Genomic DNA, 109,552 nt, shown 5'->3' with positions numbered 1-109,552 from the left:
GAACATCTAATGAAGTGCCAGACACCTGACAACCCTGAGCCCTGAGTTAGAAAGAATGGCCCATTACTCACCCTTCACCTAGTAGGCGCTGTGGAGGCTGATTAATAATGTTCAATTAACGACAGGGGGAAACCCTAAATGCCTGTTGAATTAATGAGTAAAGGAAGAAATAAATGGGAAAACAGAAGTTACCAAAAGTCAGAAAATCATAACTCTCTTGGCTGGGAAGACTCAAAAGCCACTTCCAGCCCAGAGCAGATCTGTTTACTTTTTCTACACTTCTTGCTTTCCTCTCATGGTATAATCTGTTTAGAAGTTCCTCTTTTCTGCAAGAGTCCTTAGTCCCGCCCTTCCTTGTTATAATCCTCTCAGGTGCCTTGAGCCCCTTCTTGTTAAATGGTGTTTTGGAGAAATAAATAGGACAAAATTTATATACATATACACACACACACATACACATATTACATATAAATATATATTATTTCCAACACACACACACATCTCTATAGGTGTGCATGTGAAGAGGAAAAGTTAAAATTTTACATAACCTCCTGCTCCTTCGCACCTCTGTAACTCAGCTTGCTCCTTGCAAAGTCTGGATCACGTAGGTCACGTAGTCTCAGAAAGTGGGGACTTACAATACTAGGAACTGGAGCTTAACTCTCACCCTTGTCCTGCTCTTTGCAAATGCCCAGCCCCTGCAAAGCTGCTTAATCATGCCTGTCCATGTAAAGGTGAGGCACCCCCCTCCCCATCTTGACTGCTATTCCCGTGTGCAAAACCCCTTAGTTTAAACCAGCCTATTAACAGCTAGTGTTGCCCACTATAGTCTGTCTATAAAATCTCTGTAACCACTTTGTTCGGGGCTCAGAGCTCGGAGTGTTAACTCCCCTGGGCCCGCCGGAATAATAATCCTGAGTTCTCCAACTCTCCGAGTGTGGTGCTTGGTTTCTTGAGTACTGATTTCTGCAACACATGTGTCAGAAATATGATCATGAAACCATAGTTACTGTCATTTCCCCTATATTTTGACTTTTTCTTTACAATGATTCTGGATAAGGCATCTTTGCATATTGTGGAAGCTCTGACCACAGTTGGGTAAATAAGTTTGATTTGTGCCTGTTAGTCTCTTGTATCGGAGAAGGCAATGGCACCCCACTCCAGTACTCTTGCCTGGAAAATCCCATGGACAGAGGAGCCTGGTAGGCTGCAGTCCATGGGGTCGCTGGGAGTCGGACACGACTGAGCGACTTCACTTTGACTTTTCACTTTCATGCATTGGAGAAGGCAATGGCAACCCACTCCAGTGTTCTTGCCTGGAGAATCCCAGGGATGGGGGAGCCTGGTGGGCTGCCGTCTATGGGGTCGCACAGAGTCGGACACGACTGAAGCGACTTAGCAGCAGCAGCAGTCTCTTGTATTACATAAACCTTATCAAGAAATGAGAATAAAGGAAAAAATCCTTAACACCCTACCAACCTTTTAAATTTCTCCCTATGCTGAGGGAATTTTTTGGGCTAATAAAACTTTTCTATGTCTCAATTATATAACTATATTCATTTGTAAAAACTCGCCAAACTGTATATTTAAAAGGATGAAATAACTGTCTATAAAGTATATCTTAATAAACCTAACCAAAATCCAAACCCAGTCTTTATGCCCAACGTACATATCATTTTCTTAGTATCCATCCCCATCTAATTATTTAAAAGTAACTTCTATGTCGCTACACTGTCTGAAGCTGTGATTCTGAGAAAGGACAGGGCGTCTAACCACTGGATGAAAAGTGTGATCAAGCCAGTGAGATCATAACATCTGGTCAGATCAGCATCCTTTAAACTCTTGTGTTATCAAAATCGTTAATTCGAAAATTAATTCAAAAGCACCCCACCTCCAGGACTTCCCTGGTGGTCCAGTGGTTAAGTCTCTGCACTGCCAATGAAGGAGGCTCAGGTTCAATCACTGGTCGGGGAACTAAGATCCCATATGGTGCCCAGCTTGGCCAAAACATAAGATGACAATAACAATAATCAAATTAAATATAAAAAAGCACCACCCCTCACAAACGACTGATAGGGGCCATGGAGCAGATGTGAACATGTTGAGGGCAGGCATGGTAACTGATCAGGAGCAGGCTCTCCTCTAAGACAGGAGCAGCAGCAAGTCACGGCTGGGCTTCTCTTTCCTTCGGTGTTTCCCAGTGTGATGCCAACAAGGTCACCCTGTGTCTAATTTAGAGACGCACCCAGAGGCCTGCCCTCAATGGCACAAGTCACTTTTGTACCTACATACTTGAGTAGGCTCTAAAGCTAAATAGTGACATGGATGGGAGTAGCCAAGAAACCCAAACAGAAAAACCACATCCTTTTTCAATCATATTCTTGTCACTGATTATTTTCCTGCTCTATAGCTTGGTCACACAAGATCCTGATAATGGTCATTATCAAGGTAATAGAAATCCAAGGCTAGATGCCCCACAGTGAACTTTGCTACTGGCCCCACCAAAGGGCCCTCCTGAAATTCTGAAAGTAACCACTGGATAGTTTTTATGGTTACTTCCTCCCACAGACTGCATTTCCTCTAATTGGTGAATTACAATAGCCCTTCTCAGTTGTAATGCCATCCTCCTAAAACCCAAAATGTTCTACAAACTCTTCCAACTCTAGTATTAGAAGGCAGAAGTGGACTGATGGTAGGCCAAAACTGGGCATGATAAAGAACAAATACTGGAACCTCCCTGGTTGTCCAGTGGCTAAGACTCTGTGCTCCCAATGCAGAAGGCCCAGGTTCAATCCTTGGTAAGGGAGCTAGATCTCACACGCTGCAACTGAGAGTTCATATGCTGCAACAAAGACTTGAAGCAGCCAAAAAAAAAAAAAAAAAAAAAGGAACAAATACTACTGGGAGATCCCGGGTGGCCCAATGGTTAGGATTCTAGGCTTTCACTACCTTGGCCTGCGTTCAGTCCCTGGTCAGGGAACTGAGATCCAGTAAGCACCATGGTGCAGTCAAAAAAAGAAAAAGAAAAAGGAACAAACACTACTATTTTGTACCAGGGGAAAGTGAAGGTGTTACTTGCTCAGTCGTGTCCAACTCTTTGTGCAACCCCAAGAATCTATACATGGACATCAGCAGATGGTCAATACCAAAATCAGGTGGATTATACTCTTTGCAGCCAAAGATGGAGAAGCTCTATACAGTCAGCAAAAACAAGACCAGGAGCTAACTGTGGCTCAGATCATGAACTCCATATTGCCAAATTCAGACTTAAAATTGAAGACAGAGGGAAAACCACTAGACCATTCAGGTATGACCTAAAGCAAATACCTTATGATTATACAGTGGAAATGACAAACAGATTCAAGGGATTAGATCTGATAGAATGCCTTAAGAACTATGGATGGAGCTTTGTGACATTGTATAGGAGGCAGTGATCAAGACCATACCCAAGAAAAAGAAATGCAAAAAGGCAAAACGGTTGTCTGAGGAGGCCTTACAAATAGCTAAGAAAAGAAGAGATGTCAAAGGCAAGGAGGAAAGGAAAGATGTGCCCATTTGAATGCAGAGTTCCAAAGAATAGCAAGGAGAGATAAGAAAGCCTTCCTCAGGGATCAATGCAAAGAAATAAAGGAAAAAAATAGAATGGTAAAGACTAGAGATCTGTTCAAGAAAATTACAGATACCAAGGGAACATTTCATGCAAAGATGGGCACAATAAAGGACAGAAATGGGATGAACCTAACAGAAGCAGAAGATATTAAGAGGTAGCAAGAATACATAGAAGAACTATACAAAAAAGATCTTCATGACCCAATCACGATGGTGTGATCACTCACCTAGAGCCAGACATTCTGGAATGTGAAGTCAAGTGGGCCTTAGAAAGCATCACTACGAACAAAGCTAATGGAGGTGATGAAATTCCAGTTGAGCTATTTCAAATCGTAAAAGACGATGCTGTGAAAGTGCTGCACTCAATATGCCAGTAAATTTGGAAAATGCAGCAGTGGCCACAGGACTGGAAAAGGTCAGTGTTTATTCCAATCCTAAAGAAAGGCAATGCCAAAAAGTGTTCAAACTACCACACAAGTGCACTCATCTCACACGCTACCAAAGTAATGCTCAAAATGCTCCTAGCTAGGCTTCAACAGCATGTGAACCAAGAACTTCCAGATGTTCAAGCTGAATTTAGAAAAGGCAGAGGAACTGGAGATCAAATTGCCAACACCCGTTGGATCATTGAAAAAGCAAGAGAATTCCAGAAAAACATCTACTTTATTGATTATGCCAAAGCCTTTGACTGTGTGGATCACAATAAACTGTGGAAAATTTTTAAAGAGATGGGAATACCAGACCACCTGACCTTCCTCCTGAGAAATCTATGCAGGTAAAGAAGTAACAGTTAGAACTGGACATGGAACAACAGACTGGTTCAAATCGGGAAAGGAGTACGTCAAGGCGATATATTGTCACCCTGCTTATTTAACTTATATGCAGAGTACATCGTGAGGAATGTTGGACTGGATGAAGCATAAGCTGGAATCAAGATTGCCAGGAGAAATATCAATAACCTCAGATACAAAGACGACAGTGAGAGACTATTTTTTGGGGCTCCAAAATCACTGCAGATGGTGACTGCAGCCATGAAATTAAAAGACGCTTGCTCTTTGGAAGAAAAGCTATGACAAACCTAGACAGCATATTAAAAAGCAGAAACATTACTTTGCCAACAAATGTCTGTCTAGTCAAAGCTATGATTTTTTCAGTAGTCATGTATGCACGTAAGAGTTGGACCATAAAGAAAGCTGAGTGCATAAGAATTGATGCTTTTGAAAAATAAACAAATGGGGCCTAATCAAAATTAAAAATTTTTGCACAACAAAGGAAACTGTAAGCAAGGTGAAAAGACAGCCTTCAGAATGGGAGAAGATAATAGCAAATGAAGCAACTGACAAACAACTAATCTCGAGAATATACAAGCAACTCCTACAGCTCAACTCCAGAAAAATAAATGACCCAATCAAAAAATGGGCCAAAGAACTAAATAGACATTTCTCCAAAGAAGACATACAGATGGCTAACAAACACATGAAAAGATGCTCAACATCACTCATTATCAGAGAAATGCAAATCAAAACCATAATGAGGTACCATTTCACGCCAGTCAGAATGGCTGCGATCCAAAAGTCTACAAGCAATAAATGCTGGAGAGGGTGTGGAGAAAAGGGAACCCTCTTACACTGTTGGTGGGAAAGCAAACTAGTACAGCCACTATGGAGAACAGTGTGGAGATTCCTTAAAAAACTGGAAATAGAACTGCCATATGACCCAGCAATCCCATTGCTGACATACACACCAAGGAAACCAGAATTGAAAGAGACACGTGTACCCCAATGTTCATCGCAGCACTATTTATAATAGCCAGGACATGGAAGCAACCTAGATGTCCATCAGCAGATGAATGGATAAGAAAGCTGTGGTACATATACACAATGGAGTACTACTCAGCCATTAAAAAGAATACATTTGAATCAGTTCTAATGAGGTGGATGAAACTGGAGTCTATTATATAGAGTGAAGTAAGCCAGAAAGAAAAACACCAATATAGTATTCTAACACATATATATAGAATTTAGAAAGATGGTAACGATGACCCTGTATGCGAGACAGCAAAAGAGACACAGATGTATAGAACAGTAATTTGGACTCTATGGGAGAGGGCGAGGGTGGGATGGTTTGGGAGAATGGCATTGAAACATGTATATTATCATTTGTGAAACGAATCGCCAGTCCAGGTTCGATGCATGACACAGGGTGCTCAGGGCTGGTGCATTGGGATGACCCAGAGGGATGCGATGGGGAGGAAGGTGTGAGAGGGGTTCAGGATGGGGAACACATGTACACCAGTGGCGGATTCATGTCAATGTATGGCAAAAGCAATACAATATTGTAAAGTAATTAGCCTCCAATTAAAATAAATAAATTTATATTAAAAAAAAAAGAATTGATGCTTTTGAACTGTGGTGTTGGAGAAGACTCTTGAGAGTCCCTTAGGCAGCAAGGAGATCCAACCAGTCCATCCTAAAGGAAATCAGTCCTGAATATTCATTGGAAGGACTGATGCTGAAGCTAAAACTCCAATACTTTGGCTACCTGATGCGAAGAACTGACTCACTAGAAAAGACCCTGATGATGGAAAAGATTGAAGGCGGGAGGAGAAGGGGATGACAGAGGATAAAACGTTGGATGGCATCACTGGCTCAATGGACATGGGTCTGAGTAAGCTCCGGGAGCTGTTGATGGACAGGGAAGCCTGGTGTGCTTCAGTCCACAGGGCTGCAAATACTTGGACACGACTGAGCGACCGAATTGAACTGATGGACTGTAGGCCACTAGACTCCTCTGGCCATGGAATTATCCAGGCAAGAATACTAGAGTGGGTAGCCATTCCCTTCTCCAGGGAATGTTCCTGACCCAGGGATTGAACTCATGTATCCTGCACTGCAGGTGGATTCTTCATCATTTGAGCCACCAGGGAAGCCCTACCAGGGGACAGAAGAGGGTAATCAAACTTGGTCCTTAAGTATGAGAACTTAAATGGAGCTGGGAAAACAATAATGACTTATTTATAGGAGACCAGAAGAATATCTTTAAAGAAATGAGCAGAAGCCCAGAGGAGTTTGCCACTCTAGGGATGACGGAGTTGGGAACATGCAGGAGCTCATAGGGAATGAGGTAAAGGGTTCAGGCTATGAGTAGTTGACTTCCAAGGAGAAGCATGATTCTGAAAGAAATGCACAACTTGGACAGGTGAAGACATGGCCATTTCCCATGAGGGGAGCAACAGGAAGAGAGGCACAGAAGGAGGAAGCAGCGGTGCCCGTGGACAAGACAGAGGCGCCCCTGGAGTGGCTAGGGCAGGTCGCGCATGTTGGGGAGACAGAGGGGATAGGACTGAAGTGAGGCGGCAGGGCTTCACTGGGGATGGCCTTGTAACTTGGTCAGGTTTCTTCCTGGTGTGCAGTTTCTGATGGTGAATGAAACTTGTGCTCCATCTGAAGGATTTCCCACACACTTTACACTCATAAGGTTTCTCCCCAGTGTGAACTCGCTGGTGCTGAACCAGGGTGATTTTCTGATTGAACGCCTTCCCATACTCCTGGCATTCATAAGGTTTCTCCCCAGTGTGGATTCTCTGATCTACTATAAAGCGTGAGCTACAACTAAACGTTTTCCAACATTTGTTACATTTATAGAGCTTTTCCCCAGTGTGGAACCTCTGGTGCTGGAGAAATAACGAACTCTGGAGGAAAGCCTTGCTGCACTCCTTACATTTGTAAGGTTTCTCTCCAGTGTGGATCCTCTGATGCTGAATCAGGACTGAATTTGAACTGAAGCTTTTCCCACACTCCTTACATTCGTAGGGCTTCTCCCCAGTGTGAATTCGCTCATGGATGACGCGGTCATAGTTACACCTGAAGGCCTTCCCACATTCCTTACACTTAAAGGGTTTCTCCCCAGTGTGGATTCGCTGATGCCGGATAAGTTTTGAGTTGTAGCTGAAGGTTTTCCCACAGTCCTTACATTCGTAGGGCTTCTCTCCCCCGTGGAGTTTCTGATGCTGAAGGAGGTGCGAGTTTTGACTGAAGGCTTGTCCACATTCCTGGCAAGGGTATGGTTTCTCCCCAGTGTGGATCTTCTGGTGCCGTGACATTTTTGAGTTGTATCTGAAGGCTTTGCCACATTCTTTACATTTGTAGGGCTTCTTGTCCATGTGAATTCTCTGATGCTGGTGAAAGTCTGAATGTTGGTTGAAATATCTGCCACACTCACCACAATTATAAAATACCTGTTCTCTAGGGAGGCCCTGCTTAGTAATGAGATGCATGCAGACACCACGGCTTCCTTGCAATTGTCTGGCTATCTCTTCTCTTTCAACAGTGGAGGATGGATGATCCTGGACTTGCAAATCTGTGAAATTGCCATTCTTTGAGTGCTTTTTCTTCCCTGGGTCATACAGCTGCAACTTCTCTAAGCTGTTCTCAAAGAGAAGGTGCCTGGGAACATCCACCAGCAGCACCTCTGTTATCAACTTGTGAGACTCTGGTCCCTTTGAAATCCTCAGCTCTGCAGTCTTCCCTCTGTTCTCAGTCTTGGTTTTACCACCTAGCATGATGAAAACATAACATGATATCACTGAATCACTCTGCTGGACATCTGAAACACAACACTGTTAATCAACTGTATTCTAATATGAAATAAAAATTTTAAATAAGTAATAAAGACACACAAACACTGAAAGTGAAGGGATGGAAAAAGATATTCCATGGAAATGGAAATAAAAAGAAAGCTGGAGTAGCAATACTCATACCAGACACAATACAGTTTAAAACAAAGACTGTAACAAAAAAAAGGGTATTATATAATGATAAAGGTATCCAAAAAAAGAAATAAAAGAAAACAGTCACCTAGTTATGCTGAAAGGAGAAAGGGATTAAGCAGTACTATTAATGCCATGACCAGGACATGTGACTTTTGGAGAGAGACATAGCCTCCTGATGATACCCTGAAGGAAAAGTAAAAATATTGGAGGTAGAGAAAGTAAGCAATGCCATTAGGACAACAAAATCAGTACATACAGCAAAAATTATTAATGGAGACAAATGGAAGAAGAGAAAACAGGAATAGGGTGGAGAAAATGCTGAATGGGAAGCAATTAAAAAAGCAGAGTGAGAGAATTCCCTGGCAATCCAGTGGTTAGGACTTAGCATTCTCATTTCTGTGGCCCTGGGTTCAATCCCTGGTCAAGAACTAAGATCCCACAAATCACAATGCGTGGCCAAAAGAAAAGAAAGCAGATGGAGCTTTCTTCCATCAACCATCTGAAAGCAGATAGTTGAAGAAGATCTTTACACTGGAGCAAAAAGAGCTGGGTAAGCAGCTCTCACAGCACACAGCATCCAGAGGGCTGGAAGATGCTGTCTGCAACAGTGGATCTCAAGGCCCCCGTCAAGGCAAGAAACTGTCTGAATGTTTTAGAATATTTTGTAATGTTTAAAGAAATGTTTTATATTGCAAGCCTGACTGGGGAAAGGACGGTTCGTAACACTGTGGGTTGTGAGGGGTTCATAAAAGGAACGTAATTGCAAAACCTGTGTGCTGTCCAGTGGGAGAGAGACTTAACTGTGGAAGGAAAAAATACACGGCTGGTTCAGACCCTTCTAGGACTGCAGACGGCCACTTGTGGGGAAGGGGGACCCACACTCTTACTGGTGGCGCTACAACACAGAAGCCATGTTTGCCTTTCCAGGCACCAAGGATTTGACAAGTGAAACTTGTGGCTTAGTGTTTCTCAAGTGTTTCTGCCATGACTCACCGTTTAGATCCCATGGAAACAAGAGTTTTGAAGAACACTACCCTTAATAAGAATGATGAATATATGACGGATTTTATACTAGTTTGGTCTATTTTATTTAAGTCTAGCCCAATCTAGTGTAATTTTTAAATGGTGAGCACAACTCACTAAGGAGTTGCAACCCAGAATTTTAAAAACACAGTTCAAGATTCTCAAGAACAGAGGTCTTCAAAGTGTGGTCCCAGGACCATCATGGTCTGGGAAGACCATTCATTAGAAATGCAGATTCCCAGGCCCTACCCCAGTCTACCAAACTAGAATTTCTGGAGGTGGCGTGCAGCAGTCTGTGTTTAACAAGCACTGCAAGTGATTCTGATGCACACTACGGTTTGATATGGTTTTTCCTGTGGTCATGTATGGATGTGAGAGTTGGACTGTGAAGAAGGCTGAGCGCTGGAGAATTGATGCTTTTGAACTGTGGTGTTGGAGAAGACTCTTGAGAGTCCCTTGGACTGCAAGGAGATCCAACCAGTCCATTCTGAAGGAGATCAGCCCTGGGATTTCTTTGGAAGGAATGATGCTAAAGCTGAAACTCCAGTACTTTGGCCACCTCATGCGAAGAGTTGACTCATTGGAAAAGACTCTGATGCTGGGAGGGATTGGGGGCAGGAGGAGAAGGGGACGACAGAGGATGAGATGGCTGGATGGCATCACTGACTCGATGGACGTGAGTTTTAGTGAACTCCGGGAGTTTGTGATGGACAGGGAGGCCTGGCGTGCTGCGATTGGGGTCGCAAAGAGTCAGACATGACTGAGCAACTGATCTGATCTGATCTGATCTGATCTAGAAACTAAAAGAGGCAGCTGGAGGCTGTGTTTTAAATTGTTTTAGGTTGCATTGTCTGATTAGGGCCATTAACCACATGTGGCTATTAATTAAAATGGAACAAAGTTAAAAATTCAGTTCCTCAGTTGTATCACCAACATTTCAAGTGGTCATGTGGCTAATGGCTCCCATATTGGACAGTGCAGATACATAACATTTCCATCACTGTAGCAAAGTGCTACTGGACAAAGCTGTTGACAGGCTAAATGCACAATGTGCAGCCGTGGCAAAGGGAGACACCGACAACTGCAGGTGAGCCCTGGGAAAGCTTTTTACATCAAGGTGGGCTCAAGTGTTGGAGGCGATCTAAAGGCACTAGATGAAGACAGAACTGGGGTGAGTAAGAAAGGGCATTTGGTTTACAGAGGTTCTGAATAGCATTAGGAATTGAGGGAGTTTAAGAACAGGGGCGACTGAATGAGAAAGACTATCCACCAAATCTGTAGATAGTTCTTTATATTTAACTTCAATTCATTATCTTTCAAAAAAGGGGAATTCCCTGGCATCCCAGTGGTTAGGACTCCGTGCTTCCACTGCAGCAGGGCAGGGGTTCTTCTATTCCCTGGTTGAGGAACGAAGATCCCTCACCCAAAAGACAAAAAAGGAAACCACTCATTCCCAATAAATAAACATGTTTTCTACAAATCAACTGATGTGAAACTTCACATGAATAGAATGAAAGAAAAGAATCATATGATCATCTCAACAGTTAAAGGCTACCCTGAAAGGTCAGTTGGTAAAGAATGTGCCTGCAATGCAAGAGACCCCAGTTCGATTCCTGGGTCAGGAAGATCCACTGGAGAAGGGAAAGGCTACCCACTCCAGTATTCTGGCCTAGAGAATTTCATGGACTGTACAGTCCATGGGGTGGCAAAGAGTTGACACAACTGAGCGACTGTCACTTTCAATAGGTAAAGGAAAAGAATTTCACAAAATTCAACATTCATTCACCATAAAAACTCTTAACAAATTAGGTAGAGAAGGAATATGGGCTTCCCTTGTAGCTCAGTTGGTAAAGAATCTGCCTGCAATGCAGGAGTTACTAGTTTGATTCTGAGGTTGAGAAGATCCCCTGGAGAAGGAAATGGCAACCCATTCCAGTATTCTAACCCTGGAGAAGCCCATGGACAGAGGAGCCAGGCAGGCTATTGTCCATGGGGTCACAAGAGTTGGACATGACTTAGCAACTAAACCACCGCCACAGGGAAGGAACATACGTCAACATAAAAAAGGCCATAAATGAAATGCCCACAGCTAACATCATACTCAAGAGTGAAAGGTTGAAAGTTTTTCCTCCAAGATTAGGTACAAGAGCATCCACTCTCACCACTCCAATTTAACACAATGCTGAAAATCCTAGCTAAAGCAAACAGACAAAAAAATAAAGAAGAAGAAAGAAAGAAAAGAAATAAAAGGTGCCAGAATTGGGAAGGAAGAAATACAATTTGTTCTATTTGCACATAACAAGATTTAAAATATAGAAAATCCTTCAGACTCAACAAAAAGAATAGTTAAATCTAAGCAGTGAATTCAGTAAAGCTGCAGGATATACAATTAACATATAGAAATCTGAATACTTTCTCTACACTAACAATGAGTTTTCTGAGAAATAAAAAAATTGATCCCATTTATAACAGCATCAAAAACACTAAAATACTTAGGAATAAATTTAACCGAGGGGCTGAAAGATCTCTACTCTGAAAACTACAAGACATGGATGAAAACGACCAAAGAAGACACAAATAAATGGAAAAATATTCCATGTTTGTGAACTGGGAGAATTAATACTGTTAAAATGTCAAAACTGGACTTCCCTGGTAGTCCAGTGGTTAAGAATCCACCTGCCAATGCCAGGAACATGGGTTCAATCCCTGTTCCAGGAAGATCCCACATGTCTCGCAGCAACTAAGCCTGTATGCCACAACGACTAAGCCTGTGCTCCAGACCCTGTGCTCCGCGACGAGAGAAGCCACTGCAATAAAAAAAGCCTTGCGCCACAAGGAAGAGGAGCCTCTGCTCGTTGTAAAGAGAAAACCTGAACACATCAAGGAAGACCCAGCACAGCCATAAATAAATAAATCTTAAAAAACAAAAGTCAATACTGCCGAAAGTCATCTACAGAGTCTATGCAATCTCTATCAAGTTGCCAACGGCATTTTTTTTTAACAAAAGTAGAAAAACACTCCCCCAAATAAATACGGTTTCTTTCAAAAGCTACTTCCTAATTTAGTGTTTAGGGATTTATAAAAAGTCCATTCTTCTGCTACAGTTTCTCTCTCACAGACACACAAACACATACAAAATGTCCTTACAGAAACAAGTTCTCTGTTTTGTATATATTCTTAAGTTAATCAACAGAAGTCTATCTGCACCACTAAAGGTTTGAAATCCTTGAGCTTTACAAAGAAGAATGACAGAAAATGAAAGGTCTGGACTCGTCTTTTCCAGTTTGGGGCTGAAGCTCTATGGAGAAGAGAATGGCAGGTTCTCCTGCTTACCTCCGCAGGTGCCTCTCGGGTCCTCTCCCCCGACCAGTGTCCAGGGATCCAGGCGCCCTGGTTCTTCCCCTTGCTCCAGCCAGAAGATCAGATCTGGTTTGGGGAATGGAAATGCTGCTGAAGGACACAGAAAAGGAATAGAAAGTTGAGGAGAGTCTCCTCGGACCCCTCTCAGTCTACCCTCCGGTTTGCCAGGTGGAAAGAGCAGTGACGTCCCAGGAGACGAAGGGAGGCCAGAGTGGAGAGACTCTGGGGATGAAAGGAGGGCTCAAACTGTTTTGCCCAGGAAGCTTATTCTGGCTCTGAAAGCACAGGAAGGCCACACTGTCCCTGGAAGTGTGTATAGAAGGCCTTAGGAGACTCTCACACAGAGAAGATGGGGCCACAGTCTCCTCTAGGGAACTGAAAGAGTGAAGGAACGAATATAGAACCTTCTCAGTGCTCTGACCCCAGGGCAAAGCCCCTCCCAGGAGAATTCCCAAGGGGAAAGAAGGAAGTCGTTTTTTTTTTGCTTTTGGCCACACTGCTCAACCTGTGGGATCTAAGTTCCCCAATCAAGGATTGAACCCACACCCTTGGCAGTGTGGAGTCCTAACCACTGGACTGCCACAGAATTTCAGGGAAGTCTTGTTTAAAACTGAAATGAACCCAGATCTTTCTCCAGTAGTTAGTTACTCCTGCAACTGAGGATCAGGGAGCTCAGCTCATGGAGCATCAATTCTGATGGTATTAGAGATCCCACATACATTACAGAGGAAGCCAGGAGCCCCCAAGGGCAGAAGCTGAGTTTTAGGAAGAAGGAGGACTCACTCAAGGAAGTTATGTTTGCGTAATTCTCCAGCATCACCTCCCTGTACAGGGCCCTCTGCGCCGAGTCCAGGCTGGCCCATTGGTTCTGGGTGAAGTACACGGCCACGTCCTCAAAGGTCACTGGCTCCTGAAACAACAGGCTTCTTCTCAAGCCCTGGACGGAGGCAAAGGGAGGGGCCTGAACTTCAGGGAGGGCGAGTCCTGGTAAAGAGCCACCAAAGAAGCAGCAGAGGACTTGTAGCCGTCACTGTAAAGACCCGTTTAGACAAGAACCACTGCTAGATGCAAAATCTAGGAGGAAATGTTGATAAGCAGGATATCTGCATGATTTCAAATGATTCCCAATAGATTTCTAATCAGTCGCAGGGGGAAAAATAATAACTATACAGTGAAGAAATCAGATAACACTTTGACCAGGAAATCTAAAGTTGGCTAGTGTGACTGATGAACTGGATTCCTAACTTTAATTCATTTTAATCTAAATAGGCACCTAGGTAGCTAGTGGCTCCCTTACTGAACAGTGGAGAACAGACACTTTGCTGACCCTTAATGTTAATATTCTGCCTCTACTTCCTTGAGAGTCAGCAGCTGAAAGCACAGTCCTGACCATCTTCCCTCACGTTAGGGCTTCCACCCTCCACACCTAATTACTTATGTATCCTTTGTTCTTTGTTCTCTGCAACATGCAGATTCTCAACATCCAGCTCCATCTCTCATCATTCTGCTTCATTCCCTTGCTGACACTTCTTCCCTCTCCATTATTAAATTAACAGGGGACTTCCCTCGTGGTCCAGTGGTTAAGAATCTGCCTGCTAATACAGGGGACTGGGGTTCAAGCCCTGGTCCAGAAAGATTTCACATGGCATGGGGGAACTAACCCCGTACACCACAACTACTGAGCCTGTGCTCTAGAGCCCGTGCTCTGCAACAAGAGAAGCCATGACAATGAGAAGCCCACACCACTGGGGAGCAGCCCCTGCCCCTGCAACTAGGGAAAACCTGTGTGCAGCAGCGAAGACCCAGCAAAGCCAAAAATAAAACAAATACATTTAAAAAAAATCAATGGGGCTGTTGATTCCCCTACATGGGAAGTAGGTTTCAGAGGCGGCACAGATTCATGACAAACAGCAGAGACTTTAGAGCTGTGGTTCTCAGTGGGGGGCAATTGTGCTCATCAGGGAATATGTGGCGGTGTCTGGAGACGGTTTTCGTTGGCACCACCTCCGGGGGGTGGTGATGCTACTGGCACCTAGTGGTTAGAGGCCACGCATGCGTGTTACTTAACATCCTACAGTACACAGGAGGGTCCCCCACAGCAAAGGATTACCTGGCCCGAAACAGCAGCAGTGCTGAGGTTGACAAACGCAGCTCTACAGTCACACTCCCGACGTTCAAGTTCCACCACTATAGCCATTAGCCGTATGAACTTAATGAGCCACTTAACGTTTTGTGCCTCAATTTCTTCATCTAAAAAACTGTGATACTAGCAATACCAAGCTGATGAGGCTCTTGTAAGGATGGGATGAATTAGTATGTGTAAAGCAAACATCACCTGGCACATGATAATATATAAATCTGAGCACTTATTACAACAGATGAGACTGGGGGAACTTCCTAGATGATTCCAAATAACAAGTGTTTCTCATAAGAGATTGTAGCAAAGACTGACCATTATTAATATATCTATCCATCCATCTATCTCACTTCTAAGAGGTTTCCAAAAGAGAAGAGCTGAGAGGTTTGCATTTTTAGCATCTCCTCTTCTAGGTGGAATGCACATGAATGCTGGAGATCAGGCAGCCGCCTTAGACTGTGAAGTAACCCTGGTCAGGACAGCCAGTACTAGGATGGTGGAGCAGAAAGACAGAAAGAACCTGCATGTGTGACGATAGTGGAGCCTCACACTCGCCCTAGACTGCCTCTCCCAGACTTCTCTGGTGTGAGAGAGAAGCTTTTTTCCTGTTTAAGCCACTGTCACTTGGGATTTGTTTGGCCACACCACAGAGCATGGAGGATCTTAGTTCCCCGACCAGGGATAAAACCCACACCCACTGCAGTGGAAGCCCAGAGTCTTAACCACTGGACTGCCAGGGAGTTCCTCAGTTGGGGGGTTTCTTGCTGCTGCTGCTGCTGTGTCACTTCAGTCGTGTCCGACTCTGTGCGACCCCATAGACGGCAGCCCACCGGGCTCCCCCGTCCCTGGGATTCTCCAGGCAAGAACACTGGAGTGGGTTGCCATTTCCTTCTCCAGTGCATGAAAGTGAAAAGTCAAAGTGAAGTCACTCAGTCGTGTTCGACTCTTAGTGACCCCATGGACTGCAGCCTACCAGGCTCCTCCGTCCATGGGATTTTTCAGGCAAGAATACTGGAGTGGGGTGCCATTGCCTTCTCCGGGGGGGTTTCTTAGTGGAACATAATCCCCCATGACTACCATACTTTAGGCAAAGCCCCTGGAGAGAAAAGACTGACGCCAAAGATATTAAAATTTTTCCTAACATGGAACTGATGTTGGCTTAAGTGCTGAAACAGAAGTGGATGGTCCAAGGTCCAGAAAAATAAACCAAATACACACTGCTCTTAAGTTTCTGGGATGGAGCTTTCTCATTTTATGATACATCCATTACATGACACACCAGCTTTCTCATTGCATGGTCTAGGACTCTGGAGAGAAATTCACTGAAATCATCTTCTATCAGTAAGAAAACTTGAGAGGGAACACTTCCTTTAATGCTGCATGAATTTGTGCCAACAATGAATACAGCCTTTTAACACAGATCAAGCTGCAGTTTTTGCAGTGGACTTAGAGGTACTGGCTTCAGCACCAAACTCAGCACTCCTCCAAGAATTCACCTCTCTTATCAATCCACACCCTCCAATGCTCCCAATTTGGGTTTCATTGCACCCTGACTCCATGGTCTGCAGAGCAAAGTCCTCCTGTGCGCATGCCTGTTTAATCTCAGGAGGTGGCCTTCCTCCGTGTATTGCCACACAGACTAGAGCTCCCCAAATTTTAACTTGCCCACTAATTCCCCAGATATTGTACAAATGCAGATTCTGATTCAGTAGATGAGGTTCCGCCTTTCTAATGAGCCCCCTGGTCAGGCCAAACATGTTCATCTGTGTACCGTCCTCGCAGTCTGCCTGGATGTAGATTCTCACTTTCTAGAATTTCTAGGCTGGTGCTTCCCTCTTTTCACACCTGATTCTTCCAAATTTATTCTACTCTCCCTCATTAACTCCCCTAACACACTCCTTTGACATACTCTTTAATGGATGCAAAGCTAAGCACAGGACTGGCCAAGGCATGTCCTGTAATGCCCTTTCATATCTGTTCTGAATGTGGAAATCTGGAAAAAAACTCAGCTCACCTGGGACCATGTCTGGAGAATGGCTGATGACCCCTAGCTTCATGCACTGCCCTTTCTGTTTGGAAAAGCAAAAACCTGGAGAGCTATGAGGAGAAAGAACCACAGTGAGACTAACCCTATCTTGTTTCTCACACTCACCACCTCTTCCTCCCTCAGTCTCCTCACCACTACCCTAGGAAAGATACTCTTAGGACACTCTGGATGTTCATTGCACCCCCGCTAGGGATTCACTGCATGCTGCCACTGCTCCTTTGTACGCTCTACAAATTTGCCTGATGAGGATAGAAATTCCTAGAAAGAATCTGAAGCAAGAGTCAAGGACTGCAGAACATTTGACTTTTAAGAAAATCCCTGGCCCACTTTGATGGCATTACTACGTAGTCTGCACTGAATGCTTCTACTGACCATGGTTGGCAAAGATCCCAAACAAGCTTTTGCAGAGAAAGTCGAGTAATACAGGCCTCTGGACCTCTGCAAGGGCTGCAGAACAAAATGCAAGTGGAGTTCTGACCCCGGGAGAAAAGGGGAAAAGGGAAGCCCGCATTCGGATCTGAACACTCCACCCTGGGAAACAAGTGACTCCAAATGTGACCGGTCCCCACCCTGAGTACCTCGAGTCAGAGGAAGGAGGTCGGGCCGGCCCTTCAGGGCAGAAAGGTCGATTGCTCCTCTCCAGCAGAGGGCTGGGCTCAGGCTCGCGGAGCTTCGGAGGCCTCTGCTCGGCGAGCTCCAGGATGAAGAGGACTGCGCCACCAGGGAATGGGATCGCGGAATTCCCGGCAACTTGGTGAGCGCGAGTGCCAGCACCGACCGTAGCCAAGGCGGAAGCGCTCCCAACTGGCGCTCTCAGCGCCTCTCTAGGAAGCCAGGAGCCTGGCCTTTCTCCATGGTTCCCCCCAAGCCAGATACCTGATGACTGCACGCGGATTAGCTCGTATCTGTGGATGCTTAGGCCAAGTTGACACTTCGTCAAGGACCGAGATTCCACATTATACTTGTGATGCTTTAAGTTATGGCGCTAACACTTGCTGTGTGCTTAGTCGCTCAGTCCTGTCCAACTCTTTGCGACCCCACGGACTGTAGCCCGCCAGGCTCCTCTGTCCATGCGGATTCTCCAGGCAAGAACACTGGAATGGGTGGCCATGCCTTCCTGCAGGGGATCTTCCTAACCCAAGGATCGAGCACACAATTTTCCACGTTGCAGGCGGATTCTTACCGTCTGAGCCACCAGGGAAGCCCCACACTTGCTAGCAGCAACTTAACCTAATGAATATAGCCCGTCTCCCCTGCTTAGTGGCTGATGGCCTGGACTGTGACCTAAAATCATGAAATCTGAGATCTGACTAGGTTTGAATTGTCTTCACCGTATGGCCTTGGCAAATTACTAAACTCTTCTTCAGTTTCTAATTGAGAATTGAAAGTTTCAAACTTATAAATTCAACAGATTAACTGAGTCAATTCATAAACTGCAAATTATCACAGAGATACAGGGCGTAATACTATGACTTAAGAAATACGTATTTGGTATTTGTGTCCAGTTCTTGACACAAGAAGCTTCTAAAATTCTTGGGGAGTCTCCAGAGTGGTAGGCCTGTCCTTTTTGACTGAGATGACCGGTGGCTAGGGTCTCCTAACTTAAGATGGGGATGGGTGGGGGGAGGCTGCTCAGCAGAGGAACCACTTCATAGTCATCCATCGTGGGTGACCTGGTCACCACCACCACCTCCCGAGCTGCCTGGAGCAGAAGGGCTGGGGATCTAACTAATCACCAATAGCCAATGATTTAATCAAACATGCCTACCTAATGAAATTTCATAAAAACTCTAAAGGGAAGGCAGTTCCCAGGACTAACATAAAGGTGCTGGGAGGGAAGCAAGCTAGAGAGGGCGTGTAAGTTGTGTGCCCCTTCCCTCACACCTTAACTCATGCATTTCCATTTGGATGTTCCAAGTTAACTTTTGTGACAGGCCTGTAACAAATGTTCCCGAGTTCCTTCTCCAGCTCTTCTGGAACCAGGGATAGAACCTGCAGGGATAGTCTCCTGCTTGGCAGACACATTAACACTGAGCCACCTGGGAAGCCTGCAACATGCCTTAGTTCTATTAACAAAGGAGGGAGTCATGTGAACTCCAATTACAGCTGCAAGAGGCCTGAGAGCCTTGCAACTGGCATTTGAAGTCAGGGCAAATCCCTCTGGGGCTTCCCTGGTGGCTCAGCTGTAAAGAATCCAACTGCAATGCAGAAGAGGCAGAAGACACCATGGGTTCAATCCCTGGGTCAGTAAGATCCCCTGAAGGAGGGTATGGGAACCCATTCCAGTATTCGTGCCTTGGAGAATCCCATGGACAGAGAAGCCTGGCAGGTTACAGTCCATGGGGTCACACAGTCAGACACGACTTAAGTGAATGACCATGCACACACCCATTCACCTGTGTGGTCTGTGGCTCACCTGGGCAGTTTCTATCAGATGTGCTAAGTACAAATTCTTAAGGGGGAAATAACTACTTTCAGACAAGCAAAGTGAAAACTGAAAGTGATGTTGCTTAACTGTGTCCGACTCTTTGTGACCCCGTGGACTGTAACCTATCAGGCTCCTCCAATCATGGGATTCTCCAGGCAAGAATGCTGGCGTGGGTTGCCATTTCCTTCTCCAGGGATCTTCCCGACCCAGGGCTTGAACCCGGGTCTCCTACATTGCAGGCAGATGCTTTACCATCTGAGACACCAGGAAGCCCAAAATATACATGGCCAAGGACCATACATTCCATGAATTCTCCAGGCCACAACACTGGAGTGGGTAGCCTATCCCTTCTCCAGCAGATCTTCCCAACCCAGGATCGAACTATAGTCTCCTGCATTGCAGATGGATTCTTTACAAACTGAGCTATCAGGGAAGATTTCAGACAAAAAAGCATTCAGAAATTTTTATACTCATGAATGCTAACTAGAATATGCAGTTCTAGGAATACTAGAAGATGCAGTTCATAAACCTCAATATAATTTCATCAGTGCCACTTTGGGCTTTGGACCTTTACAGAGTAAAGAGTACTGCCAAACTTGAAACCACCTGACCTTCCCAACTCTTCTGTCCCATGTTTCAGTTCGTTCAACAGGACACAATGTAAATTTTAGACATCCCTCTATGGCTTTGTACACACTATCCACCCACCACAGAGCCAACACCTGGCTTCCTAGTCCTGTGGTCTCTGGCAAGTCTTCTACATGCCTGAGATTCATACCTCCCTTCCCCTCAACCCCTGTTCTGGGTGGAAGCTGAAGACTCCACTTTAGACAACCCCCCTTGTCCTTGTCAGAAGGACAAGTTAACCCAAAATTGCCTGTATTTCCTCTATCACGGCAACTATTACACTGTATCACTTGCCTATTAATGCCACTAAACAAAAATAAGAAATGACCGGGAACTGGAAACTAAGTAACCAACCTATCAAAATGTAGTATTTGTTTACCTACAGTGTATTTTTATAAGAAAATTTACTCTTGAGCATCACAAGCATCTGGGATTTTAGTTATTTATGAGATGTATATTTGTACAGGGAAAGAAAATTAACCCAGTGGTCTAATTATGATTTCCCTAAGAACATTACTTAGGACTTTGTGTGATGACTTGATAGTATCTGAGTCTGGACAGAGTGGGACTCGGGAATTCCTTCTCCAGTGAGGATAGTAACAATCCTACCATCAATCAGCCTCATAAACCCAGCCCCAGCAAGAAGACTTTAATCCACAGATTAAATAATTTGCCAGCATGTCAAAAAGAACTTTTATTCTGATTCAAATAGCCTCTTATGCACTCATGCTTTCTTGCCAGATGCCTTTGGAGCAGGTGCTTTCTGGGATGGAGCTTTCTGACCCTTCTGAGTTTTAGGAGGAGGTGCTGCCTTCTGGCCTGCAGCTTTCTGGGCAGGAGCCTTCTGGGCTGGAGCCTTCTTACCCTCAGTGGTGATCTTTTTGGCTGGAACCTTGGCGGCAGCAGCAGCTACTGCAGCTGCCCCCTTAGCAGCAAGGGCTTTCTTGGGAGAAGCTTTCAGGAGAGCTGCCTTTTGAAGTTTCTTAACTTCAATCTTGATTAGTCTGTTTCTCTGAAAAATTTCAATAAAAATGTTCATTATATATGCACACAAAACTCTTACCCATCCTATATGTATGGACATGTAGGTAGATACAGGAGACCACACTTATAACGTCTAAGACTTCTATGATGTCAACTTTGTGGTCTAGAAACTTAGGCAAACAGAATTACCAGACAAATAAATTCAGGGCTGGAATACAACAATCACAAAAACTTACCATTTTCCTTGCCTTCATGACTTTGTAACGATCAAAATCTGTCATCTTGGCTTTCTGTGTTTAAAAAAAAAAAGAACTCTGTCAAACCACCTTCTAATCCTCCAAAATCAGAACATGTCCAACTTCAAATAACTCTAAATCATTACCTTCTCTCTGGCTTCAATCTTCTTGGCCCACCTTGTGGCTGCCCACTTTGCATTGATATCTGCCTTCTCCCAGGCTTTCCGGACATACTTCTGGCGGGCACTAGAAAGAACCAAGAACAAAGATTTAAGAAATCAGCTCTGAGGTCACACAGATTCAAGGACAGCTTTTCATCCTCTGAAAAAGCACAAGAAAAATGCCACAAGAATCCTTGTTTTTTCTACTTCCAGTTGTAGTGTCTCCACAGAAAACAGCACAAGGCACAATGTTATCTTCTACTTGTTCCAACAGTGTTCACTAAGCCAGGATGTCTTATATCCTCAAAACACACAATTTTTTAATAAAAATATGCCAACCACTCCACTTTCTGGGCTTAAAAATCACCTCGAATAATGTGCATATATCACTCAAATAGTGGAGGAGTAGAAAGCAATTGGAGAAGGCAATGGCACCCCACTCCAGTACTCTTGCCTGGAAAATCCCATGGACAGAGGAGCCTGGTGGGCTGCAGTCCATGGGGTTGCAAAGAGTCGGACACGACTGAGCAACTTCACTTTCACGCATTGGAGAAGGAAATGGCAACCCACTCCAGTGTTCTTGCCTGGAGAATCCCAGGGATGGGGGAGCCTGGTGGGCTGCCGTCCGTCTCTGGGGTCGCATAGAGTCGGACACGACTGGTGACTTAGCAGCAGCGCAGCAGAAAGCAATTTCCTTTTCATAAAGAATAATGTAGTTGTCCCTTATGCCTTGTTTTATTCTGTACAGTAATGCTTAAAGATTTGTGTTCAAATACCATAAAATGGAATTGTAACCATTTTGGTATTTGTTTCAAACATCAAAATCCAGTATGCTTATAAAGTAAACCAGTAATAGCACAGGTTACATTGCAAACAATCGTCACCACACAGCAACACATCAGTTTTTAACTTCCATAACCTACATCATGTCAAGAATCACAGAATGACTGCCTTAATTACTCATGAATAGCCAGGAAGAGAACCTCTTTGGTGACTGTCATAAGGAGATGATGTTAAGTTAAATATTAGCCAACACATATGAAAAGTTCAACTGATGATAGTATTTTTTGTTCTAAAGCTAAAATTGACTAACACATGTTCAGGGAACTACACATATATAAAGTTCTTTGTTGTGCACATCCTGAAAGAAAGGGGTACAAGAGAAAAAGAATGGGAAATCTGGACAAAGGGAAAGCCAGAGAACCACCGGATCCCAGGGCATTTTAGAAGTAAACAATGTCTGTCTACTTTTACAATGCAAATCTCTCTTCTAAATGGCTCTCACTTTCACACTGCTTACTATATTCTCAAAAGAGAAAAACAAAATAACCAACAACATTTTTAAATGAAATTAAGCAAACTTTTACTACTATTAACAAAACTATGGGAGGGGTGACAGTTGGATAGTTACCTGTGTGGGAACTTGAGGATGAAGTCAGTGAGCTGCATACATTTGAAAGGCATAGCCTGTCTCCTTACTTGAGTGCAAGGTCCATCCACCAAAGCCTAGAAGACATACGACCAACGACCTCAGTATAAAAATGTAACAGCATTCAAAATGCAGATATCCTACATATTAGTCTTTTCAGAATCCTCAAATTCTTATATTTAAATGCTTTCTTAAAGGTTAAAAAGACTTAGCAGTAATAGTTAATTAAGCATAGAACCCAACATATAGTTTTGTCCTTAATCCATTTCCCACAAAAAAACTATCTTTGCTCAATCCCTTAGTTTGTGGTGCTCCAGTAGAGACAACAGGAAACAAGGGCTTTCTATGTGAAAGAAAGGGCGTTCTATGGCTTTGTTCCAAACTCGCTTTGAACGTAATAAGTGATTTACATCGCGCCTGTTTTAGCCCACCTTTAGTCTAAAACTGCCTAGTTTAAGAGACAGAAGTATTACTCAAACCCAGTAATACAGGTCAATTCAAGCCTCTGCTCTGTAACCCCTATCTGCGCTGGCTGTTTAATTAAAACTACCATCCATAGTACTCCTATCTTAAAAGGGCCGCTGAAACCATTACCACTGTCGTCTACACTGCCATGTGAAGCCGTGACACTTTTCCTTACACTTACCCTGTTCTGATCAATAACATCTACAATCGCGACCAGCTTCCCGGCATGAGGCCCAAAGGAGACGTAGGCCACCCGGCCAACCTCTACGAAGCGCCTGAACACCTAAAATTGGGAGGCGGGGGGAGAGAGAACAGCCAGACTAATTAAAAATACGATCCAGTCTGCCAGTCTTTGCAATTTAAAGATAGTGCGGCTAAAACAGGAAAAAAGGATGTTGAGGAGAACACGCCGAAGTGCCATGGAACAACCAGGATGGACGAAATCCAGAGGGAACGGTGTAAAGTCAGTCTCCCGTTGGCCTCCCCGTCTACGAAGCCAGCACGGCCAGACCACCATGCCCTGCCCTGTTTCGGCCCAGGCGGGCGGGCTAGGCGACTGGCCGCCGCAACGATACGGCGGAGGCGGCCAGAGCGCCCACGCGTGGCCCAGCGAGCGCCCGGCCTGCCGGGTCCTCCACGCGCTCCTCGGGCGCGCATCCTGAAAGCTCCCAACTCTTGTGTCTTGCCCACGCGGGGAACCTCACTGCATGATACCTAAGATCCACTGAGCGCCGCTGCTCGCCTCCGGCCCCCAGCCCAGGCAAAGCTAGAGCGGCATAGGGGGTCATACATGGAGCCCGCGCCGGCGATACTCACCATGTTGGCGGCGTTCGGCGAGAAGAAAGAAGGCCCGCCCAACCCTGCGCCTGTGTAGAAGGCCGCCCCGCCCCGGTAGTGAACGAGTCGCCGACGTGGGCACCGATTGGTTGGGACGTATGCACGTATGCGCACACATGCTCACTGGGAAAACATGGCGGAGTCGGCTGGAGCTCGGCTATGGTTTCGCTGTTGGGTTTCGTGGGCTTGGCTTAGTCGACCCCGCGCGTGAGCAGCTGTCTCTTAAAACTTAAGGGTGCAGAAGAGCACAGAAGCTGTGCTTTCCTTTGTGACTGTTTGCAGTCCTTTCGACCTCATCTTTTAACGTTCTTCCATCTTTTTTTCACTACTCGTCTAAATGTTACTGATGTCTTAGTACAATTTTTTTTTCCTCTCCGTAAGTGACCCCATTAATTTTATTAACCTTTCTTCTTAAAAGAATTCAAACTTTACAGAAAAGTTACAAAACAAGTATAAGTAATTCCCGTTAACATTTCACTTCGAGTTCCCAAATGTTAATATTTACCTATTGCTTAATTTTTTTGACCCATTTGAGAGGAAACTGCAGACATGATGTTCCTTTACACTTAAATGTGATGTTTCCCAGAAACAAGGGCATGACTTTACATAATCAGTACAATACTCAAATTCAGTAAGTTAATAATAATCATATATCTGTGTATATATGTGTATGCATACACACACACACTTATGTATATACATGTATGTATGTATGATTTTGGCTGTGCCTCAAGGCTTGCAGGATCCTAGTTCCCAGACCAAGGGTCCAGACTCTTGTCCCAGAATGAAAGCCCAGAATCCTCACCACTGGATCACCAGGGAATTCCCACGTAATTTATTAATTTGCACTCCTTATTTAACTATCAGCAACTGTTCCGTTTATGTTATTCCCAGCAAATGAAAAAGCCTTCCTGGCCTATGATCTTGTGAAGGGTTACAACCTGCATTTAGTTATGTCTGGTCTTTTAAAAAATCTGTAATAAACCTATCCTTGTCGTTCATATTACTGACATTTAAAAATACAGGCTAGTTGTTTTATAGGTCTCAAGTATATGCTCTGTAATTTCATTTATAGAAAATTCAAATCAGGCAAACTAATCTATGTTAGTATTCACTTTTACCCCTGGTGCAGGCAGCAGTAGCTTGGAGCAGGAAGCGGAGTTTTTGAGCTGCTGGTGAGTTTCTTCATCTGGGTGTTGGTGGTTACACGAGTGTGTTCAGCTTGTGAACATTCAAATCTCTGCCATTATGATTTGTGCATTTCTTTTCCCCCAAACACGTTTCCTAGCTGTACAACCAGAGAATCTTCATCTGCAGGTCTGCAGAGGAGCAAGAATTTGCATTTAATAAACAAGCTTCCCAAGTCATTCACTGAATACTTTGGGAAAGACTTTGGGATTCCCCAGTTATTTTTCTAGAGTTCACTAAATGATTATGTCACACTTGTTTCAGGTACTCCAAAAGTCCATTTTTCACCACATAATCCTGGGGTCCCCAATTCCCTGCAACCAGTACTCACAGCAGGAGGGGAGCAGTTATCCTCCCCGAAACTGGTCCCTGGTGCCAAAAAGACTGGGGACCGCTGACCCAGTCTACAGGATAAAGTCCTAACTCCCCAGCAATTCAAGGCCTCCATAGTCGAATCCTAACCCCTTCCTAAATTTTTTCTGTCTGGGCATTCTGCCTCCCTTACCCCTAACATCCCAATAGGTACAAGTTTCGGGACTTTTCATGTAATCAGCCCCCTCTTCCTAGAATGTGCTCCCCATCTTTCTTTGAAAAATGACAACGCATGCTTGAAGTATTTTAAGACGCCTTCCCAAGCAGCCCCAGGCAGTTTTCAGGTTTTTCAAAGCTCCATTAAAATGCAAGATAACTCTCCAAGCAAGCCTTTTCTGCCTCGCGAAAAGGTCAGGGTCGTCCAGGAATGAGCAAGAGCATTTCATACAGTTACACCCTTGAAACAAGGGAAAAGAAAACGCCCGCCCCCAGGTCTGGTTGGCTGGTTACGTCCCTTCCGGGACACAAAACCGGCTCGTCCAATCACCAGGAGGAAGGGCAACTCGAGGAGGATGCCAGGATCCAAGATGGCGTCATCCGGTAGTTTCCTCAGCCTCTTCCTGCGGGGCCACGCCCCTGCCGTACGCGGTTGCTTCTCGTCCAATCACTGAAAGGAAAGGCGGATCTAAGCCGGCGCCAGCGAGAAACATGGCGACCGCAGAGCATGGTAGAGCTCGGGTGTTTTGTGAGCGTGAAGGGTCATGGAAACTATGTTTCCTTTTAAGCCGCGCGCCCTAGTGCCTATTTGTGACAAGAAGTGAATGTTAAAGGCGAGGCGGGCGCCCTGCTTCGGGTTTCAGTTTGAGGCTGAGAGCATAGGAGCACGCTGGTCCTGGATCCAGGCCACGGATTGCGGGGGTGGGCAGCAGCTGTCCCCTTCCCCCCAGTGTCCACAATACCCGCCAATGTCAACGTGGCCAGAGCTCTCTACCTGTACAGCTTCAGCTGAGTAAATGTCTCTCGAGTTTTTTATTCCCCTCAGTCATGAGGGATGGAAGCATCAGTTTAGGAGAGGAAAATGTTTGGGACTAAAAAGAGGAAAAGAAAATCTAAGCCTGTTCCAAGAAGTGAAGTAAAAGCCACCGAGTACCGTGACAACCTTGTTCCCGTACCCTTTCTGGGATATGAAGTCATCCCAATTATAATCGAACTGGCATGGTAGACAGTATGCTTACCTGGCATATTATATTTAGGGATGAAAAATGCATATTACAGTCAAGTGAAAAAACTATACCACCTAACGGTTGAGAATTAATGTTGTATTTGGTGGCTTTTCTGAGGACTTAAGATTGGAAGATTGCCTCTCAGATCTCTCTGAGGGACTACTGAAGAGGTAAGGGAGGAGCCAGGATACACAGGAGTTTTGTAATAACACCTGTGAAGTTCATGAATTTAGTGCTTTATTATGTGTGGGAAGATGCAAGAGTGTGGGCTGTTTGAAATTATCTCGTTGATAATGGGCTCCCATCGTGTCTCAGACCATGGAGAATCTGCCTGCAATGTGGAATACCGGGTTCGATCCTTGGGTTGGAAAGATCCTCTGGAAAAGGGAATGGCACCCCTCTCTAGTATTCTTACCTGGAAAATTCTGTGGGTAGAGGAACCTGGTGGGCTGCAAGTCCATGGACTGCAAAGAGTTGGACATGACTGAGCAATAATTTAGCTATTATAGCTATAGTGTATTATAGTTGTGGTCCTTCTAGGGCTGTCTAGAAACAATATGCTGTTCTTTTTTCCGTTGTAATTCCCCTCTGGGTGCATAGTTGGGGTAGTTACAGTAATTGATGGCTGCAACATCCTTTGTTACTGATATAGCAGCATTTTTCATTCACACAACTGTTTAAAATTTTTTCGTGTTTGAACCCTGGAAGCTGAACAAGACAGGGTCCAAGCCCCATCAACCTAAGACAACCAGGAATAAACCTGTAGTACAGCAAAGTCAGATCTCTTGATAAAATTATAATGAAGGACACTGCACACCAGAGACGTTATGGGACATATAACTGAATGAAAGAATGAGGTAGGGTTATAGGATTGTGGGGATATGAAGTTTAGATGAAATGCAAATGAAATATTGCTTTGACAAAGCAGAGCAGAATTTTCTAAAGTGATCAACATCAGCCCTAAGACAACAAAACGGACCCATGATCCTGTTTTTATTAAAATGTTGTCCAGAAACACCCTTTCTGAAGCTTTATCCCTGGAAAGTAAATTGAAATTGTTTCATTCTTACTGATAAAATGTAAAGCACAAGGTTTTCCAGAGGCTTTGATTTTAGACAACAAAGTTTCTCAATGAGTGAGAGAGCTGCTGCTGCTGCTAAGTCACTTCAGTCGTGTGGAGTGAGAGCAGTAGTCACTTAAAGAAGAAAGTTAACATGACTCTTCACAGATGTAGCATTCATTTGCAGAAATATTGTTTTCCTATTTACTTTATTTGTATCTGATTTTCCTGCACAGTGAATAGTCATGCAGATTTTATTTTCTGAGACAGCTAATTTTTAATTAACAGAAATGATGATATACAGGAAGATATCCTGAGGGTTTCATCCATGGGGAAGTTTTAAATCTTTCTGTTGCAAAGCAGGAGGTAAACTCACAAACCACAGGAAATTACATACCCATGGATGAATAAAATGTCCATCATGAGGAGGACATTGGCCTATTAAATCACAAGAACCTAAGTAGTATCAAATGAAGCTTACTTACTAACCCAGTGGTTCCTCACTTCTGACTTCCAGTTCACAAAGAAGCTAACAGGCTCTGAAGTGGGTCAGGACTCTTGGGATGTAATGCCCAGTTTTGTTTTGTTTTTTAGTACTAGAAGTTCCTCCAATACTCCAAATGTATTTTTGGTCTGTCTGTTCTGTTTAACAACCAAGGAGGTAGTATTGGTTTCTGTGCCACTACAGACTGCTCCAGTGTCAAGAAATTACTTGGGAAAATATGGTGATTGATAGATCAAGGGGATTGGCATTTGCAAACTATTATACATAGAATGGATAAATAATAAGCACCTACTGTACAGCACAGGGAACTACATTCAATATCCTGTGGTAAGCTATAATCTATAATGATATATATATTCTTTCATTTATACTATATTTTAGTACAGTTTATGTATGTCATAGTTTACCACAGGATATTGAAAAAATATATGTATTCTTTTTCATTATAGTTTGCTACAGTAGGACCTTACTATTATACATACACACACGCGCACACACACACATGTGTAACTGAATTGCTTTGCTGTGCAGCAGAAATTAACACTAAATCAACTATACTTCAATAAAATAAATTTCAAAAAAATACTTGGGAAACATATCAGATCTATACTTGGGGAAACATATCAGAACATAGTAAGGCCACAGCAAAGCTGGAGGCTTTTGTTGCCCCTGAGTATTAGAAGTTTAGACCATTAAACTTACTTTCTGTGGGAGATAGAATATTCTGTCACATAGAAGGCTCACTAACACCAGGATTAAATATGTACTCTCACGTTATATTACAGGATTGTACCCAGTATTGAAAGAGAACATTAGCTATGTACTGCGCAGTGCTCTGGGAATAACTGAATAAATACAGAATGAACCGATAAGCTAATAAGCCTTCAAATCCAGCACAAGCTCCTGGAGCAGGTAAAAGCAGCTGAATTCTTGAGTGTGATCAAAATCTCTTCCAAAGAAAATCTCCCCCTCTTTGTGTGCTGTTTTCACCAGAGTAAGGAAGGTAAGTGGAGCTTTGTTAATATCTAACTGACTTTGTAGAGGCTGTTGACATGACAGAATCTCCCAACCTAATAATATTTCTTGTAGAGAATAGCAGCCTGGGGTTTCGCAAAGGAATTACTGTGGGGTTTTGATGATCAGAGGGTGATCTCATGAGTGGCCAGCTGGAAGAATTTGTTCTTGGCTTCTAAGCTACAGGAGCTGGACTCAGCTATTATTTGGTCCTGTGCAGTGGAGACAGTCACCAATTTGGTCATGTACCACTAAAAGCATTCACTTTGCGTCTCACCTGGGTTTGATGCAGGCATCCTTGAATGAATGGGGTGAATACTGGGAAGAGGAAGAGAAGTGGGACATTGTGATTTATAAGGAAAATATTTATTTTGTCATTCAGATGGCTAAAACTTGGAATTTCCTAAATGTTGAGAGTGATAATGGTGTCTTTTTTTTTTTTTTAACTCAGCTGTATTTGTTACAGCTTTTAAAGGTGTCTCTTGTTATGTTAATAAGGTGACTTTTAAAAGTAGTATGGGGGCCGGTTGCCTGGAGAACCAACTCTGTGATTAGAGGGTTGGAACTTTCAGTTCCATCCTTTGATTTTCAGGAAGAGGGGAAAAGGGTCTGAGATTGAATTAGTTGCCATTGTTTCCTATGCCAGCATTAATAAACAACCTTCTTCATTATGGTCACTATTTTAGCCACTATACCTGTCTATGAGCTTTCCTAGTGGGTCAGTTGGTAAAGAATCTGCCTGCAATGCAGGAGACCCAGGTTTGATCCCTGGGTCAGGAAGATCACCTGGGGAAGGAAATGGCAACCCACTCCAGTACTCTTGCCTGGAGAATTCCATGGACAGAGAAGCGGGACAGGCTGCAGTTCATGGAATTGCAAAGAGTTGGACATGACTTTGTGACTAGCTTTCACTTTTTCTCATACCTGTCCATGTCCCACCTGGTGGTGGAAAGGATCAGAATCTGTCAGAGGCATTCTGGAAGGAAGCAAGAGCTTCGGCTGCCCCTAACAGGTATTCCTCAGGACACCTAATATGCATAAGGTCTTGAATGACTTTGACCTATATTTACACTGACCAGTTCAGTTCACTTCAGTTGCTCAGTCGTGTCTGACTCTGCGACCCCATGGACTGAAGCACACCAGGCTTCCCTGTCCATCACCAACTCCTGGAGTTTACTCAAACTCATGTCTGTTGAGTCGGTGATGCCATCCAACTATCTCATCCTCTGTCATCCCATTCTCCTGACTTCAATCTTGCCCAGCATCAGGGTCTTTTCAAATAAGTCAGTTCTTTGCATCAGGTAGCCAAAATATTGGAGTTTCAGCTTCAGCATCAGTCCGTCCAATGATTATTCAGGACTGCTTTCCTTTCGGATGGACTGGTTGGATCTCCTAGCTGTCCAAGGGACTCTCAAGAGTTTTCTTCAACACCACAGTTCAAAAACATCAGTTCTTCGGCACTCAGCTTTCTTTATAGTCCAACTCTCACATCCGTACATGACTACTGGAAAAACCAGAGCTTTGACTAAACATATTTTTGTTGGCAAAGTAATGTCTCTGCTTTTTAATATGCTGTCTAGGTTGGTCATAACTTTTCTTCTGAGGAGCAAGCGTCTTTTAATTACATGGCTGCAGTCACCATCTGCAGTGATTTTGGAGCCCAAGAAAATAAAGTCTGTTTCTACTGTTTCCCCATCTATTTGCCATGAAGTAATGGGACCAGATGCCATGATCTTAGTTTTCTGAATGTTGAGTTTTAAGCCAACTTTTTCACTCTCCACTTTCACTTTCATCAAGAGGCTCTTTAGTTCTTCTTTGCTTTCTGCCATCAGGGTGGTGTCATCTGCATATCTGAGGTTATTGATATTTCTCCTGGCAATCTTGATTCCAGTTTGTGCTTCATCCAGCCCAGCATTTCACATGATGTACTCTACATATAAGTTAAGTAAGCAGGGTGACAATATACAGCCTTGACGTATTCCTTTCAATTTAGAAACAGTCTGTTGTTCCATGTCCAGTTCTAATTGTTGCTTCTTGACCTGCATACATATTTCTCAGGAGGCAGGTCAGGTGGTCTGGTATTCCCATCTCTTGAAGAATTTTCCACAGTTTGTTGTGATCCACACATTGAAAAAGCAAGAGAGTGCCAGAAAAACATTTACTTCTGCTTTATGGACACTGACAGTGGCTGGAATGTTTTCTGAGTTGCTGAACTATATGAGTACTTGAAACTTACCTCAGGGCAAATGTGTCTGCTGAGCATGTTTCTGAGATTTGCTCTCTGTTTTACAAGATAGTTTTAGGAAATTCCCTGTGGTCTAGTGGTTAGGACTCAGCACTTTCACTACGGTGGCTGAGTTCAATCCCTGGTCAGGGATCTAAGATCTCACAAACTGCATGGCCCAACCAGAAGAAAAAAATTGTTTTAAAAAGAATTTCCAGTGCAAATGGAGTTTGTACTTGTACCAGAGGAAGTAGTGTTACCAGCAAAATGGCAATACCTTTGTTCTTATGCTCCCAAAGAAAATAATTCAATCAACAGATTTAGCGCAGTTTTAAACAGCCAGAGTTTTAGTTTTAAAAAAGCAAAAGTATGCTTCCAGAAAAGGAGAGCAGGCCAAATGGAAACCAGAAGCAGGACTGCAATGGATAGTGTTGAGTTTTTTACAGTGGTGATCCCTCCCTGTGTCCTGTGTTATTTAACAAGTTGATTGACAGCTTTTGGTTATATAACTTTTCTCTTAGCATGCAGGCGCTTACCCATAAGCACCCAAGTAAGACCCATTTGCAAAGAAATAGAGGAAAACAATAGAATAGGAAAGACTAGAGATCTCTTCAAGAAAATTACAGATACCAAGGGAACATTTCATGCAAAAATGGGCACAATAAAGGACAGAAATGGTATGGACCTAACAGAAGCAGAAGATACTAAGAAGAGGTGACAAGAATACACAGAAGAACTATACAAATATGACCCAGATAACCACATGGTGTGATCACTAACCTAGAGCCAGACATCCTGGAATGCGAAGTCAAATGGGCCTTAGGATGCATCACTACGAACAAACCTAGTGGAGGTGATGGAACTCCAGCTGAGCTATTTCAAATCCTAAAAGATGATGCTGTTGAAATGCTGCATTCAATATGCCAGTAAATTTGGAAGGCTCAGCAGTGGCCACAAGACTGAAAAAAGTCAGTTTTCATTCAAAGAAAAGCAATGCCAAAGAATGTTCAAACTACTGAACATTGCACTCATCCCACACGCTAGCAAAGTAATGCTCAAAATTCTCCAAGCGAGGCTTCAATAGCATGTAAACTGAGAACTTTCAGATGTTCAAGCTGGATTTAGAAAAGGCAGAGTAACCAGAGATCAAATTGCCAACATCCACTGGATCATTGAAAAAGCAAGAGAATTTTAGAAAAACATCTACTTCTGCTCATTGACTATGCTAAAGCCTTTGAGTGTGCAGATCACAACAGACTGTGAAATTCTTCAAGAGATGGGAATACCAGACCACCTTACCTGCCTCCTGAGAAATCTGTATGCAGGTCAAGAAGCAACAATTAGAACTGGACATGGAACAACGAACTGGTTCCAAATTGGGAAAGGAGTACGTCAGGTTGTATTTTATTACCCTGCTTATTTAACTTATATGCAGAGTACATCATGCGAAATGCTGGGCTGAATGAAGCTCAAGCTGGAATCAAGATTGCTGGGAGAAATATCAATAACCTCAGGTACGAAGATGACACCACCCTCATGGGATAAAGTGAAGAAGAGCTTAAGAGCCTCTTGATGAAAGTGAAAGAGGAGAGTGAAAAAGTTGACTTAAAACTCAACATTCAAAAAATGAAGATCATGGCATCTGGTCCTATCACTTCATGGCAAATAGATGGGGAAACAATGGAAACAGTGACAGACTTTATTTTCTTCGGCTCCAAAATCACTGCAGATGGTGACTGCAGCCACGAAATTAAAAGATGCTTGCTCCTTGGAAGAAAATCTATAACAAACTTAGACAGCATATTAAAAAGCAGAGACATCACTTTACAGACAAAAGTCCATATAATCAAAGCTATGGTTTTTCAAGTTATCATGTATGGATGTGAGAGTTGGACTGTAAAGAAAGCTGAGCACTGAAGAATTGATGCTTTTGGACTGTGGTGTTGGAGAAGACTCTTGAAAGTCCCTTGGACAGTAAGGAGATCAAACCAGTCAATTCTAAAGAAAATCAATCCTGAATATTCATCAGAAGGATTGATGCTGAAGTTTAAGCTCAAATATTTTGGCAACCTGATGTGAAGAGCCGACTCATTGGAAAAGGTCCTGATGCAGCGAAAGACTGAGGGCAGAAGAAGAAGTAGGCCACAGATGATGAGATAGTTAGCATCACTGACTCAATGGACAAGAATTTGAGCAAACTGGGAGATTGTGAAGGACAAGGAAGCCTGGCGTGCTATAGTCCATGGGGTCACAGAGAGTCGGACATGACCTAGTGACTGAAAAACAACAAAAGTAGAGGGTTGGTTGGGATACTAGAACAAGGCTGGTGCTCCTACATCAGTAGACAGGGTCACGTCTGAAAAAGTAAAAGGACAGAGGCACATGGGATGGCCTTCAGCTCCACTAAACTTTATTTACCAAAACAGGCAGTAGCTAGAATTGACCATCCTTTGCCAACCCATTTGTATAGATAAAGTCCTTAATCTATCACAGAATCCATCTTCAGTTAGTCTCTGTAATAATGTATTCAATATTTAAGTGTGTGGTAGGTGGATGTTCTAAGAGCTGTGGGCTTCCTTGTCTTCGGGTAAATAAAAAAGAGGCCAGATTCTTGCTGGACACTGGATGGGAGGATTAGCAGACTAGTAGGAAGTCTTCCTTGATTTTGTGTTATGCAAATGAGGACCTTTGAGGACTGGTTTTAGAATTCTTTTGACTTTAAAATCTTTTCCTTTTCTTCATTCCTTTGTCTCCCCCCTCCTTTTTGTTTAATTGAAATATAGTTTGATTTACAATGTTGTGTTGATTTCTGCTGTACAGCAAAGTGGTTTTGTTACACATACATGTACATTCTTCTTAAAATATTCTTTTCCATTATGGTTTATCATAGGATATTGAATATAAATCTCTGTGCTATACAGTAGGACCTTGTTGTTTATCCATTCTGTATATAATTGCTTACATCTGCTAACCCCAGCCTCCCACTCCGTCACTCCCAACTCCCATCCCCTTGGCAACCACAAGTCTATTGTCTATGTCCATGAGTCTGTTTCTGTTTCATAGACAGGTTCCTTTGTGTCATATTTTTAGATTCCATAAATAAGTGATATCATATGATATTTGTCTTTCTCTGTATGGCTTACTTCACTTAGTATGGTAATCTCTAGTTGCATCCATGTGCTGCAAATAGGATTATTTTTTTATGGCTGAGTAGTGTTCCATTGTATATATGTACCACATCTTCTTTATCCCTTCATCTCTCCATGAACATATAGATTGTTTCCATGTTTTGGCTATAGTGAACAGTGCTACTGTGAACATATGGGTACGTGTATCTTTTTGGCTTAGAGTTTTGTCTGGATATATGCCCAGGAGTGGAATTGCTGGATCATATGATATTTCTGTTTTTGGTTTTCTGAGGAACCTCCATACTGTTTTCCATAGTGACTTTACCAAGTTACATTCCCACCAACAGTGTAGGAGGATTCCCTTTGTGCCACATCATCCCCAGCATTTGTTATTTGTAGAGTTTTTAATGATGATCATTTTGACTGTATGGATCATAATAAACTGTGGAAAATTCTGGAAGAGATGGGAATACCAGACCACCTGACCTGCTTCTTGAGAAACCTATATGCAGGTCAGGAAGCAACAATTAGAACTGGACATGGACCAACAGACTGGTTCCAAACAGGAAAAGGAGTACGTCAAGGCTGTATATTGTCACCCTGCTTATTTAACTTATATGCAGAGTACATCATGAGAAACGCTGGGCTGGAAGAAGCACAAGCTGGAATCAAGATTGCTGGGAGAAATATCAATAACCTCAGATATGCAGATGACACCATCCTCGTGGCAGAAAGTGAAGAATAACTAAAAAGCCTCTTAATGAAAGTGAAAGAGGAGAGTGAAAAAGTTGGCTTAAAGCTCAACATTCAGAAAACTAAGATCTTGGCATCCAGTCCCATCACTTCATGGGAAACAGATGGGGAAACAGTGGAAGCAGTGGCTGACTTTATTTTCTTGGGCTCCAAAATCACTGCAGATGGTGATTGCAGCTGTGAAATTAAAAGACATTTACTCCTTAGAAGGAAAGTTATGACCAACCTAGACAGCATATTGAAAAGCAGAGACATTACTTTGTCAACAAAGGTCTGTCTAGTCAAGGCTATGGTTTTTCCAGTAGTCAGGTATGGATGTGAGAGTTGGATTATAAAGAAAGCTGAGCACTGAAGAATTGGTGCTTTTGAACTGTGGTGTTGGAGAAGACTCTTGAGAGTCCCTTGGACTGCAAGGAGATCCAGCCAGTCCATCCTAAAGGGGATCAGTCCTGGGTGTTCATTGGAAGGACTGATGTTGAAGCTGAAACTCCAGTACTTTGGCCACCTGATGCAAAGAGCTGACTCATTTGAAAAGACTCTGATGTTGGGAAAGATTGAAGGCAGGAGGAGAAGGGGATGACAGAGGATGAGATGGTTAGATGGCATCACCGACTCAATGGACATAAGTTTGTGTAAACTCTGGGAGTTGGTGATGGACAGGGAGGCCTGGTGTGCTGTGGTTCATGGGGTCGCAAAGAGTTGGACACGGCTGAGTGACTGAACATAACTGATTCTGACTGGTGTGATTCCATTCCTTTGTCTTTTCGCTACTTTCTAAGGGTTTGATGAAATGTCATCTTCTAACCTTCTAGTTAGTTTTTAATGTCTGTTATTAGGTTATTAATTTTCAAGAGTTATTTCTTCTTAATCCCACCTGCATTAAAAAAAAATTGTTGCTATCTCATAGAAGCAATATCTTCTATTATCTCTCTTGGATATTAATCAAAACTTCCTTTTAAAAATGTATTTATTTTTTAATTGAAGGATAATTGCTTTACAGAATTTTGTTGTTTTCTGTCAAACCTCAACATGAATCAGCCATAGGTACACATATATGCCCGCCCCGGGACCTCCCTCCCATCTCTGTCCCCATCCCACTCTCTAAGTTGATTCAGACCCCCTGTTTGAGTTCCCTGAGACATAGAGCAAATTCCCATTGGCTATCTATTTTATATATGGTAATGTAAGTTTGCACATTACTCTCTCCATACATCTTACCCTCTCCTCCCCTCTCCCTATGTCCATAGGTCTGTTTATGTCTGTTTCTCCATTGCTGCCCTGCAAATAAATTCTTTGGTACCATCTTTCTAGATTCTATATATGTGTGTTAGTATTTGATATTTATCTTTTTCTTTCTGACTTACTTCACTCTGTATAATAGGCTCTAGGTTCATCCACCTCATTAGAACTGACTCAAATGCATTTCTTTTTATGGCTGAGTAATTTTCCATTGTGTATATGTAACACAACTTCTTTATCCATCTGTCTGTCAATGGACATCTAGGTTGCTTCCATGTTCTAGCTATTGTAAATAGTCCTGCAATGAACATTGGGGTACATGTGTCTTTTTCAATTTGGTTTCCTCAGGATATATGCCTATGAGTGGGATTGCTGGGTCATATGGTGGTTTTATTCCTACTTTTTAAAGGAATCTCTATACTGTCTTCCATAATGGCTGTATCAATTTATGTTCCTGCCAATAGTGCAAGAGGGCTCCCTCTTCTCTACACCCTCTCCAGCAGTTTTTGTTTGTAGACTTTCTTTTTTTTTTTTTTTTTTTGTAGATTTTCTTATGATGGCCATTCTGATTGGTGTGTGGTGATATCTCATTGTAGTTTTGATTTGCATTTCTCTAATAATGAGCAATGTTGAGCATCTTTTCATGTGTTTGTTAGCCATCTGTATCTTTTCCACACTTTTTGATTGGGTTGTTTGTTTTTCTGGTATTGAGTGGTATAAGCTCAATAAATTGATACAGCCATTATGGAAGACAGTATGGAGATTTCTTAAAAAACTAGGAATAAAACCACCATATGAGCCAGCAATCCCACTCCTAGGCATATACCCTGAGGAAACCAAAATTGAAAAAGACACATGTACCACAATGTTCATTGCAGCACTGTTTACAATAGCTAGAACATGGAAGCAACCTAGATGTCCATTGACAGATGAACAATAGATGTCTGAGATGTCCATTGACAGTATATTTTGGAAATTAATCCTTTGTCAGTTGTTTCATTGCTATTATTTTCTCCCATTCTGAGGGCTGTCTTTTCACCTTGCTTATAGTTTGCTTTGCTATGCAAAAGCTTTTAAGTTTAACCAGACAGGTCCCATTTGTATACTTTTGTTTTTATTTCCATTACTCTACGAGGTGGGTCGTAGAGGATCTTGCTTTGATTTATGTCATAGACTATTCTGCCTAAGTTTTCCTCTAAGAGTTTTACAGTTTCTGGTCTTACATTTAGGTCTTTAATTGATTTTGAATTTCTCTTCGTGTATGGTGTTAGGAAATGTGTAATTTCATTCTTTTGCATGTAGCTGTCCAGTTTTCCCAGCAGCACTTATTGAAAAGACTGTCCTTGCCCCATTGTATATTCTTGACTCCTTTGTCAAAAACAAGATATCTCTGGGCTTTCTATCTTGTTCCATTGGTCTATATTTCTGTTTTTGTGCCAGTACCATACAGTCTTGATGACTGTAGCTTTGTAGTATAGTCTGAAGTCAGGAAGGTTGATTCCTCCAGCTCCATTCTTCTTTCTCAAGACTGCTTTTGCTATTTGGAGTCTTTTGTATTCCCATATGAATTGTGAAATTTTTTGTTCTAGTTCTGTGAAAAATGCCATTGGTAATTTGATAGGGATCGCATTGAATCTGTAGATTGCATTTGGTAGTATAGTCATTTTCACAATATTGATTCTTCCTACCCAGGAACATGGAATATCTCTCCATCTGTTTATGTCATCTTTGCTTTCTTTCCTCAGTGTCTTATAATTTTCTGTATACAGTTATTTTGTCTCCTTATGTAGGTTTATTCCCAGATATTTTATTCTTTTTGTTGCAGTAGTAAAGGATTGATTCCGTAATTTCTCTTTCTGATTTTTCATTGTTAGTATATAGGAATGCAAGTGATTTCTGTGTATTGATTTTGTATCCTATGACTTTGCTAAATTCACTGATTAGCTCTAGTAATTTTCTGATAGTATCTTTAGGGTTTTCTATGTAAAGTATCATGTCATCTGCAAACAGTGAGTGTTTTGCTTCTTCTCTTCCAATTTGGATTCCTTTCATTTCCTTTTCTTCTCTGATTGCTGTAGCTAGGACTTCCAAAACTACATTGAATAATAGTGTTGAGAGTGGGCACCCTTGTCTTCTTCCTGATCTTAGGGGGAATGCTTTCAGTTTTTCACCATTGAAAATAATGTTTGCTGTGGGCTTATCATATATGGCCTTTACTATGTTGAGGTAAGTCCCTTCTATGCCCATTTTTTGAAGAGGTTTAATCATAAATGGGTGCTGAATTTTGTCAAAGGCTTTTTCTGCATCTTTTAAGATGATCATATGGTTTTTATCTTTCAGTTTATTAATATGTTGTATCACACTGATTGATTTGCATATATTGAAGAATCCTTGCATCCCTGGAATAAACTGAGCTTGATCATGGTGTATGAGCTTTTTTAATATGTTGTTGAATTCTGTTTGCTAGAATTTTGTTGTGGATTCTTGCATCCATGTTCATCAGTGATATGGGCCTGTAGTTTTAACTAATTTAATTAATCAAAACTTCCTTTTTAAAAATTTTTTTCTTTTCTGTGGATAGTTTCTGTTTTTTCCAATTCACTTTTTCCTATTGATTTGTTTTGTTCTTTACCCTTATATTCCAGCTAATAGATGTCAGTTGGCAGGCTATTAGATATATAAATCTGGAGTGAAGGAAAGAGGTCAGAGAATATGAAGTTTGTCTACCTTATTGTGACTATGTGACTGTTGTGACTATGAAATGATATAATGATATAATTTGTTTAGCACAAAGCTGGGAATATAATTAGAACTCAAATGTTAGATGTTACTTTTACTATTTAGTGATTGCATGCAGCACATGGGTGAACATAATTAATTTAACCATTCTTTTATTGTTATGAAGAACTAAAATGTCTCTTCAGTTCAGTTCAATTCAGTCACTCAGTCGTGTCCGATCTTTGTGACCCCATGAATCGCAGCACCCCAGGCCTCCCTGTCCATCACCAACTCCCGGAGTTCACCCAAACTCATGTCCATCAAGTCAATGATACTATCCAGCCATCTCATCCTCTGTCATCCCCTTCTCCTCCTGCCCTCAATCCCTCCCAGCATCAGGGTCTTTTCCAATGAGTCAACTCTTCGCATGAGGTGGCCAAAGTATTGGAGTTTCAGCTTCAGCATCAGTCCTTCCAATGAACACCCAGGACTGATCTCCTTTAGGATGGACTAGTTAGATCTCCTTGCAGTCCAAGGGACTCTCAAGAGTCTTCTCCAACACCACAGTTCAAAAGCATCAATTCTCCAGCGCTCAGCTTTCTTCACAGTCCAACTCTCAGATCCATACATGACCACTGGAAAAACCGTAGCCTTGACTAGACAGACCTTTGTTGGCAAAGTAACGTCTCTGCTTTTTAATATGCTGTCTAGGTTGGTCATAACTTGCCTTCCAAGGAGTAAGCATTTTTTAATTTCATGGCTGCAATCACCATCTGCAGTGATTTTGGAGCCCCCCAAAATAAAGTCTGACACTGTTTCCAAAGTGTCTCTTAGTGAAAGTGAAAAAGGAGAGAGAAAAAGTTGGCTTAAAACTCAACATTCAGAAAACTAAGATCATGGCATCCAGTCCCATCACTTCATGGCAAATAGATGGGGAAACAATGGAAACAGTGACAGACTTCATTTTCTTGGGCTCCAAAATCACTGTAGATGGTGACTGCAGCCATGAAATTAAAAGATGCTTGCTCCTTGGAAGAAAAGCTATGACAAACCTAGATAGCATATTACTTTGCCAACAAAGGTCTGTCTAGTCAAAGCTTTGGTTTTTCCAGTAGTCATGTATGGATGTGAGAGTTAGACTGTAAAGAAAGCTGAGCGCTGAAGAATTGATGCTTTTGAATTGTGGTGTTGGAGAAGACTCTTGAGAGTCCCTTGGACTGCAAGGAGATCCAACCAGTCCATCCTAAAGGAAATCAGTCCCAAATATTCATTGGACAGACTGATGCTGAAGCTGAAACTCCAATACTTTGGCCACCTGATGTAAAGAACTGACTCATTTGAAAAGACCCTGATGCTGGGCAAGATTGAAGTCAGGAGGATAAGGGGATGACAGAGAATGAGATGGTTGGATGGCATTACCAACTCAATGGACATGAGTCTGAGCAAGCTCTGGGAGATGGTGAAGGACGGGGAAGCCTGGCGTGCTTCAGTCAGTGGGGTCGCAAAGAGTCGGACACAACTGAGTGACTGAACTGATCTTACTGTTATAAGTACTGGACATTTTTTCTCACTTTTTACTATTGTATAAACAGGAATGAACACCTTCTTGAAAACAGCTTTATTCATATATTTAAAATTTTTTTTATGGAAAATTACAAAAGTAGAGAATGTGATATAATGAATTCCTGTGTACCCATAACCTAATTTTAATAATTACCCATTTATGGTCAATCATTCAAACATATTTATGTTTAATGCAAAATTTTGTTTTATTGATAGGAATACAGTCATCCCTTGGTATCCATGGAGGATTGGTTCCAAGATCTCCATAGATACCAAAATCTGCAAAGGCTCAAGTACCTTATATAAAACGACTTACTGTTTACATGTAACCTACACACATCTTCCTGTATGTATACTTTAAGTTATCCCTAGATTACTCATAATACATAATACAATATAAAAGCTATATAAATAGTTGTAAATACAGTTGACCTGGGTTTGAACTGCAAGCATCCGCTTATATTCAGATTTTTTTAATAGTAAATGTTGCAATACTGGGAGAAGGCAATGGCACCCCACTCCAGTACTGTTGCCCGGAAAATCGCATGGACGGAGGAGCCTGGTAGGCTGCAGTCCATGGGGTCGCTAAGAGTCAGACATGACTGAGCGACTTCACTTTCACTTTCCACTTTCCACTTTCATGCATTGGAGAAGGAAATGGCAACCCATTCCAGTGTTCTTGCCTGGAGAATCCCATGGACGGAGAAGCCTGGTAGGCTGCAGTCCATGGGGTCGCACAGAGTCGGATACGACTGAAGCGACTTAGCAGCAGCAGCAGCACTGCAATACTACATGATCCATAGTTGGTTGAATCTATAACTGGTGACCTTGAATATAGAAGACTCATGGATATGGAGGGCCAACTCTTTCTGTTTTTGCTGTTCAGAGAGTTGGGATCCCTAACCGTAGTGTTGTTGAAGGGTCCACTGGGTCAACTGCTCTAAATAGTTTATAGCATATGGCAAATTTAAGTTTTTTCCTTTTGGAACTTTCTAGAATTTTGTTTTCCCTGAATATTTTTGATCTGAGATTGGTTGAATCCGAAGAATGTGAAGCCTGCAGAGATGTCGGACTGGTGGTATACAGACTCTATACCAGTGCTGTCCAATAGAAACATAAAGTAAACCACAAATATTAATACAAGCCACCTTTATAATTAAAAATGTTACTTAAATGTGATTTAAACTTTTCTAGTCATCCATGTCACAAAGAGAAAAGAAATAGGTGAAATTAATTTTAATGATACATTTTCTTTTTTTCAATATATCCAAAATATTATTTTAATAGATGTCCCATATGCAAGTTATTAATGACATATTTCACTTTTTCTTTTTGGCATTAAGTCTTCAAAATCCAGTGTGTATTATACATTTACAGCACACTATAATGGGACTATGTACATAGTGGCTTTCATATGAGAAAATATAAATATACCCACTAAATATGATTATTCTGAAGCAAGTTTTAGACATTGTATCGGTATATTCATAAGCAGTTCAGTTTGCATTACTACTAATAGTATTCACATTAAAATTTTTCCTTAGTATAAATTTCTAGAAATCAGATTGTTGGATTGCTCATTTAAAATCTTACAGCCTATTACGAATAATTTTCCAGAAAGTTGACACCAGTTTACACACCATCAGGAGTGCTTGATGGGGCCCACATCACTCCATACCGTGTATTTTTATTCCTGACTAGGTTTCTGAAATCCAGAGAAAGGCAATGAGACTTTCATCCTGAAGAAAGGTCAAGTTCTAAGATGATTCGAAGGTGAGTTTTAGGCAGATTAGAACAAAGCAACAAAACCAGGGGCCTCTTGGAATGTTACTTTGTTTTTCTTTTCTTTTTTTTTAGGAAAGAATAGGGCAAAGGAAAAAAGATAGTGGGGAGGTAGAAATAAAACAGACAGACTCTGGGTAAAGATGTCTGATAGAACACCAACATCTAATTGTGTTCCTTCCTCACACCCCAGTAAAAGTACAATGAGGCTCTGCCTAGATACTTGGCAGTCCTTGTTTATCATCTCATTTTTGAGCGTGGGTGTTGGTGAATAGGATGAAAAGCTGATGTAAGTTCTAAGTTCTTGACTCAAGTTTCACTACTGAGTGATCTGACTGGGGAACTCCAAATGTCAGCACATTTTGTCCTTTTTCCTGGGCTGTTTGGGTTTCCCATAATGGAAAACTTTTCCAAAGTCCTGTCTGGAGGGAGAGTTACACAGAATCCGAGGGATGGACTTGAGATCTAAACAGTGTGTGTGCTCTGTCTGGTTCTCTAAATCCTGCTGTTCTGGGTATGATACCTCCAACTTCAGCTGTGACTTGTGCTGTCCAGTCCTCTGCCTGTGCCGGGGAGAGATAATCATTCTTTAGCAGAGTAGGAGAAGGGATTAGGGAGCTACATTCTTAAACAGCTTTAAACTGTTTTAATCTTGTAACCATCTTTATTTTATATCCACAAACTCAGCTTCCAGCTGTACATGATATACCATGAACTCCTGAACTTTTTAAAGATGCTACTGTTTAAACAGGTTGATTCTCAATTTCCTCATTGAGTTAGGATTAGGCTTTCTTGGATAGCTAAGCCATTAACCCTGGTCCATCAGCTTTCAGGTGCCAAAGCTGTTGTTGCCGTTTTCTTTTCTCCTCTTTTCCATACTTGTGGATTTGTGCTGGTACAATGCAGAGTTAACTCTCTCTGATGCATTCACTGCTCAGTTAATGGCAACCCCATATTTCTAGTTGCTTAGGCTAAAATTTTAGAATAATCCTAGACTCCTCTCTCTCACCCTGCATATTAATAAATACAACAGCACATCTTGGGGCTCTGACTATTGCTCAGAGTCTCTAGCACTACTAGCCTGGTCCTCGCCACTAGCATTTTTTGTCTGTATGTTTCTAACTGACTACCAGTTGATTTTCCTATTTCTGCCCTTGCCCCTTTCGCTTTACTTTTATCACTGCACCTAGAGAGCAAACCCTCTAAACCAGAAGCCAGATGCCCCTCCTTTGTTTAAAACCACCTAATGACTCTATCTTGCACAGTCTGTTTCCTGTTAACTCTGACCCCATTTCCCACGTCTTCTAGTTGTTCGTTCTCCTCCAATCACTCTAGCTTCTTTCTGCACCTTGAATGCCTCCTACTTGCATATGCTATTTCCTTTGCTTAGCGTGCTCTTCTACCAAATGATTTCAAATGGCTGACTCCTTCACTTCCTTCAAGTCTTTGTTCAAATGTCATCAGACAAGACTTTCCTGACTTGTGTGAAGTAGCAATCCCTGCACTCCCTATCCCCTTTACTATGCCTCATTTTTCTCTGGATTAGTTGTAATCCCCTGCACAATATGTACTTAATGTCTGTTTCCTCCAGTAATGTCAGTTCCATGAGAGCAGAGACTTTGTCTGTTTTTTTAATTGGTGTAGCCACAGCATCAAGAACAGGATCTGGTTCAAAACAACAAAATTCTGTAAAGCAATTATCCTTCAATTAAAAAAAAAAAAAAAGAACAGGATCTGGTTCAGAGGATACTCAGAGTATTAGTTGAACGAATAGATGACTATATTAAAAGAAACTGAGGTATAGAGAGCGCCTAAGAAGTGTAGGCCAGGGTCACTCAGCAACGAATAGAAGAACCGGGATTCAAACCAGGTTTGTGTGATGTCAGTGCCTGAATTATTAATCCTTTTGTTTGATATTTGGGAAGAATTTTTAATGAGGTATGAAAGTGCTAATGAAATAAGTAATGAAATGCTATAAAAGAAGTAGATATAAAGTTGTAACTCCACTATGATCTTAACTATGTGAAAAAATGTGGAGAAAAATATCCAGAAATAAAAATACCGAATATAAAGCAGTGGGTTTCTGAGTGATTTAAAGTATATTTTAAAACTCTCTTATTGTAGAAAATTGTGACGTACACAAAGCAGACAGAACTATAGCAAACCTCCATGTACCCATCACCCAGCCTCAAGGACAATCAAACCACAGGCCAGTCCTATTCCGTCTGCATTCTCCCTTCTGTGTTGTTTTGAATCAGTTCACAAATGTGATGGTCAGTTTTATGTGTCACCGTGGCTAGGCTACAGTCCTGTGTTATTTATTAATCTAAAGTGACTAAAACCATAACCAGTTGTTTTTAAGTATGGGAAATTATCCTAGGTAATCTAGCTGAGGCTGTCCTGTGGGTTTCAGACTTGCCTCGATAACCCCTACAGTCACATCAGTTACTGACAAAAGCAATTTCTCGTGAAATTGAAATTGTATGTATCAGTGTGTCTCCTACTTGTTCTATTTCATGGGTTAAATCCTAACTGCTATAATAGACATATCAGTTCATCTGAAATAATTTAAAAAGTTTCTAAATGGTGATTGTTTTTTCTTTCACTTTTTATTGGAATATAGCTGTTTTACAATGTTGTATTAGTTTCTGCTGTACACCAAAGTAAATCAGTTATATGTATACATATATTCTCTCTTTTTAAGATTTCCTTCCTATTTAGGTCACCACAGATTATTGAGTAGAGTTCCCTGTGCTATGGAGGTTCTTGCTGGTTATCTATCGTGCACGTAGAAATGTATATATGTCAATCCCAATCTCCCAATTCCTCCAACTCCTCTTCCCCCTTGATAACTATAAGTTTGTTCTCTACATTGTGACTCTCTTTCTGCTTTGCAAATAAGTTTATCTGTATCATTTTTCTATATTCCACATATAAGTGATATTATAGGATATTTGTTTTTATTTTTCCGACTTACTTCACTCTTTTTGACAATCTCTGTGTGTGTGCTAAGTCGTTTCAGTCATGTCTGATTCTCTGTGACCCTATGGACTGTAGTTTGCCAAGCTCCTCTGTGGAGCCTGGGGATTGTCCAGGCAAGATTGTCCAGGAGTGGGTTGCCATGCCCTCCTCCAGGGGATCTTCCGCACTTAGGGATCGAATCTGAGTCTCATGTCTCCTACATTGGCAGGCAGGTTATTTATCACTAGCGCCACCTGCGAAGTCCATGACAATCTCTAGGTTTTTCCATATCTCTGCAAATGGCACTATTTCATTCCTTTTTATGGCAGAGTAATATTCTATTCTATATGTGTACTGCGTCTTTATCCATTTGCCTCTGTCAGTGGACATTTAGGTTGCTTGACACGAGTCCTTGCTATTGTAAATCATGCTGCAATGAACACTGGAGTACATGTGTCTCTTGAATTATAGTTTTCCCTGGGTATAGCCCAGGAGTGTGATTGCTGGGTCATTTTTTTAATTTTTTAAGGAACCTCCATACTCTTTTCCATAGTGGCTTTATCAGTTTACCTTCCCATCAGTGCAAGAGGGTTCCCTTTTCTTCACACCCTCTCCAGCATTTATTGTTTGTAGATTTTTTTGATGATGGCCATTCTGACTGGTGTGAGGTGATACTTCATTGCAGTTTCTTTTTTCATTGTAGTTTTGATTTGCATTTTGGTAATAATTAGTGATGTTGAGTTGGAGAAAGCAATGGCACCCCACTCCAGTACTCTTGCCTGGAAAATCCCATGGATGGAGGAGCCTGGTAGACCGCAGTCCATGGGGTCGCTAGGAGTCGGACATGACTGTGTAACTTTCAAGTAGACACTCTGAGCGACTTCACTTTCACTTTTCACTTTCATGCATTGGAAAAGGAAATGGCAAGCCACTCCAGTGTTCTTGCCTGGAGAATCCCAGGGACGGGGGAGCCTGGTGGGCTGCTGTCTCTGGGGTCACACAGAGTCGGACACGACTGAAGCGACTTAGCAGCAGCAGCAGTGATGTTGAGTATCTTTTCATGTGTTTGTTGGCCATCTATATATCTTATTTGGTGAAATGTCTATTTAAGTCTTTTGCCCATTTTTTAATTGTGTTGTTTGTTTTGTTGATATTTAGCTGTCTGAGCTGTTTGTATATAAATCTCTTGTCAATTGTTTCATTGGCAAATATTTTATCCAATTCTTAGGGTTGTCTTTTCATTTGTTTATGGTTTCCTTTGCTGTGCAAAAGATTTTGATTAGGTCCCATTTGTTTATTTTTGTTTTTATTTTCATAAGCGGTAGGTAAACAGTAAGGATTATTCTTGAAAAAGAAATCCACAATACCATTATTTCACCTAAACAAAAATTAACAGAAATTCCTTGATATTACCAAATGTTTAAATTTCCAATTATCTCATTATGTTATAAAATTAAAAATATTTTTGAACTCTAATTTTTTTTTTTCAGCATCTTTAATTAGGGAGGAAAAAAGTGCATAACCAGGAAGAGTTTTCTCCATAGCTCCAGTAGGGGGTGTTAGTGTCTCACATGTTTCAATAGGAAAGTTGGTTCTTTTCTCTTCCGACCTTAGTCTTTCAGCCCAGTGAGAGATTTAGCACCTGATACTTTTGGAAAATGTTAGTGCATGCGTGCTTAGTCATATCTGACTTTTTGCGACCCACTGGACTGTAGCCTGTCAGGCTCCTCTATCTGTGGGATTCTCCAGGCAAGAATACTGGAGTAAGTTGCCATTTTCTTCTCCAGGGGATTTTTCCGACCCAGGTATCAAACTGATGTCTCCTGAGTCTCCTGCATCTCCTGCATTGGCAGGTGGATTCTTTTACCACTGAGTCACCTGGGAAGCCCTTGGTAAATGTATGATGAGTGAATAAATAAATGGGTGAAGGAAATACTTTTTTATACTTTTATTCATTGGCTATACTCTGTGCCAGGTACTAGCTGAGTGCTACATTTTCTGTTTTTAAAATTTGTAACAGGAGGCAGATATTATCTCCATTTTATACATGAGAAAATCTAATGGTCAAAGAGATTGAAAGACTTTATGAACATCATGGAGGTAGCAAATCCTGAGTTAGCCCAGATCTATAATTTTATTTTTAAAAGTCATGTAGGACACACAGAAAGTGTATGAATGGTTGAAAAAGGGAATACCTGTAACTACTACCCATTTGTAGAACCTCACTGTCAAACAGGGAACAACAGACCGCTTCCAAATTGGGAAAGGAGTACATCAAGGCTGCATATTGTCACCCTGCTTATTTAACTTATATGCAGAGTACATCATGTGAAATGCTGACTTGGATGAAGCACAAGCTGGAATCAAGATTGCTGGGATAAATATCAATAACCTCAGATATGAAGATGACACCACCCTTATGGTAGAAAGCAAAGAAGAACTAAAGAGCCTCTTGATGAAAGTGAAAGAGGAGAGTGAAAAAGCTGGCTTAAAACTCAACGTTCAGAAAACTAAGATCATGGCATCTGGTCCCATCACTTCATGGCAAATAGATGGGGAAACAATGCAAACAGTGAGAGACTTTAATTTTTTGGGCTCCAAAATCACTGCAGATGGTGACTGCAGCCATGAAATTAAAAGACGCTTGCTCCTTGGAAGAAAAGCTATGATCAACCTAGACAGTATATTAAAAAGCAGAGACGTTACTTTGCCAACAAAGGTCCGTCTAGTCAAGGCTATGGTTTTTCCAGTAGTCATGTAAGATGTGAGAGTTGGACTATAAAGAAAGCTGAGTGCTGAAGAACTGATGCTTTTGAACTGTGGTGTTGGAGAAGACTCTTGAGAGTCCCTTGGACTGCAAGGAGATCCAACCAGTTCATCCTAAAGGAAATCAGTCTTGAATATTCATTGGAAGGACTGATATTGAAGCTGAAATTCCAATACTTTGGCCACAGGATGCGAAGAACTGACTCATTTGAAAAGATCCTGATGCTGAGCAAGATTGAAGGCAGGAGGAGAAGGGGATGACAGAGGCTGAGATGGTTGGGTAGCATCACTGACTCGATGGACATGAGTTTGAGCAGATGCTGGGAGTCGCTGATGGACAGGGAAGCCTGGCATGCTGCAGTCCATGGGGTCGCAAAGAGTCAGACATGACTGAGTGACTGAACTGAACTGAACTGTCACTCCCTAAGTCCTGTTTTTATGGACTGTCTGCTTGTGTGCCCCCAATAGTCATATGTAGAAACCATAACCCCCAGTGTGGTAGTGTTTGGGAATGGGACCTTTGGGAGGTAATTAGGGTTAGATGAGGTTATGAGGCGGGGTTCACTAATCATGATGAGACGATTATAAAGAGAGAGAGCTCACCTTTTCTGCATAAGCACAGAGGAAAGGTCAGTGAAAGGGTAGCCATCTACAAAGCAGAGAGCTCTCACCACAGGCACTGAACCGACCAGCACCTTAATCTCAGACTTCTTAGCTTCCAGAAGAGTGAGAAAATAAACTTCTATTGTTTAAGCCACCCAGTCTGTGGTAGTTTATTATGGCAGCCCTGCTACTGCTGCTGCTAAGTCACTTCAGTCGTGTCCAACTCTGTGCGACCCCAAAAAGGGCAGCCCACCAGGCTCCGCCGTCCCTGGGATTCTCCAGGCAAGAACACTGGAATGAGTTGCTATTTCCTTCTCCAATGCATGAAAGTGAAAAGTGAAAGTGAAGTCGCTCAGTCGTGTCTGACTCTTCATGACCCCATGGACTGCAGCCTACCAGGCTCCTCCATCCATGGGATTTTCCAGGAAGAGTACTGGAGTGGGGTGCCATCGCTGTCTCCAGTGGCAGCCCTAGCAGACTGAAATACCTGTTTATCTCTTTCCATACAAAAGGTACCAATTTTACCTTCTTTGTTTAGTTTTACCTGTTTTTGAGCTTTATATTAATGGAATTATTCTACCTCCCTACCTAATGACTTGTTTTTTAACCTCAACATTATGTTTCTAAGATCCATCCATATTGAGTATATATGTGTAGTTCTTTTGTTTTAATGCTGTATGGTATTTTCTAGTAACAACATGTTACTATCTATTCTTCCGTTTTATGAGATGGGAGTCTTGGTTGCTGGTAAGAACATTCCTAAGCATGTATCCTGATATACATTAGAACACATATCTCAAAGATATATACCTTGGCCTGGAATTTTCCGGCCATCTGGTATGCATGTCTTCAGCATTATTAGATAATAGCACAGGTTCTCAGAGTGGTTGCACTAACTTTCATTCCCACCAGCAGTAAATGAGAATTCCATTTTTCTATACTTTGATTATCACTTGGTATTGTCAGACTTTTAAATTTGCCAGAATAATGGGTATATTGTGCTATCTTGTAGTTTTAATTTGCATTGCCCTGACCTGTTTAATGAAATTGAGCACCTTTTTATATTTATTGGACATTTAGATTTCTTCTTTTGTAAAATGTCTTTTCAAATCTTTTGCCCACTGAGAAAAACTGGGTCATCTGCCTTCTCACTGATTTGTGGTTCTTCATTACAATTAATCAGCTATATACTTTGCAGATACCTCTTCCCATGCTATGGCTTATTTTTTCATTCTTAATGCTGTTTTTTGACCAGTAGATTAATTAATCACATTAATCTAATGTGATCCATCATATCCAGTATTCTTTTACGGTTAATGCTTTTTGTGTAGTGTTTAAGAAACCCTTTCCTTATTCAAGATCTTACATTTTCCACCCTACATTCTATTCTAAAACCTTTGTAGGTTTATCTTTCACACTTACTACCTGGGGATGGTATTTTTAAATCCTTATTTGTTTATTTGGCTGCATCAGGTCTTAGTTTTGGCACACAGGATCTTCGTTGTATGATGCAGGATCTTTTGTTGAGGTTCACAGACTCACTAGCTGTGGTGCGTCAGTTACTTGCTGTGCAGCACGTGGCATCTCAGTTCCCCAACCAGGGATTGAACCCATGTTCCCTGCATTGCAAGGCAGAGTCTTACCCCCTGGACCACGAGGAAAGTCCCTGGGAATGATTTTTGAAAATGTGAGAGGAAGGGTTGAATTTCCTTTATTTCTCCACGTGGAAATCCAATTGTCCCACATTTTTCACTACCGCTCTGATGAGATACTTCTGTCATAAATCACACAACTATATGAATGGGTATGTTGGACTACAAAATTCTAAAGTCAGATGCCCAACTGTCATGATGTTGACTTTGTGAAGGGAAATATGATGGACATAATGTGGTTTCCTTGTAGTCAAACTGTGGAGTCCTAACCACAGGGCATCCAGGGAATTCCCCAATTTTTTAAAAAAATTTGTTTTTTCCAAATGTATTTTAGACTTAACCAGACTCTCAAGTCACAATCTCCATCTCCAAAAATGCTTACTAGCTGGTAATGCTAGTGTGTTATTTTACCTTTGAGCCCATGTTTTTATTGCATGGTTATTAAAAGGAGTAAGCATAATTTGTGACACCTAATCATAGTGATTTATCATCAGTACATATTTCACATGTAAGCACTTGCCCTGTTTGGAGCTTAGGAGCTTGGAGTTCTGTAGTTGTGTTAATTTTTTATGGCTGTGTAACAAGTGGCCACAAACTCAGTGCCCTATAACAGCACCCATTTCTGACCTCACAATTCTGGAGATCAGAAGTCTGGGTGGGTTCTCTGCTTAGAGACTCACAAGGCTGAAATGATTGGAGGCTCTGAGGAGATCTGCCTCCAAGTTCACTTAGGTTGGCGGCTGAGTTCAACTCCTTGCAGTTGTAGGACTGAGATCCTTCTTCCATGCTGGCTGTCAGCTAGGGGTTACTCTTAGTTCCTAGGGGCTGCCCTAGGGCCCTTTCTGCCCTAAGGAGGATTTCTACCCAAATCCTCCTAATGCTTTGAATATGACTTTCTTTCTTGGAGAAAATGAAAATGAAAGTGAAAGTCACTCACTTGTGTCCAACTCTTTGTGACCTCATAGACTATGCAGTTCATGGAATTCTCCAGGCTAGAATACTGGAGTGGGTAGCCTTTCCCTTCTCCAGGGGATCCTCCCAATCCAAGGATTGAACCCAGATCTCCTGCATTGCAGGAGGATTCTTTACCATTAGAGTCACCAGGAAAGCCCAGGAATAGTGGAGTGGGTAGCCTATCCCTTCTCCAGTGGATCTTCCCGACCCAGGAATTGAAGTGGGGTCTCCTGCATTGCAGGTGGATTCTTCATTAACTAAACTATCAGGGAAGCCTGGAGAGAACACTCTGCCTTTAAAGAAGTCATGGAAATTGTGAGTTGAGATTAGATTAGAATTTTGTAGTCCAGTTGCATGATTAGCAACAATATGAGAATTTGTGTAGTTTTTAAAAAGTAATCCAAGAGAGAGATCATGATGTGTGTGTGCACGCGTGCATGAGTGTGTGCAAGGAATCTTTGTGAAAGAAGTAGAGCTGGGATTGAACCTTGAGAAATATGGAGGTTTGGATGAGTGGGAGGATAACCCACAGTCTAGGGAAAACTGTGAACAGTGGTGCACTTTGGGATGGGAGCAGCCATTCTGGTTGGGAATCAAAGTGTGAGTGGCAGGTTGTAGCCTCACAGAAGCTTTGCAATGTCAGATAAGGTAAGGAAATGTTGGACTCAGTTATCTCAAGGAACTGAAGGTTTATTAAAGTGAAACACTTTGAGCTCTTTGGAATAAAGGTGATATTGATGTATGACTTTCTTAATACACTAGGAAAGTTTGCTCAATAAACTTTTTTAGTTGTTTAGCTTCTTTTCATAGATGCCACCTTGGGTCCTTAAGAGAAAGAGTACCGTATGCACAGTAACAAACACACTGCAAGTCACAATAAAATAAGTCTCCTTTATTCTGTACTCAGTGAACAAGCTATAATCTGAGAGAATGTTGATTTTTACTTTGTAGCCATTGGACTTGATAGAGTCCCCTCCCACTTTGGAGTTAAATATCCCTGCAGCTTCCTTTCCGCCCTCAAAGTCAGGAACTATGGCTACTGTGTGCAAAGGCCTACCATCTAGGAAAGTGACTGGTAAGCAAATCAGAGAAGAGGATGTCCTGTGACAGCATCAGGTGGGCCTGTGGAAATGGTGGGTGAAATATACACAGGGTGCTAATGATGGAAAGACAACCCTAAGCAAAAGCCTAGCAAAGGCAAAATGATCTGGAGCATGATAGCCTTGCTAGGAATAGACATTTCACAAGGGCACACAGCAGTGGGAAGGGGAGGTGACGAGGATGATACACACACAGGGGGCGATCTAATGACCAGAGCCCTGAGAGGGAATCCTACTTCAGGAATGGCCTGTAGTGTTCTGGTGGATGTTCTGTGTGGCTCTGCCCTTCAGGTTCTGCCTGCGTGGCAGAAGCTTGGCTGTGGGCACTGTCCTTGGGGGCGAAGGAGGATTTTCCCCCAGATACAATATTCTACCAAGCGGAGAGAGCTCAATGTTATTAATGGTTGTTAAGGAAATTCTTAGTTAAGGACCAATGAGAGGAAGCCATAAAATGAGATATTTGATTGGACCAGATGCTTACTAGACACCTGCCAATTTCCAATCCAACTGGGAGGACTATGGCATTTTTGAAGGAGGGAAAATGCAAACTGAGCCCTGAGGTCAACTCTTCCACATTCATCTGTCATCTTCTGAACTTAGTCTTCCTGTGGGACACTTGGAATAAGGAGGCTGACCTTGATGGCCTGTCTCTCCTCTGTTCCCCAATAGGTCAGCTAGTGGGTGGCAGGGTCTCTGGCAGAGGAATGTGCACAGAACAGTTGAGGGACCTCCCAGGAGGTGTTTTGACATAAATCAGTATCTGAGAGGCACAGGACCTAGGCATTGGACTTTAGCTGTGTTTCCCGAAGATGGACATTTTGCTTGCATTGTCTGGTGCTCCCCAAGCTGGTTGGGGGCAGCTCTCAGGCTCTAGGAACCACTCTGTGAGGCTCACTCAGAGTCCACCATGTTGTCCAAGGCATGCTGGGAGCGCCTCTGATTCCTGGACAACACACACAAGTATACGAGATATGTCAGACACAGCAAGGCCACTGCGACAAAGAAGGAGAGGGTGCCCACGAAGGCAGATGGCTTGATGGGCAGGCGGATGAGGGGGCTTTCGGCTGGGATCTGGTTGGTCAGGCTGAGCATGTAGCCGAGAGACCAGGCTATGCTGCTGTTCCCCACCTGTGGAGTAGAGGAGATGGCTCACTTCTTGGACTGGACTTGAGGCCCAGATTATATCCCCAGGACACACCATGGTCACCCTCCTGAGACACCCCCAGGAACTGTGGCCTAAGGAGGTCAACGGACTTGCCTAAGTTCAGAAACTGCAGAGACTGATCTAGAACCCTGGTCATCATGACCACAAAGGCTTGAGTGCCCAACCTCCCACACTGCAGAGAACTAATCCTCACAGCCTCATCACAGCCAGCGTGAAGAGGGCACAGTTAACAGCAGTGGAAGTTTTTCAATCACTGGGTACATTAGTCTATAGCTAAAGAAAGAGGTGATGTATCTTTTACCAAACCCAGGACCAGTTTCTAGGAAAAGAAGGTCAGTCTAAGTGGGAAGCAGACTGTGTCAGTTCCATCTGGTTGTTCCATCAACTTTTGCCTGCATGGTTTTAGGTCATTTTGGAGATGTATAAATGTTTCACATTTGTAATCTTCCATCCTCTCTCTCTCTCACTGTGGTGTCTTCTCTTGTTGCGGAGCACAGACTCGAAGGTGCACAGGCTCAGTAATTGTGGTGCGTGGACTTAGTTGCTCCTTGGCATGTGGAATCTTCCCAGACCAGGGGTTGAACCCATGTCCCCTGCAGTGGCAGGTGGATTCTCATCTACTGAGCCACCAAGGAAATCCCCCACATATTTTGGATATAAATCTTTGTTTGGCAAATCTCCTGAAGTCTTTTTATATCCTCACATTTGAATACTGATTTGGCTGATATTAAATTCTTTATAAATAAAAGAAAGGAACTTGAAACCTAGAATTATGTATCCCCCCAAATTGATATTTAATGGAAAATCATAATGTGCTTTCCTGGTAATTAGATTAATTAGAAACAAAGCTTGGAGAGTACATGCCACCAGCAGCTCTTATCTGTCTCCAGACATCCTTATTTTTTACGGCTGACTCAATTTTATCTATGTAAAACAGTCACAAGCCTAATACTGGATGTTGCTTGCTTTAATCTAATTACTGCTGAAGCTCATATTGAACAGACTGACTCCAGACATACTTCAGGCTTTACATCTGCTATTCCTGAAATGAGAAAACCCTCCAAGAACCTGGGGAACAGAGTGCTGGATCGACACAGCAGCAAGGCTGAGTCCTGAAAGCAAAGTACAGAGGCGCCTCACCAGTCGGCTGTCATTCCAGCGTCAGACCATTCTGGATGCTTGAAAGTGAATACAGTGACCTCAGACTCATTCCAATATCAAATCCTTACTTAACGCTGCTAACTTAATCCCTGTGCTCTAAAGAATAGATCTCCCTCTGACATCTGTGTAAAGTGGAGATCAGTTAGTTACTATCCTCTTAACAAAACTGTATTTGAAGCTTCTTGTCAGGATAAAAAGTCTCAGTTCCTTAATATATTTATGGATTCACGCAACAGTATTTACCAAGAGCCTTCTATGTTCTCAGCCTTGTGTGAGTGCTAGGAATGTGAGGATGATCAAGCAAGTCCTGCCCGCACAGAGCTCAGAGTCCACAGTTCTTGGCTTCCTCAGCTCACATAGAAGGTTTCTGATGACCACTTCCTCTAAATTCTCCATTATCTCTTCTCATAAGCTCACCAGGGATCAAGCCTCGTTGGCTCCCATTCAGCAAATTTAAATCCCCAATTCCCACTTATCCCCTACATTTCTTTCACACACATACAAACAAACATCTATTTTTGAGAGGAAGAAGAGGAAAACAATTTGTGCTTTGACTTACTTCCTTTTTAAAATGTATTTGGGGCCAGCTCTCCTCGGTGAATTTGTATCCACTTACAAGCAAATGGTAGATATAGTGGGCCGAGAAGCAGTAGGAGCGTGCATACTGCTCATCAAACTGGGGCAGCAGCAGTGGGAGCTGAAGGCAAGTTTGAAAAACAGGGAGGAGGCAGGTTTTAAAATGCGCATTTCAGAACAGCTTAGGTCACGGTCATATTTTAAAGAATCTTATCACCTAGAGAATTTAATCATTAAAATTACTATAAAATAATACAATGACAAAAAACCTGTTCATTTGTTTCATTTTTTTAGATTCCACATATGTGTGATAAAGTACAGTATCTGTCTTCCTCCGTCTGACTTATTTCACTAAGCATAATACCCTCCAGGTCCACTCATGTTGCTAAAAATGGCACAATTTCATTCTTCTTAAAGGCTGAGTGATACTTCATTGTATATATACACCACATCTCATATATTAAAAAAAAAATCCCTTTACAACATAACCGAGTGGTAAAGAACGCGCCTGCCAATGCAGGAGACATAACAGATGCAGGTTTGATCCCTGGGTTGGGAAGATCCCCTGGAGAAGGAAATGGCAACCCACTCCAGTATTCTTGCCTGGAAAATCCCATGGATAGAGGAGCCTGGACAGTTCATAGGGTCACAAAGAGTTGGACTGAAGCGACTTAGCATGCATACAATATCATGGAACAGCAATCTTAAGTTTATAGAGTGCTTGTTACATGCCAGACACTGTTATAAACATTGTGCCCATGTATAGAACATTTAATCTAATTACTGCAGTAATCCAATCACAACACAACTGTGAGGTGGGGTTCCTTATTAATCTTACAGATGTGGTGAAGGAGAACAGCATAAAAGTCAAATTCAGAACATACATACACACACGTACACACACACACAGGCGCAAATGAAATCTACTCTGCTCTACTGTTTTGTACCAATATGGATGCTTTTTCTTTAAATACTGACCTGATTCCAATTCTTTGAGCAAAAATTCCAGGTGCTCAAGTTGAAGGCGTGCAGAGAAAAGCTACCTGAAAGGTTGAAAGCATTGGCTGTATAGTAGAATCCTGCAAAAGCCTGTAAGGAAGTTGTACAGAAGGAAATCATTTCTCAGAATGCTAGATAATGAAGGTTTCAGGGCAGGGAATAAGAAAGCGGGAAACACCTCAGCAGAGGAAAGACAGGAAGGCGAGAAATAATCAGTAGGGGGAAAAGGAATCTCTGTTGTTTTGCTCTTACCACAAATGACCCTTTAACTCTTGGCTGATACACCCCATCAAAGGAACAAGCTTCGTGATCATGGCAAGCGCTGAAGTTGAATAGGGAAGCCACCTTTTCCCTACACAGTGATGGGTCCCCAGTTCCTTCAAAAGTGATGATGTTGTTGGGATTATATCTTTCAGGTCTCAGGTCCTCTGTACACAGGCTGCCAAACACCTGTGCCTCAGTGAAGGTGGTGATGTAATTCTGAGGGTAACAAGGGTTGGTGAGCGTGGTTTCAGTGGTATAATCCTGTAGGTAAAGAGTAAGCTGTTAGAAATCACTCTTGTGGAGATCCAAGTACTTTCCTTTTGCAAGTCCTCACTGTTGTTCCCCTCCAGTGCCAAGAGAGAAATGGGAAAAAGGCCATTATACGTCCGGTGGAAGGGGAGTCCCAGGTTGTCTAGATAACTCTACTTGGGGAGGGGGGATTATCACCCTGCACCAGGCACAATACCAGGCTGTGCTCCAGCACTTAGCACAGCTGCATGAAGCAGGGTTTATGAACTCCATTTTGATGAGAAAGCAAGATACGTTTAGGTTAATCGACCATTTTGAAGAGCATGTTATCTATCCATCTAAAAATAACAAGTAAAAAGGTACAAATAAAGGTATTGTGAAAATTAAGGCTCATTCCCACCCACTTTATCCACCCAGCTTCCCTCCCTGGAAGTAACCACTGTTGCCAGTTATAGTGCATTCTGACAGAGATTCTGTGTATACTTCTTCTATGCATGTGCAATTACGTTTTCTTTTCCCCTCTTTTTCTTTCTTTAAATTTTAAATCATAAATGGCAGTGCTCTATACACACCATTCTGTCCCTTGCATTTCTTACTTAAGAATATATCTGAGATTTTCCTTTCATTGTCCATGTAAGAGTGACCTCTTCTTTTTACACTAGCTTCTTTCATGCTAGCTACCCAGAACTCCACTGTACAAATCAACTGTACTTTATTTAGGGAATCCCATCTAGAGGAAAATTTAGCTGGTTTCCAATCACGTGCCATTACAAAACAATGATGTAATAAATACCCTGTTACATAGAAATCTTCGATCTGTTTGTAATTTATTTGGTATTAAGATTGTGGTAGGGATTTGATTTTACTTTCTCCAGATGATTATCCAGTCTTCTATTTATGGTGAAAAATGTTCCCTTTATTTAATGCTAAATTCCAAAATGTGTTTGGTTCAATTTATGGGCTCTCTTTTCCAAGGAATTGAATTTGAACTCTGTGTAATTTCAAAGCTACTAAAGTGTATTTTAATCCTCTACAGTATAATCTTGACCCAGAAAACACTTAGCTCAGCTCTCTTATTTTACTGCTGAGGAACCTGAGGTACACATCAAAATAATGTAATCATTTAATGAAAGGCAGTCATAGGATTCTATGCAGAATCCTACAGAAGTCTAACACTCAGCTGATATGAGTGTCCTACAGAAAGATCTTAATATGACGGTGGAGGCAGCAAATGGGCCCCTTCTGCTTCAGTGGTGTGAAAAAGTCTATGGTGTTCAAAAGTTGTTATGTCTAATTTGTAACATATCACGTCATGGTCACCCTATGGCTGAAATAATCATTGAAAGAAAAAAAAAAATAAAATCAATAATTAATCATTTAGTTTCCCCCTCCAAATCTGACTTCTACTTTTTTAATAATTAAAATAAGTCATTTCTGGCCTGGCTTGGAGAAGAAGCAAAATAATGTAAATTATTTTTGTCTAGAAGAAGCTTAGTAAAGATTAATTCAGTTCTCTTTTTGGATCATGAATTATTTGTTAGAGCATTCCTGAAATGTAACTTGCCAATGTGCCAAGTTACTTAGTCCCTCAACATTTAATAAATCTTCCCTGAATTTAGTCTTTGCAGGGCATTAGCATGAAAGGGTCATGTACTTCCTTTGTAACTACACGACCAACATAGTTTTTCTTTTTAAATAATGTGTTTGGAATACTGCCTGTGCTTGTGCTCAGTCGCTCAGTCGTGTTCGACCCTTTGCAACCCCCATGGACTGTAGCTGGCCTGGCTCCTCCATCCATGGGATTTTCCAGGCAAGAATACTGGAGTGGGTTGTCATTTCCTCCTCCAGAGGATCTTCCCAACCCAGAGATCAAACCTGTGTCTCTTACGTCTCTTGCATTGGCAGGCGGGTTCTTTACCACTAGCACCACTTGGCAAGCCCATATATATACCATATGAAGCCAAATTTGTAAATACACATATTCTTGCATTAAAAAAGAACTGGAATAAAATGCAATAATATGTTAATGATGGTAATTCTAAGTTTTGTTGTTTATTATTTATATTCTTTATGTCTGTATTTTCTCTCCCTCCCCCTCACCGAATATGGGTTACTTTAAAACCAGAAGAAAAAAATCTTACTTAACAAGAAGAGAAAGTGAATACATGTCCCTAATGTCTAACATGCTATCAGAGTGAGACTTGAGCCTTGGGGTCACTGGAGACCCCTTAATTAAGAAAATAATTTGCAAAGTATCTATTGGTAGCTCAGATGGTAAAGAATCTGCCTGCAATGCATGAGACCTGAGTTCGATCCCTGGATCAGAAAGACCCCCTGGACTAGGAAATGGCAACCCATTCCAATATTCTTGCCTGGAGGATTCCATGGACAGAGGAGTCTGGCAGGCTACAGTCCATGGGGTTGCAAAGAGTTGGACACAACTGATTAACACTTTGACTTTTCATATATCTAGGTGTCACTCTCACCACACTCTGTAGCACTTTATATTTCAGTCCAGGAACTGAGACCTGGACTGGAAGCAATTACTCAGGCAGCGTTCATGATGCAATAGGCTCTGGGAACCTTTAAGCTGGGGTTTGGCAACACATCTTTGGAACATGAAAGTATTGACTAGGCAGGTCGGGACATGCATTTGTGGGTGATCCTCATCACACCTGGATCCTGCCCCACACATGAGTCAGAAGGCTTAGAGGGCAAAGCCACTCTCTCAGGCATCCACATGTTATCAGGCAAGTTGACGATGCCCCCTGTCCCTGTGAGTTGACTATATACAGTGAGAAGCAGGGGTGTCCCACCTCTGCCCCCAGACCTGGGCTCACACCTTGAGACCTGCATTCTCAAGTTCAAATGAGACCTCATCCAGGTGGAGTATTCACTTCTCTACTGTAGACTGTTAGGAACATAGGCAGTCATTCTTTAATAAATCTCATAGGAATGTGTGCACAAATATACATACACACACCCTCATGGCCAGCCAAATTTAAGAGATTAGCTTCTCAAACCTAGATTCACCCTGGGAAAAGGGTGATTTCCCCTGCCTCCCTTCTCCCATCTGAAGTCCAGAGGAGCCCTGCCCTCCCCGACCCACCCTGCACCACTTCTAGGGCCAGAGCTGGAGGAAGGGGCCTTAAGTATTGCTAGAAATAAAAGGAGAGAGAAAAGAGTAGCCCAGTTAGAGAGGGTTGACTAAGCTCCCTGCGGGGTTTGGTTTGGCCGAGTGGGGGTGTGTATTTAGGAGTCTGGCCTGGGCACCAAGTCTCCTGAGCCATGGAGAAGTAGCTCAGGGCTACCTGCAGGGCCCCTGCTCTGTCTTTCCCAGGAGTGCCCAGGCCCTCCCCAAAATACATGTGGCATACATGTGTGCTGGGGCTCCAGCCTTTCCTGTGAGGCTGAAAGAGAAGTTTTGGGAAGAGGGCCAGACCTGGAGGGTGAATTCTCACAATCCACCCTGCATGAATACTCAGTAAATGCAGGGATCTGAAGATGTGAGTTCTACTGATGACTCTTTGTAAACCAATCCAATTTTTCTACAGCTAGTGGCTGGGAAATACTGCTTCCCTCCTCATGACCAGAGTAAGCTGCAGTGGTGGGGGTTAACCTACTGATGCTGTGTCCCCTACATTCAGAGGCTGACTCAGCCCCTGTGCCCTGCCCCAGGTCCCCTCAGAAGTCAGGATCTGTGGCCTCCGGTTGGCCTCATGCCCTTCCAGGAGATCAAGATTCCTTCCCTTCATTCTCCTTTCATCTTCATCTTCCCTTTTCAGCCATGGTCGAGATGGATGTCCCCTGAGCACTGGAGTTTGGGGCCCAGGGTCACATCCATGGTGCTAGTGCTCTCGCTGCCACAAACAGTACTCATGTCAACTTTATATTAGTGACAGCCTAACTGATGTCTGAAGTAGCCATCATATTTAATTACCGTATAAATTACTGATCAATGTGATGGAATTCGGTTGCTCTAAGATCCCACCATATAAAGCACATTAAATCTGCCTAATACAGGCTCATCTAAAAGAAGCCTGAGCCTGGGGAGGTCCTCTACCCTCTCTGTTGTCAGCAAGCATTTCTCCTGTGACCAGGTTTCTTATTTTGTCTGCACTCAGGGGAGTCTCTGCAATCTCCAGCTTCTTTAGCTACTAGTTTAAAGCAGTTTGTGTCCATAAAGGGATCCCAAGTCCTGAATCATTTATAAAACCTCTGGGGCTCTGGAATTGCCCTGGACTTCTGACTCAAATACACTGGAAATGGTCAATTTATCAGAGAGAGAGAGAGAAAGAGAGAGAGAAAGAGAATGCGTGGACCCCTACAAGTTAACAGGAAAATGCTGCTGTTTCCATCCACCTTCTAATTGGAATGGAAAGGACAGACCCCAGAAGGCAAGGCATCTTCCCCTCAGCCAAGACCCCTGAGGGAACACCTGTTGCCCCCTGGCTCAGGTACCTGAAGGAGGGTTGCCAGAAACCTCTTCTCAGCCTCGTTCCGGCCATAGCACTGGAAGCTGTGTGTGTAGAGCGTATATTCATAGCCATACAGGGTCACCTTCATGATGTCACTGGTGTTCAGCCCCACCTTCTCTTCTGCTGCGAAGGATATTTGGGTGGAGGCACCACCCAAATCCAGGGCACCTGTGGTCTCCTTTCCACTTGGATGCATCCACATATGCCACAGGCTTTTCTACACAGTTGGAAAGAGAAGCAAGAAAAAAGACCAAAGGTGCCATCTCTGACTGGCCAGGGCTCATCACCCAGGATCCATCTCTTATTGCTAAGAAGTATGACATGGGGTGCATTCAGGGCCAAATCTCTCCTTTGTTTCACAGGTGGTGAACTCAAATGCTTTCAGGGACTGGACAGGCAACATAAATGAATGAGTAGATTAGGTGTACACAACAGGAAATGGTGAGGACTGTGGCCATCTGGGGAATGCATGAGATATAGACTCTGTTCCAGTTGGTTGTTGGCATGCAGGAATGTGAGTCTGCTATGACCAGCTCTTCTAACTTTTGGAGAGTGAGGGAGTCCAGAAGAGGCTAGAATCATGGATTTCTACGGGAATTTTCCAAAATATTAACTAAATTAATTAACTTTAACTAAAAATATATTCAAGGGAGAAGAAAACAGGTCTTGGGCTGGACATGGTAGGTACCCTCAGTTTACACCCTCTGTGACACGGTGATTATCTTTCCGAGTCAGCTTTCCTCTGCACCAAAGGAACAGGGAGTGTAGAGACCGGAGTGTGAGACCTGAGGACACAGAGTGAGTGGGAAGAAGGCCACGTGAGGGCTCTGTAAATTCCTGACGGCTACAGGGCTTCTTGGAAGCGTCATTCTCTAGTTGTATTTCAAAAGATGCATGGCCTACTGCAAGATTTAGATCCTCCCTCCCTCCTCAAATTTCTTGTTGGTTGGTAAAATGATATTCCCCCTCCCCCGTGCATTTGTCTTAGTATCCAAGGCTTTGTCCCAGCTATACATGTCTTTTCTTGGCTATTGTATCACTGCTGTTTCCCTAAAGAAATGACACAGGACAGATGGCCCTGTCAGCATGCACCTCTGCTTAAGCTACCAACCCCAGGGGACAGAATAAACAGCGAGATTAAAAACCATGCATTTGTTTTCACACACCTCTAGGAAATTTCCCATTAAATAGTTGGCTGTAATCCATCCATATATCCCTTCCTCTTGCCCAGAAATGATTTGAGCATCCCTAAAATCAAAGGGCTGAGACTTGAAGTAGTTTTCAATGCTCTCAAGGACTTCATTAGCTGCTGTTTCGTTTTGCAACCTATGCAAGGCACAGAACACAAAAGGCTGAGTGCCCAGACAACAATCTTAAAATAACCTCCCCACTCCCTCAGGCAGAGACCGTTTTCCAGATGTAGGTAAGATACAGGAACCCCCTCTGCAAATTGAAGCTTCCCAGGCAACCATGAAGGCAGGCTGCACTTGTTACCTGTCAAACTGCCAAGCAGGGAAATAGCTACCAGTAAAAATATCACTTGTTCTCTCCTCCCTTACCTGTTTCTATTCTGCTGTCTAGCAACCAGCTAAAGAGCCTCCTACTCAATCACTGTTGCTCTGTCTCAGATCAGCAGAAGAAAGATTAGTGAAGGCATAGGAGTAGCGTAAGTATTCACTTGGGGCACTATACAAAGAAACCCTCATCAGGCCAGAAGGATGGGGAGCTTAGGAGGGAGGTGGAAAGGAAGAGGGGTTTTTCGCTGTCCCTGCTTTGCTCTTTGGGAGGGCTTTGGCATGAGGGGATATGATGGCCATCATGGCTGCCACTGAATTGAAACCCTTTAGTGTGTGACCCATGGAGGAGTGGTGACATAGCATTCATATCACCCATGACATAGTGTATTTGTATCGCTCATCTGTGCCGTTTTATGGAAGAAGGCTCACTTGGGACACTCTTTTCCCTTTCATCAAGGTTAAAGAAATTCGGGGGGCACTGGCTCACTCTTGGCTAAAGAAGAAAAAAGAGCAATGCTACAAGCTGAAGTCCATTCCAGTTCAGTAGCAATTTATCACTGCTTGGAAAATAATGAATAATTTTCTTAGTTTTATTAGTTTCCATCCCAGAGACTCAAATTATTGTTTTTTCTATATTTGACTTTTCTTGCAATTAAAATATCAACTAGTTCCTCAGAATAAATGGATCACCATCAGGAAGTTGTGAAAGAGTCACAAAGAATGTCAATATGTATTCAAGTGTAACATTCACCTTCTCGCTAAGGGGCAAACTTTCTATTTCATGTTTCTTTTTTCATGGCTATAAATTACAGAGCCTTTGAATGATTTCTCACTGAGAGGACTGGGAGAAAAAAGCAACCAAGACAAAGTTGACAAAGTTGAGTTCTTTGCTTCCATTAGAAAGAAAAGACAGAAGGAAGGGATTTCTATATCATTTCTATTTCAGGTAAACACAGCAATCTTGAAAACACACTGCAGAATCCAAGAGTAAGGAAAGAAACCTGACTTCCTTCCACATTCTACTTGATAAACCAGGACATATGAATAGAAAAAAATGAGAGAAAAACTACAGGGAAAAGGCTCAATCCAACTGAAAGTGCTTCATGATCTTTTTGATTATCATCTGAAAGCAACTCTGTTTGTTCCCTTGAAGTTTCTGCATGTGGTGAAGAAAATACATGTAATTTTACATTCCTAGGATCATAGACAAAGTGACTTTGCAACCAAATGAGTGTCATCGTTTGGGGAGAAAGCCTTATTTTCAAAGTTTAGGGCAGCATCTGCCCTTTAATTTCGGTAGTTTTAAGTTTGATGGGTTTTTAAAAAACTGTTTTTCTTTTATTTCAAGGTCAAGGAAATATTATCATGGAGAAAAAAAATGAGAAAGGACATTCAAAAACAATACAATGGGGCTAAAAGTCATGGCTGAAAATTTAGAAGGAACTGCTTAATTGAATGAAATGAGATGTTTATTTTTTATAGTAACTCCAAAGGCCTTGGGGCGAGGAGCAGAATTCCCATTATTTGAAAGCAGGTATTTTGGTGACATTTTGTATGCGGATAGAAGCTAAATAGCTTAGTAGTATAGTGGCTTACATTTAGTGGAACTGGTTGTGCACAGGTATTAAAATTGTTATTTAGTCGCTCAGTTGTGTTCTACTCTTTTATGACCCAATGGACTGTGGCCTGTCATGCTCCTCTGTCCGTGGAATTTCCCAGGCAAGAATACTGGAGGGGGTTGCTATGCCCTTCTCCAGGGGACCTCCTCAGATCAGGGATCAAACCTGAGTCTCCTGCACTGGCAGGCTGATTCTTTACCACTGAGCCACCAGGGAAATCCCTGGTGGTCAAAAACAGTTTCTACTTTTCAAGAAAACTAGAGGTACATCCCATGACTAGATTTCATGTTACTTTCCTTTTTTTTCAGAGTTCTCAATAAAATCACCATGGGGAAGGGAATCAAATATAGAACTGTTTCTTTCTGAATATTAAGACTAAAAGTTTCCCAACTTTTAAAGCCTAAATTTATGGCAGAATATGGGATTCTTTCCCAGAAATACAGTTATATTCTTGGAAAGGTTCAACACATTTCTGGCTGTGTTGGTCCAATGCGCTCCTCTGTGCCATTTGAGCTCTCACCTCAGTAATCGCATCCCAGCTGTGGCCCCCAGGTAAACGCAGGTGGATCCATGGAGACCGACTGGAATGTGCCCCTTGACTTTTTGCATGCAATCCTCAAAGGCTTTGGGGGCATCTTGGGGGTTTTCCGCATAGTTGGAGATCCCAGAGCCTGAAGAGCAAGCATTCATCACTTCTTAGCATTCCCAGGAACCAACAAGAGCCATACAACTTTTAAATAAAGCAAATCAGCTCTGGAAATTAATGGGTTTTTGTAGGGGATTGAAAACAGTGTATGTGCTAAGTTCCATGTGGCCACATAGATGAGTCAATTCCCAAAATGTAGAAGGAAAGAATTACAAAGGTGAAAAAAAATGAGCTGAGACCTGCTTTGAAAAAAGATTCTCATTACAGAAATTTCAAATATAAATAAAAGTAGAGAGAAGAGTACAACAAACCCATGCACCCATCTTCCAGTTTTAACAGTGATCAATCTTGCCCCATCTGCACTCCCCCAGTCTCTCCTCATGAAGCAGACTGCAGACATGGTATCATTTCATTCTATAAATATTTCAGTATGTATCATTAAAAGATAAGACGTCTTTTAAAGAAACATAACCATAGTCTCATTAGTCTATCTAAAAGTTTAAAAAATAATCACTTAATATAATTAAATATCTAATTAAGATTCACATTTCCTCCATATTCATATATTTTCTCTCCCTCTACCTTGCCTGGAGAATCCCAGGGATGGGGGAGCCTGGTGGGCTGCTGTCTATGGGGTCGCACAGAGTCGGACACGACTGAAGTGACTTAGCAGTAGCAGTCTACCTTTCTCTATCTAATTTGTTTGAATTAGGGCCCCAATAAATTCCATCCATTATAATTGGTTGCCATGTCATTTAAGTCTCCTTTAATATATAGATTCTGCCCTCTCTTTCTAATTTTTCTTTGTAAATAAACACTTTTTCCCTTGCAATTTCATTTGTCCTATAGTTTCCTAAAGTCTAGAGTTTGCTGACCGCATCTCCATGGTTCATTTAATACGTTATTTGGTTTCAGTGTTTTCTATAAATTGGTAACTGAACACAGAGGCTTAATCAGATTCAGGTCTGAACTTTTTCAGAAAGAGTAATTTGTAGGGATGTGCATTTCCAATAAGAGGCACAAGCATCTGGTTGTTTCTCTCTGTGCTGTTAATAGGCATCAATGATCATTGCTTAGATCCATTAGCCTATTAGGGTTTGTGAAATGGTGATATTCATTCTTGTTTCACTTTTTATCTAAAATGCTTTTAAAAGAAGAAAACTTCCCCATCATTAACTACTTGGTTACCCTATAATACAGTTTGTACAGGGAAGGCTGGATAGATATGTGCTTGATTCTTTCCCTTTATTTACCAGCTTAAAAAATATTGATTGTAGACTTCCCTGGCAGTCCAGTGGTTGACTCCACGCTTCCAATGTAGGGGGCGGAGGTTTAGTCCCTGGTTGGGGAGCTAATATCCCACATGCCACGTGACCAAATAAATTTTAAAAATTTATATATATGCTATATATATATATATATAGTATATTGCACCTCCATTATCTTCTTAACTTAACCAATGAGGGATTTTACTTGTTTGTTTAATATCTTTAAGGGCTTATGAATCTACAGATACGTTTGATATGTAATATTGCAGTTATTATTCTTATTGATGGCCCATTTTTATCCAGTGGTGCTTTCTTCAGTTTGGCAGCTGTCCTTTTGACATGATCCCAGAAACCTTTAAGAACTTCTCTGCTTTCTGATATAATGAGATGTATCAATGACCTATATACTTCCTGCCCTAGATCTGGAATCTGCCATTTCTCCAAGAAATCCTGATTTCTTTTACTAAGTAATGGTATCTGCTGCTGCTGCTGCTGCTGCTGCTAAGTCGCTTCAGTCGTGTCCGACTCTGTGCGACCCCATAGACGGCAGCCCAACAGGCTCCTCCATCCCTGGGATTCTCCAGTCAAGAACACTGGAGTGGGTTGCCATTTCCTTCCCCAATGCATGAAAGTGAAAAGTGAAAGTGAAGTCGCTCAGTCATGTCCAACTCCTAGCGACCCCATGGACTGCAGCCCACCAGGCTCCTCCGTCCCTGGGATTTTCCAGGCAAGAGTACTGGAGTGGGGTGCCATCACCTTCTCCAGAGTAATGGTATCTAGAATCCAAAATTTAGAAGTTAGGGTGCTCATTGCAAGCCTTTTCAGAAGACAGACCTAGAGAAAACTTTATTTCAAGAGAAAACATGTCATGAATTCTTAGTGGTATTTCTAATTCAGAACTTCAATTTTTCCCTTGAATTCACTGATCTTGTATCTTTATCTTCCTTTTCCTATGCTAAAAATCCTGTTCCCCAGCCCCTCCAACTTAATAACTCATTTGCTTTACGAGTCTCAGTATGACAGTGACAGGACCAGCACTACCACCAGTTGTAGGATTATTGAAAACAATTTAAATTTTTTTGAAGTTCTTTTTGTCCTTAGGGTATATATCCTGTTAGGCATATACAAGTGTCCATAAACCAAGTCTTCTTGAAATACATACATACTAATTTGTCTCCAGATGGTCTATGGCTGCTTTCATGCTAAAGTAGGAGAGTTAAATGGTTACAACAGAGATCACGTGGCCAACAAATGAAAAATATTTATCCTCTAGCTCTTTATAGAAAAAGTTTGCTGACTTTTTCTGAAAGTTTGCTGAAAAGTCCCCTGACTTAGATGCTTTATTGGCACCTCGAACTTAATATATTCAAAACCAGATTCCTTAATCCGTGCCACAGCCCCAACCCCCAGTGTTGCCCCCTCTCAGGAGACAGTACCTTCATGCACACAGTCACTCAGGTCAGAACTGACGCTCAGGTACCATCAGCCAGGATGCCATACATTAAAACGATAGTACAATGTTCGCTCTACTTCCAAAATATGGCTCCAATCTCAGCACTTCTCACTCCTTCCCCAGAACCATTGTCAATCAGCGTTTCTCAGCCTCCGCACTACTGACCTTTTGGGCTGGATTGTTCTTTTTTGTGGGGACTGTTCTGCAAGTCGTGCAATGGTTAGCAGCATCCTTGTTCTCTACCACTAGACGCCAGCAGCACCGCACACCCCAGCTGTGAAAACCAAAAATGTCCCCAGAGGGACTTCCCTGGTGGTCCAGTGGCTAAGACTCCATGCTCCCAATGCAGGGGGCCTGGGTTCGATCCCTAGTCAGGGAACTAAGATTCCCACGTGCCACAACTAAGACCTGGTGCAGCCAAATAAATTCATTAAGTACATAAAAATAATTAAAAAATAATGTCCCCAGATATCAAGAAATGTTCCCTGGGGGGCAAAATTGCCCCATGTTGAGAAGCACGTATCTAGGCTAGACCACCCAAACATCACCTCCCACTTGCACTGCTCTAGTAATCCTGGTTTCCCTGCCTCTAATCTTAGTCTCTTGACTACATGTTCTACGTTGACAGAGTGATCTGTTAAAATGATGTCATCTCATGTTAGCTCCCTGGTCAGAATCTCCTAATGGGTTCCCAATATACTTTGAACAAAATTCATTTGAGTAGAAGTCAAACCCCTTACTGCATCTCAAGGTCCTCCCTGAGCTGGCCTCTGCGACAGCTCCAGCCTCATTTCCCACTTGAATCTCTTACTCGTTCTGCTCCAGTCACACTGGCCCCTTTGCTTTTCCTAGAAAATGCTGAGCCGCTGCCACCCATGGTCTTTTCTCTTGCCATGCCCTCTGCTAGCACGTTCTTCCCTCAAACATATGCATGGCTCACCCCCTCATCTCACTTTGGTCTCCGCTTAGCTGTCACCTTCTTTGCTCTCCCATGAAATTGCATGATTACTCTCTATCCACCTAGCTGGCTTACTTTCTCTTCACAGCATTTCTGACTGACATCATATACCCATTTGTTTGCTGTCTCTCCTTCATTAGACTGTAAGTTCTGTAACAGTAGAGACTTTGTACATTTTGGTTATTTTAGAATTCCCAGTGTCAAGAACAGTTATTGGCAAATAGCAAGTACCCAAATAAATACTTATTAAGTATATGAATCAATCCATCAGTGAGATTTTCAGATCAGCCCACCACACTAGAGGAAGGGGATTGTGTAGTTCAATCTGGAGCAAACAAAATATATTTCTGCAAGAGCTGATCTCTGGACAGGAACTGGTTAGGAGCCTTGCTAGAATGTTGAAATGTGGGGTATTTGAGCATGTCCCTCAGGGACCTATTTTCATAAGGTTCCCTTAAGCCTCCCAGAGGGAAAAGGAGATTGGGTTCACAGGCTCATGGAATACTGGGACACTCCAACGAAAGAGCTAAAACTGCTATTCCAATCTGAGAAGAGAGGGTTGGACAGCTGGCATAAGACTTACTTGAGGTGGGACAGGAGCAAAAGACATGTTCTGAGCAAAAGATGGTTTTCAACACTATAGTGACCTGGTCCCTAGAGCAACTTTTTAAGGTATTTCAATGGAGATGGTTAAGTCTAGTCTCAGTGGAGTTGAAAATTTTTTAACTGCTGGTGTAAAGGGAAAACATGACTGTCACCTCTGAGAAAAGGCAGCAGGAAGCCTGAGCAGTGCATCCTACACAAGAGATGAGGGACAGGCAAGGGACCAGTGACCCTCAGAGAATGGCTTTAAAATAAGCAGCCAGAGCCACAGACACCGGCATGGCACCCAGGAGCTAAGGCAGCACCCACTGAGCTCACAGAAAACAGCAGCGCCTGAGGGCGGACGCCCACCACGAATGCCCTGAGAAAGGTATTTCTAAGGCCCTGGGCGTTCAGGAAACACTGCTAGGCAAGCAAACATTCACCACTCCCTCACACTGGCCGAGGCAGGGGAGTCCTGGGGAAATCTGCAACTGAGAAACTAGAAACCCAAATTATGCTTGGCGAAGCCACTTGTCTTCCAGTGGATGACACTTGCCAAACTTCAGCTCTGTTATTTGAGCTGTAGTTTGTGGTCTTCTGGTCATTCCAAGTATATATGGATCCCTGCGGCTACTGTGATCAAAGAGAGAAGATCCATTTATGGATGTGGTGTGGGCTCCATGACCCTGCCCCTCCCCTAAATCACATCTAGGGTGGGCCAAGGGCCCCCGCCTCTGAGAGACTGCCTGGGTCCCTCCCCACGAAAGTGCCACCTGTTCCTGCAGTTTGAGGCCATCACGACTGACTTGGCTGAACTGTCCTCCCAGGGGTAGAGGCAGATCTTACAACTATGTTAGAACAGCCTTTTAGCAAGAATATCCACTGGGAATTCTAAAGTGTGGTGCCACATAATTAATAGCTAACAATTATTGAGTGCCTACTGTATGCCAGGTCTTTGCTACCTGCTTTATATGTGCTGGTGCTCAGTTGCTGAGTTGTGTCTGACTCTTTGAGACCTCATGGACTGTAGCCCGCCAGGCTCTCGGGAAGACCCCCTGAAGGAAGAAATGGCAGCCCACTCCAGTATTCTTGCTTGAAAAATCCCATGGACCTGCTTTATACATATTATGTCATTTAATCCAAATCATTCCTGTGGGGTGGGTATTACTGTTACTCTGCCTTTTATTTTAGTCAAGATGCAGAGAGCTCAGATGAGTCTCCAGAGCTCTCATAGTATGAGGGTGACGTCTTAGTCACTGTCCGACATTATCATCTCTGCTTGGAGTGGCTGGTCTGTCTTTCCTAAAAAAGCGTCCTGTTGCCTGCTTCAGAGTGAAGAAATAGCTCAGAAGTTAGGAGAACAGAGATGGCTCTCTGGCTGAAGTTTCAGAAAGGCCGCTGTTGCTGGTGAGCTGCAGGTAACGATGCAAGCAGCGCTCAGACGACATGGAAGTCCCCTATTGTGAGGAGCCCAGAGAAGTGCCGCACAGATGCCCCTTCAAATAAAGGCTTAGTGTCCAGATGTTAGTTCCTTCGGGGTTTTCTTTAGCTGCAGAAAACTGTCTTGGTCAATACTTTCTTCCCAGCTGGCAACATCCAATAACTGACAGTGACAGGAGGAATCACATCCAGTCATTTCCGACCATTTATACCCAGTGCTGCTGCTGCTACTGCTGCTAAGTCGCTTCAGTCGTGTCCGACTCTGTGCGACCCCATAGACGGCGGGCCACCACGCTCCCCCATCCCTGGGATTCTCCAGGCAAGAACACCCAGTGCAGGGCACCTCTAATTGGCTGGAGCTCTGCTACGCCTGAGTTGCAATCTGACTTCTCTTTCTGTGCAATCCTCCTCTTTCTGCCTCCTTTCCACAGATGTGGATCACTCATCACTCCCTTGCACCCCAGCCTCTGTCTGCACGTCTGCTTCTTAAGACCCTAAGTGACACCTATGTCCCGGGGTCAGCAAGCTCCTGGCTGCCCTCTGTGGAAGGGCAGATGATCAGAATGCACCCTGGTTATCCAGAGACAACTCCTGGTCTCTCTACGGGAAAGCTAATTCTGCTTCCCAACATTTTCTATACCACAATCTGCAAGAGAGTATTCTATTTGAGCAGCTTATTGAGGGAAATGAAGGAAGTTGCTTGGGGTGACTGGCCCAGAGTCTAACTCATCCTCTAGGCTGAGGGTATCCCTGTAACCTATTGTGTACACTCGTTGGGAAGATCCAGGCCAAGTCAAAAATCATAGTGCTCTAAAGAGGGTGGCACATACATATACATTCACTAACTGGGCTTGATTATGTGGCCTAAAGACTTAATTGTAAAAGGCAAATTTATAAAACTTTTTTGTTTTGATTGTGCCACATGGCCTGAACCCGTGACCCCTGCAGTGGAAGCATGGAGCCTTAACCACTGGACCGCCAGGGAAGTCCAAAACTTTTGATAGAAAAATATCTTTATGACTTCAAGTTAGGGAAGGATTTCTTAAATAAAACATACAAAAGAGCAAATGAAAAGGGAGAAGACTGGTAACTGTACCTTCGTAAAAATTGAGAACTTTTATTTGTCAAAAGGCATCATGAAAAACTAAAAAGACAAACCATAAACTGTGAGAGAGATTAGCAACAATATAATAATAATATAGCAAAGCATTCATATTTGGAATAAAGACAAAGGATTCCATAACTCAATAGGAAAATGTCAAGCAATTCAGTAGAAAAATGAGCAAAAGACATGAACAGGCATTTCACAGAAACAGAAATAGTCATAAATATATAAAAGGATACTTAACCTTATTAGTAACCAGGGAAATACAAATATCCCTCAACAGGGAAAAATGAACCAGGTACTCATAGCAACAGAGATGGATTTTAAAAACCAAGTGGTAGTGAACAAAGCAAATTACAGAATAAATGTTTGCTTCCAATTGTATAAATATGCGCTTGATTCCTTTTCCAAAACCAGGAAAAACTAAATGCATAAGGACAAAACTATAAAAAAAGAACAAGTAAATAGTCAACATAACATTCAGGATATATTGTGGAGGAAGCAGGAAGCGCATGGAGGGTCATTAAAGACACTGATAACGTTCTGTTTCAGAGTTGGCAGCTCCTTAGCCATATACAGTTCGCCACCTTCTTTTATACAGCCTATGAACTGAGATATTCATGCATTATTTTTAGATGGTGTTGAACATTTTTTTAAATAATATTTTGTGACATTTGAGAATTATTTGAAATTCAGAATTTCAGGGTCCATAAAGAAAGCTTTACTGGAACAGAGCCACACAAGCCTGTTTGTTTACAGATGGTCCATCTCTCTCTCTCTTTTTACCCTCCCCTCCCACCATACACAGCCAACTGGAATATAATTTTCCTGCTGCTGCTGCTGCTAAGTCGCTTCAGTCATGTCTGACTCTGTGCGACCCCATAGACGGCAGCCCACCAGGCTCCCCCGTCCCTGGGATTCTCCAGGCAAGAACACTGGAGTGGGTTGCCATTTCCTTTTCCAATGCATGAAAGTGAAAAGTGAAAGTGAAGTCGCTCAGTCGTGTTCGACTCTTAGTGACCCCATGGACTACAGCCCATCAGGCCCTCCGTCCATGGGATTTTCCAGGCAAGAGTACTGGAGTGGGGTGCCATTGCTTTCATGAGTTTCTCACGTTTCTACATGTCTTATGAGCAGAGGCACTCACTGCTGTTGTTCTGGACTATCTGTTCAGGGATATTTGCATAATGAACAGGCTAAGAAGATACGGATAGTGTTTCCCTCCAGAGCAAGGCAGGTGCCCATTATAAATCTTTCAGGTTCTCCAATCTCAGGGTTCCTTTTTGGTAATACAACCCACAGTGCAAGCAGGTACCATCTGGCGCTCTCTACACATCACCCTGTGCAAATTGGAGCTCAGAGAACCAGGACAAGAAAACGCTGATCCTCGGGCATTTGTGTGAGCAATAAACTCTCCTGTGTTTATCACAGGAGTTTTGGGTCTTTCACCAGCATCCGTATCACACCAGTCACAGTTCTTCACACCCCTGCCTTCTGTTTTACAGATGAGAAATCTGAAATCCAGAGAAGGGAAGGGGCTAGCCTAAGGTCACCGTACTGAAGAGTAGCAGCGCTAACAAGAGGTCTTATATTTCCCTGACACCCAGCCCAGTGCTCACTCCTCGCCTCCAGGCAGTATTTCAGGACCCCTGCAGGCCTCCAAAGGACATTAGGACTCTCCCTTCTTCCCTTGGGCCTTACCTTTCACGTTGCATTTGAAGGTTTGACTGACCACTCCAGTATTATTCGCCTTCTCTGCTGGCCATTGATACACATAGATTGTGGTTCTGGAAGACCCGGCATCAAGTACAATTCCATACTGAATAAAAGGGGGGACGAGAGTTAATTACAGGCTCAGCCTCTCTGAGGACCCCTTTTCCCAGAGAACCACTGAGAACCCTGAGTCGTCCCAAGAGTTTAACCCACACTGCTTCCTTTATATAGAACCTGACCAAGAAGAAAAAACTATTTTCTCCAAACCAACTTTGTTTCTGTAGACTGGAGGGAGGGGTGGGGCGGAGGTGGGTCAGGTGTTCTAGGCCACAGTTCTCAGCCTTGGTTCACAGTGGAATCACTTAGGGAGCTTTTGAAGCTCCCAATACCAAGGCTACACCCGAGACTCATTAAATCAGAATCTCTGTCAATCGACCCAGGCACAAACAGTTCTTAAAGCTCCCGTGGTGATTCCGATATGCAGCCAAGGTTAAAGATGAGTACCCCAAAGATTGTGCATGCAAAGACAATCTCCTGATTTCTCTTCATCCAGATTCCGCAGGGTGGAGGTGGGGGAGGTCAGAAGCCACCTGGGTCTCAGGAGGAAAATGAATCGTCAGTCACCTGCTACTGTTTCTTGTCCAAACTTCCAGGACTATCTGCCTGGGAATAAGCATAGGAAACCATGGTAGGAAGTACTTAAGGAGGAAAAAACCAAAATACGAAAGATTGTTGATATATCATCTCACTCTGGTGACTCATGTGTGGAAAAATGGACAGGAGGGTATTGCCAGCCATCTCACCCAGCTTGAGGCAGTTACCAGAGAGCTTTGCTTGAAGGTGTGGCCCAGCCCAGGCTCTGGACCAGACCTGCCCAGAACACAGCATGCAGTAGCAGCCAAGGGGCACAGGAATGAGTTATGCTGACCTAGGTCAGTATCTGGTTGGGCTGGAGTCAGCCCAGGGCATCAGAGGCTTCTGGGTGGCAGCTTTTCCCCAATTCCTCTGCCACTGAGTTAGCCTAGCCTGTCTCAGAGAGGAAGATGACTTTGGGTTCTGGAGGCAGGTCAAATCGGATGGATTCCTACTTTTCTGATATTGTGTAAGAGACCTAACCTCTCTGGATTCCATCATCTTCAGACAACTTCCTTTTGGAAGTAAACAGGAGACCATCTGCCTGATGCTTACTGGCTGTTCAATAAATACAAGCTACATAGAAAAACCAGTAAGCAAAATAAATAAAATTACAAAGCAAGAAAAAGAGGAAAGAAAAGTGAATAACACTCCTCAAACCCAACTACTGTTTTAACACCTTGTTATATATCTTTTCCAATGGTCTTCTGTGCATACAACTACATATACACCTATGCTTCATATGTTTTTAAATCAACACAGAATTATACTACACAGAAGCTTCTCCAATGCTCTTTTCTTACTAAAACAGTATATCAAGAACATCTCTCCCTATCAGTAAAAATACTGACATCATGATTTTTAAGACATTAATCACATTGACTGTGAGACATACAGTAATTCATTTAACCAATCCCCTGATTCTAAACTCTGCCATGAACACTTGCTTCATTTGAAATAGGAGCAAATAAAAAAGTGTTACTCCAGCTCCTCCATTCTATTAAGATTGAGAACACCCTGTGTACACTGGTATTTGAACTTGAACAGCCTCTTCAACTGGGCTCTTCAGTCTGATGACGCGTGTTGCTTGGGATCCTGACATGACACCCCTCTATGGCGAACAAGGGAGGCATTGTTCACAATCTGTTCCAGGCAGAGGCTCCCCATGAGGTTAAAGCACAGGTTGAAATGGAAGGAAATCAGGCACTCCAGAGGTCTGAGCCTCTGTGTCAGTGCTTGCTTTCCTTCCCTCTGCTGCCAACCTGCTCCCTACCCCTCCACCGGCCCCTCCAGGCCAGGTACTGATAGGAGCGCGAGCATAAGAAGGCAGCCGCTCCAGAGGATACCACACTGTCTACCCCCAAATCTTCTTTATCCCAACCCTTCATGAAGAACGCTTAGGGTTCCTGGGCCAAGATCAGAAAGAAAGAAGAATGTCCATTTTCATTTGTAACTCCAGAAAAATGGGATTTAGTTTTCACCACAGTGGGTGCCGCCAGAGACTTTGCTCTGAGATTTGCAGGAGAAGTGGCAGCCCCTTGGGTACCTGCCGATGTACTGACAGCAGCCTTGAGGCCCAGGGCTACTTCTCACTAATACAATCCACCCCCACCCCACCATCTTTCACTGGCATTTTTAAAAGTGGAAAAATTGGTCTTCAACCAGTTTTCAGAGTTCATCTGCCTAGATCAGTGCAACTCAGTGTGGTTCCATGGAGGAAGGTGTAAGAGGAGAATGAATTTCATTCAGTTCAATGAAGTGGGTGATGTTTGGGTGAAAAGCAGCAAGTCACCCTCTGTTTAATGCACTGTCAGAAAAAAAAAAACATGGCCTGATGCAGAACTGAAGACACACTCAGTAGGTCAACCGAAAAGAAACAGTCTTCCATATTAACCCATGGTCATGGACTGTGTGAGCTTCTAGGAAAAGCAAAAGCAAAGATCACATGATCAGCTTTCTTAGGTGTGTTTATCATCATCATCATCATTACTCTTACTATAATAATAAGAATAGGGATAGTAATAAACATTTGCTGAACCCTTATAATATGTCAGGCAGTGCAGAAAGGGCCTTAGTGTCGCATTTATAAGGCAGGTGTTATCATCATCCCCACTTGACAGATGGGAAAACTGAGGCTCACAGAGGTAAATAATTAGCCAAGGTCACAGACTTGGGATCAAGCTGGGGTCTGATTCTCAAACCTGTACCCATAGCCCCTGTACTTCCCTGAGTTCCAAGAAAAACAAGTCTTTTTTAAAATGTATTTCTAATTGAAGGATAATTGCTTTACAATATTGTATTGGTTTCTGCCATACATCAGCATGAATCACCCATAGGTGTATATATATATATATATATATATATGTCCTATCCCTCTTGAACCTCCTTCCCACCTCCCACCCCATCCCACCTCTCTAGGTTGTCACAGAGCCCCAGTTTGAGTTCCCTGAGTCATATAGCCAATTCCTGCTGGCTATCTACTTTACCTATGGTAATGTATATGTTTCCATGCTGCTCTCTCCATTTGTCCCACCCTCTCCTTCCCACTCTGTGCTCACAAATCTGTTCTCTATGTCTGCGTCTCCATTGCTGCCCTGAAAATAGGTTCATCAGTACCGTCTTTCTAGATTCCATAGAGATGCATTAATATATGATATTTGTTGAAGAAAAACAAGTCTTAACAGGGTGACTGATTAGTAAGAAGGTGCCTGGTATGGTATGGCAGACTTTGTTCAGACAAAAGACCCTTGAAAGCAAACTCTTAGTTAAGTGGTGTGCAGATCTGGGTGGAGAGGAGAATGACCAATGTGAATAAGGAGCCAGGGCTTTCTAGAAAGGAAGAAACCAATTACCCAACTCTTGTTTTCCAAGAGGTAAACCAGGGTGGGCCACAGGGCATCTGATACCCAGGCTGACGACTGAGAATGGATGAGGGTTAGAAGGAAATGGTTTTAACACAGCCCGGTCCAGTTGTTGTGCTTTGGAGAGTTGTGTGACCTAACCTGGGCTCTGATGTGACCTGAGCAGGTCGTGGCAGAAAAGCAGTGTCCCTGAAACCTGGGACTCCGCATGCCCTTCTTCAACAGTGACACCATGTGGGTGCAAGCGGCAGTGGCAGTGGCACTGGGATATTGATCAGATGGGACTGAGGCTTCAGGGCTTCTAAGCAACTGTGACAGGGTTGGGAGGGTAAAGCCTCAAGAGGCAGATATCAGACTTAATGATAATAAAGTGGCAGGGTAGGTGAAAAACAAAGGCAACGTTGTCATGTTTCTTCCTCAGGCTGATAGAGCAGGTCAAACCAGTAACAATGATAAAGGGACTGGGGATATTTCCCTCACTGCCTAAGTTTTAATAGTTCCACTGTAGGAGATCAGTCCTGAGTGTTCATTGGAAGGACTGATGTTGAAGCTGAAACTCCAGTACTTTGGCCACCTGATGCGAAGAGATGACTCATTTGAAAAGACCCTGATGCTGGGAAAGATTGAAGGCAGGAGGAGAAGGGGACAACAGAGGAAGAGATGGTTGGATGGCATCACCGACATAATGGACATGAGTTTGGGTGAACTCTGGGAGTTGGTGATGGACAGGGAGGCCTGGCATGCTGCAGTCCATGGGGTCGCAAAGAGTTGACATGACTGAGCAACTGAACTGAACTGAACGGAACACTTAGATAAAACAAGGTCAGGTGGGCCAACATTGGATTTAATAGCCAGATATCTTGACCTCTCATATGGGTCTTGAGGAACATTCCAGGGCCCCCTATATAGGCAGACCACCATGGAGCTGGCCCCTCAGAACCACCAGCTGCACACAAAGGCAAGATAAGGCAAGGTATGAAAACACAGACAATGAAAAATTTATATGTTTTTTCATTTTTTTTTTTATATTCACTGCCTCCACCTCCACACTGCCCTTCCCACCCCCAGCACACATTGCACAACAGAAGGACAGGTCTCTGGACAGCCTGAGAAAAGCTGCATGTGAAGGGCCCCCTTCCAGGCTGTCATTCCACTCGACTTCAGCTGGCCCACAACATCTGTCTTTTCTCACACCTAACTCTCTCAGTGAAACAGGATGAGCCCCTGAGCCAATATTCCGATGTCATACAAGTCATTCTCCTACAGCTGGGGCTGAAGAAATTAAAAATCCCCTCTCTGAACTGTGTCTGCTAATGAGGATATACATACCGATCCTTCCAAACTCTTGCCTAAGGCCTTTGTTCTCTGCTTTTTTCTTCCTTCTATGCCAATTATGTTACTTCTAATCTGTGTAATCGCAGGAAGCTATTTGCCCTTTCTGTTCCTCTGTTTTCTCGTTTTCAAAGTTGGAATGAAAATAATCTACCTACAGGGTGACAGTCACTGATGGTTCCCTCACCCCTGTGATGTCCACTTATGTATGCACTTTCTTTTTTTTTTTTAATGTATGCACTTTCTACCTGCCTGAAGGCTGTCTCCTTGGCCCAGCCTACCTAAGCTCACACTATGCCAGAAATACTAGAGAGCTTATGTCCCCCAGGGAGCAGCCCGCAACCAATGACTAATGGAAGCTGGTGTGTAAATACGCCCTGGACTCGGATGACCGAGGCAGGTGTTCTGCATGCCCGGGACAGATTTCATCCTTGAGGTGAGTTCTGCACTGGCTCCCAGGGCAGTCCCAGATGCCCACAGTGGTAACCTCTGGGTATCAGCCCCTCCACTGGGACAGAAGCCCCTTCCCTTCTGTCTCACTTCCACCCCCCACAGTGCTTCCTGGGGTCACCCCCAGATGACTGTCTTGCACAGGCATCTTTGACTAGGGAAACCCCTCTGAACAGTGGAACTAAACATGGTCTCCTTCAACAGCACCCTCCCTCCAGACTGCTCGGAGACCCACTTTTCTCTACCCAGTTTACTCTTCAGGTCTTCTAATTCCTCCATGTCCCTCCAGTTTGAACTTACCTCTCATCTCCCCAAACTGTCTTAACCAGCCTATCCCTCGCATTTGAAGGGCCCAAGGGACACTTTTTTATAAAGGAAGACTTCTGCCCTGTCCTGCCCTCCGGCGCCCCCACCTGTCTTCTTCTCATCCACAGGCAAATCCACAGTGTGAACAGCCTCATGCACCTGTATGTTGACTGTAGAAGGTGGGCTAGCTCAGACTGTACACTCTGCCCATGCTCTGTCTACTCTCCCTGCAAGCAGCTGCCCCTTTGCCACCCCTCAGATCAGTGGCGAGGTCTGCTCTCAGGGGAAGGCCCACACAGACCCTGGGTTCTAGGGTCCCCAGCATGTTCTAGAAGGGGAAGCATGGCTCTTGGTGGGCACATTCCCTTGTCCCATAGAGAGGTGTACCTGGAGTGCAGCTAGAGCTGGTTCCTTTGATTTATGGGGTCCAGGGGCAGTACTGGGCTTCCCAGGTGGCATTAGTGGTAAAGAACCTGCCTGCCAATGCAGGAGATGTGAGAGACATGGGTTCAATCTCTGGGTTGGGAAGATCCCCTGAAGGAGGAAATGGAACCCCTCTCCAGTATTCTTGCCTGGGAAATCCCATGGACAGAGGAGCCTGGCGGGGTATGGCCCATAGGGTGGCAGGGTCAGACACAACTAAAGTGACTGAGCACACACGTTCAGGGTGGCACTAGGGTCTAAGAATGGTTCCTTGCCCTCCAGGTCGCTCCTGCAATTCAGCACCTTCCTGTCTCTGTGCCCATCCTCCCTTCCTGTGCAAAGGAGGACATGTTTTCCTATCAGAGGCCAGTATCTCCTCCTGGGCTCCCTGTTCAGAACCTAGGATCAAGGAACAGTTGGAAGTAAATGAAGAGAGCCCTGGCGGTGGCAAAGGAGTGTTCAGGTTTCAGTTCTGGTCCCACCATCCACTGAGAAAAATGGTGGTGACAGGGTTTGTCCATCTTCCATAGCTGGCACAAGATTTCAGTGAGATAATTCAGGGAAAAATGCTCACTCAACTGACTAGCAATTTACAAAGAGTAAGGAGATGGTATTTCCTCTAGTTGCACTCCTGATTTTATACAGTTTATAGAAGAAGGCAGTGCCTGGAGCTTGGGAAAACAGCTTCTCTAGGCCTTAGCTAATGTCTTTGGACAGCCAGATAATTTGTTTTCCTCTCACTACTGGACAGCTGCATGAGGCTTTTCTTTTTCTTTTTTATTCATGTTATCCATGGGAGGCTGAGATTCTTAAGTAAAATATAAAAGAACAAAGTTCCATTATCTAGAAAAGATTTTAGGAAATTCTCTGGCAGTCCAGTGGTTAGGACTCAGCATTCTTACTGCTGGGACCCTGGGTTGGAGCCCTAGCTGGGGAATTAAGATCCCACAAGCTTCTTTTTGCAGCCAGAAAAAATTTAATTAATTAATTTAAAGGCAGACAGAAAGAAAGAAACAGATTTTCCTCTACTCCTTTAGCAAAGTGGACTCTGGATGGTAGATCAAACTCAACCACAGAGTCAAGGCAAAAATGGTTCTTTTTATCTTTTAAAAACCTCTATATCAAATATAGCCTATGAACAGTCCCTAACAGCAGGAAGATATAGAAAAGACCCAAGGTCAAAGATAAATACTAAATGAGATTCAAATAACATGGTTCCTATGGCCCTCCATCTAAGAGTGGTTTTCATAGCTTTAAAGAGTCATAAGAAGAGAAAAAGAAAAGAAGCTATGCAATGGAGACTATAAATGGTTCTCAAAACCTGAAATATGTACTGTCTGGCTCTTTGTGGAGGAAGTTTGCTGACTTCTACTCAAAATAATTGAAGGACTCACTGATTCTCTTCACCTTTCGCTTGACAGTCCCTCAGGGGATCACCTCCTGTCACCCTGACAGCCAAGGCAGAGGGCTACATACACTTCTATCTATCAAATGGTTTTTATCGAGGGCTGACAGAGGTCTCTGGAACTTAGCATAAGGTCCTGAGTAATTTCGGTGCAGGGAGGAGTCAGAGGGACCATGGCATACTTCTAGACTCAAGAGAGGTAACGCAGCACAGATCAAGGAGACTTTCCAGGTCCTTGATTTTGTTTACCCAGGCTAGGCCAGAAGAAGAGCCTGAGTCTCCTGGTCTCCGCTTATGAGCAGGGTTGGGTCATCTGGGGAGACTGACAAACTGGTAAATCTTTGGTAGCCATCCATAATTCTTGGCAACAAAGTCTGGCTTTGGTTCCAACAGTCAGAAGTCAAAGCAAGACCACATCATCCTAGGAGAAGGTGTCACCACTATCAATCTGTCACCTCAGACACCACAAACCTAGCATGTCCAGTCTTTCTCCCTGGGCCTTACCCCACCTTTCCCTGGCTCCAGCTGAAGGTGAGGAAGGGCAAGAATTTTCTTCTCATAGCTTGAGAATCATTGATGTCAGAGCCCATTTCTTCCCTTCAGTGCCAACCCCTTCACACCTACCTTTGGTCCTGGAAAAAGGACCTCCTTCTGGTGTGTCTGGATGAGTGTGATAGCCATAAGTACCACAATGCTCAAAAACAAGACCACCAAGGCGATGATGGCTGGAGTTCGGGAGAGGACCTTGAGGCCTAAAATGAGGAAACCCAGAAGACACATGAGGGGGAATCAGGAACAGGGCCCTGCCCTTCTTCGTAGAATCTCTGAATTTGGTGCTTAACTGGGTGCTTAGCTGCATGCATAAGTCACTTCCTCTGGCTTTTTTTGAGAGCCAAACATTTAGAACTACAACTGGGCTCAAATACCCATTTGAGTATCTTTCCTCCAAAGAGTGGACTAAAACAGCATTTGCAAGGAGAGTGTGCATAGTCTGCTACTGCTAAGTCACTTCAGTCGTGTCCGACTCTGTGCGACCCCATAGACGGCAGCCCACCAGGCTCCCCCGTCCTTGGGATTCTCCAGGCAAGAACACTGGAGTGGGTTGCCATTTCCTTCTCCAATGCATGAAAGTGAAAAGTGAAAGTGAAGTCGCTCAGTCGTGTCCGACTCTTAGTGACCCCACGGACTGCAGCCTACCAGGCTCCTCCATCCATGGGATTTTCCAGGCAAAAGTACTGGAGTGGGGTGCCATTGCCTTCTCCGGTGCATAGTCTAGCTCTCTGGTATTTCCCAAAGTGTGTTATGCATATTACTGATTGTCCCTGAGATGATTTCCAATAACATTTATTTCAATGTATATTTGAAAATTATGAGTTTTCTATTAAAGCAGGTGATATAATATTTCAATTAAAAATAATCTCAAATAAATAAGAAGACATTTGTATTGTATTTCAGATACAGTCAATGATTATAAAGTTTAGTACGTGGTGACACTGTCAAACAAACGGTAATGTGTCTGAATTCCTAAGATGTGTGAGTGCCCAGTAAGAATTCAATCTCAGTCATTTTCCCTGTGTCTATAGTAAAGACATAGACAAATGAAGAGTAACTAGACCCCAATCCACATGTTCCCTCCCAAAGGGGTCATGTAATCTCTGGTATTTATATTTTATATTTTAATCATAACATGTAAATGCAAAAGAAAAAAAAATGTAGCATATGAATTGTCTTCAACTAAATATATAGCCTCTAAGTAAAGATAATTATATAATTATATGCATTATATGATAATATATAATGTATCATAATGGATTATTTCTACTTATTAAATTTAAGCTAACATTTCCTAACTAGATGATTATGAGCAAATATTTACTTGGGTCTTAACATACCAGTGCGGGCTAATGAAAATTTCATAAATAAAGTAGCAAATATATTTATTTTAAAAAAAAGAAAAGAAGGAAAGAAACTTTCTGAAATGATTCCATTTATGTTAAGCTCTAAAACAGGCAGGTGATAGAAATCAGAACAGTAATTGCACAGGGGTTTGGGGCAGGCACTTTCTAGGGAAATGAAAATGCTTTTATATCTAAATAGGATTGTGGGGTATATGAGTTTGTTCATTTTTCAAAATTTATCAAACTTTCCAAAGTCCTTTGGAAAAAAACTGAAAATCACAGCAAACCAGCTCCTTTAGATACAATTTCCCTTAAAAAATATTCTTATAAATTGTCCATTTTCTAAAAACATAATCCTTCCAGAAGGCGAGAATACCAAATTTAGGGACACAACTTAAGATCTATCCATTTCACTATATATGAAGGAAGTGAAAGTCACTCAGTCGTGTCAGACCCAGGTCTCCCACATTGCAGGCAGCTTCTTTACCATCTGAGCCACAAGGGAAGCCCAAGAATACTGGTGTGGGTAACCTATCCCTTTTCCAGGGGATCTTCCTGACCCAGGAATCGAACATGAGTCTCCTGCATTTACCAGCATAAAGAATCCACCTGCAAAGTAGGAGACCCGAGTTCGATCCCTGGGTCGCAAGATCCCCTGGAGGAGGGCATGGCAACCCACCCCAGTATTCTTGCCTGGGAAATCCCATAGACAGAGGAGCCTGGTGGGCTACAGTCCATGGGGTCGCAAAGAATAGGACACAACTGAGCGACTAAACCACTACCACCACCACTACCTATCACTATATATAACTTATACCTAATTTTTTTAAAGATAAAAAGACATTAAAGTAAAATATTGACTAAATAATAGTCTTGGTAGAACTATTACAGCATAAACCTAAGTGGTGACACTCAAATGGCTGAACTATGATAAACACTGGCATAACAGGAAGATCACTGAATTCAGAGAATCCAAATATGTCTCACCAATTGAGTACTTAAATTAACTAAAAGTAAATAAAATTTAAAAATTCAGTTTCTCAGTTGCACTAGCCACTTTCTGCTGCTGCTGCTGCTAAGTCATGTCAGTCGTGTCCGACTCTGTGTGACCCTATAGATGGCAGCCCACTGGGCTCTTTCTAAGTGTTCAATAATCAAAAGTGGCCACCATATTGGACAGTGTAATTCCAGAACATTTCTACCATCACAGAAAGTTCTATTGACCAGCAGTGGGGTAGAACCTGTCCTATTCTAGAACATCTACCTTTAGATCATCATAAGCTATTCTTTACATTATTTCTAGGAGATATTTTCATGGAAGAAAAAAAAAGAGCATGTATTTACTACCATATAGAGTTAGATTCAGCCTCAATATCCAGTCACATCACAGTGCTCATTACTTGGGGAGGTCAGTCATGCAGTGGGTCTCAATATCTCAGAAGAGCCAACTCTTAACTACCTCACCTGATTCCCCTGCAGTATAAATACTGCCACACACACATCCTGATGTCCAAGGTGCCTTAATTTTCCTGCCTTGTCACTGGGAATGAACTGGAGGGGAATTTGTCAGCATATATCAAAATGCAAGTGTGTATACCATCTGCCTCCCAGTCCCACTTCTGGGAATTTATTCCACAGAACTGGTCCCAAGTGTGTTAAATGACTTGTCCACCATGTTACTCACTGTGGAATCGTTTGTCATAGCACCTGGAAGGAGGCCAGCCACTGTGGAGTTAACCTTCAGGGCCTCTGAAGGGGTCTTGGCTCACTTTTCTGTGATTCCAGATCAAAGGATATGACCCAGACAGAAACCATTTTATCCACAGAGGCAAATTTTTGCATCAACTGTTAAACAGTGCATATGCCAGGTCAGTTATATACAAGACAAGGTAGAAGTTTAATCTGCCAAGTTAAACTTGTCCTTTGGAAGGAATGTAACAAGTTAGTCTGCATGTGTGATGTTACAGTATATGTGTTAAACTATCATAGTATTTTGAATACCAATTTAGGGGCACCACTAAAGAACATCTGTCCATGGGGCGGAACTGGGGGTGATACGTAAGCAGTCTCCTGACCACAGCCACGAGCCTAGCCTCCTAAGTCTTCTGCGCTTCAGCAGTTTTCAGGTAAAAAGCTGTGATTACTTTAAGCAAACCCTTGCTCCAGCAGAAAAGCCTATCGTAGACCAAAATGGACTAGACCAGGTCTCATTCATTTAGGGAACTGCAGCCTAGAGCTGTGCTGTCATTAGGGCTGGACAAACACTGTAATTACCAGGTACCTCCCAAGAGTGGAGAGGCCAGACCCTTCTAGGCTTCCACACAGAGCAACTGCAAAATGTGCTCCAGAGGCAGGCAGGACAAGCTCAGAAGTGTGTGTGTATGTGTGTGTGTGCGTGTGTGTGCAAATTCTACCCATGTGCCTGCAGTAAAAGGTGGTAACAACGCTGACCACGGGGGCGGGGGTTGGGCGCGGGGCGGGGGGAGGGGCGAGCGGAGGGGGAAGGGATGCAGTAGGCGCCAGGCCAGCAGTAACTTGGATGGAAAGAGAGGCAAGCTCCAAGTACTTTACAGGTCATCACAAAATCAACAATATTCTAAAGCAGACCTTACACACAGCTGGGTAAGGGAAACCACAAGGGCCAAATTAATGGATTATGCAAACCGGAAAAACCATTTAAGTGAAACAAGCATGCTAGTCCTGGTTTTGTGTCGCTTTGACGAAAAGAATTACTTTTATCTGTGGAATGCCGGTGGTGAAAGCCCGGTGGAGACTAAGTCTCCCACCAAAGAAGTTAAACCGTCATTTGCTGGGGACGTGGATGAAAGAGCCTGTGGGCTGAAGCTGGGATTCTTGGGTGATGTGACAAAATCATACTCGCTGCCTGCTGAGTGATACTGACCTGCTTGCTCACAAGGTTGGCGGGTCAGCACCGTGAACATCTCTCCTTCCAGCTGCAGGTGAGAGAACATAGAATGACGGCGCGAACTTGGTCCCTGACTTAAGTTCCGAAAACTTGCACCGCGTTAAAGCACAAACCCACTTCACTTTTTCCAAAGGAAAGCCTTCTGGGGGCCAGATGAACCTAGAACTTCCCAGGCAGACCCAAAGCTGGGCTTATATTCTGGAGTTATCTCTCGCCAACCCCCACCTCCCTCCATGCAAAAAGGAAGAACGGACTTGTTGAAAATTTAAATTAAAATTTTCGAAGAAGTCGAGCTTCTCCTGCAGATTTTTCCACCTGTACACACCTCCTGGGGCAGAACAAATCTTCAACCTATTATCAACATTCACAGTCTGAGGCAGGGCTGTTTTTCAAAGCACGCCAGCAAGGGAGGTTTCTTTGTGTGTTCGCGGCTTGCGAGCCCGAGGTCGCCCTTTCAAGATCCAGGACGAGTATCTGTCGCTGCTGGCTGGCGACCATTGCAAAAGGATGTCGGGACCCCGGCATCCAGCGCCCCAGGATCTAAGAGGCCCCACTCTGGACTGAATCCCCACAAGAGTCAAGGCATCCAAGCTCCCGGCGCTCCTTTGGACCCGAAGAAGCGCTCGGTTAAAGACGCGTCCACCTCTCCGGGGGCCGCATGGATCACCTCCCCACGGCCCGAGGACGTGGGGCTCGCGTACTTCTGTCCCTCCCTCCGGCCCCCTGAGGAATTCGATCCCGTTTCCTTCCCTCCCAGATTTCAGCCCCACGAAGCTTCCCACTCCTGCAGCGGCTCAGACGCGGGGTCCTCTCCTCACCTGTGCGCAGACGACAGGAGGAAGGCGACTGGCGCTGCCGCAGTGCTAGCCGGCAGCCAGAGCGCCAGGGGCTCCTGCGGAGGCGGGGCTGGGGCGGGGCGGGGCGGGGCTTCCGTGTCCTGGGCCCGCCCCCTGGTCCTGGCCAAGCACCTCTTCACCTTCCCTCTTCTAGTTCACTATCATGCGGAGTTGGGGCGGGGAGGTTTGGGAACCGCAGCGGGGCCTTGGCTCTTCACTAGCGATCCCGCCCGGGCCTACCTGGGGAAAGTGGGGCGGGGGTGATGTCTTCTACGTGCTGCCCTCTTTGATGTCAAAGCCAAGAGCCTTTTGACTTATCTGTTAGTTTCCTTCAGTATTAACCCAAGCCTCAGTAGAGGGGAAGTGGGGTCAGGGCAGGGTAGAGACTAGGCACTCTGTGGGTGTGCTCTATCTTTCCGTGACGTCGAGGACACCTGTAAACACATGTAATGGTGGGGGTGAGACAGGTAAGCAGACTGGTCCCTGGGTCGCTTGGACCAGGAGAGCAAAGTAGTACAGAGTCCTTCTCTCTTGAGTGAGTGAGTGAAGTCGCTCAGTCGTGTCCGACTCTTTGCGACCCCATGGACTGTAGCCTACCAGGCTCCTCTCTGTTCATGGGATTTTCCAGGCAATAGTACTGGAATGGATTGCCATTGCCTTCTCCAGGGGATCTTCCCAACCCAGGGATCGAACCTGGGTCTCCCGCATTGTAGACAGACGCTTTACCGTCGGAGCCACCAGGGAAGTCCCTCTTAGTTCAGCAGAACTGCCTTCACTATGCCCAGGGACATTCTCACTAGTTACTGAGCAATGCTCTCCCTCACTGCATTTTTATAGGCCAAAATTCAGTCCAAGCACTTCTTAGAAGAGGCCAAATAGGAAAAGTGACAAAGATGCAGCCATTCACATGCCCCAGGAGTCTGTTTTTAATGCACCAGCAGGCCACCTTGTGGCCCCTCTGAGTGACCCCAAGGACTCTTGGAATGATCCCAGCAAGATGCATAATAAGCAAGCTTCTGTTGAATCATCCCTCTTTGTGGCTCCTGAATTTTTGAAAGGAGTTGCTGAGACCTTGACTATGTCCTTGGGAGCTAGGCCTGTGTGCCACTGGTTTTCTGTCCTGTGCAGGTAGGGCCAAACCCTTCACAAGACAAAAGGGCCTTCAGAGAACAGTGATCTTGTTTTTTTGAGACTTTTGAGCCCAAAGAGAAGGGTCCCAAGCTGGGTGTGTGTATGTGGGTGCGCGCACACACAAGCATGCAAGGGCACCAGTCATTCACCCTAAGTCTGATGGACATGGACTGTTGAACAGGATTTGTACAGAGTCTAGAGTGGGGCATTCAGTAAATACTTGCTGAATTGCAAGGCTTCTTTTCATTGAAAGCTGTGCGTCAATGAAACACAAGGCTTAGGACTGAAAGATGAAGGACTCTCTGCACCCAGGGGGTCATAAACTCACAAACAGCTGCTGACGCTGCCCCTAGACCTGGGGTCAACACTGGCTCGAAGGGATGAATAACTGACCTTAACATCCCCTAAGGTTTCCCTGCAGCTGAGAAGAGTTTCCTGGGCCTAAAACTTTGATATCTTTAAATTGGACTTTTTAAACCAAGCAATAACAAAGCTAAAACTATCTGTGAATGACTATTGTCAAAAAGAGCACAAAAACAAATGTTGGTGAGGATGTGGAGAAAGGGGAACCCTCATACATTGTTGATAGGAAGGTAAACTGGTGCAGCTACTGTGGAAAACAGTACGGAGGTTCTTCAAAAAAGCTAAACATAAAGCTACCATAAGATGCAGCAGTTCCCCTAAGTTGGAAAGGATACACATAGCCCAATGTTCATAGCAGCACTACTTATAATAACCAAGATATGGAAGCTACCTCAGTGTCCATCAGCAGGTGAATGGTTAAGGAAACTGTGATGTGTATGTGTGTGTGTATAATATTACCTATAAAAAGAACAAAATTTTGCCATTTGCAGCAACATGGATGGACTTGGAGAGCATTGTGGTTAGTGAAATAAGTCAGAGAGAAACAAAGTACTGTTTGATATCACTTATATATGAAATCTAAAAATACAACAAACTAGTGACTATAACATCACCATCAAAAAAGATCTATGATACTCCATGTTGGAGAAGCTGTGGGGGAAACAGGCCTTTCTGAAGCTTCTGGGATGTGACATGCCCTGGTTTGTTCCCACCTGCTTGAAGCTTTTTGCTAGTTTGTGTTCTTCTCCCAGGAGTTTCTCAACAAATAGTCCTGGGCCCTCTTTTCTCCTCACTCTGTCCTCCCTTCTTAGGTAATCTCATCCATGCCCACGTCTTCTATTAACAAAAGCCCCTCCAATACATGTCTCCTGCTCAGGATTCCCACCTTGAGCTGTAGACTTAGAGAACTGGAGGTTTGATTTCTTTGGATGTCTTAAAAGGCATCTCAGTTTATGAGGCTTCAAGCTGAATTCCTTATCTTCTCCCACCAGATCATCACCGCCTCCAAAATATTCTCATTTCAGTGGATGCCCCTGCTCATCCACTTGGGCAAGCCAGCAACCTGAGGGTTATCTTAATTAATCTTTCCCTCATTCCTCATAATCAGCCACTAATTACTGTGGATATTAACCTCTTAATTATCTCTGCAATATGTACTCTATCTTCACCACCACCACAGTCTGAGCAAGGGTTTCATGGTCTTTGGCACTATTTGTATTTCAGGCCAGATAATCCTTTGTTGTGGGGTCAGTTCTGTGTATCATAATTTAGTAACATCCCTGATCTTCACCCACTAAATGCCAGTGACATCCCTCCACACATAGTGGAACAACCAAAAATGTCTCCAGACATTGCCAAGTGTTTTCTAAGGGGTGAAATCTCTCAGTTTGAGAACCACTGGTCTAAGCTACCCTTGTCTCTCTCCTGGACGTGGGCAGTGGTCTCACTTCCTTCCTTTCTGATCCATTTTCCCATCGCTGCCACCCTCCTCTTTTCAAAAGACAAATCTCACTGTGTCAGCCCCGTCCTTAACAGACACTTCTGTGCCAGCCATTTCTCAACCGATACAGACTCAAATCCTCAGTATAACCTAGAAGGTCCTGCTCTGTCTGGTCCCAATCATCCCTTCTCTGACTCTTTTAGTCTCATCCTTCTTCTTACTTTATGCCCCGAGGGCACGCCAGCTTTCTTTCAATTTTTAAAATTTGTTAATTTGGCTGTACAGGGTCTTAGTTGTGGCATATGAGATCTTTAGTTGCGGTGTGCAAATGTTTAGTTGTGGCATGTGGGATCTAGTTCCCTGCCCAGGGATTGAACCTGGACCCGCTGCATTGGGAATGTGGAGTTTTAGCCATTGGCCCACCAGGGAAGTCTCCAGTTTTTCAAATATATTTCCTCCTGCCATAGGCCAGTTGCACATAATTTCCTTTGCCTTTGCCTAAGGGACAGGGTAGTGTCTGCCTCTTCTTTTATTTTTCCCTAACTAATTCTGGTTTATACTTTCATTCTCAGCTCAGTCACATCCACCCTTCAGTTACATGCTCCCTCAGTGGGCTTTTCTTTCCTTCCGCTGTGGTTTCATTATGGCAGTTGTGGAGCAAGTGACACCTATTGCCTCCCACCAGGAGCAGCAGTACCAGGGTGTCAACCCACTGCATGGTTTGCAGGTGTCAGGGTCGCCAAGAAAGAGGGAACTTACACAGGCTCTGGATGGAACAACGCTTCCCCCGCACCCCCCCCCTCCCCCCCCGGAAAGAGACAGAGCAAGAGCAGCTTCAACAGCCAGCATCCATCCCCTGTGGTCAGCGGGTCTCACTCCACAGCCCAGAGTAAGACAGGGAGATGGTGTATGAACCCCTTTTCTGCTGCAGGAAGGACACCCCCTCCCGCATATGGGTTTGAAATTCAAAAAGGTGGGGACATGCCTGAGGGCCAATGAGCCACATGCTCAAGCAGAACAAAAAAAGTACACATCAAACCTGGAACAGGGGAAGATGTTCCAAAACAAAGAAGTATGGCTGGTACAGGCTGTAGGGCTTTTTCTCTCTTTGTAAGGAAGTGTTCCAGGCCCAGGGCAACCCTTCCAGGCAGGAGGCAGGAAGCTGCATGTGACTGCCTTTCCCAACAATGATTTCTGATGAGTCTGTCTCTGCCTACTAGATGGTAAATCCCATGCAAGTAAAAACCATGCTATTTTTACTCACCATGATATTCTTAGTGTCTACCACAGTCAAGCAGCTAGTAAGTTCTCAATAAATACAAGTCAAATGGACAGGATGGTGTCTCACAAATGGAGGATATTAACCCTTTGACTATCTTATGTGACACATACTTTCCCCCAGTTTTCCATTTAAGACTCAGCATTTTTACAAGCTACTGCTGTCTTTCTGACTGCATGTTGCAGCTTGAAGTCTTTGAGTTGAACAAAGCATATCTAATTGGAGATAGTTCATAGTTGCTCATAGACCAGAGGGACTAACTGGGTTATCCAAAGGAGTGTTAAACTAATATTTAGGAACCCCGACTTCTTAGTCTCAGCTCTAATTACCAGCAGGTACATGACCCTGAACACATCTCTAGACTTTCTGGATCCTCAGGTTGTTGGTGGTTTTTTTTTTTTTTTTTTAACCTGTGAAATGGAGACATTAGTTAGCATCTATCTATGATTCCATTATTTTTGAAAGCTTGAAGCTAGAGATATACATCATTAGTGGATGGGAATGGTTGGAGTTTGGACAGAGACTAGAGATGACCAGGAGTAATGGAGCATCACGGTGGAAGCCAAATTGCTTCCACTGTGAGGAAGTGGTCATGAAGAGTGGTTAAGGAAAAAAAAAAAAAAGAGTGGTTAAGGAGGAAATGGAGCAGGTGTGTGTGTGTGTGTGTGTGTGTGTATGTGTGTGAGCATATGCCCCAGATGACCTTAATTCCTGCTGTCTTCTAAAGCAGTCTTCACCTTCACTGTTTGAACCAAACTTAAATCCCACTGCAATTCATCACCTCATGTTTCTTAATGTTCTTTTGCTGCTCTAATGAATTAAGTAAAGCAAAAGAAACAGTTTTCTCTGAACTTATGGTATGTAACATTTTTATGTGGATGATTTAGAGCATATATATATATATATGGAATTGGAGTTATTGTGAGGAATTGACTCGTGGTTCTGAAGGCTGAGAAGTCCCAGAATCTGCTGTTTTGACAAACTAGAAACCCAGGAGAACAGTGCTGTGCTTCTAGTCTGAGGCTGACGGCCTGAGAACCAGGAGAGCTGATGGTGTAATTTCAGTGTTTCAGTTTGAGTCCATGTCTGAAGATAGGAGAAGACTAATGTCCCAGCTCTAAAACAGTCAGGCAGAAAGTACACTGTCCCCATTCTGCCAGTATTTGTTTAACCAGCTGAGCATTTGAAGATCCAATCAAGCTAACACATAAAATTAACCATTATGAAATCCAATTGCCTCTTCTTGAATTTTATGATTCTGGTCCCAGATCCAAGACTTGCCTGGGTGGTATCATATAGGGCAAGTCATGCCTTGCATTACGTGTTCTGGGCTTGAAAAACCTCGTTACAACATGCTTTTGTGGAAGACATTCAGGAAGATTGACAAATGTGCTTTGGGACAATGGCTCTAGAGTCTCATTTATAAAGGAGAAAAGCAATTTAGAACCAGATGGGTGACATTAAAACCCTAGATCAGTGCGTGATTCCAAGTGATGTGGAGGCTCAGAAGATGAATAAATCCTTCCCCTGTGGTAGCTCACTGCGAGTCTCCAACCTCCTGCACCTACTCCAATGCCAGACCTCACTGAATGCCCCAGCTTTCGTGCAACACCTTCTACCCCTTTGACCCTTCTTTCTTTCTAGACTCGTAAGCCCACTCAGTGGACCAGCCCAGTATATTCCACCTCACAATTGCCTCCATGCCACTTCCATTTTCCATTCATTTAAAAAATTTGACTTAGTGGCCTCGTGTTCCAAGCACTGTTCTAGGTGCCGGGTCTGGGCAGGAAATGAGTGACACCTGGGGGATTGAGTTCACTCCTGTCCTTCACCCTCTCATTCCAGCTCTCTTATCACTGGTTCAGACTTTTTCCCAGCCTCCAAGGATCTGCCCCACCTTCCCCTCTTAGCCATCTTACTTAGTTTTCACTTTTTTTTTTTTTTTTGCAATCATGGACCCTTTCTGCAGTCTGGTGAACTGATGGACATTCTCAGAATCTTTTTTTTTTTTTTTTAATGTATAAATGAAGCACATAGAATTGCAAGGAAATCTTTATGTTGAAATGCATTTTAAAAATGTTTTAAAAATCAGATTTGTGTTGTATGTATTTCTATATTAACTCATTAAGTCATGAGGTCCAGTAGCAGATCTAATGCCTGGTTTAATTTCAAAGTGTGATGGGGTAATGTGACATGAAAATATCTGTGATTTCTCTTGGTGACAAAATCATAGGTCTTGCCAATACCATTATGCTTTGTTGACTATATTCATAATTGAAGGAAGCACTCCATTTCCTGAAGATAAAAAAGTACACCCCCCTGCCCCATGCAAGGATGTAAGCCCCCCTGAGTTTTGTCTGTGGACTCCAGTTTAAGAACCTGCTGGATGATTCTTATAGCACAGCTGTGGGTTTCTGGCTCAAAATCTTTTGACGACTCATTCATTCAACAATCAATTCTCACTGCCTACTAAAATGTCTATCAGCCTGGCATTCAAAGATCTGCTTCTGCCAATTAATTTCTTTTCTGTCTTAAAAAATTTACTGATATTGTATATACTATTCTTTTGCCACTTGCCTATTTCATTCAAAAGTTTTCCCCCCTGAGATTTATCCATGTTGTTATCTATTTTGTTGCTGTTGTTTACGGATAAGTCATGTCTGACTCTTTGTGACCCCATACACTGTAGCACACCAGGCTCCTTTGTTCTCCACTATCTCCTGGGGTTTGCTCAAATTTATATCCATTGAGTATAACCATGGTAGTTAAAACCCCTGAAAAATAAAACCTCTTTGGGGTCTGAGGAACTTGTGTTCTAGGCCAATTCTACCTGAGTCATAGACTGACATGTACTAAACCTCCCTTAGACTTGGGCCCTGTCCATGCTAGGGACTGGGCAGGCATGGGCAGCCCAGTCAAAACCTTTCAGGTGGGGTAAGATTTACAAACAAGTGCTTCACTTGTCCCTTTGGGCACCAATTTTGATTGCAATCTCTTTCCATTTTTTATCACCTGATTTAGGGGGATGAAATTCTACACTCCTTGTTGGAATATGCCTAACTTCCTTCTTCACTTGACTGGCTTTAAATTATCTTTTTTTCTGCCTGATTGGCTCCTACATTATTCTCATAGTTTTCTTGTTTGGCTATAGCCACTGTTCTATTGTTAGTTTATTAACAGTCTTCTCTACAAGGTGACTTTGTTTACAATTACAGCTAATTTTTAAAAATGAATTCCTCCTTTCTACTTAAAAATTTTTGTTGTCCTTTTTAACTTCTTGAGCAAAATGGTTAGCTTATTATTTTGTAAAATTCCTGTCTTCTATAAATATATGCCTGAGATTACATTCCAAGGCTACGCTCTTTACTTCAAATGCCACTTCAGCTACGTTCCACAAGTTTTCATAAAGAACATTTTTGTTATTATTCAGCTCTAAATATTTTGTGATTTATATTATGATATTCTTTGACCCATTGATTTTTTTAAATGTCTTTTCTTAGTTTCCAAAAGTATGAGGTTTGGGAACAAAATTTTTCTTTTTTTAAACTTTTTATTTTGTTTTGGGGTATAGCAGCTTAACAGTGCTGTGATAGTTTCAGGTGAAGAGCAAAGGGACTCAGCCATATATATACATGTATCCCTTCTCCCCCAAATTCCCTGGGAGCAAAATTTTTATAATTGCTTTAGAGTTATATTATACTGTAGTTAGTGAATTTAGTGTGTATGATAGTTTTAATATTGCCTTTGTGGTCATGTACTTTGTCAAAAGTGTAGATAATTTATTGGACTCCCAATGGCACTAATGTAAGGAACCTGCCTGCCAATGCAGGAGACATAAGAGATGCAGGTTTGATCCCTGGGTCAGGTGGATCCCCTGGAGCAGAGCATGGCAATCCACTCCAGTGTTCTTGCTTGGAGAGTTCCATGGACAGAGGAGCCTGGCAGACTACAGTCCATAGGGTTGCAAAGAGTCAGACGTGACTGAAGCAACTTAGCATGAATAGACTAATGCTTTTAGGAGTCATCTGGAAAATGTTTATATGCATAACGTTCCTGGTGTTGGAGTATAGTTTTTAAGTTTTAGCAAATGAGCAGAGTCCAGTGACTGCCTGCCACAATGGAGCCAGAACCATTCTAGCAACCTCTACTGCTCTTTTGTAGTCAACCTCTTCCCTCACTGCCAAAGCACATAATCTGTTTTCTGCTCCTTTCATTTTGCTTTCTCTAGAATGTCATGTAAATAAAATCATAAACTATGTGACTTGTTAAGTCCGACTACTTTTATTTAGCATAATGCATTTGAAGTTCATCCACATGGTTGCATGTGTCAATAATTCATTCATTTTTATTGCCGGATTGTATTTCATTGGATATACCACAGTCTGTCTATCCATTCACCAGCTGAAGGACATTTGTAAGATTTTCAGTAACACTGTATGTTTTAAATTATTGGGAGTAGAAGATGATATACATCCATTATATGAAGCTTTTTGTGTTGTTCAAATTTTCTATAGACTTAGAAAAATGTCATCTGTTGGGTCTATCACTTTCTGGGAGAGATATTTTAAAACCTCCCACCATGAGAGTATATTTGCTGTTGTCTCCTTATAATCCCTGTGGTGTTTTATTTTTATATGAGAAGCCTATGCTGTTAGTTTCATACAGGTACAGGATTGTTATATCTTCCAGGTGACATGTTCCTGTTACCATTAAGCAAAATTCCTCTTTATTCCTAATAATGTTTACTGTCTTAAAGTCCTTCCTATCCAGTATGAAGATTGCCATGCCATTTGCCCTGACCCCAGATACATTCCCCGCCTTCTCTTCCCTGCTCTGGCCCACAGACTGCATCAGCCAAGCTCCGTTGCCAGCTGCCTTGTGGTTAGGTCGCCAGTGGGAGTCAGGAGTTGTAGAATGGAGGAGAAAGAGGTCAAGTATTTCTTGTTCCGCCCTCCTCCATCTAAGCTACATTATCTGGTGGAAGCCATGTCCCTCCATGGCTGATGGAGATCTCTCCTCGGGGTTCAAGCATACTCTGAGGTCTGACAAAGCTTATTCCTCCTGTTATTTCCAGCCTGAGAGTAGCAACAGCTTGTCTCTCTGTTTTTCTTGCCTATTTATTTCCTGAATTCCACCTCCCTACGTGGTTTGTCCCTAAGCCATCTTATCTGGATTCTGCTGGGATGCATGTTTTATGTACTTTTTAAAACCACTCCATGTTTAAGGTAAATTTGTAACTGCTGATACATGTTTATTTATTTTCTATTATCTTATTTAGTGATCTTCATTTTCTGTGCTTTATCTCTGTCTTTGCTTCTTTTTCCCCTCTTTCCTGCCTTTCCAAATTGAGTTCTCTTTATTCCCTTGTTTTCCATTCACCAGTTTTGAATATATACATTCTATTTTTATTCTTTTGTTGGTTACTGTGATGTAGTAAGAAATATATATTTGGTCCCTGCTCTTGGTTCCTGGCACAGAATTCCTAAATCCCTTGGAAGTTCCTAGGTGATAGAAACATCTTTGTTCTAATGAGACAAGTCTTGCTAGACTCATGGATGGCTGGTCACCATGAAGGTCAAACTTGACTAGAAGCTTGGAACTTTCAGCCCCTGCCATCCTCCTGGGAGGAGAGGGACTGCAGATTGAGTCAATCATCAATCATAGGGACTTCTCTGGTGGCTCACTGGTAAAGAATCCACCTGCCACTGCAAGAGACACAGGTTTGATCCCTGGTCCAGGATCCACACATCGCAACTAGAATAGCCCCAACTTGCCATAACTAGAGAAAAGCTCACACAGCAGCGAAGACCCAGCACAGCCAAAATTAATTAATTAAAAAAGGAGTGAGTTGGGAAACATATCCATGTGCCAAGAGGGTGGCTCATCCCAATTCCACTGCCCCTGGAACATTTCTGGTTCTCATCTTATGTACTTATTTATCCGACTGATCATCTGTATCCATTATTATATCCTTCATAATAAATTGATAAATGTGTTTCCCTATAGCAAATGATTAAACCTGAGGGGAAGGTTGTGGGAACCCCCAATTAGTAGCCAAGCAAATCAGAGAGCTTTGGGTGACAACCTGAGACTGTGATTAGCATCTGAAGCAGAGGCAGTCTTGTAGAACTGAGCCCTTAATCTATGTAGTCTGCACTAACTCCAGGTAGTTAGTATCATAATTGAATTCTGGGGCATCCAGACAATATGAAGAATTAGTGTTGAGAAAAAACTTGCACACATTTGGGATCAGAAGTGTGGAGATCAGAGGAAAAATATTCTTTCCTTCCTTTTAGTTACTCTTTTGTCTTTAACATGTATGCTCTGCTATATAAAATATATGCTTGATGAAGATAATCTGTATCTTTATTTTACTCCCAAAGAGTACACAATCTATAAAATGCAGTCACTCTGATCCCCTTTCCCATCTACCACTTTTGTTGCGATTTATCCATTGTATTAGTTTACTCAGGTTACCATAACAAAATACGACACATTGGATGGCTTGTTGTCATGCTTAATCACTCAGTTGTGTCTGACTCTTTGCGACTCCAGGGACTGTGGTCTGCCAGCCTCCTCTGTCCATGGGATTCTCCAGGCAAGAATACCAGAGTGGGTAGCCATTTCCTTCTACAGGGTATCCTCCTGACCATGGATCAAACCTAAGTACATTCTTTTTTTTGGCTACATGGCATGTGGGATCTTAGTTCCCCAACCAGGGAATGAACTCGTGACTCTTGCAATGGAAGCATGGAGTCTTAACCACTGGACCACCAGGAAAGCCCCAAATTCGGTGGTTTAAACAACAGGAATTTATTTTCTCACAGTTTTGGAGGCAAGAAGTCCAAGATCAAGGTGCCGTCAGGGTTAGTTTCTGGTGAGAACCCGCTTCCTGGCTTACAGATGGTCACCTTCTCTCTGTGTCCTCTCATGGCCTTCCCTGCATGGATGAGAGAGAGAAAGAGAGAGAGCGGGGGGCGGGGGGGGGGGGGGTCTGGTGTCTCTTCCTCTTCTTATAATATACGTTTGGATAGTTTATCACTTGGTAAATGAATTTTTTAAGGCAACTGAGAGGTGACTGAAATGAACATTTCTATGGAGAGATCTGGTCTCACTTGATTTCATGAAATAGTCCCCAAATAATAATAACCATGAAATGTATACACACATATACTCTAGCACATGCACTTTAAAAATACAAAAGCAGAACCTGTCAAGGAAGAATTTTCCCCGTTAGCCCCATATCCACATATTCCCGAGAAGCTATTAGTCCAGTTTTCCCAGGGTGAGTCTGGGATCCATGTGGAGGTTTATGAAAATTTGAGTACATCATGTGAAATGCTGGGCTGGGTGAAGCACAAGCTGGAATAAAGGTTGCTGGGAGAAATATCAATAACCTCAGCTATGCAGATGGCACCACCCTTATGGCAAAAAGCAAAGAAGAACTAAAGAGCCTCTTGATGAAAGTGAAAGAGGAGAGTGAAAAAGTTGGCTTAAAACTCAACATTCAGAAAACTAAGATCATGGCATCCAGTCCCATCACTTTATGGTAAATAGATGAGGAAATAATGGAAACAGTGAGAGACTTTATTTTTGGGTCTCCAAAATCACTGCAGATGGTGACTACAGCCATGAAATTAAAAGACACTTGCTCCTTGGAAGAAAAGCTATGACAAACCTAGACAGTATATTAAAAAGCAGAGAAATTACTTTACCAACATAGGTCCATCTAGTCAAGGCTATTGTTTTTCCAGCAGTCATGTATGGATGTAAGAGTTGGACCATAAAGGAAGCTGAGCACAGAAGAATTGATGCTTTTGAACTGTGGTGTTGGAGAAGACCTTGAGAGTCCCTTGGACTGCAAGGAGATCCAACCAGTCCATCCTAAAGGAAATAAGTCCTGAATATTCACTGGAAGGACTGATGCTGAAGCTGAAACTCCAATACTCTGGCCACCTGATTTGAAGAACCAACCCATTAGAAAAGACCCTGATGCTGGGAAAGATTGAAGGCAGGAGGAGAAGGGGACAACAGAGGATGAGATGGTTGGATGGCATCATCTACTCAATGGACATGAGTTTGAGTACGTTCAGGGAGTTGGTGACGGACAGGGAAGCCTGGTGTGCTGCAATCCATGGGGTTGCAAAGAGTCGGACATGACTGAGCGAATGAACTGAAGTGAATAAAGGAAAGGAAAAATAAAAGTATAAGAGAAATTGGGAATTCCCTGATGATTCAGTGGTTAGGACTTGACGCTTTCATCCTTGTGGCTCAGATTCAGCCCCTGTTTGGGGAACTAAGATCCTCCAAGCTGAGCGACATGGTCAGAAAACAAAAACCAAAGGACCAAAAAAAAAAAAAAAAGAGATAGAGACCGGAATGGATGAATTGCCCCATTGAATTCATTTCTGTCAATTGTTTTCTCTCTTTCTAAAATGAACATTTCTGTAAGGAAGAAAACAGATTTTAATGGAAGAATAAAGCAATCTCTTCTGCTTACTCCTCAAGGCCTGGCTTCCTCACCTTGCATCCCCCAGAATAACTTCCCAGGGGGAGCTCTAAGCCCTTGAATGTACTCTTTTTGCTGTAACATTAAAGGGAGACGGTAAAACTCATTATTGCCCTTTTGGAGAAAATAGTTTTGTTTTTGTTTTGGTTCACCATTTTTTAACATCTTTCTAGCCTCTTTGGGTAGGGAGGGAATGGGAAAATTTGCAAAAATGTTATGCAAAAGATTTTCTTTCCCTGAGGTTTTACAAATTTGAAGAATGCAAATAATTGATTCATTCTTGTATGCTAAGTCTGCAGCCCTGTGTCCCTGACTTTTCTGGGCACTCTCAGAGTATTTTGCTATATCAGAGGCCCAAACAAGCACAGCTAAAGGTTTTATCAGTGTTACTGGTACTACTAGATATGATGGGGATGTGTGTCACTAGCATGACTCAGCTCAGGAATTCCCACCTCCTCAGGTACAATTATAGGGTTTCCACCACTGTGGGTGTCCAGGATCTCAGCCAGGTTTATGTTTTCCTGGGGTATTCCTGGGTGGAGTTGAATGTGACAGGGCACTCAGATAGGGACAGAACCAAGTCCCATTGCAGTTTTGGGTTTTGCTTCTTTGAGAAATCACCAGGTGAAGAGCTAAGGCATCCAAGGTGAGATTCTGATGCAAAAAAAGGAAAACTGGTTCAGCTGGTGAGACCTCAGGCTTCTGATGGTGCCTTTCACAATGGTCCTGCCCAGCACAGCTGTATGGGATGCCATTCACATGGACTTCAGCCTTGACGTCATGCAGCATGCAACCTACACAACCAAACGCAGTGACCTGGGCTTGACTGGACGCGCAGGCTTCCCCTCAGTCTCTACTTCTTTCCTGTTTATGTCCATAACTTCTACAGAGTCAACTTCCAAGCTTGGAAATCCACGTGTCTACCTTCTTGAGCTGCTCAAACGGTCCTTGTGGGACTGTTGGAAGACACAATTCTTCATGCCTTTAGGAACTGTGAACAGGTTTTGGATGCTAATGATTCTGTCTCCCGTAATGATGGGCTGTCAAGATTGTTGCTTAGGGGCATCCCTGGTGACTCAGTGGTAAAGAATCCCCCTTGCAATGCAGGAGACACGGGTTTGATCCCTGGTCTGAGAGGATCCCACATGCCGTGGAGCAGCTGAGCACATTTGCCACAACTATTGCACCCGTGCTCTAGAGCCCAGGAACCGCAACTACTGAGCCCATGCGCCACAACTGCTGAAGCCCTGCACCTCGAGCCTGTGCTCTACAGCAAGGGAGGCCACTGCACAAGAAGCCCACGCACCCAATGAGAAGGCGGCCCTTGCTCATCACAACTAGAGAAACAACCTGCACGGCCATGAAGAGCCAGCATAGCCAAAAATAAATAAATAAAATACAATTATAAGAAAGGATGGAGGAAATCATTTTTTAAAATTATTGTATAAATATGTATATTTAAACACATATATAAATATAGAAAATATCTATGGGTGGCTCAGATGGTAAAGAATCTGCCTGCAGTGCAGGAGACCTGGTTCAATCTCTGGGTTGGGGAGATCCCCTGGAGAAGGGCATGGCAACCCACTCCAGTATTCTTGCCTGGAGAATCCCCATGGACAGAGGAGCCTGGCAGGCTACAGTCCCTGGGGTTGCAAAGAGTTGGATATGACTGAGTGACTGAGCACAGCACAGTAATATTATATTATAATACACATGTAATATGTGTATATATATGAATTCATGAATATAAACCTAGAGTTTGTGTCTAGGGCTAAGAGAGGCATAGGTAGGAACACCCAAGGGTAGGTACTATGACTAGTCTTTTTTTTTTTTTTCTTTTTGACTAGTCTCTTTTTATAAACATTACAGCTTAGAGAGATATAATGATTTGGCCAAGAGCCCCCTAATGTGTGATAAAGGTAATTCCTAGCTTGTCTGACCCCATTATGGTGAAACTGTTCTGCTTGATGAGTGATTTCTAGTGAGGGAGGAGAGTAAAATGAGCTTATTGAAGTACACTTTATATACAGTAAAATGCACAAGTCTTAAATGTTCAGTTCAATGAATTTGGAATGTGTAAACACCTCAGAGTTCAAGATAGAGAACATATTCATCACTCCAGAATGTTTATTCATACCTCCTCCCAGGGGTCATCACTGTTCTGATGTCTGTCATCATGAATACGTTTTGCATGTTTTTGAACTTCGTATGAAAGAGCTGGCACAGAACGCACAGGATCCCAAGCGTGGCTCCTTACTCTAGGCGACGGGTGTGTGTGCTAGTGCATGCTTGTGGGCTGCTGAGTCTTGTTTGCCCTTCTTGTGACACATTAAATATAAAGCCAGAAGTGAACAACACACACTGTGAATGGATGAGCTGAGTCACGGGTGTTCTGTAGATTTTTAATATCTGAGTTTGGGGTGAGGCAACATCTCGAGTAAATTGGCTACATTTATATTTGTTTCAAGCACAATAATGAAAATCAGTGCCTGGGTAAGGTTTATCTGTGTTTAATAACTTCCATTCTTTAACCGCATTAGATGTTCATTTGGAAACAAAATGAATTCCATTGGAAAAGCACTGCTTGAGAAAATGCTTTATCCCACTTGATCATAATGCAGACAGTAATGAGTATTGAAATCTCAAGTTTTTAAAGGCTGGGGGCCATCCTCTGTTTCTTCCGTTTCCTTATAGCACTGTGCTGGGTAGAAACACACCCGAAGGAAAAGGAGAACTGCTAGCTACTGGCCTTGAACTGGGCAGGGAGAGTCTTGCTTTTCCCCTTTCTTTTCTCTCCTCTTTCATTAGTGTTACCATAAGTGTTGGTACAGGCAGAAAAGAGAAAGGCTTCATGTCCTGCAAGTCATCTCCTCCTTTGTCTCTTACAGGCAGCGTAACTAGGCGATACTGATTCAGGCATTGCTATTTCCTACTTGTGTGACTTTGGGCAGGTGACACCCTTTCCGTGCCTCCAGTTCCTCAGCTAGGAACTGTGATGAACATTGGGGTGCAGATATCTTTTTGAATTAGAGTTTTCACCTTTTCCGGATATATGCCCATGGCCCAGGAGTGTAATTACTGGATCGTATGGTAGCTCTATTCTTAGTTTTAAAAGGAACCTCCTTACTGTTCTCCGTAGTGGCTGTTACCACTTTACATTCCCACCTACAGTGAATGAGGGTACCCTTTCCTCCAAATGTTCTCCAGAATTTGTTAATAATGTTTTCTTTTCTCCAGTTTACTTTATTGTAAGAGTACAATATATAATACATATAATATACAAAATATGTGTCAATAAACTGTTTGTATTATTGGTCAACAGTAGGCTATTAGAAGTTACGTTTTGAGGGTCAAAAGCTTTATGCAGATTTTTGACTGTGTGAGGGTTGGCGTCCTTAACCCCCTTGTTATTCAGAGTCAACCATATGTAAATACTGTAGGATATAGGCTCTCCAAAGGTAGGAATTTTAGTTTTGTTCACTAATGTAAACCAAGAACAATGCCTAGGACAATGTATATATTCAACAAATATTTAAGATATGGGTGCAATTTAAAAGATTTGATAAGAATACGGATGGTGCTTTCAAAAGTAAGAATGTTTAGGACCTAAAAATGTCTTAAAATAGCTCAGATGAGTTTTTGGATATGATCAGGGTGCTGGTTATGTTACATGTTGATGAGAGAACTTTGATAGATTCTTTGGGCTCCAGCTGATGACATGAAGGAGACAAAATTCAGAGGTGAATGAACCACATTCCATCAAAGCCTGTCTCATGTTCTTCTATTTTAAAATTCCTCTGCCTCCTATTGTTATTTTTAGACAAGAGAGCGAAATGCATTCATTTGAATAATGTAATTTAAAAATGATTCTGGAGCAAAGCCAAGAGGTAGTAGTCTGCTAAACTGTACTCAACTTAAAATTTTAATTTTTATTTTAAAATTTAGTTAATTAAATTTAATTCTTAGTTTTAATTGTGAAGTTTTATGTTGTTTTTAAGTATACAAATGTCAAGCTCTAAAGTCATCACAGTTTAGATGGCATCAGTAATTATACAGACAGCCACAGATATTAGCATGAACTCAGTACCAAAATAAATCAGACTATATGGATAATGGGAATCAAAAAAGACAAGCAGTAGGACTAAATAAATGAATATGTTTTGCCTATTTTTTCTTTGAGTTAGTTTTTATTTTGAAATTGTAAGCCAGAAATTGCTCTTCTGGTATAAGAAAAAATATGATGAGCCAAGCAAAGGTGTTTTCTGGCTTTTGCAAAATGGATGAAAATATGAGATATAGGGAAATTAAAAGTTTTCCACCCTTTATTTTTTAAATTTTATTTTATTTTTAAACTTTACATAATTGTATTAGTTTTGCCAAATATCAAAATGAATCCACCACAGGTATACATGTGTTCCCCATCCTGAACCCTCCTCCCTCCTCCCTCCCCATTCCATCCCTCTGGGTCGTCCCAGTGCACCAGCCCCAAGCATCCAGTATCGTGCATCGAACCTGGACTGGCAACTCGTTTCGTACATGATATTTTACATGTTTCAATGCCATTCTCCCAAATCTTCCCACCCTCTCCCTCTCTCACAGAGTCCATAAGACTGTTCTATACATCAGTGTCTCTTTTGCTGTCTCGTACACAGGGTTATTGTTACCATCTTTCTAAATTCCATATATATGCGTTAATATACTGTATTGGTGTTTTTCTTTCTGGCTTACTTCACTCTGTATAATAGGCTCCAGTTTCATCCACCTCATTAGAACTGATTCAAATGTATTCTTTTTAATGGCTGAGTAATACTCCATTGTGTATATGTACCACAGCTTTCTTATCCATTCATCTGCTGATGGACATCTTTATAAACTTTATAAACAGTGCTGCGATGAACATTGGGGTACACATGTCTCTTTCCCTTCTGGTTTCCTCAGTGTGTATGCCCAGCAGTGGGATTGCTGGATCATAAGGCAGTTCTATTTCCAGTTTTTTAAGGAATCTCCACACTGTTCTCCATAGTGGCTGTACTAGTTTGCATTCCCACCAACAGTGTAAGAGGGTTCCCTTTTCTCCACACCCTCTCCAGCATTTATTGCTTGTAGACTTTTGGATAGCAGCCATTCTGACTGGTGTGAAATGGTACCTCATAGTGGTTTTGATTTGCATTTCTCTGATAATGAGTGATGTTGAGCATCTTTTCATGTGTTTGTTAGCCATCTGTATGTCTTCTTTGGAGAAATGTCTATTTAGTTCTTTGGCCCATTTTTTGATTGGGTCATTTATTTTTCTGGAGTTGAGCTGTAGGAGTTGCTTGTATATTCTCGAGATTAGTTGTTTGTCAGTTGCTTCATTTGCTATTATCTTCTCCCATTCTGAAGGCTGCCTTTTCACCTTGCTAAGAGTTTCCTTTGATGTGCAGAAGCTTTTAAGGTTAATTAGGTCCCATTTGTTTATTTTTGCTTTTATTTCCAATATTCTGGGAGGTGGGTCATAGAAGATCCTGCTGTGATGTATGTCAGAAGAGTGTTTTGCCTATGTTCTCCTCTAGGAGTTTTATAGTTTCTGGTCTTACGTTTAGATCTTTAATCCATTTTGAGTTTATTTTTGTGTATGGTGTTAGAAAGTGTTCTAGTTTCATTCTTTTACAAGTGGTTGACCAGATTTCCCAGCACCACTTGTTAAAGAGATTGTCTTTAATCCATTGTATATTCTTGCCTCCTTTGTCAAAGATAAGGTGTCCATCCACCCTTTATTTTTATAGCAAAGATAGAATGTTGCAACCATATCCAAACATTGATAGTATTTTTAGTATCTTTTCGTATTTTATTGACCATTGCAGTTTTTGTTTTGGCGAACTGGGCGTACATATAATTTATTCATTTTTTTTTTTCTATTAGGTTGCTTACATTTTAAATAATTTTTTTTGAAAAGGTAGAAGATTAAAAATAAATTTTGTATCCAGAGACCCTCCACCTGCTGGGGTTTTAGAGGACTTGACAACATCATGTTACTGGTTGCAGGATCCAGGGTTAGATGGCCTGGCAATGACAACACGGCTGTAACTCCTTTTAGTCTTGCTGTCTGTGCTGTGGGGCACCCAACCACAGACTTTACAGGCAAGGGCTGACCTTCTCAGTATCTGCATGTTACAGAACCGAACTTGGGTCAGTTCACCTGACGTACAGCAAAGCCAATCTACTGATGTGGGGTTGTGGGGAAACTCCTTGCAAAGTACCCGACCGGGGGCCAAGCAAGGAGAATGGGCAGCTCTTGCTCAAAAGATCTGAACTCCTGATGGCTTTCGGGCAAGGTTTTTTTAAAGACAAAGTGAGTTGCAAGGTGCATGATCAGCTTGGGCACATCCTTCTGACTGGTTGGTAGTGAGATAATGGCATGATGTTTTGGGAATCTCAGTTATCAACCTTCTGGTTCCAACTAGTCTGGTGTCTACCTACTGGTGGTCAGCATGCAGTTAGCTTCTTCCACCTGGTAGAGGTTTTAGTATCTGCAAAACAATGGAAGGATATAGGTCAGAATATTATCTAAAGGTCTTGAGGAGGAATGAAAAGTCCTTGAGTTTGTTTTATGGCTAAACTGTTATTATTTTGAGATATATATCTGCATTTTCTAACTTCTCTGAGAAATTAATTTTAATTTAAAATTAAAATTGGTCTTTGGAATTCGAGGTTAAAGCCTCGAGGGACATGGTGGGGGGAGTGTGTCCCCAGGAAAGGCCCTGCAGGGTCCTGCTTGGTTTCCTATGGATGCCAGTGCACCAGAAGGAAGGTCCAGGCTCTGAGGACAAGCTGTATGAACTCTGCCATTCATGGAAGATGAATTCTGGCTGCTCCAGGAAGCCCACAAGGACATGTCCTGCCCTGACAGAGTCACTTGAGCCACCATGGAGAGATGGCAAGCGCCCCCTCATCCAGGACACTTGCCTCTATGACGCTTCCTCAACCTGGGGCCCGGATCCAGAAGCTGGACCAGAGTGGGCACAGAGGGCTGCCTTGGACCTGCCCCTCTGCAAAGACAGCTGTCAGCCCTCGTGGGAAAATTGCTGCACCTGCTTCCCCCAGAAGTGTGCCACACAATGTAACCAGTGTCCTGTGGGGCTTCCTGTCACCCCTTCGACTTCTACTTCCCACACCTTCCATTCTACAATGAACTCAGAAGTGGCTCCTACACTGTAAGCCAACTGCAGCCAAGGGAGAGGTCGCTGCACCCAGATGTGGTTTGTTCTGGCCCAGGGAGCCCCATGGAGGAGATTCTATGCTATGACATTGCACTGGGGCTGTGTCCTGTGGGGCTGGCATCTCCTGCTCACTCCACCCCTGATGGTGCTCAGATGAGCTATTTCTACCATATCCTACCTGGACATCCCAACTTGTTCAGCCCCACAGCACCCACACCCTCAGTTTCTGCTCAGTTGTGGGGTCTCTGGCAGCCAATTTAAATAAATAGACACCCTTGTCACTCACACAGAAGTCTTGCAAAAGGATATATGATGGAAAGTAATCCTCCCTCCTGTGACAACTGAATTTAATCGGTTCTTATAAAAATGGGACGAGAAAACCATACACATACCCCAAAGTTCATTGCAGCACTATTTATAATAGCCAGGACATGGATGAAACCTAGATGTCCATCAACAGATGAATGGATAAAGAAGTTGTGGTTCAAATATACAGTGGAATATTAGCTATAAAAACAAATGGAACTGAGTCAGTTGTAGTGAGGTGGATGGACCTAGAGTCTGTCATACAGAGTGAAATAAGTCAGAAAGAGAAAAATAAATATCGTACATTTGTGCATATGTATGGAATCTAGAAAAATGGTATTGATGAACCTATTTGCAGGGCAGGAATAGAGACACAGATGTAGAGAATGGACTTATGCACACAGTGAGGGAATGAGAGGATGGGATGAATTGGGAAAGTAGTATTACATATTTAGACTCCCATGTGTAAAATAGATAACTAGTAGAAAGCTGCTGTGTAATAGGGGCAGCTCAGCTCAGTGCTCTGTGATGAACTAGAGGGGTGGGAGGGAGGCTCCAGAGGAGGGGTTCAGATCAGATCAGTCGCTCAGTCGTGTCCGATTCTTTGCGACCCCATGAATCGCAGCACGCCAGGCTTCCCTGTCCATAACCAACTCCCAGAGTTCACTGAGACTCACGTCCATTGAGTCAGTGATGCCATCCAGCCATCTCATCCTCTGTCGTCCCCTTCTCCTCCTGCCCCCAATCCCTCCCAGCATCAGGGTCTTTTCCAATGAGTCAACTCTTCGCATGAGGTGGCCAAAGTACTGGAGTTTCAGCTTTAGCATCATTCCTTCCAAAGAAATCCCAGGGCTGATCTCCTTCAGAATGGACTGGTTGGATCTCCTTGCAGTCCAAGGGACTCTCAAGAGTCTTCTCCAACACCATAGTTCAAAAGCATCAATTCTCCAGCGCTCAGCCTTCTTCACAGTCCAACTCTCACATCCATACATGACCACAGGAAAAACCAAGGCCTTGACTAGACGAACCTTTGTTGGCAAAGTAATGTCTCTGCTTTTAAATATGCTATCTAGGTTGGTCATAACTTTCCTTCCAAGGAGTAAGCGTCTTTTAATTTCATGGCTGCAGTCACCATCTGTAGTGATTTTGGAGCCCATAAATATAAAGTCTGACACTGTTTCCACTGTTTCCCCATCTATTTCCCATGAAGTGGTGGGACCGGATGCCATGATCTTCGTTTTCTGAATGTTGAGCTTTAAGCCCACTTTTTCACTCTCCACTTTCACTTTCATCAAGAGGCTTTTGAGTTCCTCTTCACTTTCTGCCATAAGGGTGGTGTCATCTGCATAGCTGAGGTTATTGATATTTCTCCCGGCAATCTTGATTCCAGTTTGTGTTTTTTCCAGTCCAGCGTTTCTCATGATGTACTCTGCATATAAGTTAAATAAACAGGGTGACAATATACAGCCTTGACGTACTCCTTCTCCTATTTGGAACCAGTCTGTTGTTCCATGTCCAGTTCTAACTGTTGCTTCCTGACCTGCATACAAATTTTTCAAGAGGCAGATCAGGTGGTCCGGTATTCCCATCTCTTTCAGAATTTTCCACAGTTTATTGTGATCCACACAGTCAAAGGCTTTGGCATAGTCAATAAAGCAGAAATAGATGCTTTTCTGGAACTCTCTTGCTTTTTCCATGATCCAGCGGATGTTGGCAATTTGATCTCTGGTTCCTCTGCCTTTTCTAAAACCAGCTTGAACATCAGGAAGTTCAAGGTTCACATATTGCTGAAGCCTGGCTTGGAGAATTTTGAGCATTACTTTACTAGCATGTGAGATGAGTGCAATTGTGCGGTAGTTTGAGCATTCTTTGGCATTGCCTTTCTTTGGGATTGGAATGAAAACTGACCTTTTCCAGTCCTGTGGCCACTGCTGAGTTTTCCAAATTTGCTGGCATATTGAGTGCAGCACTTTCACAGCATCATCTCTCAGGATTTGGAATAGCTCAACTGGAATTCCATCACCTCCACTCGCTTTGTTCGTAGTGATGCTTTCTAAGGCCCACTTGACTTCACATTCCAGGATGTCTGGCTCTAGGTCAGTGATCACACCATCGTGATTATCTGGGTCGTGAAGATCTTTTTTGTACAGTTCTTCTGTGCATTCTTGCCATCTTTTCTTAATATCTTCTGCTTCT

At 42.9% G+C, this 109,552-nt stretch overlaps 3 protein-coding genes across 3 annotated transcripts; all 3 read right to left on the bottom strand.

The window, feature by feature from the left end:
- Positions 1–6,462: 6,462 nt before the first annotated feature.
- On the bottom strand, positions 6,463–18,610 carry ZNF619 (zinc finger protein 619). The gene is made up of 6 exons (XM_044934273.2): positions 18,550–18,610; positions 17,526–17,658; positions 16,915–16,997; positions 13,547–13,780; positions 12,737–12,853; positions 6,463–8,163 (listed from the first exon to the last, which is right to left on the bottom strand). Exons 1-6 carry the CDS (start codon positions 18,608–18,610, stop codon positions 6,719–6,721), a joined length of 2,073 nt encoding a protein of 690 aa, XP_044790208.2. The 3' UTR covers positions 6,463–6,718.
- A 2,058-nt stretch (positions 18,611–20,668) lies between these two features.
- Positions 20,669–24,234, bottom strand: RPL14 (ribosomal protein L14). Its single transcript, XM_006042581.4, has 6 exons — positions 24,094–24,234; positions 23,459–23,560; positions 22,795–22,889; positions 21,369–21,468; positions 21,223–21,276; positions 20,669–21,014 (listed from the first exon to the last, which is right to left on the bottom strand). Exons 1-6 carry the CDS (start codon positions 24,094–24,096, stop codon positions 20,727–20,729), a joined length of 642 nt encoding a protein of 213 aa, XP_006042643.1. The 5' UTR covers positions 24,097–24,234; the 3' UTR covers positions 20,669–20,726.
- A 28,396-nt stretch (positions 24,235–52,630) lies between these two features.
- Positions 52,631–87,187, bottom strand: ENTPD3 (ectonucleoside triphosphate diphosphohydrolase 3). Its single transcript, XM_006042580.4, has 11 exons — positions 87,108–87,187; positions 86,266–86,317; positions 82,090–82,217; positions 74,044–74,161; positions 65,408–65,558; positions 62,918–63,077; positions 61,735–61,968; positions 57,013–57,285; positions 56,740–56,850; positions 55,745–55,882; positions 52,631–53,987 (listed from the first exon to the last, which is right to left on the bottom strand). The coding sequence occupies exons 2-11, from the start codon at positions 86,303–86,305 to the stop codon at positions 53,751–53,753; spliced, it is 1,590 nt and encodes a 529-aa protein (XP_006042642.2). The 5' UTR covers positions 86,306–86,317; positions 87,108–87,187; the 3' UTR covers positions 52,631–53,750.
- Positions 87,188–109,552: the final 22,365 nt, after the last annotated feature.

Source organism: Bubalus bubalis, chromosome 21 (genome assembly GCF_019923935.1).
Source record: "Bubalus bubalis isolate 160015118507 breed Murrah chromosome 21, NDDB_SH_1, whole genome shotgun sequence".
Taxonomy (NCBI): domain Eukaryota; kingdom Metazoa; phylum Chordata; class Mammalia; order Artiodactyla; family Bovidae; genus Bubalus; species Bubalus bubalis.
This window is presented reverse-complemented; position numbering and strand designations above follow the sequence as displayed.

What these genes read in the sequence shown, in the direction of transcription:
- ZNF619 (XM_044934273.2), bottom strand. Translation starts at nt 18,610, where the DNA reads ATGGATGACTATGAAGTGGTTCCTCTGCTGAGCAGCCTCCCCCCACCC. An exon ending in CCTCCTTCCTCTGACTCGAG is followed by an intron (nt 16,998 to 17,525) that starts GTACTCAGGGTG and finishes TTCTCCTCATAG; the next exon opens with CTCTCCAGGTTTTTGCTTTT. An exon ending in CCCGAGAGGCACCTGCGGAG is followed by an intron (nt 8,164 to 12,736) that starts GTAAGCAGGAGA and finishes TCATCATGCTAG; the next exon opens with GTGGTAAAACCAAGACTGAG.
- RPL14 (XM_006042581.4), bottom strand. An exon ending in ATGTTATTGATCAGAACAGG is followed by an intron (nt 22,890 to 23,458) that starts GTAAGTGTAAGG and finishes TATGTCTTCTAG; the next exon opens with GCTTTGGTGGATGGACCTTG. An exon ending in ATCCTCAAGTTCCCACACAG is followed by an intron (nt 21,469 to 22,794) that starts GTAACTATCCAA and finishes GGTTCTTTCTAG; the next exon opens with TGCCCGCCAGAAGTATGTCC.
- ENTPD3 (XM_006042580.4), bottom strand. Translation starts at nt 86,305, where the DNA reads ATGTTCACGGTGCTGACCCGCCAACCTTGTGAGCAAGCAG. An exon ending in GAGTTAAAGGGTCATTTGTG is followed by an intron (nt 56,851 to 57,012) that starts GTAAGAGCAAAA and finishes ACTTCCTTACAG; the next exon opens with GCTTTTGCAGGATTCTACTA. An exon ending in GCTCAAAGAATTGGAATCAG is followed by an intron (nt 55,883 to 56,739) that starts GTCAGTATTTAA and finishes ACTTGCCTTCAG; the next exon opens with CTCCCACTGCTGCTGCCCCA.